This window comes from Canis lupus, chromosome 16 (assembly GCF_003254725.2).
Source record: "Canis lupus dingo isolate Sandy chromosome 16, ASM325472v2, whole genome shotgun sequence".
Classification (NCBI taxonomy): Eukaryota; Metazoa; Chordata; class Mammalia; order Carnivora; family Canidae; genus Canis; species Canis lupus.
The window spans coordinates 4,769,256-4,913,434 of record NC_064258.1 but is presented as its reverse complement, the minus strand read 5'-3'; the positions used below and the strand labels follow the sequence as shown (position 1 = coordinate 4,913,434).

General features: G+C 37.0%; 1 long non-coding RNA gene across 1 annotated transcript; it reads right to left on the bottom strand.

Annotated features, from left to right (window-relative positions):
• Positions 1-73,709: 73,709 nt before the first annotated feature.
• LOC125752664 (uncharacterized) lies at positions 73,710-142,999 on the bottom strand. Its single transcript, XR_007402720.1, has 4 exons — positions 142,730-142,999; positions 108,592-108,626; positions 74,859-74,986; positions 73,710-74,655 (listed from the first exon to the last, which is right to left on the bottom strand). It is a non-coding gene; the product is annotated as an uncharacterized LOC125752664 (long non-coding RNA).
• Positions 143,000-144,179: the final 1,180 nt, after the last annotated feature.

Genomic DNA, 144,179 nt, shown 5'->3' with positions numbered 1-144,179 from the left:
CTGTCTAATGTGAGATATTGAAATTTTTATATCTATGTAGGGTGCTGTCGCTGGAAATTTTATCTCAAGTCCCAGCTTTAGAACATTTGGTTTTTTATTCATTCTGAGTGTGCATATATGTGATCTCTATTGCTGTTCCAATAGATCTTTAAAAATCTTGTCTAAAGTGACAGCTGCAGTAGGAACAGTTGGTGTCCACCAAAAATTTGTGCTTTATCTTGAGCTGTTTAGAACCATCACTGGGAAATAGCATCTTAGCCCCAGTTACCTTTCTCAAGCCCCTCTCAACCAGGAGGTCCCAGAGAGGTGGTGCCATGTGACTAGTTCTTGCCAGAGAGATCTCAGCGGGAGCAAGGTGTGTCACTTCTGGGTTGGGGCTGCTGAAGGGAGTGCCTTTCCCATCTTCCCTTTCCCTAGTTGTAGGCTGTTGGCAAGTTTTTATAGTAAGGACCCGACAGTAATATTTTAGACTATTTTGGTGATGTGGTCTCTGTGGCAAAGCTGCTGTTGCATTTGGAAAGCAGACATAGACAATATGATCAACAGAGAGGCATGGCTGTGTTCTGCGGGCTGTATTCTGCTCACCTCTCCTCCAGAGGTTCATGGAGGCTCCAAATAAGACTCCAGCACTCCTGGAGGAAAGTCTCTGGCCATCTGGCAGCAACTCCATTTGTCATTAATGCAGCAAGAACTCTACTTCAGTTCTGTTAAAAAAATAGAGATTTGAGAATTGATTTGTAACAGAATCTGGCATTGCCCTAACTCATACAAAATCTAGCATGCGATTCGGAGATATCCCTACAGAAGTGATCACTAAATGTGTGCTGTGTTTTTATTGGCTCATTTGTTTGTTCGTTTAATTGATTCTTTGGCACAGACCCTACCAGTTGGCTGATAGAAGTCCTCAGAACTTAGATGCCTGTTTCAGATTAATATGTTTTCTCCAAGCAATATATTATTTTACAGCTCAAAATAATGTAAATGGCAGTTTATTCTGCAACCTAATAGATTTTGTTGAAAGTCAAGGATGAGGTGACTCCTTTTCTGGGAAATAATTTTAGGAAAAAAATTCACTCTAGGTTTTAGTCAGTGTGGCTGATTATTCTTTCAGTTTTTATGGTCCCAGGTTTGGAGAACTAAAGAATGCAATGTCAAGAAGAATTGTATCAGACTCTATGTGAGGGATGCCTGGGGGACTCAGAGGTTGAGCGTCTGCCTTTGGTTCAGGTTGTGATCCCGGGGTCCTGGGATCAAGTCCCACATCGGGCTCCCTGCATGGAGTCTGCTTCTCCCTCTGCCTGTTGTCTCTGCCTCAATCTCTCTCTGTGTGTCTCCCATGAATAAATAAAATCTTAAATAAAAGTCTGGGTGAAATTAAATCATTTCTCTTTCTCAATGAGCATCTGTGTCTTATAGTGGGAAGAACATAAACTTTGAATTTGGATAGACTTTGGTTTAATACTGGGTCCCTCTTTAGACAACTCATTTTAACCTCTTTTTGCCCAAGATTGTACCTAGAAGTAGGGTAATGTCTCCTCACAGCAATGTTTTAAATATCGAAGAAGGTAATATGTACATAGGGTTTAGTTAACCTTTGTTTAACCAAACAAAATAGACCCGTTCTCTTATTCTCTAGCTGTACTAGGTAACCTATCTTGGTATTTGTTGCTGTAGCAAAACAGACGTAATAAAATTTAAAAACCATCTGTGCATCAAAAGGCAAACATTAATAAAATTATAAAATGAGCTGCAAGTAAGAGAAAATAGTTTCAAAATGAAGAAGTGAGCCACGGGCTGAGAAAAAATACAGTTCATATAGCAGACAAAGACTTGTATCTAAAATACAAAAATAAACCCTACAAAAAATGATAAGCAGACAAAGCAATTAAAAATAGGCAAAGACCTGAACAGACAGTTCATACAATAAGATATAAAAATGCTTAGCAAATACATGAAAAAGTGCTCTGTGAAATGTCACCTATACCACCCACAAGACTGAAAACACCACCAAGTTTTCTGGAAAACTTAGACATGAAAAGGAACCACCCACCAATATATGCAATAACTAACAAGTCACACACACACATCACATTATGCACAAGAAACAGGAAACAAAGGAGTTCAAATGTATGGTTTAATTTGTATGAAGTTCTAGAACAGGCAAAAACAAATTTGTGGAAGTAGAAATCAAAACAGTGTTTTTCCTCTAGTGGGGGAGATGGGGCAGGAAAGGATGAAGGAAACATTTAGGTAATGGTTATGTTCCAATTCTTGATTGATGTGTTAGTTATATGAATACATAGATTCATCAGAACTCCCCAAACTGCACTCCTAAGATCTGTGCTTTTTAAAAGGTTTATCTAAAAATCCTTTCAAAAAAAGAAAATAAATTAGGTGAGTTCCGTCTGTTCTCTATAGGCAGCAATTTAACACACAGTGGAGATTCATTGCTCATTCTTCCACTGTTTGGTACCTCCACTCATGATTAGATGAACCTATTCCCAATAAAATCTAAGAACTGCATCTTTTACATTTAAATTGCATTGATTTTCATTATTATTTCATTATATCAAGTACTGTATTATATGTACTAAAGATACTCTCAATATTTTCATTATTTAAAAAATTCCTGTTTGTGAAGTTTCCCAAATTGCATAAAAACATGCCAGACATTTTCTTGTTTCCTCCAAACTGCTGCCTGATATGGTCTCATATAAATTTTAGAGATCAATTAAAATGACCAATTAAAAGAAGGAAAGTAGTTGACTGAGTGCTTTAGTTAAGAACCACAACCTCCAAATCAAAGTGACACAAGGATGAAGATGACCAGGAAAGAGTCCCTGCCTCTATCACCTTGAATCATTTTATTTTATTTATTTATTTTATTTTATTTATTTTATTTTATTTTATTTATTTTATTTTATTTACTTATGATAGTCATAAGTAAATGAGCATGAGAGAGAGAGAGAGAGAGAGAGAGGCAGAGACACAGGCAGAGGGAGAAGCAGGCTCCATGCACCGGGAGCCCGACGTGGGATTCGATCCCGGGTCTCCAGGATCGCGCCCTGGTCCAAAGGCAGGCGCCAAACCGCTGCGCCACCCAGGGATCCCACCTTGAATCTTTTTATGCTGTATATTTCATATTGCTCAGTGGAATACTTAAAATTCATTTTTTAAATCAAAATTCTCTATTTAGTGGTGATAGCAAACATGTTGCAGATTAGGAACTATATATGCCCTCATTCAGGATTTTACCCCATGGACTTGTGAACAGTATCTTGGGACCTTGACTCATGGATGGAAGACCTGCAATACGTACATATTGAAAGAAAAAAGGAGTAAATACTTCTACCAATTCCTTGTAGCCCTAACCATCTTGGCATCCATACTCTCCTTGGGCCAGCCGTACTTGCTGTGAGATGGTACACTTCTTTAAACCACCATGGAGATAGGAAGCATCATAGGGGAAATGTAAAACATTTACTTTGTCTCTACTTTATCTGGTCTTCTTCATGATTACTTGTTCTCTGAGAATGAGGGAAAATAATATTTTTTAGTCTGGTTAGGCTTAAAGCAGCCTGATATGAAAATTTAGAAAGTACCTTTAAGAAGGAAAATCAAATTATTTAGGGATTGGTCTAGTACAGACACCAACTAATCAGAAGGCAAACCCTGAAGCAACAAGTGATGCTAGTCCTCAAAACACAGGGCAATCAGAAGAAGGGTGGCGGCCAAATGAGCCTCCGTCCTGCGTTTAGATGGTTTTCAGTATCTTCTGCTAAAAATATTTCAGATTTCTATCACCATCCTCCAGCTCTCCAAGATGGCATTTTATATAAGGGTTGCCCAGAGAAGGCTATGGATAGGTTGGGACTACTTTCCGGACCTTGAGAAATGTATTGCCTGCATTTTCTGCTGGTGTATTGAGGTTGGGTTGGTTTTTCTGGGATTCTTCTGGTACTCGTTTTCTGCTGACTCAGCACCCAGTCAGCTGTCACGGTGTCCTTCTGTTCTTTCATGGTGTTCTATCTCTAAAGAAGATCATTGGGGATCTTCTTTGAGGTTGGCAGTGCTTCCTCTTGGGCCCAGAACCAGGCAGTAGACCAGACATCTACGGCAGCTCACTCTGGCAAGGTCTCCATCACACTTGCACATATTTCTAGTTTATTCACATTTTATGGTAACAGAGGACAACTAGGTTTCCCTTTGCATAAACAAGAGTTGTGAGCAGGAACCTTCGATGAGTGGTACCAGAGGAGGTTAGGCAGCAACAGCCTTCAACTATGTGTGTTTGGAGCATACACAATAAATCAAAGCAAAACCCTGTGTCTTTCAAGGTCCCTCAACTTATCCAAAGGTTCCTAAAGTCTCTTTAGACCCTTTACTCTCTAGGCTGGGGGAGGGGGAATGAAGACAAATGTCAACCTGTGTGCACCTTCCTCCTATCTGTCTCCCCTATCCTGTTTCTCTTCCCTTTCCTCATTTTCCTAGATCTCAATGTGACTAGTTTATGTTTTGCTTCCATTTTGTCATGGCCCTCTTAGTTCTAACTCTAAGTTCAGGGCTTATCAATCATGAAAAGAACTCTACAGATCGTTTTACCTGGCTCAGCCTTTATGTATTAAATGGCAGCTAGTGGAATTTATAAAATACTTTCTTTAACAAAAATTCCTCTCCTAAACCTGTTATCTTACCTAGCACTGTCTGTTACAAATATTGTTGGCACTCTCTCTCTCTCTCTCTCTGTCTATCTCTGTGTGTGTCTCTTTCATTCTCTCCCTGAAGAGCCATTTTAGGCATATATTTCTTTTTCTTTCCTAATCTGGGTTACTTTCTAAGGCATATCTCTTGACTTCTGCTTTATTATTATTATTTTTTAAGATTCTATTTATTTGAGAGAGAAAGTGAGTGAACGAGCATGAGTAGGGGTGAGGAGGGTTAGAGGGAGAGGAAGAAGCAGACTCCCCATGAGCAGGGAGCCCAATATGGGGCTGGATCCCAGGACCCTGAGATGATGACCTGAGCCGAAGGCAGACACTTAACCGACTGAGCCACTGAGGTGCCCTCTTGACTTCTACTTTGGATCTCCTCCTTCTTGCTCATCCATGGGTGTGGCACTCTCCTCTCTTTCTTACATCATTTATTTTTCTGTTTACTGGAACATTCAAATCAACATGTAAAAATGAGGTTAATTTCCTATCTTTAAAAATCATTCTCTTTATCCCAATCCCCCCACTACCCCTGCCAATGCCCCAGTCCATTGTCTGGTACAATTTTCAGTAAAAATTCTCTGAGGAGTTCTTAATTCCTCTTTCCTTCATTCTCTTGTAAATTAGCCCTTGGCTCCACATCTTCACTAGAATTCTCTTTCATTTCACTTCTCTTTCATTTCAGGGGTTTGAAAAACCCCTCTTCAAAGTCTTCAGTTACTTTCTTAGGGCGAAATTCAATTATCAATGATCAGTCCCGACCTAACTGGATTTATCGACAGCATTTGGCATCATCACTCCTCTTCCGTTATTTTTTTTTCACGTGGTTTCCAGGATCCCACACGCTCTTAAATTTCTTTCCACCTCACTAGTTGTTCCTTCTCAGATATTTTTTCTATGTCACCCCTTTCCCTCTGCTCTCTTGATACTGAAGTGCCTCAGGGCTCAATCTCTAATCCTCTGCTCTATACTCACCCCTCTGGGAATCTCATCCAATCTCATTGCTTAAATGCCATCCATATGACTGTAACTCCCTAAATTATATTTTAAGCTTAGACGTCTGGAATTAACTCAGTACTTATACAATCATAATTTGATATCTAAGCTTAATGTGTGCATTAGGTGAAATTCAGAGCCTGCCCTTTACCATCTCATGTGAGAACAACTCTAGCCTGAGTTGCTCAAGCCAAAATCTTGGCATTAGCCTGTGGCTTGTCTGTTCTCTGGCGCACATTTTGTCTGCTAGGAAATTCCGTTGGCTTTATCGCCAGCATATTTGCAGAATCCAGCCACTCCTCTGCATCCTCATTTCTACCATCCTGGTAAAAGCCACCGTTATCTTATCTTGAGTTATTGTGATGGTTTCCTGTTCCTAACCCTTCGTCTACAGTACAGCCTATTCTCATTACACAAGACAGAATGACTATTTAAAATATAAATCATTTTACTCCTTTCTCAACATCCTGCAAAAGTTCCAACTTCAAAGTTCCAGATTTCTAAAGTTCTTAGAGTGGGCAAGCCCCTCCGTAACGTGTCCCCCTCCTCACCTCCACTCTCAGTTTGCTCTGGCTGCAGTGCCTTCTCAGACAATCCTTCAATAAGCCAAATACACTCTTTTGTAACTCTTGCTCAGGCTAATTCCCCCTGCTTAAATGTCTCTTCTCCCAAATATCCATGTGAATAATTCTCTCTCTTTCAAATTCTTATTTCCAAAATTACCTGCTGACAGAGGCCTTCCTTGACCACCCTACTTAAAATATCATTGTGCTTACTACTCAGTGCCCACATACTCCAAATACCCCTTTCACTATTCTTTTTTTTTTTTTTTTTCATTACACTTTAACCTTCTAACATACTAGGGTGGAGACTCTTTAGTGTTCATCAAATGTCTATGTGCTGCTCTAGATTTCCCAGCTTCCACTGCAGTTAGGGGCTTATGAGCTGATTTGGCCAATCATATAAAAGCAGAAATAATGCATACCATTTCTTAGTTAAGGCAATTTTGCTTCCTCTATTTTTCTCTTCTTTTGCATCTTCATACAGTGACTTTAGATGTCACATTTCCAGATATGATAATCACAAGATGGATGAGGGCACCCAGCATATAACAGACTATGACATGGAGGAAAAGAAACCTTTTTGGACTAAGCATTTGAGGTATTGGGATATTTATTTTGCAATAGCTAGTGTTACTCATATTAATACAATTCTACAATATATCTATTATGTTTATTTTTTGTCTTTCCTTCTCAGCTAGAATATAAGTACCATTATGATAAATATTTGTCTCCTTTGTTCACTGATTTATTCTAAGTGCCTAGATCAATGCCTGGCATAGAGTAGACACTCCGTATTTGTAGAATGAGCAGAAGAGCTAGAAAAAACCCGTGTATTCTTTCTTCTTTGCTCTGAAAAAGCTCTAAGTATCTTTTTCCCAACTAGCTCGTGTAGTTTTATTTCATGTAGTCATTTGATTAAGTGGGGTCTTCTGGAGGTGATTAGGATATTTGAAATGGGATGCAAGGGATGCAGAGATCCACAGGTAATTTTTGTTTTCTTCATCTTTTCTGGTCATGAAAATAAAAACACTATCAGCACAGTATAGGCAGAGCGGTTTAGAATGGGCCACAGACCTTGCATTTGTAAACTAACCACAGGTAAATATCCAAGAGAATTTTGTACTTCAAATTAGATGATCTCTTGCAGCCAAACTCTGCTTCCCAATTTGTGGTATCGTACACATAGGTAAAATCCAAATACATGTATAAAATTCTATCAAAACAGCAGCACACAGTTTTATTGTAAGGTTTGCCCTGCAGTCACTGTGAACATGTTGGCTCCCTGCGAGGGGCTCTAACTGCTACATCAGCTACGTTTCCAGCTAAGACACAGCTGCACCTTCCATACTTTGGCGAATCTCAGCCATTAATGGTGGGAAGTTGACTTGAGTTTGAGATCGTTACTCAGTCTAAGCTCTTGTGAACTTTTCAACTCTAAAGACTGAGGTCTTTGTGATGCTGTTAGAGAATGAAACATCCCTGTCCTTCTGTTCCCTTAACAATATGGACCTTACAGCAAAAGAGAACTTGCATGGTTATTAAAGTCACCAGATTAGGTCCATGATGGAGTCACTCACGCTAAGCTCCATGTCAGCAAACCAGAACTTAATTAAATTCCTATGCTGGGGGCAGCCCCGGTGGCGCAGCGGTTTAGCGCCGCCTGCAGCCCGGGGTGTGATCCTGGAGACCCGGGATCGAGTCCCACATCGGGCTCCCTGCATGGAGCCTGCTTCTCCCTCTGCCTGTGTCTCTGCCTCTCTCTCTCTCTCTCTGTGTCTCTATGAATAAATCAATAAAATCTTTAAAAAAAAAATTCCTATGCTGGCTCTCTCCAAAAAGGAAGGCCTAGGTCAACCGATTAGCATTTGCCTGTTCAGTACAAGTTAACGGACTGGGCTCTAAGCCTCCCCTTTGCTCCACATAGGGGAAGTAACCCACTTTGCCCAATCAGCCCATGTGCACTGTACCTTCCTTGTTCCTGCTCACTTTGGTCTATAAAAATCTTTCACCTTGTACAGCTCTCCTTTTTACCTGCTCGATTGACTGTTGGCCAATTCATGAATCAATGAAGAAAGTCAATAATATCTTTAAAATTCACTCAATTGAATTTTGTACTTTAGCCATGGGGCAATACCTTGCCTATAATTGCATAATACATTACAAAGCATTTTTACATATATGTTCACTTTGGTCCTTGAACAGGGGCCCAGCATGGTCTCTGCAACAGGGTCAGCACATAATATTCATTGAAGAAAGGAATAAATAAGTTAAAGGCTTTTGAAGACAAACCTTCAACCTAAACTACAGCTGAGAAAAAGGCAACTTTTGCCTTCAGATCTTCTGTTTCATCATCTGGAATCATTCTTGGCATTTTCTTTCTTAAGAGATTTTCTTTCTTAAGATGCAGATTCTCCCCTCTTCCTGTCTTTTTCTTTCTTTCTTTCTTTCTTTCTTTCTTTCTTTCTTTCTTTCTTTCTTTCTTTCTTTCTTTCTTTCTTTCCTTCCTTCCTTCCTTCCTTCCTTCCTTCCTTCCTTCCTTCCTTCTTTCTTTCTTTCTTTCTTTCTTTCTTTCTTTCTTTCTTTCTTTTTTTCTTTCTATTAGGACATCTTTAATATCTTTAGTACCAATAACCCCTAAACAAACTATTAGGAATAATTATGGCATCCATATGTAGCGGGTTAGACAGAATTTAAATTCATTTTTGCTATTATTATCCTTGCTGTTGTTTCTGCTATTAGGAGGCAGAAGTCATCTCTAGAATTTCTTTGTTCTGGGAAGAATTCCCTGAATGGTCCCTCTTAAGTTGTGTAGATGTCAATAAAGAACAATTAATTGCTCTAGAGGTGTGCTATTATATTACCTTTATTTTTATTTTAACTTGAAACTTAAAACTCAGCTGCCCCTCCCAGCAGCCTTATGTATTTAAAACTTCTCCTTTGGGGGACACCTGGGTGGTTTAGCAGTTGAGCATGTGCCTTCTGCTCAGGGTGTGATCTCAGGGTCCAGGGATTGAGTCCTGCATCAGGCTCCTGCATGGAGCCTGCTTCTCCCTCTGTCTGTATCTCTGCCTCTCTCTGTGTGTCTCTCATGAATAAATAAATCTTAAAAAAGAAAATTCTCCTTTGAGACAAAGTAGCCAATTTGCTCTTTAAAAAAAAGAGGAATGAGCCCTGTAGTCTTCTTTTTCTTTTCTTTTTGAAATTCACTACATTTAAACCACTGACAAATAGATGTTTTGGCCTCAGGCTGATTCTGAGGAAATACACCAAGGCCCTCCAGATGGAGCTCACTGTGAAAGCAGAGAGCCACCATCTGCACTGTTACCTGGGCTCACTGTGAGGGTCTCACCTGTCCTGAGAGTTGGAAGTCCCTTCAGATCAACCTCCTGGCTTGGAGGGAGGGCTTTGGAAACTAAGTGAATTTTAACTCAGCTAGTGTAACCTTGGGAATGGCAAAAGTACCATACACAATAGGCCTAGCAGTCCAACACATAGGCATTTGAAACTCTGGTCTTTCTTACTCTGGTTACCAGAAGGGTAACACCAGGTGTGACTGGAAGGTTGGCTGAGTCTACAGAGAAGATATTACATGTGAGAAGAGAGAGGCCAGAAAAGTGTGTGTCGGAGTCCAGGTGGGAAAGCGGGATCCACTCATATGGGGAGGTTTTGGTGCCTCCTAGCTAATAAATGAATGTAGAAGAATTTATTGGAGACTCATTGAATTGTCTCATACAATCCATTAGTGAGCATATTTTTGAGGAGACTGTAGAAAATCTCTTCTATTTAATGGAGGTTGCTCCTAATTAATTGAGTGACCTGCCAGCTGTTGCAAACTGGCTCAAGTCATCTAGCAACATAGATATTAAAGAATTTAATGACCATAATTGTGCTAAACAGTAAGGAAGAAAAGTACAGGTATCAATCTCATCCTGGTATGTGAATTGGGGAAAAATTTCCTGAGGAACTTGTTTGGTAAAGAGAGGTGAAAGTAACTCTTCATGCTGAAGATCCTGAGGGTTTAAGAAAAGTCCTAGATTTTTGGAGTGAGGGGTTCTAGAAAGGCTATGAGATAGGGCTGGAGAGCCATATGAAGGATTTCTGGCTTTATCCAAAGAGAAAAAAGAAAGCCAAGGAAGGAGTGACCCTGGTTAATTACATTTTAAAGGAATGCACTTCTTCATTAAAAACACAATTTGGCTATAATGGGCAAAAGAATTGTGTGAAAAAAAATTAAAAAAGAATTTGTGTGTGTGTGCACATGTGTAGGCGTTAGGCAAAGAGTAGATGGATGGCTGAGTCCAACTGAGGTTATTATTACCAAAATCCAGGCAGAATTCTTGGAGGCTTGGGGCAGCCTGGGTGGCTTGGTGGTTTAGGGCCGCCTTCAGCCCAGGACGTGATCCTGGGGACCGGGGATCAAGTCCCACGATGGGCTCCCGGCATGGAGCCTACTTCTCCCTCTGTGTCTCTGTCTCTCTCTCTCTCTCTCTCTTTCTGTCCCTCATGAATAAATAAATAAAATCTTTAAAAAAGAATTTTGGAAGCTTGAACCAACGGTGCCACTATAGGTTAGAAAGAGGTGAATGGGTTAGAGATAAATACTTAGAAAAATCTTTGGTGGTTAGTGATTTGATAGGATTTAGGCAAGGATTTTTTTTTTTTTTTTAATGCTTCTAAGGTATCCTTCCCTAGTCCTATATAAATAGAGGTTGAATATTAAAGCTGGGTAAGACATCAGGGAATATTTGGTGCAAATATCTCTTCAATTATAGAGAAGCTGACACAGCCCGTAGTAATAAAGGGAGTTGTCCTTCTGCACGTAATTGGTCAGTTAATGCAGAATTTAGGCGTGAACCAAAGCACCTGCTGTTTGCATTACTTTTCCTCAGCCAATGGAATAGCATTTTCCCTTCCCACACACACATTCCCTTATGGATACTAAATAATTTCTAAATGTACATGCAAAAGCACACTGGAGTATTTTCAACAATAAAGCCCTAACATATTTTTTTTATTCTTTGTTTCTTCTAAAAATGTTGGATATTACCCAGTAGATTATGATTCAGTGGGCCATTAGACCATAGTTTACAATTATTCACATGAATGGCATATATGGAGATAAATGCTCTCCTGAAAAACCACCTCTCAACTAATTTGGTGTAGCTTAGATCTAGTATCTAAAATCTAAAAAAGTCATACTGCATGTGCATGTAATTTGACAAAGATATCACTTAGATTTTGACTAGGGTTTAGTCTAAGTCATCCTATTTCCCATCTTTTGGGAAAATCTGCAGCATTGCAGAAACTCAGATGTCGTTACTGCTAAAACTTTAGTATTTCCATCCTGCTACACTGAATAAATGCCAAGAACTTTTGAATTCTTTTTTGGATAATTCAGCCTCAATACAATCTACTACAAGTTTAATCAAGGGAAACCAAGGGAAAAATGAAATAGATGTTGCTATTCAAATGGCAGCATTTAGATAAAGGACTGCATAAACATGGACATTTAATTTTATTGAAATTTAAATGAGTTTACTACTCATTGGATATAAGGTCTGTTAATTAAGGCATGAGTGCCTTGTAAATCCTGGATGAGTGCATATTTGCCACATCCAGTTGTGGCTGACAACAGTCCTTTGTACAAAATGGAGAATAAATCTAAACCAATTAAGATACTGTATGTGTAATTATGAATATTGTAAATGAAATGAGGTGACTATGGATTGTGCATTTTAACATGTGTTAGAAGAGACTATGTTGCATTAATTCTTGGTGACTTTTTGCTGATTGTCCCGCTCTGCGGGGATAATATGCTACTAACTAATCATCTTTTGGGCAGGTTACTCTAGCCTCCAATAAAGAGGTATTATATAAAATCATATGGAAATCTGGTCTTTGTTCACAACCAATGATGATGATTTTAGGGAGTATTTTCTTTACAGCACTGTGTTAGAAGGGCTTTTGGCATGCTAAAATGATTAAGACATAATCTTCATATCAGAGAACTGACAATCTTGTCGGGATGCAGGCACAGAAATGAGTTATGAAAAGTGAGATTATAATCAAAAGGTACAGAGAACACAAAAGGGGTAGCAATTCATTCTAACATGGGGGTTATGGAGATTCTTGAGCTGGGTTTTCAAAGATGGAAGGCGTATCTCAGATGGTGAAGGGCATTTAAATCACTACAGCTTTCTTAAATCACTGCAAAGAGTACTTCTTGAGAGGAAATCCAAGTTACTGATTTAATTTAGATGATATTTAAAAAGGTTGTCTAAAATTTGCAAAAAAGGCAAGAGGATTGGGCAGCCCAGGTGGCTCAGCAGTTTAGCACTAGTAAAGTCTAAAAAAAAAAAAAAAAAAGCAAAAGGATCACTGCTTGTTTTCCCCATGTTGTAAAGAACATGGTCTTATTTAATTCTTTTATGGACATACCTCTATTTTTACTATTTACTATTTATTATATGTAAGCCTGTGTGAAATCATACGTTGTTAACATGTAGACTCTATTCTGTGGAGGTGCAAAAGATTTCTGTTCCCTTGATAGATGACTCTGAAACTTGTGATATTATTATGTGGGGGGGACATGAAACAGTCTTTCCAATTCTGCCTTGAACCGGCTTCCCCATCCTGATGGTTTTCCTATTTTTTTTTTTTTTAAGATTTTACTTATTCATTTATGAGAAACACACAGAGAGAGAGAGAGAGAGAGGCATAGACACAGGAAGAGGGAGAAGCAGGCTCCATGCAGGGAGCCTGATGTGGGACTCGATGCTGGGTCTCCAGGATCAAGCCCTGGGCTGAAGGCGGTGCTAAATGGCTGAGCCACCCGGGCTGCCCTGGTTTTCCTATTCATGAGTTAAATATATCCTTGCTGTCTTTATTCTCATTAGAAAGATAGTTCTATTTTTAATTTATTAGACATACTAGTTTGATAAAATATACACTGAAATTCATAATTTTAAAGTCATTTCTCCATCTTATGTAGGAGTTGGTGTCATCCCACCAAACGGAAAGGAGGATGGCCTTCTCCTCTACCCTTTTAATTTCCTTGGCTCTCTGGACAAGCCTCAGAGAAATGATTAGACTTGAGAGGATCCTTCTGTTTATGGAAGTGTTCCAGATAAAGAAGCGAAGCAGGTCCCAGCACTGTTTTAGTCACTGATAAAGGAGAGAGTGAACAAGTGGACTTCAGACCTTCTTTTCTTTGTTGGAGTGTCCTCTGCAAAACACGTCCTATTTGTTGGCTTTAGAAATCAGAAAGGAGAACTATTTAAAAGGCTCATCTGTGTTGCTTCAGCTCTATTTTTTTTTTTCAGATATATCTGCATCTGAGGCAAAAGTATGGACGTTTTTTAGCTCCATTTTAAATATTTTTATGAATTGAGAATATAATCCATTTCTTAGGAGAAAAGAGATGGTACTTGGAAAGCCTCTTATGAGCTGATAAAGAACAAAAGTGCTACTCCAGTCCTCTTGTCTGAGACATGGAAACTTTGCAGGACTTCTGTTTACTACTGCTTTCCATTCCCTATTAAATAAAGAAAAGATGCTTTGATTGAATGATCATCCTGGGCGTGGACTACTTAAACATTACTTCACATGTATACACACATTTCATTTTATCCTCAAACATACCTTGTGAGGGCCATATCATTTTTTTGGAAATAATATACTACCTGCCTCAATTTTGGTAGTGTATTTCTTCATGAAGTGTTTTTTTTCAGGAAAGACTCCTCAGTGATCTTATCCAAGGCTACACCCTAGGGGCTAGTTCACAGTCCAGATATTTTCTACCTTTTCTCATGGTCTCGGAGGTGAGAGAGTCTGCAGTCTAGATATACGTCTAGGTATAGGCATAGCCTTTTCTCATTTAAAAGAAAATCCTGAACAAGGGAAATCCAATATTTTAATGGGAAAACGTGCAAAAATTATTTATTACATTTATTATTTAGTACATTTGAATTCTCCCCACTACTACTTTCTCCTTTTTCTCCCAGGCTTTCATTTTGCTATTCAAAGCAACAATTTGCTCAGGGCAAATTTTATTAGCATTTGAGCTGATAATGTACAGTATGCAAATTGGATATGAGAGCTGCTATTGCAAAAAAAAAAAAAGCCAATCTAATTTGGGAATCTGATCTCTATTTGCAATTACTTACCCATGTCACTGCTGCCCAACATGCATCCTTGGGCCAGATGCATGATGCCCTGCAGAGTATCATAACATTCAGTTGTTAATTTTATAGTCCATTCTAGCATGGGAAGAATGGCAGAGGCCGCCCACAGCAGAAGACAGCCAGCTGTGAAGCAGTTAAATGTTTGCCTTCCCCTGTGAATGGTAAGAAAAGTCTTTCTAAGGCAACTATACAGACTTCAGTACTTGCATATTTATGCTACAAAAGAAAGCAACCATAAATTTACATTTCTAACAGCCAGACTATGGTAGAGATGGGAAGGAAGAATAGTAATTTTTACAAAGGCGTTGGACAATAAAATTGATTCTTTACGAAATCTGGCCCAACTTTAATATATAATTATTGAAAATAGAAGTTGCTTTGCTCCTAATTAAACCAAGAGTTGTTCTTCACACTGGTTGTTCTTGAATCCATTGTTAATCAAATTTGTTCAGGGCTTACTACTATTATTGTGGCAATACCTTATTTATCTGGCTGTCAGGGATGAGCTATTCTACATAGTGAATTTCCCAGATAACTTAAGCATACAGCTTCAAGTGCATAAACCTTAAATAAAAGAACAATTTTGATGAAAACACACCTAAAATGTATTATGGACCACCTGCTATCTTAAATGGTGTATTTAAAATAATTAACACTTTTTTCTTAATGTAGTCAGCATTTCCCCAGAACTATCACATGGGACCACATGGGAGTCTGGCAGGAAATAAAAAGGCAGTGACAGTAATGGCAATAACTACTTTCTTTGACCCTAGCTGCCTTTCGTTACTGCAGGAATCCCGAATCCACCCCCACCCCCACCACCATAATGATTTCTGAAAGCACCTAAGGATGTGTCCTATGTTCTGAGGGAAAAGGGACAATTCTCAAATACTCCATGGTGTCTTTTTCTGCTCCTGATCTCTTGAGTGATGTGGACACATGGAGACGCCTCAACTCCACCACTGCAGCTGGGCCTGCTGCCACAGACAGGGTAATCTAGATTGCTCAAACTGTCCTTGCTGCACTGAGTTAAGATGTCACTAAAGTGAATGTTGCCTCCTGATACTGGCATGCCACGACTTCTGTCACCTGTGATGAAGTGAGGGCTATCATACCCCCCACCACCATGCCGGGGGACTTGCTGACTCGGTGTCATTTCCTGTGATGTCTGCAAGCTCCTCTGGGGCAAGGTCACATCTCTGAAGCTGCTGTGTCCAAGGAGAGAGGACATTTGCTCTCACTTTTGAATTATTTTGGCCCTAAGAACTCAAAGAAATTTATATGGCAACAGGTCTCTCATTTCTTAATTGCAGCCTCATTATTCCTTAGGAATGGACAAGTTCATGGCGATTCAGCTAAAGGATAATATGAGTAACAGATACTGTGGGTGCCTCAAGTACTCTTTTCTGAAGGCTGCTCTAAGATTGTTCTTTAAAATAGATAATCTTGTGTGTAACTCCCCAGCCCTTCTGATATGCCCACACATGGCTGAATCTCGGTGGGTACACAATTTAGGCTCAAGGCCCTCCAGAAACACCTGAGAGTTGCTATTATTATGACAAATTAGCTTTTTACTGGGTAGCTAAATAGTAGTTAGAGCCTCACTTCCTCATTACCAGGCTGTCAACTCTAAGTGTGGCTGCCCCAGAGTCCTTCCCCTCTAATTGCCTGTTTTCAATCTATTATGATTTGACAACACAGCTAACCAAGGTTGGTGGTACTTTACTGAAACATGAATCTGTAAAGTATGATGAAAGATCTTATTGCAGTAGTTTTCAACATTTTTGAGATCACACAGCTTTTAACGGCATATACCGAATGATCAAAAGTCTTTCAAAAACAGTTTTAAAGATTAGGTTTAATTACAACGCAAATAGTACTTGAGTATACATCTTACAAAATACTAACAATTATTGCTCTGTTATCTTGGACCTATTTAAATATATTGTCACTGTATTGGTTTTTTTTTTTAGAACTTTTTTTTTTTTTTTCATTCCATTCTCTTCTAGTTTGTCATATTCTGGTAAACACTTCTTTGAAACATGTTGTTTTAGATAGCTCGAATTCATGGCACAGGACCCACTCAGCCCAGTCTTCTGTATGACAGATGTCTCTGAAACAGTATGATCAGGACCCAGTAAGACCAAAATGTGGTTTGGGTTTGCAGAGAGCCACACCAAGGTGCCACAGCACACTGATTGAGAACCAAGCTGTTGCTTTTTTTTTTTTTTTTTTTTTCCCACCAGGCTCTTCTCCAGTTCGTGGGGCATGGACATAAGTGTTGTGCATCTGTCCCTGTGGTTTCTATTCCTCAGAGGCCTAAACTACGTATGTTCACATTCTAGGCATACTGAAAAGTTGCCCTACATTTTGTCTCCAGGTAAATACCATGTCTCTAGACTACATAATATCTAAGATCTCTCTGAACTCAAACAGCCTCTGTGATAAACTGCTCTTGGGCCTCTACACTCACTTCTAGGCCATGCATTTATAATAAACTGGCTCCCTGGCCTGCTCTCTAATCTCTCCTCAACCTTTCTTCTACTTGCTCGGTTTAGTCTTTTTGGCAATAATTAATAATTGTAGTACTATCTGAGTCAAGAGAAGGAAAACCTTCTTTTCTTTTGAACCATCTTTCTATAGATCAATTTTTGATACACCAGGCTGTATTATGGATCTTGAGAGAAAATGTAAGTAAAGATTAAAACTTTTTTTTTTTTTTTTTTGAAAAACCACCTGCCCTCTGAATTTCCATACATTCCAAGAAGGAACAGAAGATCTATAATTTCTCTGTGTCGCTCATTTCTCCCCCCTCCCACAACGAGGAAGAGGCTTGTATGGAGTATGTACTGGGTGGCTGTGGTGGCTATGTTAATTCCCTTGGGTGGCTCTACAAAATGACCACAAACTGGGTGGACTAACACAACAGAAACTTGTTCTCTCGTAGTCCTGGAGGCCAGGAGCCTGAAATCAAGGTGTCAGCAGGGGCATGCTCCCTCCAAAGGCTCCAGAGAGAATCCTTCCTTGCCTGTACCTGGCTTCCTTGGCAATCTCTATCTCCTAGCTACACTTCATTTGCTGACTCTGTTGTCACAAGATCATCTTCTCTGTGTATCTTCTGAATCTTGCTCCTTTTAAAATGCAGGCTGGCAGTGTTCCTGCTGATATAAAATTCTTTAAAATAAAAACTTGTCAGTATTTTTCTATGTAATTAAAAGGGTGTAAGCCCTCAGGCAAGAGGACCCTCCACCAATCTTACCTGGATAAGTTTGTTTTTATTCCTGGCTTCTGTTGAGATGGTTGATTAGATCCACTGGTCACAAGCTTATTCTTCCCAACAGAAGATTTTCCAGCTACATCCCGAGAGATCAAGAATTCCACTTGTGTTATCATTTAGCCACTTGTAATATGAGTGAGTCTCTGGCTTTTGTTTTTGTTTTTGTTTCAGGAATCTCAGCCCCTCAGCTCCAGGAGGTAAGAATTTCTTTTAGGGCAGACACAGAACCTTGCAGGTCATTTATGCTGCAGTAGAGCAGGGAGTTTGAAAGCCATAAACTCATCCTTTTCCTTACCCACTTCCTCCGTACAGTTAGGAGCAATGAGTCACTTTCATTATTATACTCATTAGTTCGACAAAAATGTTCTAAGATATCAATACATAGTTACCCAGAAGCTCGCCTTTTACATCTGTAAAAAATCTTACATTTTGATGAATGGCATCCAATGGTGATATTTTTCATGTCTCAATTTCCACATTACCCCATGGACCATCAGCACCCTCTTTAACACTGGTGTTAGGATCATTAGTGCCTCCTTTTAATTAGTTTACAGAACTAGTTCCAGAATCCCCAGGACCAATTCGGAAAACTCATCCTTAAGACGCTGTTTCTCTAGAAACACTCCTAGTACCAGACTGTCTCGGCCAGGGTTCTTCAGAGAAACAGAACCAGGAGAATATACATATTAAGAGATTTATTTCAAGGAATTGGCTCACAGGATGTGAAGGATGCCTCATCTGAATGTTGTAAGGCAGGCTGACAGCCCAGGATGTCTTGGGTGGGAACTGGTGCTGCAGTTTTAAAGCAGAGTTTCTTCTTTCTCAGGGAAACATCAGTTTTTCGCATTTATGTCCCCCTGACTGATTAGCTGGGGCCCACCCATGTTATGGAGAATAATCTCCTTTACTAGAGTCAATGGGTTGTCTGTGTTCACGACATCTAAATTACTGTTTTTTTTTTTTTTTTTAAGATTTTATTTATTTATTCATGAGAGGCAGAGACACAGGCAGAGGGAGAAGCAGGCTCCATGCAGGGATCCCGATGTGGAACTCGATTCCAGGACTCCAGGATCACACCCTGAGCCAAAGGCAGGTGCTAAACCGCTGAGCCACCCACCCAGGGATCCCCTAAATTACATTGTTTGATTGAATACTTGGGTACTATGGCCAGGCAAAGCCGACATAAGACTAACCAAAATTGCAGAGGAGAGAGTAGGGCCACCGAGGGAAGCCAGCCAGGCTGGACTCACTGGGTATCACTCCTGTTCCACGTAGGGCGGAGCATTAAAAGGTGATCTGAGAGCAGAGCATAGAGGTTGTCAAACTCTGTTGGGAGGAGAGGAGGGAGTGGCTGTGAGCACAATTGGCCTTTTTCATATAAACTATCTTGGAGTGTTTTTCACATAATGACGTTGCAGAAGCTTTACAGAGAGAACAAGGGAAACGACAACCCCCCATGTGTAGTTCCTCTAACAAGCATCCAATGTGATGCCAGATTTCCCCAACAGGCCTCTCTGCAAAAATGTTGGCTTGCCAAGCCTTCGTGCTCCTTTTAAAAAGTGCTGTTTTGATAATGGCCCACATTCTATGGATTTCCTCGGAAGGATCATGGCTGATCATTAAAAGGTTTTTAATGGATTGGCTCCAGGCTCCCAGGCAAATGTGTCCTCAGGTTGCTGTTAACATTCCCCTACATTTGTGTGGTGTGCAAAGAGCTTTCACATACATTTCCCTCTTGATTATCCTTCTTCCTCTCTTCTTGCTGCTCTGTATTTCTCTCCCTCTCCCACCTCTGTTCCTCTGCCCCCCATCCCACCCCTGGCCTCTTCCTTTGCACCTGTTCGCTGGCCACTCTTTTCCACTCCTCTCTTTCCTTGGCTCTCAGTCACCATTTAAATGGACCAGGATAAGGGCATTTCACTCTTTAGCAAACATTGGGTTAGTTTTCTTGATATATATTTCTTGATATATTTCTAAATATATATTTAAAGGGTATGAGTCAATGTTTTATGTTTTATTTTTATTTTAAAATTAAACTAATCATATTTTATTGATTTTTCTTGTCTGTATCTGCCACCTTCTCTTGCCTGTTGTCATATTATAGTTTTCTATTTTATCTTGACTAAAATCTGTTCTCTCCTGATAAGACCAGCCTGCCTTATGCATGGGGCAGAGTAGGGACAGGGCTGAGAGTCCACAAAAATTTTAGGGGCCCAGGAAAATGTTTTAATATCAGAGAGGAAAAAGAAAACATAGTCTAGCCTGGATTATATATATTCACCTTTATGCAAATACAGTGAGGTATGTGTAAATAAAATGAACTGTGTGTGTGTATATATATACATATATATGAATTCATATGTAAAATATACATGAATAAATGAATGCAGCCAGGATTATATGAAAAAAAGAAAAAATATAGTCTAGCCTTGATTATATTCATTTATATACTAACACAGTAACCAAATAAAGCATATATATGTATGTTTCTGTATATATATGCAATAAAATATATAAACATAAATAATGTATTTTATATAAAATAAATATATAAATAAGATATGAAATGGAGGAAGAGGTCCATAAGGATGATGTGGAAGACATAATGCAGCCCTGGATGAAACAAAGTAGTTTAAAAACACATAGACATGGGGTGCCTGGATAGCTCAGTGGGTTAAATGCCTGCCTTCAGCTCAGGTCATGATCTCAGGGTCTTGGGATCGAACCTGCTTCTCCCTCTCCCTCTGCAGCTCTCCATGCTTGTGTTCTCTCTCTCTCTCTCTGTCAAATAAATAAATAAATAAATAAAATCTTCAACAACAACAACAAAAACACATAGGACTGAGCTCCTGCTCTGTAAAAACTCTTCAATGACTCCCTGTTGCATTTAGGATAAAGAGCAAAATGCTTTCATGTAATAGAAGCTTTTCACCCTTGAACTTATACATTATACATTTTCCAAATAAAATCTGTTACATAAGAGTTTTCCTGGAAATTTATCGTTCACTGAAAGTGACCGTAACTTTAGATAAAGGCTGATTTGAACACACCTGGCAGTGACTCACTCTTCTGGTTGATCTATGCGAGGTAAGTAAACCCAGGTTTTCCAGGTAAAGGAAACGCTTTTCATTTGGTTTGGGGGGCAATTACCTGCTCAAATGTCTCTTTTTAGAAAAAGGGTATGGTCTATTTTTTTTTTTTTTTTCTTATGGGTTCCTGCTGGTGACTATGTGGCCTGACTTGATGAAAGGTAGGCCGGACTTGCCAGATCTAAATAAAGTTCAGCTGATAGAACTTTGATTTTAAGCATGAGGAAAAAGTCCCAGCTGCTTATAGGCAGGCATCTTGGACGTTCTCTGCTTTTGACACAAAGCCCTCAGCCTAACAGCTGCAGGGTAGGCTAGGAAGCAGCTCAGCTTGCAATACACCAGAGGCAACTCCAGGTAGAGGGAGTAAAAGAAGGGAAAATACTAAAGGGTTTCTTTTGATGTAAGCTCTTCACTTGTTAGAGCAGATTCTAAGGATATTTCTTTCCCCCACCTTTTATTGAATTTTATATCATTGTGGTAAGAGCACATAAAATGAGATCTACTCTCGTAGCAAATGTTTAAGTGTACAAGATAGCATTGTTGACTGTAGGTACAACGCTATACAGTAGATCTCTAGAGCTTGATTCATTGTCTTAAATGCCTTTACTGTGATTTTTCTTTTAATTTCTCTTTCTTCTAAAAGGAAGTTTTTAAAACAAAAGGCCAAGATTCACCTCAATCCTGTTGTATTAATACAAGCTGGTAAAGCCCATTTCATCTATAGGAAAATATACACCAAAACTAGATGATGAAGTTAACTATTGGGGATCTGAAACTTTTAGAAAGGCCACATAATAAATGCTGTGATGGCTCTCAAGGGCCATTCTTGAGAATAATAAAACCTGAAGCTACAGAAAGAGGCTGTTTGTTCAGGACTGACACAGATACAACATTTCTTTTGCAAGATGTGAGCTGGGAGTTAGGGTATTTCTCTTTTCAAAAGGGGGTAGGTCACTGTGAGAACTTTGGACTGGCTTTGATTTGCCTCTGGGGCTTAAGGTTAAATGGTTTTCTCTTTGTGGAGGCTCCTGTGTCTTTCTGCCTATGTTAGGTTTAGGTAAGAATGTGAATCCGTCTCAAGTGTCAATTACTTGTTAAAAATCTATTCAGTGGCACAAAAATCCCACCAATTCAATTAATAATATCGTAAAAAATATTGATCTCATTTCTATTATGAATACCAACGACGAACTCAATAATGTAAATGATTTCATTTATTACCTATTTTATCTGTAAGGAATAGTATAATCAAAAGACCTTAGCAAATAGTATTTCTTAAACGCTAGAAGAAGCTGAGTTTTTTCATTTTTTATAGAGTCCGAAAATAAACTATGCTTTTGTAGCACCTAATCTAAGGCAATATGCATTACTGGCTTCCTTTAAAAAATGAAGTAAATTCTCCCCCCCCCCCCCACACACACAGATTAGCTCTGTAGAATTAAGCAATTCATTGGGACTCAGTCTCCTCATCTGTGAAACAATAAAACGAGGAGTCAGAATGAGCATTCCATTATATTTCTTCTAAATTGCCTTCTCGCTCAATCATTCTGATTCTTAGTAATATATCTGCATTTCAACTTAAATTTTTCTCATCAATAAAACACTTAACTGCTCATTTTATAAATATAACTTAAGCTTTTTAAGCCACTGCTACTAAAAAAGCAATGAGAACCCAGTTTGATGAAAGTGAACAGAAATATTCAAATTTGATATATTGCCGTTGTAAGTATTAATAGAGAATCAAATATTATACAATTCCCCACTCTTCAATGATTACAGAATAAAAAAGTACTATTACTGCTTTTCATGCATGCTACTTTTCTCTTTCCAATTATTGTATGAATCAGCAGCAAAAAAATCCCCTTTCAGCAACCTCCCTCTGTTTTATTCAAATAGCAGTAACTGTTCATTTTAAAGAAAAGACCTGAAATAAATATCACTGGTAGAACTTTAACATTAGTCTAAAAATGGCTTTTGAAAGATAATTTCTATAAAATCCATTAGAGTAAAAAGTTGTATTTGAGACGGTGTAGATTAAAATTGAGAAAACATGTACCTGGCCCTTTAAATGATCCCAATATTATAAAATGCCAGATCATTCTATGAGCTGCAGGAGTCTCAGTCTTTGTGGGTGGAGAAAAAAGAAAATGACAGTGTGACTGCAGTGATCTGGGATTGATGACACTTACAGGTAAAGAGGAACTATTTCTGTGCTAAATAGGTTAATTTTTGGCAGAGTGACTCTCTGATCTAGTTAAGTTAATGAGACTTTTTCTGAATTAAACCAAGTTGGTGAGCTTTGCTAAAGCTTTGGAAGCTGTCAGAATTCTGCCAACAATAGACACTTGCAATATTTGAAAACAATAAGCATCTCTTGAATAATCAGGCATTGCTTTAAGAAATATTAAATGTCTTGGTGAACAGAATTAAGAAATTGAATATACATTTTAATGGGTAGGCAAATTTTTTAGAGTTTGATAAACTACTTTTCTCATTTGTTTCATAAGCCTTGACTATGATATTGATTAAAGAGACGTGTGAAGAAGAGAATAAAAAAAAAACAACATAGCAATTGATGTCACTATTATATAAAACCTAAGAGGTAAGAAGGGAGTGAGAGCCATGTTCAGTTACCCACGCCTCTGCTGCCTAGTGTTTCTCTTTCCAAAATTTGTCTCTTGTTGAGGACATGCCCATAAACCAATGCTTACAGATCACTGGGCAATAAAAGGCCAAGTACAGGCCTGTCTCTAAGCAAACATGTGAATAAGTCTTAGCCTTGAGCTCCTATTTCAGCCTCTCTTCCCAAATTCCAGTTAAGGTATATCCTCCCCTTTCTCATGAGCCAGCCTCTCCTGCCACACCCACCACCAGCCACCCCTTTCTCAACCTAGCATCTCACCAGTATCTGCTGGCCTATTTTCTGCGCTGTATAATTAACAGCTTGTGCTCATCTTGGTAAGTGACTGAAGGGAATAAGGCTCCAAAATAGCTCATTCCTTTCACATTCTGTTATTGTCATTAACCGTATCAATGCTTCCTAGATTTGTGGATTTTATAGTCCTGCAAAATTTCAACAGTAACAACAAAATTGGGAATATGTATGTGGGGGGAGTAAGATGGAGCTATTACTTCGGTGATGGATTGATAGGAAGAGAATATGGACACCTACACACACACACACATACACACACCACTCACACACCATATATGCATGTGCTGCAGGATCCAATATATTTGTCCACTGACACAGAAATTAATGGATATGATGCAGCTACATAGAGCAGGAATAGATGTGCCATGATTCAGTGCAGCTTTTCCCTTACCCCTCGTTTCTCTATAGAGCATCCCTATCCATCTCTGTAGAGTATCTACTGGTACCAGCCAAGCTGGTAGAAGCCTTCAGAACTGAGAAAGAAGCTCAATTCTTGCTTCACCATAAACCCTTGTATGATTTTTATCACCACCCAAGAGGCAGTTATAGTAAGCATCTATGCACTTCCACTGAGGAGATATCTACATCAAACGTACTGTTTTCTAGATTTTGAGCCAACTCAACATGAGTGAGGTGGTGTTCACGTGATAGGGAGAGGAGAAAGCGAGAGAGTGTGTATACCTCTCTGAACACCTCTCCTACCTTCTTCAGAAAGACGGATTGCCTGTCCCAGTTTCTTTTTGCCAAGTACACTAATCAAAATATGATGATAAAATAAGAACACTACCACCTCTTTACACTGATACTTTATTAAAATATATTTAATATTATCATAAAAAAGTCATAATCTCAAAACAATAGGAAGTCCTTATGTCTCTGAAGGCCAGAGAAAGCCATATTAGTGAATGGAGATGCTTCTCTATTATATTTTCAACTCATTGAACTACATCAAAGGTATAGATGAATTAAGCTGATTAGTCAACAGCTTTGATCTTACACGGGTAAGCTGGTTGTACCAGGTTGCCTTTCCCTTGCAATATATTCACATACACCAGGTGGCAGTAAGGAAGCATATAAAAGCTAGTAGCTTTCATCTGAACCGAGGATTCATAAATTTAAAACAACCCTCTTATGTCTCAAAATTCAACTAATTTGATTATTGAGAAAAACTAATCACCATGATAAAATCAAGCCTACAGAGCAAAAGCCAAAAGCACCATAACCCTTCAAACTAAATGTTTGTTAAATTTTTTCATTGAACTATCTTTTGGTATATTTTTCTCTGACCTCCATGTTCTCTCTTCAGTGGCTTGTTTTTAATGTGTGATTTACCCAGAAATTAGACTTTGTTATATTAAAAGCCAAAATCACAGCTTCCACCACCCTTGAGTCCATCACTATTTCTGTCTGCCTGAATGTATTCCCACATGCCTGTGTTGCTTCAGCCTACCTTCCAAGACCTTCCCATCACCTGTATGATGGGATGCTTGTTACTCCTACTCCTCACTCTCAGCTATCAGTTCTTCAAAATGATGCATCTGCCAGCTGTTGGCAGCTGCCCCCCACAGTGAATTGTACAACTGACAGGAAAGGATAGATTTACCCATCTCGTGTGACATTTACACTCAGGAGCTGTTAAGGCATTTTAGTCATGCCAACAAAGGAGATTTGGGACTTAAAGACATTCTTGCTGAAACTGCAGGAGATAATGGTCCTCAGTTATGGATTGTGAAGATGATGAGAGAGAAGAAGATTAATGTGAAGTGTAGGGGAGTGTATTAGCTCAGGCCATAGACCAGGTGGCTTAACCAACAGAAATTTAATCTTCACACTTCTGGAGGCTGAAAGACAGAGCAGGCTGCCGGCATGGTTGAGTCTAGTGAGAGCTGTCACTCTGGCTTGCAGAGAGCCACCTTCTCAAGCCCGGTTCTCTTCCTCTAATTCCTACCTCATGGCCTCACCTACACCTAATTACCCACTAGATGCCTCCAAATACCATCATCACCTTGAAGGCTGGCACTTCAACATATGAATTTTGTTGAGGGGGCAGCACATTGAGTCTACAACAGCAAAGAATATGGGGTCATGGGATTAAAAGGGAATGTTAAATCTGTGGTGTTTGCCCTCATTCTGATTGGTTTCTGTAGCTGGACTTAAGTGGGTACCAAAAGGATGGTGACTTTTTGTTGCATCAACTAGTCTAATTGTTCTCAACCCTGACTTGGAGAGATTCAAAAATACTGAGAATTGGTATTTCCAATTGGTAAATTGGTATTTACATTCTGAATTAATACTTCTAGAATGAGGTCGGAAAATTGTTTTACTTTTCCAGGTGATTTTAAAGTAAAGCCAAGGTTGAGAGCCAGTGATTTAACCAAATTATGAAGGGATATCCCTTCCATTGTGGTGCTTCTGCCTTAATCATGGTAAGAATAGTTGAAATATAATCTGTACTTGGCTCATTGAGAAGACGAGGACAGAAATCCAATTTCTTTTCTGTTGTCTTGTGTTTTTATTAAGTAAACTATTTTAATGTATGAATTATTAATTTATGAATTTGCAGTAGGAATCTGTGCTGTTTTATTAGAGTGGTCAGAGAATCTTTAGAAACCTATTTTTCTCCCAAGAATTTATCTGTATAACTGATAATATACAAATAAGGAAAACACACAAATATGCAAAAGAAACTCCATATTTATTTATTTATAGAGCATTAGAATGGGCAAACCATAAAGACTGTCTACACTAGTGTTTTTTGAATTGGGACTCTGATCTGGTAGTGTTGTGAAATCAACTAGGGTTGCAACCAGCATTTTTTTTTTTTTTTAAGAAAGAAATAATACAGGATATAATAGGAAAGATTGGGAGATAAAATATCATCATCTCCCACATGCAGTAAGAGTAAGGGCTAGCAGTGTGGAAATTTTGTGAAACTTTTTTGCCAGGTAAAACCTCTTTTCTTACAGGGGTTGGTCATCAAAATGTTTGAAAGCCACTAATCTGAGTCAGTGCTCTTACTGTAACAGATGGAAACAATGGATCTCAGGGAAGCTAAGAAAATTGCTTTGCATTTATGCAGTTTGTTTGTGGATAAGACTGGTTTGACACCAGACTTCCTGAATACTCTCATTTTTGGATTTCTTTCAGGGAGTATCAGGTCATGTGAAGCAGAGTCTCTAGAAAACATGAGGAGGTAGGTGAGTGGAGGATGTGAGATGGGTTTGTGTATGTCTGCTATTTTCACCATAAGAATCTTTGATGTAGACATCTTTCCTGCAAGCATTTGGCTGCAAATGTTTTCACGGTATAACTAGTTGGCTGTAAGGCAGTTTTCATGGTATAACTAGTTGGCTATAAGGCAGTTTTGTGTTAAAAGATAAAATAACTGGTTGACAGTTTGGTTCCATTTCTTCATTGACAAATTTCCCATTTTTATATTATGTAAAAACTTAGCCCTTGTGATGAGCCCACACAATGATGAGTAGACATGGTGATCTTAAAATAGCAGCTGATAACGACTATGTAGATCAACTTGATGGAAAATACAATGATGGAACTCACTGCAAATGTGAAATAAGAGACTGTAAAGCCAGATTGCATAGTAGGCTATATGAGAAAGTGGTAATATATCAGTTACAATGAACAAACTTGGTTGCATTCACATTCCCCATGGAACTTAGGAACGCCTATCAGTGGACACATGACAATACGCCAAGAATGGACAATGTGTAGAAGTGTAGAAGGCTTTCACAACACACTATGAAGCTCAGTTATAAATTTGAATCCTAGTATTTGGAAAATCGATCCTTTCTTAGTGAAGGAAGAAATTGAGAATTAATTTTATTAATTTTTTCATGTTTCATTACATCTTTTTCAATGCCTCTCTTTTTTATTCTTCATCGTTTTATCTTTTATGGCAAAATTGCCATTATGACCATTAGTTACACAGTGAACGTGTTTATGGTGAAAATACTCCTGGCAAAGATGTTATGTTGAAACTACCGAGGACCATGTTTGTGGTGGGCAGTGTTTGTATTTAGTATATAAGAGGAAGAAAATAAATAGGATTCTTTCATAGATCATGTTAAGCAAAAGACTTCAAGTTTGAGGAGGTTAAACCATAGAAAAGACTGAATTCAAATCTATAATTCTTATATAAACATAATAGACTTTGTAGTCGACCATTTTCCACATCTTTTAAAAATTTTCTTTCATTCCATTCTACTCTTCTATCAGTATCATAATCTATCTATATTAAACAGAAATCATCATTTTGGGAAAGTTATATGAGTTAAAGAACAGGGTGGAGCAGGATAGGGAGAGATCAGAGCTGGAAAACAACAGTATGTAGCTGTTGGAATCCAATAAGTAGGTGATAAGGACTAAATTAAGTCAGTGACAATGGTAATGAGGGCAGAGAGAATCCATGAGGCCATTTCAGTGTGCAATAGATCAGATATGGGAAAGGACCCATTAGAGGGTGGTGGTTTTATTTTATTTTATTTTTTTTTATTTTTAGTTTTTTAATTTTATTTATTTATTTATGATAGTCACACAGAGAGAGAGAGAGAGAGAGAGGCAGAGACATAGGCAGAGGGAGAAGCAGGCTCCATGCACCGGGAGCCCGACGTGGGATTCAATCCCAGCTCTCCAGGATCGCGCCCTGGGCCAAAGGCAGGCGCTAAACCGCTGCGCCACCCAGGGATCCCGAGGGTGGTGGTTTTAAAGATTAATGTCCTCACTTGCATCTTAATCACTTGGGATCATTGTTAAAATTCATATTCTTTTTTAATTTTTTTTTTCAATTTTCATTTATTTATGATAGAGAGAGAGAGAGAGAGAGGCAGAGACACAGGCAGAGGGAGAAGCAGGCTCCATGCACCGGGATGCCCGATGTGGGATTCGATCCCAGGTCTCCAGGATCGCGCCCTGGGCCAAAGGCAGGCGCCAAACCGCTGCGCCACCCAGGGATCCCTCATATTCTTTTTTAAAAAGGTTTATTTATTTACTTGAAAGAGAGAGGGCATGCGAGAGGGGGGAAGGGCAGAGGAAGAGGGAGAGGGAGAGAGAGAGAATCTCAAGCTGACTCCCCACTGAGCATCAAGACTGACTTGGGACTCAGTCCCACAACCCTGAGATCATGACCTGGACTGAAACCAAGCGTGGAATGCTCAACTCACTGAGCCACCCAGGCATGCCAGAATTCATATTCTTTTATTTTTTATTTTTGATTGTGGTAAAATACACATGACTTAAATTTTAGCATCTTATTTTTAAGTGTGATGTTTTGTAGTGTTACAGATATATACAGTATTATGCAATCTACAGAACTTTCTCAACTTGTGAAACAAACTCTCTACCCATTAAATGACAATTCCCCATCTCCCCTGCCCAGCAACCACCATTCTATTTTCCATCTCTGTGAATTTGAATACTCTAGATACATCAAATAAGTGGAATGATCCAGTGTTTGTCATTTGTGACTGGCTTATTTCTCTTAGCATAATGCCCTCAAAGTTCATCCATGTTGTACATATGTCAACATTTCCCTTCTTTTTAAGGCTGAGTAATATCCTATTGTATGTATGTACTACATTTTATTTACCCATTAATTTATGGATGGAAACTTGAGTTTCTTCCACATTTGACTATTGTGACTAGTGCTGCTGTGAACATAAGTATACAAATATCTCTTCAAAATCCTGTTTTACTCCTTTTGAATATGCAGCCAGAAGTGGAGTAGTTGGATTTTATTAAGATTCATATTCTTGGGTTCTACTCTGGCTGTACTAAAATGAGAGAGATCTAGGAATTTGGCCAGGGTGATTCTTATGTTCTGTAAAGCTTGAGAAGCACAGGAGTCAGATGTGAGAAACTTTAGGTGTCAATAATAACTGAACTGTTTCTATCCTCATATTGTTAACATGTCTGTTAGTGAGGCATGGTTTCAAGAGATTATGGGAATGGAGGCAATAGTACATTTGGAAGATGGTTGTGATTGATCTGGGAAATAGATTTCCTTACTACTTAAGAGAAGCCCCAAATTGCCTCCTGTCTCTTTAATTGCTTTATTCATTTAATCACTTGACATTGAGTGTTTCCTATATGCCTGGTACTCTTGCTAAGCTCTGTGAATACAAAGGTGAATGGAAGATTATATTAGACACATAAGTCAATTTGCTGTCATACCCAACTTCTCTTGTAGGACAAAGGTCTCTCCCCTACGACTTGGAAACCATAGACCCTGTGACACATTCTGATTTCCCAAGCTACAGCTGAATGGTCTAGGACTGGATACCTGCCCGAGGGCCACTCAACCAATTGACCAGATGCTCTGTCTCTAGAACCTGAAGGAGACATAACGGCTATAGTCAGTAAGACATTCTATATATGAATTATGACTTTACATTCCAGTGACAGTCACAGCATTTTTTCCACCTAAGTCTTTCAGACTTTAGTTTATAAGTCACTTCCAGGGGCACCTGGGTGGCTCAGTTGGTGAAGCATCTGTCTTCAGCTCCAGTCATGACCCCAGGGTCCTGGGATGGAGCCCCATGTCAGGCTCCCTGCTCAGGAGGGACTCTCCTTCTGCCTGCTACTCTGCCAGCTTGTGCTCTCTTTCTCTCTCTCTCTCTCTCTCATAAATAAATAAATAAATAAATAAATAAATAAATAAATAAATAAAATCTTAAAGAAAAAGTCACTTCCTAAAGAGGCATTTTCTGACCTCCCAGGCTATCTGAGATACTCCTGATATTTCCTTTTATTTCCTGGTGTTCTGCCTTCTCCAAGTTGAAATGCATTTTGGCAAGCCTTAGATTTCAACATTTTCTAATTTTCTTTCATTTTTCTACCTGAAGATAAAGGAGTTGTCTTTGCTTCCACACTGCCCATATTTCTCAACTTTATTAGCAAATCCTAACGGCTTCTACCATCAAAATCTAAATAAGTCCATCCAGTTATCTCCATCCTCACTGCTGCCATCCTAGTTCAGGTCAGCACCATGTCTCTCCTCAGCTATCCAACAGCCAGCTAACTGGTTTCCCTCCTTCTGGTCTTTCCTCACAAAATAACAGCCAAAGTAATGTTTTACAAATAGGAGTAGGACTTTGTCACATCAGTACTTAAAGAGTTCCCTTTTTGATATCCAGCTTCTGGTACTCTGATTTTTCTAACCTTGAATTACTGAACTCACCCAGCTGTTGACCATCCCTCAAACACAGGGAATTGCACCCAGGTCCTGGGCCTTATCTAGCTCGCTTCCACTTTAAGGATTTTCCTTTGGCTTTCATTTCTTCCCAGAAGGTTCTTTGGTTTCCTTTTCTTAAGCTCCTTCTTGTCACTTACTCTCAGGCCACCTTCTTAGAGACTTCTTCCCTGAGTACCCCATTAAAAAATCACCCAGGCTCAGTTACACCTCATCCTGTGTCAATTCTCTCCCCATTCTTACACTATTTGTTAGGATTCTTGTTTCTTTAATGTTTTTATTGTTAGTCTCAGCTCCTTAGGAAGTAAACCTCATGAGAATAGGATCTTGGATCTCAAATTCCCTTCAGTATCTCTGGAGCCTAGAACCTTCGTCTGGGGGCATGATGAGGTAAATACTTAGAGAAGGAACAAATTGTTGCAAGAAGATATAAGAACTTTAAGTGGAAATTCCTCCACTGGCTGCAGATTGGAAAGCTTACCCAGATGTACCTACTCTAATTGAATAGGGAATCTCACCAGGATAACATTTCATTCTTTACCAGTAAGTGTGTTCAATCTCCAGTCTTTTCTGGCATCAGTTATGCTAGGGAGGAAGAAGAAGCAGTTTCACTGTTACATGTGTTAGCCAGGCTAGGAACAGCTTCAGATGGAGGGACTCTAGAGTTGAGATCTTGTCCTCCACTGATCTCCTTGGAGGGAAGGATGAATCACTTAACCTTGGGGCACTCTGGCTCTGCCTTCAGGTTAATCATACTGACCCTCCTGGCAGGTTTCATATAGTTAACTAATCAATGTCTATAAAGCATTTGGATAATGAAGAAGGCAACAAAATAGTGATGATAATATTCTGTCTTTTGCTGACACATGGTGTGGGCAAAGAAAACTAAAGCCAAAAAAAACACAAAAAAATGAACAAACAAACAAAAACACACCATGTTTATGCTACAGAGACTTTTATGGTTATGGGCAATTATTTTACAACCTTTACATTGTACAGCCCATCTTTTATTCTTTGGGATTTCAACCCTCAAATTGTTGCCTTCTTCAGGGCAGCTATCCTAATATTATTTTCAAAAAACCTATTCTGCTAGGTTGGAGTAATTTTCTGCTTTTCACTTGCCTGCAAGTATCAAATTGTCACCTTTTTATTGCAGTGCTCTTCTGTGTCAGAGAAGACATAAAACGTGCACTTAAAATTACTATAGACTGAAACCATCCAAGTGGGTGTTCCGTCCAGATTTAATTTGATGAAAATGGCTGGGCATATTGGTCCTGCGTCTGTATTTCTAAAGGAGAAACCGACTTACTGGGTCCCCCATTCCCTTCTCTCATCCTCTGTGGTTACACTAAGGTTGTAGAAAGGCCAGAGTTTTAACCATTGGCTCTCTCATAGGGCCGCCTCTAGGATAAACGTTGAAGAAATGGACTTAGTGTGGTTTGACCAGCATTTACCTCCACGTTATGTATCCTTGCCCATTTCCTTTATATTCCCATGTCCTATTACTCAAATATCCAAGAGAAGTGCTGCATAGACTCAAGTTAAACCATCTGTATTTCACAGCATAAATGGTGCTTGCAGGTAATTGTAGGGATAAAGTAGCATGAACCCCAAATGAATGGATTACTAATGGAGCCTCTATGAAAAGGTTGTATTTTAAGCAGGGAAGTTCCTGGTGTTTTGCGGATCTTGTCAGATAATATTGCCTTACTTTACCAATATCGCCATGGTTTGAAGCCGGGCTTGGTTCAAGTTCAATAATTAGGTCAAGGTCAAATTGAAGACCATATTTCTCCTCTTGAATAATGCTATTTTTATATCCTCCAGAAACTTACTTCATCGGAGACAAGAAAGAGTGCTCTGTTTGCACTTGCTGCTAGCTTTCCTTTGCCTTTTGTTTTTAGGAGAGTTGTAAATTATGAAGAGTTACCATTGGGCTGAAGTTGCATTGAATAGAGGGAGTATCAAGAGAGTAAAGAGGTAAGACCTACAGTGACATGATGGGGAAAAAAAAAAAAAAACCAAGTTTCGAATATTCCCAATTTGAAAAGACACCAGTAAACTTGAAACTCTTGCTAGCTTCACAGAAGCTATAACTAAGAAGCAATTTTCTCTGAGGTGTTTTGTGTCCTTTAAAACATCCAGAAAGTCATGTAACTTTGGGCTTCTATTCAAAATGCTGAAAAAAATGACGTTTTGCACATATGAAACTATCAAGCTGGTCAGAATATCATTGTGTTACAGAAATTCTGGGAAGCTGTTACTCAGAAGGGAGCAAAATATGCTTTTTAATGAATCAAAAGTATCAGAGAAGTGTTCATCACAGCTGTTTGATATCTTCAATCATGCTGTGTCCAGGTTCCCCTTTATAATTAGAAGTACAAAAAGAAAACTCAGCCTTCCCAAATTGCAGGGAATGTTTCATATAACAATAAAGGGCTGCTCCCGTATATCCTCAGTCGACAGACAATAAAAGAGAAAATTGGTCTACTAAAAAATGATAGTAGGGCTTAGGAGACAGCAATGGTGGTGGTAGATTCGTTAAACAGTTATTTTGGCTCTAATCTTTCTAGAGGACAAAGAGGATGGAGAGGACTTTTTTTTTTTTTCTTCTTCCCAAAGACCCCATGTTGTGAAAAATTGTATCTCTCAAAAACAGAACAAACAAAACAGAACAAAACAAATCTTGTATAAATAAGGTAGATATCCATGAAGGAATATTTAGGTAGGCAGTTGGAATCCAAAATTAGGTCAACAAAGGTTTGGCTGCCTTCTTTCTGCTCTTGGGGACTTTGTACTTGTTATCTTTCTTGGTTTCTCCCCACACGTCCACATACTCATTCCTTTATTGTCTTATATCCCAGGGTCTTTTTGAAATATTTGTGCAATAGAATGGATGAGTTGTTCAAAAAGCACTGATGCTGCACGCTACCGTCTCTCCACCCTACTGAATTTGGTTTTCACTCTTTTCCTTGAGACTTAGGGCATAAAATTATCTTCTAAACCATTTCCCCAGCATTATTTTGAGTTCATTTCCTGTATTTATTCTACAATTAGCCAAACTGGACTACCGTATTTATTATTTCCAAATATACCCTATCATATGGAGGGAAAAATCCTGGTTTTAGATTCATATTTATAACCTACTTTGGCCTACTTAAGCCTTGCTTCTTCTACATATAACAGATCAAGCCAGAGTTATATAAAGCTTCCTAAAGAACAGTGGTGACTTTCCATTGGGTGTTTCTGTTGATAATGCTTGGTCCAGAGGTACAGACCACTTGCTGTAACACAGCAGGAAGGGCTCTGACTTCCAAAGAAGGTGATACCACAGATAGCCTATGATTTCGCACACATGTGTAAGGGGCTGGGAAAGAAAGAGGGAGTCTTCTTTCTCTGCTGTTATGCTCAGCTCAGCTCAGGAATAGCCTGATTGCTAATACTATTGGTCTTTTGGGGACTGCTTCTTCGAGAAGCATTGGATCTGTCATTTCCTGTGGACCACCTGGAGGGCCAGGTCAAAAGAGGCTGTTGGTACCAACAAGTCCTTTCAGATGGGAGGAGGGAGCCCTCACATTTGTTGTTCTCATATATGAAAAACTGTTCATCATCCCTCTCTCTATTTCCCTGCGAGCCCAGGATGTAAATGCAGTATTTTCAGACTAGAGGCTCTACCAACGTTGCTGTTACCAGCTGGATGGTGTTGCTAGAGTTTTTGCTTGCTTCCACATGTCCAGGGACAGGGCTACCATCAACAGAAGAATCATGCCTTGAATCTTCTCTAGTCCCCAGGGTTCTCAAAGTCTGCTTGAATTCTTTCTCAGCATGACTGAGGGTGGGGATAGTTGCTGGCGTTCCCACAATGTCTCATGATAGGTAGTACAAAAACGGTAGATTCTAGTGTCTTTGCATTTTCCCATCATATTGTGGTTCATATTTTCCCATAGTCCCATTATGATAAGTAACATTCTAGAATCTAGAGAAAGAGCTGGTCATGTAAGGTGATGAATTTGGTCTGAAAACCTTGAACATTAAGACCTCTTGTCATCCTACCTACTTGTCCAGATCTCACCTTCCATCTTCCATGTCTACCCATCTGTGATGTCTCTGTTGGCTGTACATCTGACTTACCAGGGGAAGGGCCTCTAATACCCTGTAATACTGAGGGGGAAGTACTGGACAAGGACATTTTCTAATGCTCCTGGATGATTCTGATACACAATTATGGTTGAAAAACACTGCCCAATGTTATGATGATCCCCAAAGTTCTTTCTCTGGCTCACATTTCTCTGCTGAGTTTTGGAACCCATCTGAAATTGCTTGGGTGAAAATAATGACAGTGAGTAGTATTATTAGATAACAGTGAATAGTATTATTAGATAACATCTTTCCAGATGATCCAACAGTGCAACAAAACTCAGCACATTTAGATCTCATCAGTTTTTTCCTCCCATAATCTACCAAATATACTCTTCTTCTCATAGCCTGTCTCCTGATGATGGTGCAAGATCCACGATGGTGACCAGAGCAGAATCATAGCAGGCATAACTGTTCTTCCCTTCTCCCGATGTTTTTTCATAGTCAGTTTGAGGTCTTATTTATTCCATCTCCACAGTATCTCAGAATGTTTTCTTCTTCCAGGGCGCTTAGGTGGTTCAGTCAATTGAGTGTCCAACTCTTGATTTCGGCACAGGTTGTGATCTTAAGGGCTCATGATCTCAGGATCCTGGGATCTAGCCCTGCATTGAGATACATGCTCAGTGCAGATTCTGCTTGTCCTTCTCCCTCTGCTCCTCCCCCGACTTGTGTTCTCTGTCTCTCAAATAAATAAATAAATAAAACCTTTTTTAAAAAAGTTTTTTCCTTCTTTCTCTATTGTCACTGCTATAATTTAGCCTATCATTGCCATTTTTTCCTGAGTCACTGCAGTGTCTTTCAGTCCCCTTCAATTCAATCTATATGTTGCTGTTAAGGAGTTCTTTCCCAAATCCCAATCAATCCTGTTAGTTCACTACTAATAACTTCCAGCTATTTCTCATAGCCTTCCTGATAAAATCCAAACTCTTCCACTTTGTTCAAATTTTTTTGGATCTGCTTCTCCAGTATTTTATCATACCTCTTCCATGACCCCATTTCCTCTCCCACTACCCTTATCACACACTCTACCCTTCAAGTTAAGTTACTTAAAACTTTGACCATTATTGTCCTGCAACCTTGGATGACTTTGTGCATACCACTCTCCTTCTCATTGCATTCCTATCTAATCTGAGCACTGCCTTTCCTTCCATAGAAGGCAGGTGTACCATCTGTGTACTCTCCCAGGATTTGACACAGACTCACACAGAAAATCTACTACGCTGTACTGATATCCTTTGTTTGATTGTAAGCTTTTTGAAGACAGGTCCACTTCTGTGATCTTATGTCTATAAAGTAGGTCAGGGATATAGAGCACATTTTATAAATGCTGGGCTGAATGAGTACATTTGTATTAGGAAACTGCTATGTGCCAAGAATTCTGATAGGGGCTATAAGAATGTATGATTAGATAATAGAAAAAGCTTACTTTCAGAGAGATCACACTCTAAGTGATCATTTCTGTAAAAGAAGGGAGGATAAATATCCAGCAAGTTTCCTGAGCATAGGCTTGTCTAACGATGACCTAAATAAGTCTTGATGGTCAAGAATATTTAATTAAAAAGTAACCATGTAATTTAAAATTCTCTCTCCAGAGGTATTGGAGTGAAATTCACTTCTGGGCTAAGTCAAATTTTATGGAATTTATTAGCTTTGAATTCTATTTTATAAAACAGACAATGCTGACTTAATTGCAAACCTGTTCCATTATTCTGAAGCCTTCCTATGTGGTGAAAATATATTGCCTAGCTTTTTTGTATGTAACACAAAGAGCCACCAGTCATGTGGTGGCAGTGACAGGAATCACAGTGGGCACACATAAGAGGTGCTTGTGGCCTCTGGATTGGCAGCAGGGATGGCAGGATGGTTTGACCTTATGTGTCAGTCAGAAGGCCATCCTGCAAGATACTTGCTAAAGAACTGAAGAAGCTTAATTTGATCCTAAAAATTAGTTGATAGGTAATAAACACATACGAAGTGTCTGGTTTAGCTTTATTCATTTAGCAAAAATGTTGTCTACAAAAAATAAAATAAATAAAAGCCATATAATTCTACCTTTGCAGTTTGTATAAATCTGATAAGCTGAAGACTAATGATGCCATAGCGTTTTTAGTTAATATCTTAGAGTTAGTTGTGTCTATTTTAAATATGAGTGCATAATTATATCAGTTTGCTTCCCTCAGCATATTATTAATCAAATTACTTGAATGACAGTCATGCTTAAAGTTTACAAAATGATCTTAGCTTCTGTACGATGGCCTAGAGAAATCTAAAATAACTATTTAATAATCAGAAATAACATTCAAATTTAGAGCATTGTCCCTGAGGTTCATTTGATGTTAGATTGATGTCAGCATTTAGAACGCATGTTAGAACAATTGCTTTTATATAAATGCCCTTGTGTGGGTGTCTGTCACAGACCGAACACACCTGATGTTTATAAAATTATTCCCCAAATTCATTTAAAGCCACATGGCCAGGGTCTGGCTAGGAATATTTTATGTAGTGCTACAGACTTCTTTGTGAATTATTAATGCACATATTCTGCATTTCCAAGCATTTCTTTCTTTAGGACAAAATTTCTGGTCTTTGTGGTCTTTTCAGAAACTTTGACTACATTTCATTTCTAGTGCTGTTATGTCCTGAACCACTTCTAAATAATCTCATCTTTGAATATCACCTTGATCTTGTTGAAGTTAAATTTAAGACAGAAGTATATCTTCTTCTAGGAACTAATTTCTGACAGATACTTGGATAGCGGGGAAACCATTTCTCCTGTGCCTAATAGAAGGAAGGAGACAGTACAGGAATAATTTGCATATAGGTTGTGAAGATTTTATAGTGCTTCACTATACATCTGGAAACTCAGATAAAGTTGACTACCCTGATTCTCCAAGAAATATAGCATATGTCAGTTGAGTTTGATTGAAGTCAGGTTAAGAAATACTCTGACCATGGCATTATGATTAAGCAGATGCGTTCTACTGCCAGATAGCCTGGTTTGAATCCCAGTTGTACTCTTTACTGGCTATAGAATCTTAGGTAAGTTGCCTCTCTGACCATCAGTTTCTTGATTTGTAAAATGAGCACTGTTTCATCTTACAGACTTTATGAAACATCTCTTTTATCTCAGGCTTATTCTGAGGGTTAAATAAATTAGTATAGTTGGTGTTTGAACAACACAGGTTTGAATTGCAGGGTCCACTTATATATGAAATTTTTTTTTATAAATACAATACTGTACTGTAAATGTATTTTCTCTTCCTTATGATTTTCTCAGTAACATTTTCTTTTCTCTAGCATACTTTATTGTAAGAATGCAGCATATAATACTTATACAAAATGTGTAGTAATTTATGTAATTGGTAAGGCTTCTGGTCAACAGTAGGCTATTAATAGTTAAGTTTTGGAGTGCCTGGGTGGCTCAGTCAGCTGAGTGTCTGCCTTTGGCTCAGGTCCCGATCTCAGGGTTCTCAGCAGCCTGCTTAGCAGAAAGTCTGCTTCTCCCTCTCAAATAAATAAATAAAATCTCTAAATAATTCTATTTAAAGTTTTTTGGGAGTCAAAAGTTATATGCAATTTTTGACTGTGGGAGAGTCAGTGCCCTTAACCCCTTCATTGTTCAAGGGTCAACTGTATTTATAAAGAACTTAAAAGAGTGCCTAGCATTTACTAAACACTTGGTAAAATGAAAAATAAGAAAATCCATTTAAATTCTATTCATTGTGGCTGTAACTTGTATGTTTAAAAGTAATTTCATGCATGTTCTTATGTAAATATTTTTCTGATGAGGTTTATCTGAAGAGAAACTGTGGAAGAGTCAAAGCTTTGTTTCTATTTGTGTTTTTGAAAATTTGCAGTCACCTGACATGGAATATATCAACATGGGTAATGAATCCTTGGTCTTTTATGGAAGAAGGAAATTGAATGTTATAAGCTAACAGAAAGTAGAGTTTTTCTATACTTCTTTAATTTGGCACAAACCTCAATTCAGGGTCTCTTTCTAGATTGTTTCTTTCAAAAAACCAGAGTTAGATAAAAATGTGTATTGTTTATTGTTTTAACTTGAATAAAAATAGAAGCACTTCTGGCTGGATTGGGGTGTGTATATATTAAATTAATAAAATTAAATGCAGCCAGTTAGCAGGATGAACACTCCCTTAGATCACCTCACTAATTTCACCCTGGAAGTAAACCTCAAATTTAGAGAAGACCATGGCATTTAAAATATATGAATTCTACTTTTTACAAAATGAATTAATGAACTTTTTCTCACATGGACCAAACTTCATGTCCTCTTGGGGTGAGGGGGAAGTTGTCCACAGAAGCCTGTTATATGATCCAAAAGCAAAGCTGTCCCACTTGTACCTTCTCCCAGTTACACTCTCCAGAGACATTAGTTGCATGTAGGAATTGAGAATGGAATATTCAAAGATGACTTCCAGGTTCATGGCTTGAGCAATTGAGGGAATGATGAGACATTGAACAAGCATAGAACTACACAGAGAAGAAGTGGGAGCTGTGATGAGTTTCACGTCAGATACATAACATTGGAGGTGCTTGCACCACACCTGATTGGTGATATCAAGCAGGCAGCAACACTAAGTGGTGCAGCTCTGGAAGTATACGAGCTGGAGATATCGATTAGCAGACATCGATTCATAGAAGGTGCTTGAAACCATGTGTATAGATGGAGGATTGTGTGAGGTGACTGGAGGAGGACATCAGGACAGAGCCCTGAGGAAGACAGATATCGGAGGGAAGGCTAGATGAGGATCTAGCAATGGGCACCAAAAAAAAAAAAAAAATTATATATATAGTTTACATTGTGGGGATCAAAGAAGTGCAAAAGAGGGAGTGGTCAATGTGTCAAATGCATGGTCTATATTGTTAAAGGGAAAACTACACAGGATCTAAAGGAAATACTGTCAAGTGAGAAAAAACTAAGATAAAGATGAACTTTAAGTTAATCTCAACCTTAAACACTTCTCATTTTCTGGCAGGTGTGTTAAACTTTGCAGGAAAGAATCAGTGGTTTAATACCACTGAAGGGATATCATGAGTTTAGAGTGTTGTGATTGAATACTTACAACAGATGGAAAACTAAGGCTCGGGAAAGAGTGATTTGCCTGAAGTCACATGAACAGTAAATGGAAGAGCAGGACAAGAGTTAAAAATTCCTGATTCTCAATGTTTGTTTAGGAGGAAAAAGTCATTAAAGCAAAAATGAAATAGTTTACAATAGTGAGGATGCATTAACATTACTCAGACGGTAATGATGACATGGAGTGCATAAGAAAAATCAATTGCCTATAAAAGAGAAGTAATAAGCAACTCACAATATCCCAGCAGAAATGGGGAAAGGTATTCGTTACCTGTCTGGGAGTGATTGAAGTATTGTAAGGTCTGTCTAGAGGTAGAATGATGACCTTATATTCCCCTTTTGTCATGTTGAGAGGTTCCTGTCATAGAAAATCACAATCATCTAGGCCTGGGCTGATCATCTTTCTGAGCATTGTTTTAGCCATTGGTTGTATTCAACATAAGATATGGAGATGTGAACTTAAAGTATGATCTATACCTATGATTGAAGTTGGACAACACTGATATCAAGATAATGAAGAACACACAATCAACTAAATGCACATTGAAAGCCGATTGTTTAATCATTAACATTATACACGAGGAAGTGTTCCATTTGGAGGACAGTGAGTGCAAGAAAGATCATAGAAGTTGCATGTTTAGATTTATGAAATTGAGAGGAAGCATTATTGCTTTTCCATAGCCATAGCAGATTCCATAATGTCATCCCAGGAAGCAAAGTTCATAAAAATTTTTTCATCTAGCCATAAAGCAGAAAGCCCTGAAATTTTTAGATGTCTTACATGGACATTCCCTTTCTCCCCCCTCTATGTGAACACTATGCATGAAAAATCTTAAGACTTGGTTCTTCATACTTATAGAGTATTTACTATTCAAATATGGTCTCTAAATTCTTTGATATTGTACCCCATTAGTAAAACATTTAGGTGAGATTAGAGAGGATGCTAAGTATTGTATTACCTAGCCTGCCATCCGTTTGGCTTCAATTTCTCTCAGTGGGAGGAGGTGTTAATTTAAACCCATATTCCAGAGTCAAGAAGCTTGGGATGCTGGGACTTCCTGGTATATTATAAAGCTGAGATAAACTATGTACCCCCGGTCACATATGGTATATTGCCTATCAATAAAGTTTCATTGAAATACCATCATGCCCATTCATTCATTGTCTATGGCTGCTTCATGCTATAATGGCCCAATAGTTGAGAAGGACAGAGCGTGGTACACAAGTATAAAATATTTACTAGTTGGCTATTTGTTTATTTATTTGACACACACAGAGACAGTGCATAAGCAAGCGGATTGGCAGGCAGAGGGAGAGGGAGAAAGAGGCTCCGTGCTGGGAGCCTGACACGGGACTTGATCACAGGACTCTGGACTCATGACCTGAGCCGAAGGCAGGTGCTTAACCGACTGAACCACCTAGGTGCCCACTATCTGGCCTTTTAAAGAAAAAGTTTGCTAAACTCTGCCATAAAAGAAGATATTCAAAAGTTTAATGAGATGGGAATTTTAAAGTGAATATTTTATGCACAACTTGCTTAGCCACACTAAAAAACCTATTGCCACTGTCTCTCACTTTACAGGTGGTATCTTGACGTGTTGTAGAACACTGAATCCTGGCAATGTTATTGATACAGCAGGCCCCTGGCTTTTCACAGGATTTGTCATTACCTGCCAACATACATGTGTCTTCCTAAATCTTACAAACAGAATACTACTTTCCTAGGCCTAATTAGCATGACACAATCATGTTAAATACTAACACTATGTTTTCCGGGATACCAGGAGGTCTCTGCAGACCACATTATGACAGAGATGAAGAGACTATAAACAGCTCTTAAGTAAGACAAAGAGGGCGTAGTGCTGTTGTACCTGCCAGAGAAAGGTCATCTTCTGATTGTCTTTATTAATCAGGATTGAGAAGAAAATATTCACCAGCCCATAGATGCATAAATGCGTACCAGGTGCAAGGGGCTCCAGTCATTTGTACCAGTAAAGACAACCATACTTGCAATGGGAGCTGTGACAGATATCACTTTCTGAGTAAGTTTATGATGACGTATTGTCATCCTCCAGAATCCATGAGGAACCTGTGTCAGCCAAAGAGTTGAGTTATTCAGGATACAGTAGGAATTAACACCTGCATTGTCAGGTCTTCATTCTCAGCATTAATTTCTGGAATTGCCTCAGAATCCATATCACTTTTGTTTTATTTATTTTTGGGAGAAGCACTGTCCTTGATCTTTTCTACTATAATAGCCCTCACAGGCACACACACGCCAACCTATGAAGATTTTGACAGTTATGACATGTGCTTTTCCAAAGTAATAGAATCATCTAATCTGGTCCACTGAACTCATTGCTAGATGGACAAATATATCTGATTTGTATGATTTCCACAATTCCCCACTCTGACTCTTGGACCAATATGGGTATTTTGAGTCCCTGGATATTGGCGTAAACTCAGAGCCCACAGCTAATAACTCCTCATGGAGGCAACACATTTGTCCTGATGTGACTCATTTACTAGTAGAATCCATTAAGTCACCAGTGTTTGAATGAGGTCTAAAGATATGGAAAGCTCTAAAATACCAGGTGGGGGTTGTTCTTTTCTTTTATCTTCTCCTTTTTAAATTCACATTTTTCTTGTTTTTTTAAAACATGCCATCTGATGATCTGTATAGATTTTTGGAGGGCTGACACAGGAATCCTCCTTTGTTGAAGCTATTTTCCTTGAGCTTCCAGAATTCTTCCAATATACTTTTAAGAGACGCTTTTTCTAAAATACATTATTTCCTTGTTTAAAAACTATCAATTATTCCCTAAAGCATAAAATTATGTCCATAATCCTTGTTCTGGCATTCTGTTTTCTTTGTGGCTTTTTTTTTTTAAAGATTTTATTTATTTATTCATGAGAGACACACAGAGAGAGAGAGAGAGAGAGAGAGAGGCAGAGACACAGGCAGAGGGAGAAGCAGGCTCCATGCAGGGAGCCGGATGTGGGACTTGATCCCAGGTCTCTAGGATCACAACCCAGGCGGAAGACAGAGCTAAACCGGTAAGCCACCAGGGCTGCCCCCTCTCTGTGGCTTTCTAAAGAAATTTCTGCTTCATCCAAGGAGTTCTACTGGAACAACAACACTCACAGAGATGTTTCAGTTTATGGAATAACCTCATTCTGGATTAATCTACTTTTTGCTATTGCTCAGCCTAGCCCCTCTTATGGTGAACTTTCACTCCACCTATTTAGTTCTTAGCCTTTCCTACAGACCAATTTAGTTTCCTTTCTTTTTTTCTATGAAATCTTTCCTTAATAGTTTGTGTGATCTCTCATCCACTTACATACTAATGCACAATAAAATAGGTTTTTCTTTATCTCTCATTCTCTCTTCAAATGGGTGTATAAACATGGGTATATGTTTAATTGTTAGCATATACTAATATACTTATTTTTTCTTAACCCAGGCTGTCTGGCTCCAGAGCTGTGCTTTAACCATTACGTATACTGCCTATCCACGTGATGTCACTATTCTTTCCCATGCCAATGGCAAGCTTCATAAATAAAAACGGCTCCCTTTCCTGTAAAGCTTTGGCATTCTATCAGATTCCTTTACTATATAGCACTCCAGGAAGCCATTATAAATTAATTGTGATACTCGTGGTAAAGCCAATCTCCTTCCTCTGATTGCTCAACTTTAAGCTCAGTAAGAACAGGGTGCATTTATTAAATTTCTTTTCATCCTCAAATTTCCTTTTCACTATTCTTTTCAGTATAGTGTGCATACTATAGGGCTTGCACATAATAGGTATTTTACTTATATTTGTTATCAGGATGTTGATACTGATTTAAATTTGCTCAAAGCTATAAGTTATTATAGAGTTCTATCAAAGTTCTTTCTGTGAATTATCGTCTGAATAATTTCTTTTCTGAGTAAACTTTAGCTCTTATGAAATTCCACAGAAATGCATTACAAACCATTTTATTTCTTCATATCTGCCTTTTCTCTTACAATATCCCAAAGTGAAAATCACAACTTTCTGTTTTTTAATTAGCTCCTTGTCTTAGAATCATGACACATTATTTGATTTTTGTTAAAAGACCAATGTCTTCAGAGTTGATAGTTGCATATAATGAATTATTAGCCTTTCTACAAATTGAGAAGTGATGTATTTTCCAGCTGATATTTGTTGTAAGAAAAGTGTGTGTTACTTGACTTTACTAGTCACTGTACTATGTGAGAGCTTTTTTTTAAAAAAAATATTTATTTGAGAGATAGAGAGAGACAAGCACAAGAGCATGAGGGGGAGGGAGAGAGAATCTCAAGTGCATGCCCGGAGCCTGACATGGGGCTTCATCATGAGAAGCCCTGAGATCATGACCTGAAACAAAACCAAGACCTGGCCTCTTAACTGACTGTGCCACCCAGGTGCCCCAGAGAGCTGCCCTTCTTCTTCTTCTTCTTCTTCTTCTTCTTCTTCTTCTTCTTCTTCTTCTTCTTCTTCTTCCTCTTCCTCTTCCTCTTCCTCTTCCTCTTCTTCTTCTGTCTCCTTCTCCTTCTCCTTCTCCTTCTCCTTCTCCTTCTCCTTCTCCTTCTCCTCTCCTCCTCTCTTCTCTTCCTGTCTACATCTCTCTTCTTCAAGATGTTAACTTTATAAAAATCATTTAATTTTTTTATACAAAGATTTCAGGACAAGGCTCATTGTTCTATAGCTGGTTAGTAGTCTGTCGTTTCCTTTTTTTTTTTTTGTTTAAGATTTGATCTATTTAGTCTTGAGAGACACATGGAGAAAGGCAGAGAGATAGGCAGAAGGAGAAGGCTCCTTGTGGGGACCCTGATGCGGGACTAGATCCTAGGACCCTGGGGTCACACCCTGAGCCAAAGGCAAATGCTCAACCCCTGAACCCCCAGGTGTCCTTAGTCTTTCTTTTCCAATGGATGGCATGTGAGTGATTTTCACCACTTTTTTTTTTCCAGAGAGAGAAAATAAGAGCTTCTTCTTTGGATCTTAGCAAAAAAGAAAAAAATGTTAATTCTCTTTAGAGAACAGATGACTCCAAAATATTTACCTATTTTCAATAATACATGCAATGTTCATAGCAGTTGTTGTCTGGTTGGAGAGAATTCAAAATATCATTTAGTATTTTTCTTGTCTTACATTATTTATCTTTTGCCCTCAAATAGGAAAAAAAATACATATCATATTTATGACACACACATAAAAATTTATTGTTGTTTCAGTTCAATAAATTGACACCAAAAGCAATAGCTGCATTATATCTATATTCCATTAATTCAGAACATATAGATATTATGCTAAGATTTGAAATGGCTGTAAATTATATGGTAGAGTGAGGTCAGGAGACAAGTATGGTATGATCTTTACCACATTGTTAATAATTTGAGCTTTCAAATACATAGAATAAAGGATAAAATCCATTTGTTGGAACTTATTTCACAAAGATTGTTCATTCCGAATTTGGTTTTCCTCAGAGTTTGTGGGGATATTATCTTGGGGGAAATATATTATTGAAAGAAATACATGCATTATTTTTCAGGATGTATGAACTCCATGAAAAATCATAACGACATTCAATCCCCTTAAATGGTTGATCCTAAAGCCAAAAGGTCTCCCTGTTCTTTAGAAGTAGAAATAACTTTAAAAATTATTGAGCTAATATTATGCAGCTGCTTTTGAAAATATACTTCCTGGAGATGGTGGAAGGGGAGGTGGGCAGGGAGGGTAACTGGGTGATGAGCACTAAGGGGGGCACTTGATGGGATGAGCACTGGGTGTTATTCTACATGTTGGCAAATTGAACACCAATAAAAAATAAATTTATATTAAAAAACAAAACAAAACAAAACAAAAAAACAAAATATACGTCCTGGAAGAGAAGACTCACCATATCTTGAGAGAGAACACTCCTCTTTGAAATCGGTGTAGTTGTTACAAAGTTTTTGCATAGGTAAAATCAAAATGTGCTTCCTTCTGATTTTCTTTCACCTCCTCTCCAAAGCATCGAAGAGCAAACCTACTACTTTCTTTTTGATCTGGGTAATTGCCAATGTATGTGTCATTTTTAAATGGTTAGATGTGATGTTTTTAATGTGGTGGTCAGATTGAATATAGTATTATAGATGTGGTCTGACCAAGTCAGTATACAGCTGGGCATTCTACCTTTTATTTATATCTACATTGTGTTTCCATTTATCCAGAATACATCTGACTCAGATAATCTTGATAACAATATTATACTTCTGGGTTTCCTGTAATTGTATCCTCAGCCCAATGCAAACCCAAAGCCTTGATCAGTTACTACAAATTGTGTAATTGCTTTTGTGGAAGGTAAATCTAGCACTTCTCATAAAATCTATTAAACGTTATCTTATACCAGACAATCAGAAATGTTTTAGTCAATTTTGTGGCTTCAGTGTATAGTAGGGGACCTAGTACATACTGGCTGCTTCATAAATATTTTTTTTGTATAAATATTGCTGAATTAAGTATCTTTGAATTTTCTTTTAATATGTAATTTATTAGTGCTATTTTAATGGAACATTTATTACAGATTTTGTAGGTATGATTGCGGGCTCCATTCAATTCATTGATATAAATATCATATAAGACAAGGTCAAGGATAGGGCTTGGTGACAATCCATCAGGGACTCCAGAGGATTTCAATTAAATTCCACAAGCATTTATCAGTGCTAAATATGTGGCAGGCCTGTGTAGGCCTTAACAATATGTTGCCTGCAAAAAATGCACAGGCTAGTTTGACATGGCCCTATTAATCAACACTCATTGGGTACAGTGATTCAACTAGCTATTAATTCATCTATCTATACCATTATTTATATCTAATTTCACCTTATAAAGCTACTTGAGATAATTTGATATATCAAGATAAACTATGCTTTCAGCATTTATATAATATGCCAACTGAAATGTTATTTAAAAAGACACTTAAATTTGATTTTTTAGATTCATTCCTGGAAAAAAACACTCCAAGAGGCTGTATAGTTTGGCAGTAAGAAGGCCTGTGTTATCAGCTCCTCCAACCATTATCCTGGTGATTTTTGACAAGTTACTTAAAATTCTAACTTCCGTTCTTTTTTCACTTGTAAAACCTAGATACTAGCATAACATACCTTAGAGAATTGCTTGGTGGATGCAATAACATAATCAACTCTCTCAGACCCCTTTCCTTGGGAAATAGATTTTGAGGCTTTGATATTTGCTTGTAACAAGTTAATTGGAGAAACTTCTGGGAATCAACACTTGTAGGAGATTGAAGGCTCTGGTGGGGAGAAATGTGAATTGCTCTGCACACGCAACAGAAGAGTCAGATGATTCCATGGGGAACTCTAGAGGTGGGATGTCTGCAAATGTCTCAATCAAAGCAAGGGTGGGAGTGCAGGGGGAGTCTTTGCATTTCCTGTACCAATCAATGGATGCAAGTAACTCCTCAGAAAGGAGGCCTGACCTTGGGTAGGCAGCTTCCTTTGATAGAGGGCAGTATCAGAGAAGGACACACCCATGAGCTGTCAGCCGCCAACATTGCTGCCACCACAGCCCGTGCTCCATGTACTAAGGTCATTATCACAATACCTGTCCCACATTAACTAAATAATGTGCTAATGCTAATTATTCCTTTATTTCTTAATTCACTTATCTGTTTACCTATTTAGATCTTCCATTCTGGAATTTTTCCTTGATCTTTCATTCAGAATTTTTTTAGATATTCTATTAATTTCATCAGTTTTCATTTCTCTGATAAAATCAAGTTACCTGTTTTTTTTTTTTTTTTTAAGATTTATTGGTTTAAGGGAGACAGAACATGGAAGACTCCTAACTCTGGGAAACAAACTAGGGGTGGTGGAAGGGGAGGAGGGCGGGGGGTGGAGGTGACTGGGTGGCAGGCACTGAGGGGGGCACTTGACGGGATGAGCACTGGGTGTTATTCTGTATGTTGGCAAATTGAACACCAATAAAAAATAAATTTATTATTAAAAAAAGATTTATTGGTTTATAACTAACCTATTATAAACGTTTAAAGGGAACATATTAACATTTTCACACACACACACACACACACACACACACCTACCTGTGAAACCATCACTATAATCAAGATAGTGAATATTTCCACGACTTCCAAAAAGATTCCTCAGGCCCATTTGTAAACCATCTATCTCTGCACCTAGCAGCAACTGATCTGTTTATCAGTAGGGCTTAGTTTTCTCATTTTACAATTTTATATAAATAAAATCAACCAGTATGTACTTTGTTTGGATGTTACTTGTTTTACTTAGTGTGATTATTTTGAGATTCATTGTTGCTACAGTGTCTACCAACAGTTCATTTCTTTCTATTATTGAATGGTGTTCCACTGTATGGGTGTACAGGTATATGTTTACCCATTCACCTGTTCATAGACATTTAGGTTGTTTCAAATTTCTGGCTATTATAAATAAAGCTGTTATTAACATTCAAGTGCAAGGTTTATATGGATGCATGCTTTTATTTCTCTTGGGACAATATCTAGGAGTAGAACAGTTTGGTCAGGTAAGTGATTTGCAAATATTTTCTCTAAGGGTGTGGTTTGTCTTTTCAAGCTGTTAACAGTCTCTCTCTCTCTCTCTCTCTCTTTAAAGATTTGTGTTCATTTATTCTAGAGAGAGCACATGCAAGGGGAGCAGTAGGCAGTGGAAGAGGGAGAAACTGTCTCTTGAAAAGTAGAAATTCTTAAAATTTTGTTGATGGAGTCTTGTTTAATTTTTTTTAAAGATTTGTTTGTTTATTCATGAGACACACACACACACACACACACACACACACACACACACACAGAGGCAGAGACATAGGCAGAGGGAGAAGCAGGCTCCTCACAGGGAGCCCAATGTGGGACTTGATCCGGGCAAGCCCTGAGCCGAAGGCAGATGCTTAACTGTTGAGCCACCCAGGTGTCCCAGTCTTGTTTAATTAAGTAAGAAACTTTTTTTTCCCAGCTCAAGATCACAAATATTTTCTATGTTTTTGACTAGATGTTTTAAAATTTTAGATTTTATATTTAGGTCTAGGACCCATTTTATGTGAATGGATTATGTTTTTTATATGGTACGCATGGATCAAAGTTCATTTTTTGACATATCCAATTATTCCAGCACCATTGATTAAAAAGAGCACTTTTTAAAAAGAGGTTTATTTATTTATTCATGAAAGGCACAGAGGGAGAGGCAGAGACGTAGGGCAAGGGAGAAGCAGGCTCCCTGTGGAGAGCCTGAGGCAGGACTCGAACCCAGGACCCCAAGATCACACCCTGAGCCAAAGGCAGATGCTCAACTGCTGAGCCACTCAGGCATCCCAAAAAGAATACTTTTTTTTGATGGAATTTTCCATTGCTCTTTTGTCAAAAATCAAGTCATTGTATATGGGTAGGCCTATTGATAGATTGTTTAGCTACATGGATTAAATATTTTTCTACAAAACAGAAAAGCCATGCATTATTCAGGTTACATATTTCTTTTTGGGTAAGATTTTGGTAGTGCATATCTTTCAAGAAATTTTTTATTTCCTCTAAGTTGTCAATTATCAGCATAAAATTGTTCAAAATTGTCACTTAATTTCCTTTCCTATATATAAAATCGGTGGTAGTAGCCTCTTTCTCATTTTTGTTATTGATAATTGTATCTTCTAACTTCTTTGTTTTGATCACGGTGACTATACATTTATCTATTCTATTGATTTTCACAAGCAATAGTTTTTAGTTTTATCAGTTTCCTTCATCATTTCTCTGTTTTCTATTTCATTGTTTTCTGCTTTGATCTTTATTTCTCTTGTTTTCTTTGAGATAAATTGGTTTTCTAGTTTCTACGAGTAGAAATCAAGATAATTGATTTGAGACCTTTCTTTTCTAACATAGGCATTTGATGCTTTAAATTCTTTAAAGTTTTTATTTAAATTCCAGCTAATTAACATACAGGGTAATATCAGATTCAGGTGTACATTTCAGTGATTCATCACTTCCATACAACACCCCATGCTCATTGCAACAAGCACACTCCTTAATCCCTGTCACTTATTCAACCCCACCCCGACTCCCACTCCTCTGATATCATCAGTTTGTTCTAAATACTGCTTTGGCTCTATCTCACAAGGTTGGTTATATTGTCCTTTCATTTTTATTCAGTTAAAAGTATTTTCTAATTTTGGATTTCTTCTTAAATCTGTAAGTTTAGAAGAACATTTTCAAAATATTTAGAATTGTTCAGGTGTCTTTCTAATGTTAATTTTTAATTAAATTCCATTGGAGTCAGAGAACATATTTGTATAATTTAAGTTTTTTTTAAAAATCAATGAGTCTTGTTAGTGGCCCAGAAAATAGTCTACTTTGTTAAATGTTCCATGTGCAATTGAAAAGATTGCATATTCTGTTGCTGTTGACTATATTATAAGTCAGTTGGATCAAGTTGATCAATACTCAATACTATTATTATTTATTTCTTTATCCTTATTAATTTTCTGTCTACTTGTTTTATCAGCTTTTGAGAGGGTAGTATTTAAACCTCCAATTATAATTGTAGATTTTTCTATTTATCCTTGCAGTGTTTGCAATTCTATTATTAGATGCATAAATATTTGCAATTATGTTCTTTTAAAATATTGATTCATATATAATTATGTAATGACACTATTTCTGTTAATGTTCTTTTTTCTTAAGTAAACTTATCTGATATTAATATAATCATTCAAGCTTTCTTCTTAATGTTGTTAGCGCTATATGTCCTTTTGCATTCTATTTTTTATTCTATTTATGTTTTCATATTTCCTATGTAATTCTTTAGGCAGCATATAGTTTATTTTTCTTTTTGATCCAATCTGACAATAGTCTGAATTTTAAAAATGTATTTGAATATTTACATTTAAATTTAATGTGAAGGTTGATATGCTTGGTTTTAAATTTAACATCTTGTTATTTGTTCTCCATTTGTCCCATCTGTTCTTTTATTCCCCTTGCTCTCTTTTCCTGCCTCCTTTGGCATTAATTATTTTTCTTATGGTCCAATTTTAGTTTCTTTGGTGTCTCGTTAGCTATAACCATTTGTCGTGTTAAGTTAATGGCTGCTTTAAAATTTATAGTCTACATCTTTAAATTGTCACAGTCTACTTTCAAGTGACAATTACACCACTTGACATACAGCAAGTACATACATACGATGAACTTTATCGTAATGTATGTCAATGTCTCTTCTTGTCTTTTGTCTTGTTGTCATACACTTTAAATGTATAACTGAAAGCTCATTGTTGCTATTTTTACTTAAAGCAGTCCTATACCTTTTAAAGATCCTTAAGAAATAAGAAAAAGTTTAAAAAATATTTACAGAGGTTGTTACTCTCCCCAGTGCCCTTTATTCCTTTGCATAGATCCGTATTTGCATCTTGTGTTATTTCCCATCACCTACAGGAATCCCTTCACTGTTTCTTAGAGGACAAGTCTACTGCCGATTATTCTTTTGGCATTTTTATATATGAGTCAAATTTTATTTTGCCTTCAATTTTGAAAAATATTTTTTTCTGGCCATAGAATTATAGGATGAAAGGTTTTTTTCCCCCCTCTTGGTGTTTGCTGTCCTCTTGTCGTGGATGGCTTACAGGAAGTCTTCTTTCATTCTTATTTTTCTTTTCTACGCAAACTATCTTTTTTTAAATTAAATGTATGTATAGTTTTCTCTTTATCACTGATTTGAAGCAGTTATTTTTAAAACAATTTTTATTTATTTATTCATGAGAGATGAGAGATGAGAGAGAGAGGCAGAGACACAGGCAGAGGGAGAAGCAGGCTCCATGCAGGGAGCCAGATGCGGGACTTGATCCCCAGTCTCCAGGATCAGGCCCTGGGCTGAAGGAGGTGCTAAACTGCTGAGCCACCTGGGCTGCCTGAAGCAGTTGATTATGATGGGTCTTGGGGTAACCTCTTCCTCATCCTCCTTCTTTGGTGCTCATTGTACTTCTTGTTTGTAGGTTTAGAGTATTCATCATGCTTTCAAAAGTTGGGGGCATTATTCCCTCAAATATTTTTTTCTGTTCTTTCTTCTCTTTTGGGGATTCTAATTACATATGTATTAAACCCTTTGATTTTTCAGCAATGATCACTGAAAATGTAGGGTTTTTTTCCTGTTTCATTTTGAGTAGTTCTAATGCCAGGTGTTGGAGTTCACTGAGAAATTGTTCTGCAATGGCAGATCTGTTGTCTATCACGACCACTGTGTTTTTCATCTCGGACATTGCATTTTTGACCTTGATTTTGGTCTTATTTATACCTTCTCTATCTTTACTTATAATGCTTAATATTTCCTCTAGCTTTTTGAATATATAGATTACAGTTATAACTTTTCACTAATTTTGTCATCTCCTCCAGGGTTGTTTTAGATTGACTGATTTTTCTCCTCATCATTTGTATTTTCCTGCCTTCTTTTTTTTTTTTTTTTTTTTCCATTTCTGGCAATTTGTATTTGTATTTTCCTGCCTTTTTTTTTTCATTTCTGGCAATTTTTTATTGAATGCAAATATTACTTTTCTATTCCTGGGTTCTGGATTTTTTCATCCCTTTAAATATTCTTCCACTGTGGTCTGGGATTTAGTGAAGTTACTTAAAAATAGGCTGTTCCTTTCTGGCTTGTTTTTAAGCTCTGTTAAACAGTGGAATAACTTTGTTTGTCTTGGACTACATTTCTACTTCACTGAGGTAGAATTTTTCTGGATACCCTCTGTGATGCCTTGTCAATGATGAGATTTTCCAGGTAGGTTATTTTGAAGAGAAATTCTTCTTGGTCTCTGCAAACTCAGAATTGCTCCCTTTCAACTTGCTGGTTGGTACTTTCCAGACTTTGTGTCATTTCCTCACATTCATTAACTGATGAATTCTTAGTGGGATACCACCAGGCTTTATCTGCATTCCCTTTTCTTGCACCATGGCCATGAACTTGCTCTACATAACAAGGATTCGCTCTCCTAGAGTTCATCTTATTCTTTTTTCTACCTCTCATAGATCACTCTCCTTCATTGCCTGGAACTGTTTTACATATTTTTATAGTTTTTTAGGTAGGAAAATAAGGTGGGAAGCTAAGTCTAGTTCCTGTTATTTTTTGGCCTGAGGTTGAATCAACAATGTCTTTGTCACTCTTCTTTTCTTAATTAGTAGACTTTTTTTTTTTTTTTAAGAACAATTTTAGGTTTAAAGAAAAATTGAGTACTTACTAGTACTTTCTAGTATAGATTGTTCCCATATACCACTTCTCACCAACACCTCCTCCACACAGTTTCCCTTTTTATTATTATTAAAACTTTGCATTAATGTGGTATATTTGTTACAATTGATAAACTAATATTGATATGGTGTTACTAACTAAAGTCCATATCTTATATCAAGGTTCACTCTTTTGTTCTACAGTTTTATGGATTTTGAAAAATGGTGTACTGTTACATAATTACCATTGCAGTATCCTACAGAATGATTTCATTACCCGGAAAAATCCCCAGTGCTTTTTCTCTGTAGTCTATGCTTTCTTCCTCCCTCCTCCCAACCTCTGACAACCACTGATCTTTTACTGCCTCCATGATTTTGCCTTTTCCAGAATGTCATATCGTTGTAATCACATAATATATATCCTTTGAAGATTGGCATCTATCCCTTACTAACTATGCATTTAAGGTGCCTCTATGTCTTTTCATGACTTGATAGCTCTTTTTTTTTTTTTACTGCTGAATAATATTCCACTGTATGGATGTACCACAATTTATTTATTTTGCAATCCTATGAGCAATGAGTGAGAGTTCCTATTGTTTTATATCCTCACCAATGTTTGGAATTGTTAATGTTTTATTTATTAAGCAATTTTAATACGTGCATAATCATGTCACATTGTTTTAATTTGCAATTCTCTAATATATGGTGTGAATGTCTTTTCATATGCTTATTTGCCATGTGTTTATTTTCTTTGGTGAGATGCCTCTTCAGGTTTTTTGCTCAATTTTTAATTTTTAAAAAAATTTCTTAGTATTAAGTTTTAGGACTTCTTTTTTGGGTATACCATTTTTAGACATGGGTTTTTTCAATATATTCTCCCAGGCTGTAGCTTACATTTTTCATTCTCTTGATAGTGTCTTTTACCAAATAGTTTATAATTTTGATGAAGTATAATTTATCAATTTTTTTCATTAACTATCTTTTTAATGTTATATCTTAAATGTAATTTCAAACCCATGATCACCTAGATTTTCTTCTATGTTACCTTCTAGGAATTTAAAATTTTTTGCTCATTACATTTAGATCTGTGATCCATTTTGAGTTGTGTTTTTTTTTTTTTTTTTTTGAAAGATATAAAGTCTGTGTCCAGATTCATTTTTTGTATGTAGATATCCAGGTGTTCCAACACCACTGACTTGCCTTTGCTCCTTTGTCAATGATCACTTGGCTATATCTGTGTAGGTTTATTTGGGGGGTTCTCTTTGGTCCCACTGATTTATTTGTCTATTCTTTCACTAATGCCACACTGTTTTAATTTAATGGATCTGTGATCCATTTTGAGTTGTTTTTTTGTTTTTTTTTTTTGAAAGATATAAAGTCTGTGTCCAGATTCATTTTTTGTATGTAGATATCCAGGTGTTCCAACACCACTGACTTGCCTTTGCTCCTTTGTCAATGATCACTTGGCTATATCTGTGTAGGTTTATTTGGGGGGTTCTCTTTGGTCCCACTGATTTATTTGTCTATTCTTTCACTAATGCCACACTGTTTTAATGTCCCACTGATTTATTTGTCTATTCTTTCACTAATGCCACACTGTTTAATTTACTATATCTTTATAGTAAGTCTTGATTTTGGGTACTGTCAGTCCTCTGATTTTGTTTTCCTTGTCTTATATCAGCTATACTGGGCCTTTTGGATATCCATATAAACTTTAAAATCAGTTTGTTGATATCTAAAAATATAGACTGGGATTTTGATTGGGATAGCAATTGAATCTATAGATCAAATTGGAAATCAATCTTGGCAATATTGAGTCTTCCTATCCACAAACATAAAATATATCTTCATTTATTTAGTTCTTCTAATTTCTTTCATTAGAATTTTCTAGTTTTCTTCAAATATATGGTTCACATATTTTTTATATTTATACCTATTAGAATTACTTAGAGAGTTTTAAAAAATTCAAATGTCAGGTCACACCCCATATCAATTATTATTATTATTATTATTATTTGTTTTACCCCATACCAATTAAATAAGGATGTCTGGGGGTGGGCGCCAGGCATCAATGTCTTATTTAGGGAAAAAAGCATAAGCCTTTTATAATGCTGCCAATATATTTGTGTATGACTTGTCTCCAGATCCAATTCAGAGAAATATTTAATGCCTAGGCTGAAATTAGGGATTCCATGAGTGAATCTACAGGAAGAAATTTGTCCATTGGGGCATTCATGTTTTACACAAAGAACTTGGAGCAGAGTCCTTACAAAATTTCTGTAACTGAAGTCTGCCATCAATAACAGATATGCATTTGATCCCCTTGAAAGGTCTATAAGGGGTTTATGTTCTTTTTTTTTAAACTTAGATTTCTAAAACATCTCAATATTTTCTGTCAAGCTTGAGAATGCTATAGAAATGAGCAGAAAAGTGGATGTATCTGGTTCACATACAGAATTTTGCAATCTATGGGTAATGTTCCTACAAACTTCTGGCCATTTCATATAAGGTGCCTGTGGTTTTTCTTAACTACAACGTGGTTATCTATTTCTGGAATGTTTTGATACTTTTGTGACAAAACAAGTATTTATCTGGTGTATATGAGCTTCCTGCACTTCTGAGACCAAGTTTGAAAAATGTACATTCGTGCAGGGAACCATTGACTTATTGAGGGTACATTATTCCTTCTCAAGCCTTGTAAATTGAATCTTCCAGAAGACACACACAGTAGTCTATGAGAGGTAAAGCATTTTCTTGGGTTTACTACTATTTTGTAATCTCAGTGGCAGATATTTTAGTATTTACTAAGGATCTATTTTTGAAATGGACTCCAGCTTTTAGAGTTAACTCCATCCAACTCAAAGCGAATTTCTTCTTTATCCTTATTTCACTTCACCCAGATTTGATTTACTTTGTAAAGTAGCAGAAATTTCTCACAGTGACATCACTGCTGCCTTGACCCAATGAGATAAGTCTCCAGATATGTTCCACTTATCATGCTTTGTTGTTTATTGAATTAACTCCCACGAAGAAGAATCATGATATTTTGGAAGAGGAGTTTTGGCAATAAAATTTGCCTTTATGGAATGCAAGCAGTTTTTTGAAAAGCTCCATTGCACCTCTGTGGAACCAATGAACACTGAAATCACTTCATCTATTTATCCACTCATCAGGTATTTTTAAACTGCAATACAGTTACTGGACTGCCTGGCTACTACAGTTGTCAAGACACAGAGATCTCCTCAGAGACTTTAGTGGATGTAGGACAGGTATATGGGGGGAGTGGGTACCAGCAAGCACTGATGCAGCCTCCAATGATTTTTATCCCTGAAAATGCTGGGAGAATTTATTTGGGATCTCTCCTCCCCACTATTTCATCCTCATCTACCTCCCCTTAATACCACTGAAACAACTGTCACCCCTACTATGTTCAAAATTACCCTATCTTTCTGGTGCTAGTGGAATTGTTTATTGAAATATTCACTATAGGGACACCTGGGTGACTCAATTGGTTAAGTGTCTACTTTTGGCTCAGGTCATGATCCCAGGGTCCTGGGATGGAGCCCTGTGTCAAGGCTTCCTGATCAAGGGGATATCTGCTTCTTCTTCTTCCTCTGCTCCTCTTCTCGTGCTCTCTCTAGCTCACACTCTCTCTAGCTTGTGCACATGCTCTCGCTCTCTCTCAAGTAAATAAAAATCTTAAAGAAATGTTCACTATAGAACCCATGTCTAATACATAGACTCCTCTCCCAGATATTTTGATTTAGTTAGTGGTGCTCAGTTAGTAGGTATTTTTTCAAAAGCTTCCCAGGTGATTGCAAAGTTAAGCTAGGCTAAAACCTCTACACAGTTTGCAAAGGGTGATTGAGACACTGGAACAGAACTGGACAAGTTTCCAGGGAAACAATTCATTTTATTGCACCTGTTACCCTGTGGTTTGCGTAAGGTTCTGGGTTCAAACATGAGTACTTCTCTCTGTACCTTTGCCTTTTGTTACCTGTAGTTCAGAACATCTTGCTTGGTCTCAAATAATCTCAGTTCAAATTCTGTGTATGCCATCTATTGTTAGAGAACCCTGGGTAAATCCCCCTATGCCTTCTGAAACTCCATTAACTGATTGGTAAAGTGAGAACAATGGATTTGTGTCTCAGAGTTCTTGTGCTGTTTAAATAAATGAGATCAGTATATCAAAGCCTTAGGAACCTCCATAGCAGAAAAAGCACTCAATTAATGGTGGCCTCTGCTGTCACATAGAAGTTGTAGCAGCTGTAGCAGCATATTTACCATCCCAATGTGAGTTTGAGTTCCTCTAAGACAAAACTGAGACAAAAAAATTAATCTTTTCAAATCTGACAAGATGTTCAAATATTGTTGTTACTCAGAGAAATCACTAAATGTAAAATATCCTATAGGTCACCAATTTCAAGCTTAATTAAGCTCTGTAAAAGAAGAATTTTAAGGTTGAGGCTCTTAGCCAACAAAAATCCAAAACACATTAGTGCTTTCTCCTGTGCATAAATGGCAGGTGTCTGAAATCATCTGCCAAGATGACTAACAGAGAGAGATCTGATTTCTGAAGTCATCAGAAATAACCAAGGCCAAGTTTCATCTAGTGGGGAGTGCTAGGTTCCATTTACTTTCAAATGCTCCAGATTAAGATAAATGCTCTAGGTCCCTGGAAGCATGTATTCTAGAAAAGCAGTGCAAGCTATACTGTGCAATTTGTGGTGCCAGGCAGTGAACCTAAGCTCAAGAAGTTCTACCAGCTGCTGTTCAAACATGGCCCTCACTGCAAATTTAAGTCAAGGACAGGGTTATTTAGAGATTTGTATGTGTCTCCTGTAATTCAAATCCATTGCTGGCATTTATGATTATTTGTGAGTTTATCAAATTGTACTATGCTCCAGATTTATGCAAGAGATGAATCACAGATAATTTTCACTTGTAAAAACATTCCACCATATAAAATGGCATGCACTATGGATTACCTTAAATGATGAGAGATAAATGTTGGAATCAGACTGGACTTGATCCATACTCTCTTATTAGCAAATTATTTAATTTCTCGGAATCTCAGTTTTCCCAGTAACAAAAGGGAGCTTTTACTACCTGCTTCAGAAATGTGTTGAAAGAATTATTCACAAAGTTACTATTTGTAAATGGCCCAGCATGATTTCAAGCACAGTCAATTTCAATGTAGATTTATTTCCATCTCTCTCTTACCCTTCTTTCTTTATTTGGTACATATGAAGTGCAACATTTTCCCCCTCCCCCAATTCTTTTTATTTCAAGGCTCATTTGGAAATAAGTGTGGTACATAATATTTAAGAAAAGAGGATTAATGCATGCAAGCAATGATAAATATTGTTGCAAGTAATAACTCCAGCTAAAAGTCCATAATGTTGGGCTGAGGAAACATTGGAAGGAAAAATAAAGAAAACTGAGAACAGCCTGTTAAACTGTGTGGTTTCCCATCGGACCTGATTTTTGTAGACTCTACTTTGATCTCATATCCATTAGTCCTTGAATGCATGGGGCAAGTGCCTAGGACATTAATGTCTGGGAAAGAGGCTCTAGGCACTGGAGGGTCATATGAAAATAGTGAATTCATTTGTCTAAGTGATCTGGGACTGGGAGGTGTTGGGGTATGAGAAGTTCCAAAATCAAGAGGGGTGACAGAAGGAGAAGAAGATGAGATCATATTGGGAGCTTTCCAAACAATTTTGCCACCGGTTAATTTCCACCATCTGTATGTGACTCTGTTACTGACAAAGTCATTTTCTGTAAATAGTTCCCCTACAACCTCCTAATTTTCTATAAGAACAGACTATTGTGCTTTTTTTAAAAATAAAAAAAAGATTTTATGTATTCATTTGAGATCGAGCAAGAGAGAGAAAGCGGAGGGGCAAAAGGAGAGGGAGAAGTGGGCTCTCCACCGAGCAGGGAGCCCAATGTGGGGATTGATTCCAGGACCCCAAGATCATGACTGAGCCCAAAGCAGATACTTACCTGACTGAGCCACCCATGCACCACAAGCATGAGCTATTGTTAGGTAGTAGAAGGAAGGAGGAAGGTAAGTAGCATGGAAACTGCACCTGGCCGTTCTGATCAGGCCAAAGAGTTGAGAGGTCATCCCTAAGCATAAAATAATTGAGGATTAGAGCAATTATCAAAGACAGATTTAGCTTCCCCATACAGCTTCACATAGAACCAAGCCTTTGGACCACGCGCCAAAGGGATTTCAGACAGAGTTTGGCTTGTTGGTTCATGGGCATGGTATATTTCAAATGTGTTTATGTATCTGACATACTAGGTGGAAAAAATATATAAAATTTCAAAAGATGTATAATTCCTAAAATTAGTATACATTGTGAGGAGTAAATTATCTACCTACGGCATTGAGCCTGTAAAACATTGGGCCTTTGTACCTTTGGTTAATTTGTGATCTCTTGAATTGCAATTCTAATCTGAGATTTGAGAGACAGGATACTTCTGCACATCTTTTGCCAGCTACAGGAATAATAATATCAATGAAAATAACAGTGATAAAAACTTAACCTTTTTTTGAGGGCTTACAATGTATCAGTCAGTCATTTTGCTGACTAAATCCTCACTCATTTAAAGCTCACAAAACTCAGTATTATTATTTTAATTTTACAAACAACTGAAAAGAATGCTTTGAGAAACAATGTAATTTCTGGCACAATCAGATTTCAAATTCCAGCATGTCGATCTGCAGAACATGAGCTACAAACCCCTATGAGAATCATCTTCTAGAACAAAGACTGGTGAACTTTCTCTAGAGGACTAGAAAGTAAATATGTTAGAAACTTTTTGAGATGTATGGTTTCTTTTGCAGCTCCTCAAGGCTGCTGTGATAGTACAAAAAGCAGCCATAGATGATGCATAAGGAATGAGTGTGGCTGTGTTCCAATAAAACTTTATTTACAAAAACACATGGTATGCCACTTTGGTCCACAGGCCATAGTTTGCTGACACTCAAGAGCAGCCCCTGTCCCATAAAACCTAATCCAATGAGAGCCATGTTTTATATCTGCACTGCCGAATATAGCAGCCATTGGCCACTTGTGGTTATTGAATACTTGAAATGTGGCTACTGTGACCAAGAAACTGAACTTTAAATTTTATTTAATATTAATTATTTCAATTTCCATTTAAATAGCCACATCAGCCTGAGGGGCTACAATATTAGGCAGATTAGATCATACATTTTGGCACATAAACCAGTTCTAGCCAGATTAGACATGATTACACTGGAATTCTCTTAAAAATATAACTCTAAAGAACAAATAGAATTATCAGTTTTAAAGCATACAAGGCAAATAGAAAAATCGGAACAAAATAAATTGTGAGAATTATTATCTCAACTTCTCTTTTCAGAAACCATTTTCAGATTCATGTGGAAATGTGGTTTTTTTCTCCCCCTTCATTCTGTCATGCACAGCTCTTTCAATAACAATCTCCTTCTCTCTCCATCTTTTCTTCCTGGGGATGTACAGAGCCAAGGGATTATCTCTGCTCTCTTTCCCATGGCAGTGTAGTAGCCTGGGGTTCAGTTCTGAGCCCTGTAACTATCAGCTGTATGACCTTTGGGCAAGTTATTACTCATCTATAAAAGTAGACTAATATTACTTACGTCTTTCTTTGACAAGTATTGGGAATTAATTGTAGTGTGTTTAAAATAAAATGGCCAACACTTGGACACGGTGTATGGCAGGTGACTTACAAGTATTACTTCATTTGCTCTTTTGCCTTCATCCTAATTTATGTTATATTGTTCATTTCACTTCACACCATTGTAAGTTATCACTTCAGCCAAATCTACAACCTAGTTCTTTGCCATTTTGGCTGCTGATACTTCTCTCAAGGACACGTTATTGATATTTTTCCTTTTTCTAGGATACCAAATGCTGACTATATACAAAACCAACATTCAGAAATTAGTTATGACAATAATATAAAAATTAATATAACTTGTTTCCACCTCATGCCTGTTGTTTAAATGATTTGCAAAAACTGGCAAATCTGCTAAAATGGATCAAGATATTAGGTCTTGCTGTGGACTATATTTTGTCCCTCCGCCCCCACCCCAATGACATTCTTACATTGAAGACCTAACCTGCAATGTAATGGTATTTGGAGATAGGGCCTTTTTGAGGTTATTAGGTTTTCATGAGTCATGAGGGTGGGTTCTCTATGATGGGATAGTATTATTTTAAGATGAGGAAAATAGGAAGATCTCTCTCTCTCTCTCTCTCCTTCTCTCTCTCTCTCTCTGCCATGTGACTACACAGTGAGAAGGCAATCTCACCTGCAAGCAGCAGGAGGGCTCACACTGGGAACTGGGTCTGCTTTCACCTTGATCTTAGTCTTCCCAGCCTCAAAAACTATGAGAAATAAGAATGTGCTCTTTAAGCCCTCTAATCTATGGTATTATTTTGTTATAGCAGCCCAAGCTGACTAAAACAGGCCCTCAAATGTCTGACTCCATTTGAGAGTGCAGGCTTAAGCCATATCTTATGCCCACCTACACCATCACAGAAAAGAACAGATTATGTCCCTGCTGGAGGATGTTTGCAAATATGAAATCCTATAAAAATTATCTTGGTATGCACCATGACAGCATTTATATGTCAGAGAAAGCTGCTTGAACTTAAAACCAAAATATTCACCAAACTGAATATAGGTGTTAAATTGGTTCCTAAAACGTAGCATCATAATATTTATGCATATTGAAGTGCTTTGAAGTCATAAAGAGGAAGCACATTTGATGCTTTCAAAGTAATATTTCATTGCCCATCAATTTTTCACTACTCAGCATTTGGTCACTGAAACATACTCGTTGATTTAATATCGAATTTAAACATATCTATACCTATCTCTTTCTATACAGGAAATACTCAATATAGAGTATCTGTAGAGACTCACATGTCACCATGCACAGGGATCTGAAAGTGTGAACGTGCACGCTTACAAACTTGGAAAGCTTTTCTGATCTGCTGTGCTAAAGATGAGGCCAGCCATTCAGTTGCTAATACTGAATTACGTGATGCAAAAACTGCCATGAAGTTTTGAGGCTACAAAGAAGCAGCAGCATCATTTCATATAAACATTGTCTCAACCTCCTCTGCTGCTTTCATGAACATATTTTTCTGCATATTTAAAGTTTATAGCAGAGCACAAGGTTTAGAGTTTCTTTCCATATTCCAGCTTTATAGCAAAGCCACAACTACATATTAATATAGCAGCTGTAATGTATTTCTAGTTAAGCTGTCATAAAGTCTAGGGCTTTCCACATCATCACTTTTGAAGGTCGGTGCCACAGAGAAAAAAGCCATTTGTACTGGATCGCCATGGTGGTTTGTAATATACATGGTAATAAATATCACAATATATTTCATTTTTATATGTTTTTGATGAAGAGGTAAAAGTGCATCTTCTACAGTTGCTTTTCAGAAATTGCTCATCTGTTTGGTACGAGGGTAAAAGACACTGAAGCTAAACATTATTTATCGAGACATCACCGCTCTTCACTCACACCACAGCTGAAATGAGGAGAGGATGCCAATGATATTTCACTTACAGTATTGATTTCCAGATCTCGCCCCATGAAAGCACTGCATGTGGATTCAAGATAAATGTGAGAAAATGGAGATACTCTGACAAGCACCGTTCCCATTGTTTTTTATTTTTATCATTCTGATAATTTACACCCTTTGGACGTGTAATTGGAAATGTCTTTCAGAAGTCACTTCACTGTTTCCATGTGGTGCCTGATATTTGTGAGTGCATAAAAAACACTGGAGTGCTCACAGTTATCAGTACATACATATATGTGTGTGTGTCTACGTATGTTTTCTTACAGTAAAAATGATTTCAGTGAGCAGTGCTGTTGTGTTCACCTATGAAGGATGACATAAGAGAGGTGTAAATATGTATCTCTCCTCCCTGGCTTTCCCTCTATTTTGCTCCCATTTTGGTTTTCTTCTTTCAATCAGGGGCTTATTGCATTCGTTGCTATCTATTAGCTAAGCTGATTCACTTCCTTTTTATGTCCTGCCCATGACAACTTTTTATGCAAAGTCACTCCCAATCCTGTTCTATTTTTCATTTCCATGAACATGTAGGATGAGAAGAATGATCTTCAGAAAGCAGACAGCGATGAACATGCAAATCAGCTCGGTGCACCCTGTGTATAGGAGTGGAAGGAGTGGCGGGGGCGGGGGAGCATTTGGGTGCTTTACTCTGCTCTCCTTTGTGTGGGCCAGATCTAAGGGCCAGATCTAAGGGCTCCCAGAGCCCTACTACCCCTGCTCTCCTGTTCCAAGGTGTGAAGCCTCCATGTGCAGGGACCTTAGTGAGGTCTAAGATTGGAGATCCCAACTCTGATCCCTTGCCCCTTTTGTTTTTTCCTTCTTAATTCCCAAATTAAATGTTTGCACTTAGTCACATTTCTTATTTCTAAGCTTTAAGGGTTTCTTTCTCTTATTAAGAATGATAGACAGTAAGCAGCCATGGCTTTACCATTAAAAGCATTAGGAGGTCCACACAAGGTGACTTAGAGTTTCAACAGTCAGCAGAACACTGTCGCATAAAACAGAAGTTAATGCTGCCTATAGATTAAGGCACGTCACCACTGATTTCAGCAAGTTCTGTGGGACCTTGGGATATTCATTTAATTTCCAATTAGCACGGTCCATTCATGCATCACTTTGGATATATACTAACACAGAAACAAGGAAATAATAAAGATAGAAATACACTTCTTACCTTAATTTTAGAAATAGTGTGGGGCTTTCAGCAAAGATGTTCATTACAGAAGAATTATACTTAAACATTTTTTTGAGTGTAGTTGGAACACAATGTTACATTAGTTTCAGGTGTACAACGTTGTGATTTGACAAGTTTATACATCATACTATGCACTATGCTCACCGTCCAATGCTCGTAGGATAACATTGACTATACGAGTATATACTTTTGATAATTATGATTTTAGAAATACAGAATTGAGTTCTATTAGTTGGTGAAATGAGTGATTTTCAGTAAAATATGCCTATGCTCATGTATATGTACAGGGCTGTTAGCATTTATGTGTATCGAGAAAGAATACACAAAAGAGAAGTACTCACCTTTCTCATACATAAACTTTATTGGTGTTATTTTTGAAGCTGAAACTGTTCAGTCTTACTTTAGAGTGCATCAAGCAGACACATAAGGAATACAACCAAATTCAGTTTCTGAAGATCAAGGCAGGACCTACTCTAGAGGTGAAAAATTAACGAAATGGAAAATTAAATCTATTACAGTTTATTGATGTGATTAGCTTTATGATGTATGTAGTTGTTCAGTATAATTTTTGAACACAAATTACATATAGTAGGATTCTATTTTTAGAGGAGCATCTAAAATGCACTTAGCAAAAACTTCAGAGGCAATCCACAAGAGACAGCTTACCTACTGAATTTGCACAGATCATTTCTTTCCATTAAAGATGTTTTTAATTAAAAAATGTTTCGTTTCAGTTTTATTGAGAAATAATTGACATCCATCTCTGTATAAGTTTAAGGGGTAGTGATATAAATGAGTTACATATATTGTGAAATGATTACTACAGTAGGCTTAGTCTGTATTTACTTATCAGATGAACGTAGAGTTTGGCAAGCAAAGAGAGATATAGTGGGAATAGTCAGAAATTCTTAAGGAACTTCCCTACAGGTTTCTAGTTGATTAGCAGTTAGAATAGTAGTTGATTGATTAGTTTATTGGTATTGTCTGTTCAACTATTATTGATATGTTTCTTTTTTTTTCATGATTCATCTCTCTTTTTATTTTTTTATATTTTCTTATTGGAGTTCGATTTGCCAACATCAATTATAGTATCGTTCTTATGCTATGTTCAGAAGGCATTATTTAGCAGTACAATTTACCAAATAAAACACAATGAATCAAAACCTTATTCAAACTATTTAAGTAGTTGAATTCAGGCTGGAAAAGGGCCAATTAGGTATTTGGGCTGTACCTCCCTCTCTCACAGGGTAATAATATTAGGCTCTACTAGTTGACTTACGATTAAACTTCTATTGCTCACTTCAAATCTCCACCTAACCACTGTAACTAGAACTTCCAGTGCTGTGTTAAATAGAAGTGGTGAAAGTAGGCGCCCTTGTTTTGCTTCTGATTCTAAGCAGAAGACATTTACTCTTTCACAGTTACGTATGATGTTAGCTATAGGCTTTCAATAGATTTTGTTTTCAATTGGAAACAGTTCTTTTCATTCTTGGCTTGCCAAGAGGTTTTTTGTTTTCTTTTTTTTTTTTTTTTCTTTATCATGATGATTGTGAAATGCTGTCCAATGTATTGTTCTTCATCTATTAAGGCAATTCATTTTTAATTTTAATATCACAATTTGGTGAATCCTCCTGATGGATTTTCATATGTTAAACCACTTTGCACTCAGGAAATAAATTCTAATTGGTCATGATGTATTGCTTTTAAAAAATGGATTTCTCGATTTCATTTGTTAAGATTTTTAAAGATTTTTTCTAATGCTTTATTGTGGGTAGTAGTCTGAAGTTTTTGTTAATTTTTTTTTTTTTGGTCTGATTTTGATATCCTCTTAAAATGAATTGAGAAATATTTCCTCCTATTCTAGTTCCCGGATAAATTTGTGTAGAATCATGATGATTTTTTAAATAAATGTTTGGCAGAATTCAACAGTGGAGCCCTGTGAGCCTAGAATTTTCTTTCTGGAAGGAGTTTTAACCACAAGTTCATTTAAAACATGAGCTTTGATAGTTTGTCTCTAAAGGAATTTATACAATTCATTTAAGTTTTCAAATTTATTGGCATGAAATTGTTCATGATATTTATTATCTTATTAATGTCTTTACAATCTGAAGTGATGTCCTCTCATTTATGATGACTAAGCATGTTATTCCTTTTTTCTTTTTCAGATGGCTTGCTAGAGGTTTCTCAATTTTAATGATTTTTTTTTTCAAAAAAACAACTTTTTTTTATTTCATTGATTTTCCTTATTGCCTTCTATTTCTTTGACTTCTATCCTTATATTTGGTATTTCCTTTATTCCACTTGCTTGGGTTTAATATGATTTTTTTTCTTTCTTTCTTAGGATGGAAGTTCCTTAGGTCGTTGATTTGAGATCTTTCTTATTTTTAGTGTAAGCACTTATTGCCATGATTTCCAACAAATTTTAACGTATTGTGGTTTCATTTTCTTTTAGTTCAAAGTATTTTTCTAATTTCCTTGGATTTCTGCTTAATCCATGTCTAATTTAGAAATATGTTGTTTAAGTTTCCCTATCTGTGGGGATTTTCCCTATATTATTCTGTCATTAATTTCATTTTGAGTAGAGAACATACTTTATATGTTTTTAGTCTTAATTTATTGAGATGGATTTTATGGCTCAGTATATGCTCTTCTTTGATGAATATTTTAAGTGTACTCGAAAGCCCATATGCTGGTATTTTTGGGTGGAGTTAAGCATAAACATCAGTTAGGTCAAGTACCTTGATAAAAGTTGCTCAAGTCTTTTATATTTTCATTGATGGCCTCTCTACTTTTTCTAGCAGTTACCAAGAGAGGAGTATTGAAATATCTAACTCAAATTGTTGATTAGTCTATTTCTTTGTTAAGCTCCACCAGTTTTTTTCCTCATTTATTCTGAAGCTATGTTTTTTGGATGCATCCACATTTGTGATTTTTATATCCTCCTGCTGATTCACTCTCTGTCATTATAAAATATTGCTCTTTATCCCTAGTAATATTTTGTTTCAAAATATACTTCATTTTACATAAATTTGTAGTATTTTAAAATTTTTATCCTCATTGTGTTGTTGTACATAAAATTTGTTTTTTTTCCAAAAATATTGAGATACAATTAACATACAGCAGTGTGTATATTTACCGTATACAGCAAAAGGACTTGACTTATATTACTATGAAATGATCACCACAATAGATTTAGTTAACATCCATTCTCTAATGTAGATAGAAAAAAAAAGAGAGAGAGAAAGAAAAAAAGTTTTTTTCCTTGTAATGAGAATCCTTAGGATCTATTCTCTAAACAATTTTCAAATATACAGACAGTAGTGTAACTTCTGGTTCTTATAAACAACAGATAGTTGTGTTTAGATTTTTAATTCTAAAGTTTCTGTTTTTTTAATTCAGTGATTAGACTATTTATATTTGAGGTTAACTTGCTTATTTAATTAATCAATATGATTTTATTTAAATCTCTGAGTTTATTGTTTGTATATGCCTCATATGTTCTTTGTTCCAATTTGTTTCTTCTCTTGTCTTCTTTTGTATCAACTAAGTTTTGTTCTTATGACTTCATTTTATTTCCACTTAGTGTTTTATCAACTACACCTCATTGTTTTCTTTTATCAAAGTAGTTTCTTTTGGGATTTTAATGCACATTTTTAGCTTCTGAGTCTACCTTCAAATACTTTGTATCCTTCCATGGCAGTGGAAGAAATCTGCACAAAATTAGTTCTTTCCCCCCTCCCATCTTTTATGGTATTTTTGTCACACATTCTACTTCTAAATATGCTAAAAGATCTACTATATATTGTTATTATTATGAATATTTTTAAAAAGGTTTATTTGTCTATTTATTTTAGAGGACATGCAGGGACTGAGGCGGGGGTGGGGTGCGGCTGAGGGCGATAAGCAATCTGCTGAGTGGGGTGCCCAGCTGGGGCTGGACCCCAGGACCCTGAGATCATGACCTGAGCTGAAATCAAGAGGCAGATGCTTAACTGACTGAGCCACTCAGGGGCCCCACATAGTTATTATTTTTGCTTTAATTAGTAAGATTTTAAATTTGTTTATACCTTCTGAGTTTGGCTTATTTTTCATTTTCTGAAGTCAACAGATATCCTGTCAGTAACTGGCTTTGTACTCAACTGGTCAGTGAGTATCCAGACAACCATATTTTCTCTGATCTGTTCATTTATTTCTATTTTCTAATTTAGGTTTTTGGGATTAAGCCATCACTTTGATAATTGAATCACTTACCTGAATATTATCTACAGAGCTATTTGTTGCTTAGATATATACGCACTATGTTCTTCTGAAGGTCACTTACTTTCCACATATTTCATAAATGTTCCCTTAGTTAAAATATGGTTAGTTTTTATGTTTATAATAATAATTTTATGGCATTTTAAATTTTACCATAGTTTGCGTATGTTTAATTATAAACTATGGCCTAATCAAATACTGTCTACACATTTATTCCCCTAATATTCTGACACTCAGTTTGATTTACTCTTACTAAGTTGTTGAAATATTTCAACAATTACCATTTTTGAGCAGTTTTGTTTCTGTTGTTATAAAAGCATAACCAGAATGTACAAATAATTGAATTAGTACTAAAATACTAATATACTAGTTACTAAATATGAATGTATTGCTATTAGGTAAGTATCACAGAATAGATATTTTTTAGGAATTTAATGCTTGAGTATAAATGTATATGATTTTAGCTCTATGAAAAGTGAATTAGTTTCTTCAAAAGTGCTGAGCACATTGATTTGAAAATTTGTACCTTATCCACTAGCAGCTGCAGTAAAACACTTCATTGTATAAAAGTCAAGAAAAACATTACCTGAAACTATGTTTAAATGAGGTAATTTTTCATTCAAACTATAGCCCGGCCATAAAAATCTAGGGGTCACATTTACAATAGGACTTTAGATCAGGATTTAGTTCAAATAAAGACCCTAGTTATACCTGGGCATCTTGCTCAAACGGACCATGATAAATGTAAACCCATTATTTTCAATATTTAGAATTTTTTAAGGTAAAATTTTTTTCAGGGCATTGTGAGCTAGTATGGCAGAAGGAACGTCAACATTTCATGGAATATAATACAAAGATTAATTCTATTACATCTGAATCTGATTCTCTAAGGTACATGAAAAGCACATAGAGGTGGCTCCATACTTTCAGGTTCATAAAATTGCTATAGGGGGTCATAAATTGGCTCTATGAAGTTCACTTTGCCCCCAGGAGAAACCATGAAGAGCAACATGATTCAAACTATGCTGTGTGTGGTGGAATTAATGCAGCAGGAAAATTTCCACTTTCAGCTCGAATTTAATTTCATAGTAGCAAAGAGTACAATGCATGAATAGGAATTAGAAATTCACTGTGTCTCTCTAAAGATAGCTATCAGCCTAAGAAGCAATTAAAAATGGAGAGGAAGAGTAGTATTTACTTCAAAACTTAAATATAATGTTTGGAAATCTTAAGAGAACAAGATGGAGGAGAAAACCCCTCACAGCTATTCTCCTTGCTTTATTTGACTAATTTCTCATTAGAATTTTTTTTCTATCTCTGAGGACCTCGCAGGAGGACCTGAAGGATAGCATTCCTGACCCTTTCATTTTCAAATAAATGGTAAGGAAGAACAATATAACAATTTTCCTATAAAGTGATGAATGAACTTTGTTATTGTTAAGAAAACTGTAGGTGTGGTTCAACTTATCTGCTATCATGTGAAGTGTCTTTGACACTATCAAAAGCTGTCAGATTTCCTTTTTATTTTATTATCAAGATTAGAAATATGTAATTATTCAGTCTTTTCTTTAAATACAATTTAGCGATATAGTTGCTAAAACATCTCTCTTTTCAATTTCCTGCAAAAACCCTTTGAACGGACTCATTGTGCCAGAAATAATGTACAAATTTGTCTGATTTTTCAAGGCCTCTGTGTTGTGTTATCTCCATTTGTCCAGTCTTATTTTTAACTACTTTTCTTCGTGTGTGCTAGGTTTCAGTGAAGGTGAATCATGTTCCCTAAGCTTCTCCCTCTTTATACTTCAGCTTCTTATATCTCTGCCTTTAAACCCTTCCCTGCCCTCCTCAGAATCCTTCATGGAGTCCATCATATTGACTTCAAGTATAAGGAAATTCTCTTCCTAAATCTGAAGTTTGGGACATTCTTTCTTTATTTTTTTTAAGATTATTTATGTATTTGTTTGGGAGAGAGAGGGAGACAGGCAGACAGACAGGGCAGGAGGAGGGGCAGAGGGAGAGGGAGAGAATCTCAAGCAGACTCTATGCTCAGCATGGAACCCAATGTGGAGTTCAATTTCAGGACCCTGAGATCATGATCTGAGCTGAAACCAAGAGTTGGTTGCTTGACCAGCAAAGCCACCCAGGAGTCCCTGTGACATTCTATTATAATTCTGATTTCTATTATAATTCTGAATATATAGAATATATTCTATTTCTAATAGAAACTCTGTTAGTGTAATGGCCACAGAGTTTAACATACAGTCTGAACTCAATGAATGTATTTTGAGTGAATGCTAAATAAATTAAAAATAACACATATGAAAAAAAATAACCTAGGACTATATGGATAGAAAGTACTTACAGTTTTTGGGTTGCTTTTCTAACTAGTATTAATTTTTTTATTTGATACAAGACATGATGCCATAAACCTAGATAAATATGTAAGTGGTTCTGGTTCAGTTATTGTCTTAGTCCATTTGTTCTGCTGTAACAAAATATCACAGACTAAGTAGCTTATAAGCAACAGATATTTATTTCTTATAGTTCTGAGACTAGAAGTCTGAGATCAACATGTCTTATGGTAACATCCTGGTTAAGGGTCTTCTTCCTGGTTCATAGGTAGCACCTTCTCATGTGTCCTCATGGGGTAGAAGGAACTTGAGTTCTGTGAGGTCTTTTGTTAAGGCACCGCTGCCATTCATGAGGGCTCTTCCCTCATAAACTGATCAGTTTGAAAAATCCCCAGCTCCTATTACCCTTATATCGGGAGGTTACGATTTCAACCTATGAATTTGGGGCAACACAAAATTTCAGGCCATAGCAGAAATGGACTCTTCAACCTGAAAGCAATAACAAAATTCTAAACAGAAAAGTGTACTTGCAAGCATGAAAAATTTCAGTAATTGTTTATATTAAAATATCATAAACAAAATAAGGAAAACAAAAACAGATTGGGAGGGACACCAGGGTGACTCAGTGGTTGAGCATCTGCCTTTGGCCCAGGGCGTGATTCTGGAGTCCTGGGATTGAGTCCTGCCTGCATCAGGTCCCCCGCAGGAAGCCTGCTTCTCCCTCTGCCTGTGTCTCTGCCTCTCTCTCTGTGTCTCTCATGAATAAATAAATCTTAAAAATCTTGAAAAAAACATATTGGGAGCTATTAGCAATAAATATGATAATTAGATAATATCCTTCATCAAAAAAGCAATCACACAGTTGACTTTACTCCTGACTATCACTGTGGCCACAGACAGGGGATATACACTGATTGGGCACCCCCTTTGGTGCTCGAAAGACATCTGTTTTCCCAGAAACATACGAATTCAAAAATAAAACTAGAGGTTTTTAAGAAGTAGGAATGGATTCTGATAATGAAATCAATAATTTCCCACTACAGTGGGATTGAGATTGATTTTTATTATTGTTCCTGTTCTTTTCCAGGTTTCCAGATTTTCTATAATAACCATGAATTATTATTTCTCCTATGATCAAAAAAAGAATTCTGTGGGTATGTATTATTTTTAAGAAATGAAATAAACTCGTTGATGTGAGCCAGCTCTAAGAAGGGGAGAGTTATTGTCTTAGCTGTAATAGAGACCAAATCAAGGTGGCCTCAAGGCTCCCAACTGAGGGCTATTATATTGAGCTCTGTGTCTCCTGGTCTCTGATACCTGTTCTGAAGTGTCACCCTTATTCCTGTTCCTTTTGATAAGCAGTTTTCCGGAAAACTATTTCTTAGAGATACATTTTAGGACAGAAAATGTAGGCAAACTGTAAACTAGAATATAGGGATCTATGTTACTTTTCTTTGAAAGAAACACCTTCAATTAAATAACAAAAATGAGGAGATGGCGAATCCTCATATATCATTTGAAAAAGATTTTGCCTTACAAAGAACATGTGACATTTTCCGTATCATTAGTCGGTTGTACACGTGCATGTGCACATGCCCGGGCCACTTCCACTCTGGGGCCTTAATTTCTTCCTTTGTGCAGATAGCTGCATTAGATGATTTCTGAGGTGGGTCCTCTTCGGCTCTTAAATTTCTAAAATCTGAAATCATATGTATCAGGTACCTTTCCTCTCTGGGTCTCTCCTGTGATGAGTAGTGAATAGACACAGGAGAAGAAATAATTTTGTCTCAACTATTGATAATGTTTGCAAAGGTGGTTGGTTAATCTTTCCTTGAACTTGTCACTGAATGAATAGCAAAAATGATTAAGAATTTCTAACTTTCAGTTTTTGAGTATTTGAGTCCACAAGCTTCAGAGTAAAATTAGCAATTTTCAGAGAATAGGCAAAAGTTACCTTTCTAAAACAAAATTCAGGCAACTTTTCAAGTATTGCTCTCTCTGGTCTGCACTGTGACCTTGTTTCAGGCCAATCAGCTGGTGCTGTTATCATTTCATTGGAATGCCTGTTCCTGCAGCCCACCACCTCAGGGCAGCTGAGAAAGGATTTTATGAGCCTTTTTTGGGCAAACCTTATATTTAGGTAGCAGTAATACAGTTTTTTTAACTTTCATTTTTTAATATAGGTAGGGCTATACCTACTCAAATGTTATATTGTAGCATTATTAAATTTTAAAAAATCACCTTGATACACTGGGAATCATAATTGAGCACCATTTCTTAAAGTAGCTTTAAAATTTTTTTCAGCCTATTTAAAGAAAAGTAGTTACAAGTGTAAGAAAATGGCTCTAACTCCAGAATGATCTTGAGAAATAAATTTGATTCTCTGTAGTCATTGATTGGGGAAAAGACAAGTCTTTGATTAAGGATGGTCAGCGTTTTAATTTTCTTTATTAAGACAGCATTTCTTAAAAAACTTCAGTTTTTCTGCTTTGTTCTGTTTTTATAATTACCTTCATACTACTTGCCATAGTCTCATTCCATTATTATTGTAGTATTTAAAAGTATTCTTTTTTTCACTTTATTTATATAATAAATTTTATGTTTCCATGTATAAAATAACTACTTACCTGTGATATATATAAGGTAACCATAAAAATGTGTATGCACCAAAACATGTTATACATATACAACAAAATATGAATGTGTACCCAAGCTATACTATTGACTTTAAAAATAAAAAAAATTAAGTAGAACAGTGCAATATTGTATGTCATTGATTTACAGAATTTCTGGGCTGTGAAATAGGGTTTGCTAGTCACTAATAATTACACAGTACATTGCCCGTTTGAGATGAAAATGGGGTTTAAAGTTAATTATGCACAGCTATTTAAAAATGTTTAATATCAGTCAGCATATCTATGAGTAGGAAAACATAAAAAATATTTAACCATCTCTCCAATGCTAAAAATTAATTTTTTATCAATCAAAATGATATAAGTGGTTTTTCCTCAGCAAGCTTTTATTTCAAGAAACCGTCTGGAAGGCTCTTCTGGATGTACTCTTCAGAACATGTCTTTATTTAATAACTCCCAGTTTTGCTAAGTATCAACAAAACTATCAATTCCTCATGTTTAGGATATTTGCAACAAGTGTTTCTGATAAGTTAATAATAACTAGGTAATTCACACAATTATATACAGATTGGAAGACTGAATGAACAAGTGAAAGGGTTTCCAACCAGGGTTCAGTCTTTTTTTTTTTTTTTTTTTTTTAACCAGACACTCAGACATTGCACTTACAAACTCCTAGGTTAGTTATGCATACCATGTGATTGAATCCCAGAGAGGTGATGTGATACAGGAGGCTCACATAGTTGTCTCAGCCAAGACCAGAATACATTTCTAACAGACTCCTGAGAATCTCTTCTCATAGTTCAACTCAGCTGCCTCTGAGCAAGCTGGACTGGACTAGAACTTCAGCCTTGCCTTCATCTTCTTCAAGCACTTGATCCTGGGTTCCAGCTGTGCCCGGCAGGAGCTGACCTTGCTTAGGTAGGGGCTGTTCCTCTGTTTTCTAGTTATCTAACCTCAGCTGCCCCACCCCTACTCTAAATTCTCTAAAGCAGGATTCTGTGCAAGAACCTAGATATATTGGGCAGCCTCCATGGTGCAGCGGTTTGGTGCCGCCTGCAGCCTGGGGTGTGATCTTGGAGACCTAGGATCGAGTCCCACGTTGGGCTCCCTGCATGGAGCCTGCTTCTCCCTCTCCCTGTGACTCTGCCTCTCTCTCTCTATGAATAAATATATAAATAAAATTAAAAAAATAAAAAGAACCTAGACATATTTAGGAATGTGCCCTGTGCACACACCCTGAGTCATAATAAGCCAGATAGGGAAACTTCAGCAGCTTCCAGACTTTTTTCTCATACCTGTCCCCTCCCTCCCTTCTTATCCATTGTTCCCCTTGCTGCCTTTTCTCCCAGCTTGTCCCTACCTTTGCAGTTGGGGCTCCCTTCCTCTCCTGATCCATCAGTATGGCACCTGCTGTCAAGTCACCTGGTTTACTACAACAGTCCTTCAAGCATACTTCAGCAAACAGCCATCATGTGAAGAATTTGGTGTCTAATGAAAACAAATTTAAAAATTGTTTGGTAAATTTGTGGACTGACAGTATTTGTTGCTTCTTCATTGCTTTCATTATATAAATTTGACCATTTTCTTCTTAAAGATACTAGTCTCATTCCATAAAGGAACTGTGGAAAGGATGACATTACACATATTTCATGACTTGTTAACAGCTTTGGATGTAAAATAAATTAGTAGATGAAGGAAAAGAGAGAAGATTGAGATTCATAGTCAGCCTGGGCATTGGGATGATGCCAAGTTTTATCTATCTCTGCTGACCCAGGTCTTTGGTAATAGGAACAATAAGGAGTGTGCTCTATTTATGAGCCTGAAGGGCCAGGGTCAGATCAGTTCAGCAATATTTTAAAACATCACTTTTCAACTTATGGCTTCTCTCTCATACATCACTAGTCCTTCTCTCTGAACCATTTCATCCCCATCAGTGTATACACATGTTCTGGAAACATCCATCTTCAAGTGAATAAAGCAAAACCAGCCCAAAGAAAAAACAAAAATCTCAAATGTCCTTTGACTTCACAAACCCTCCAGCTGACACCACATATTTCTTCACTATTTTACAGAAAAACATCTCTTAAAAATTGTGATCTATCAAAAAAAAGTTGTGATCTATCTTCACTGCCTCCAACACCTCCTTCTTTCCCTCCTCCAGCCTGAGTCTTCCAATTTGTTTTTCATACCAACTACTCAAATAATCTAAAAAAAAAAAAAATCACATTTCTCTATGTTGCCTAATTATATGGGAACTTTTCTTAAATTATCTAACTTCTGAGTAATATTTAATCAGTCCACTATTCCTTCTTTCTGTAAATATCCATTTATGAGTTTTTGTGACACCACACTATCTGGCTCCTAATGTCTTATTGGCTGCTCCTTTTCAGTCTTTTTTCATGGCCCCTTTTATATCAGACCTTTAAATTTTGGAATTTCCAGGGGTCAGTCCTAGTCCTTCTTTTCTTCTTTAATTAGTTGGCCTCTTGGATGCTATCTTGTCTCACAGTCTTAAATACCTTCTATCACTGATAATTCAAATTTATTTATTCCCCACTCATATCATCTGCCACTATGAAGCTTTAGTCAATAGTCTAGTCTTCTAACAATGGAACCCCCATCAAAAACCTGTTCCTTTCCAAGACTCCTGTAATCGCAGTAAAAATGGCTGCTCAATCTGTCTGTATCGAATTCATTATGAAGTCCAGATCTTTACACCTTTCAAGTACTTCTTGGGGCATGTGGGTGGCTCAATTGGTTAAGCAGCTGCTTTTGGCTGGGGTCATGATCTTAAGGTCCTGGGATCAGGCTCTGTGTTCAGCAGGGAGTCTGCTTCTCCCTCTGCTTCTCCTCTTGCTTGTGCTTTCTTTCTCTCAAATAAATAAATAAATAAATAAATAAATAAATAAATAAATAAAATCAATCTTAAAAAAATATTTCTCAACTCCATTGACTTGTCTCCATATTGGCAACCTCCACCTGAATGAATCCAACTAACATCATCTCTCCCCCAGAAAACTGAAATTAACCTCAAATCTTGTCTTCCAGTTTCTATTCTTGCTCTTAATCTACCTAAGTCTTTACACATCAGCTAGAATGATCTTATGCAAGAATAAAAGAAATCATGTTTTCCCCTACTTTTATATCCATTCATTGGCTTCCAATCCTTCTTAGGAAAAATCCAAATATTTTCAATGTCTTTTAAGCTCCTTAGTAATCTATATACTCCTCTAACTTTATCTTATAAAGTTATAAGATAACTTTATATCTTCATATAAGAAGATATATGAATACGGTCTCCCTCTTCAGTTATCTCCAGACAACTCTCCTCCTTTCTAATCCTTCGGCATAAATAGCTCTTTCATCTGTTAGAGGTTTTTTACTTGCTATTCCTTCTGTGTGGAATGTTCTCTCCTCAACTTATATCATAGTTGGCTCTTACTCATCATATTTTTCTTGACACAAATATGGTCTCCTAAGAGATTCCTTTACTGATGACTGCAAAGTTGACCTCACCTACTACCACATCTTACTGTTCATTTTCTTTACAGCACTTAAAAAAAGTAAAAAAATATATCTAATTTTGACTATTCTTTATCTTGCTGTGATCATGACAGGCAAACACCTTGTCTCCAAAATGCCTGAAACATAGTTTCATTAATTAGTTATTTGCTAAATCTTGAGTTATAGGAACTTGTTGATTTTGGGAAATCAGGACACATGAAAATATCTATATAGCTCAAGAGAAGTATCAAGTAATATTATAAAGCAGTATCTAATTAAATTCTATATGAAAAGAACAGCAGGAGTTCTATATGCATTTGAAAGAAGTAGAAAATATTTGTAAAAGGAAAGATTCTATAGGTGTGAAGTAGAAGGAGCTAAAGAAAGCCAAGTTATAATAGGGAAATGCAAGTGCATGAAGATTTGAATTAAGTAAACAGTTTGTCTTGATGTACAATTCAGAAATGAATGGGCTGCAAAGTTATATTAGGGACTATTTCTTATAGTTTTAAATTTACTAGGTTGAGAAATTTAGACTTTTCATGAAATGAGTAAAGAATCAGGGGAATATTGGGCCTAAGGAACAGTAGTTGATGTTGATAGTAATGTGATAGACTTTACTATCATATATTATATTACTATCATATAATTTAATGAAGGGGTCAATCATGAGTGAAAAAAGGAAGAGAGGATATATGAGGAATGACTAAGACACTATTATATTTATCTCCATAATAACTGATGAGAAACACGGTGGTAGGGGCTATGAAAAGAGAAATGAAGGAATGTGCATAGAAGACATTTCAAGGAATAACAGAAGAATTGTTGGTTCGATATGAATTCAATAAGAATTAGAATGAGTGAAAGATCACTGGCATATTATTGTTGACATTGGAAAAAAAAGACAAATTTGAATCTATGTAAAATACACACACACACACACACACACACACGTACTTGAAAAGTATCATTATTCACAGATGGACATGGTTGTGTACCTAAAACTTCCAAAAGAATTTATAAACAGATGATTCAAATTAAAAAGTGAATTTAGTAAGTGTGCTGGTTGTAAATTCAATATAAAAGAATCAAATTTAGGGGAATCCCTGGGTGGCTCAGGGGTTTAGCGTCTGCCTTTGGCCCAGGGTGTGATCCTGGAGTCCCAGGATCCAGTCCCACATTGGGGTCCCTGCAGGGAGCCTGCTTCTTCCTGATCCTGTGTCTCTGCCTCTCTCTCTCTCTGTGTCTCTCAGGAATAAATAAATAAAATCTTTTTTAAAAAAAACAAAGAATCAAATTTAAAATATATAGCAGCAAGCAACCATAGTAAATAAGATTTTTGAAAGATTTGGTTAATAATAGCATCTACAAAAATCAAAGACCTAGGAAAAATTGAATGAAAGCTGCGCAAAACTTCAACACAAAAAACTATAAAACTTTATTAGTAAGGGATTAAGTAAATGAAGTGATATTGTATGGTACTAGATTGTAACATTGTAAAGATGTCAGTTCTCCCCAGAATAATATATAGATTTAATATCTATATATTATATATATATCTCAATCAAAATCAATTTGTGGGAATTGATAAGTTAATTCTAAAATTCATCTGCAAAGGCAAAGGAGCTAAGAATAGGCAGGGTGATCCTGAAGAAGATAAAGAAAGTTGGAGGATTTATATCACAAGATATTAATCTCCATTAGAAAGCTACAGTAATTAAAATAGTGTGGACTTTCATATAAAGGTAGATAAACTAATGAAATGGAATAGAAAGTCTAAACTCAAGCACACACACATTAATGAAGACTGTTGTTAAGTCTGATGTATCTTTTCATTTTCTGTTTATTTAAATTTATATTTGCATATGTATTATAGGAGTCTATATTTCATAAAGGAAATTTCTAGATTTCACATTTAATAGATGTGTTCTGCACATAGTATAGAATCAATAAAAATTTTATGTTATTTTAAAGAAGTTAAGTTTCATTCTGTCATTCAACAGATATTTACCAAGTGCTTATTATTTATTATGGGCCTAGCGCTATTCTAGAAGATTCTGATAGGTTGATTGTATCAAGAGCCTCCCTTTCTTACACCTCTGTATCCAAAGCCTTTGATAGTATCCTGGCACACCAATTTTGGGCTTGGCCAATGTGACTTGATTGGACCAATGAAACAACTGCAAAGTTAATGAAATATTCATGAAATATTTTTAAAATGTTTGCACATTTCTGTTCCCTTTTACAGAACCCTGCTACTAACTACCATGAGAACAAACCCAGGCTAACCTGCTATAGGGATGTGAGAGACATGCAGAGAGAAAGGAGCCAAGGCATTGCAGCTAAGGCCATCCTAGACCCATGAGCCTTCAGCTACGAGCCAGCTGGCCAAAGACTCATGAATGAAACCGGCAAGAATCAGCCAAACCTGGCACAGATTTCCTAGGGGAGCTGCCCACAGGGAAACTACCTATAGATCCATAAACATGTGAGAAATAGTAAATGACTATTGGTTAAAACTACTAAATTTTAGAGTGGTTTGTTGATTAACAGTAGCTAACCAATCTAATGAAGGAGATACAGCATTAAATAAAACATGCAGAAACTCTGCTTTCATGGTAATTTTCAAGTAATAAATATACATTACATCAGATGGGGATAAATGCTCGGGGGAGATCTACTTCAACATAGCTGAATTATATGTAGCCAATAAACATTTCCTGTTTAAATAACAAAGGAGAAATAAACTGCACAATTGCTTCTTTTTAAAAATAAATTTTTAATTAAGAACAGTTTTAAATTTACAGAAAAAAATTGTGACGATATTACAGAGCTCCATATTTCCCACATCCAGTTTCACTTATATGAACATTTTACTTTGGTAGTGTACATATAATTAAGGGATCATTATTGATAACTCAGTGCTAAGTCCACACTTTATTTAGACTTCCTTCATTGTCACCTAATGTCCTTTATCTGAATTTCATCCAGGGTGTCATTTACATCTAGTAGTCATGTCTCCTTGAATCCTCTTTGATCTGGCAATTTCGCAGATTTTCCTTGTCTTTGATGACCTTGAGAATTTTGAGGCATACTGGTCAGGTCTTCTGTACAATGTCATTCAATTTACATTTGTCCATTTTTCTCATCATTAGACTGGGATGATGTGTTCTTGGTCAGAAGACCACAAAAATAAAGTGCCATTTTATTCACATCATATAAAGCTTCCTATTATTGACAGGACTTTACTGTTGATGTTGACCTTGATCACCTGACTGAAGTAGTGTTTGTTCATTATGAAGTTTCTTCATTATAAAGTTACTCTTTTCCCCCTTTTTCTATTCTGTAATTTTTGGAAAGAAGTTATTGTGAGCAGCCCAGAATTAAGGAATAAGGAGTTATGGTTAAGCTCACTGAGGATAGAGTATCTATATACATCATTTGGCATTTGTCTGAGTGGGAGATTTGTCACTTTTCCCCTATTTGTTATTCAATTATTTTTTATATCGGCACAGTCATGGGTATTTATTTTATATTTGGTTATAATTCAATTCTACTTCGTTTTGTTACTCAGATTGTTCCAGCTACGACAGCTAGGAGCTGTTTCAGTTGGTGCCTATGTGTCCTTGACATACTCCCATTGTTGTGTGTGTGTGTATGTGTGTGCATGTGTGTCCCCATCTGTCTATGTACTTGGGCATTTCCTTCCTTTCTGGTTCTATGAGATGATCAGGATTATCCTGTGTCCTCCCTGCCACTGTTCTAGACTCAGACATTTTTCCAAGGAGTGGAATCTTGGTTCCTTTTTTTCCCCTCTTTTAAAAGATTTATTTATTTATTTGAGAAATAGGGAGAAACACATGGGGGAGGGTGAGGGGGAGGGAGAGGGAGAGAGAATCATAAGCAGACTGTGCTGAGTGTGGAGTACGATGCCAGGCTCCATCTAGTGACCCAGAGATCAGGACCTGAGCCCAAACTAAGAGTCAGACACTTAACCGAATGTACCACCCAGGTGCCCCTCTTGGTTCCTTTTTCTTTTCTTTTTTTTTTAATTTTTATTTATTTATGATATTCACAGAGAGAGAAAGAGAGAGAGGCAGAGACATAGGCAGAGGGAGAAGCAGGCTCCATGCACCGGGAGCCCGACGTGGGATTCGATCCCGGGTCTCCAGGATCGCGCCCTGGGCCAAAGGCAGGCGCCAAACCGCTGTGCCACCCAGGGATCCCTTTTTTTTTTTTAATAATAAATTTATTTTTTATTGGTGTTCAATTTGCCAGCATACAGAATAACACCCAGTGCTCATCCTGTCAAGTGCCCTCCTCAGTGCCTGTCACCCATTCACCCCACCTCCCACCCTCCTCCCCTTCCACCACCCCTAGTTCGTTTCCCAGAGTTAGGAGTCTTTATGTTCTGTCTCCTTTTCTGACATTTCCCATCCATTTCTTCTCCCTTCCCTTCTATTCCCTTTCACTATTTTTTATATTCCCTAAATGAATGAGACCATATAATGTTTGTCCTTCTCCAATTGACTTATTTCACTCAGCATCATACCCTCCAGTTCCATCCACGTTGAAGCAAATGGTGGGTATTTGTCATTTCTAATGGCTGAGGAATATTCCATTGTATACAGAGACCACATTTTCTTTATCCATTCATCAAATATTAGTTGACCATAAATTTGAGGGTCCACTTCTGGATTCTCTATTCTGTTCCATTGATCCATGTGTCTGTTTTTGTGCCAGTACCACACTGTCTTGATGTTGGTTCCTTTTTCTGAAGAATATTATTAGAAACTAAGATTTCTGTGTGAGGTATGCTCATTGCTACTAGGATGTTGTTACTTCTAGGTTCTTGCAACCGACAGAGCCAAGATTGTCTATACACAATTGCCTTTTCAGGGACTAGAACATTGTCTATGTATTGATTACAATAATTAATATATACTTACATGAAAAATTGTTTATTGTCTTCAAAAAGTCTATAACCTCTATAGGTTTGTTATTCTGATTCCCGGTAACTGGAAGGATATTTTATACCTTCAAGAAGTAATCCTTAAAATTCCACACTTAGAAGAAAGAATTTTCTTTCCTATGAATCCTCTTTATTAGTGCTTGGTTACTGATTTATTGCCTGGTAATGATAATTAAGGTATAGTTGAGGTCACTTATATTGGAATAACTTTCACAATTTTCTGATTTGAAAGTCACATGTTCTTTTGCTTAAAACCTTAAAAATTTCTGCTGAGGAAGCCACTTTGAATAAGCAGGCCCATCCCATGCTGTTTTTAAAAATATAGTATAGTCACTTTTACCGAGAAGTAAGGAAAGATTCCTAGAAAATTTGGAGAATACAAATATATTCACATATGTTTTAAATGATATTGAACACTGAAAAAGATTACAACGTACTAAAACTCTTTTTGGCAAATCAAACATGAAATATTCCACATGATTGTCTTCAATAACAGAAAGCAATATAAGCATTAAAATATTCTAGCTCAAGAGCTTAACTTTGTTTTCTTTCTGAAATATATTTAAAATGTGTTTAGACTCTTCAACAGAAGTCTGTTCTAAATTGAATTTTTCTATTTTTTATTAACTTTATAATTGTTGTTATATGCATGAATTTTCTTTTTGCTTCATGTAAAATATTGATAAACTTAGAGATACTAAGTGGTATAATTCATTTTTTGCCCCTATTAAATTGCCCCAGCATGCCATGTTGCTTGAGTTAAAGTGCCTATTTTTATGATTATGAAATATTTTAGTTACACAAAAATCTATACAGTAATATAATGAACATATTTGCAGCCAACATAGAGCTTAAGAAGAAAAGTTATTGCAGAAATAGCTGGCACATCTTGTTTTCCCTCTTCCCCTAAGCTTTCTCTCCAGATATAATCACTACCATGATTTTATGTTTATCACTCTTCTGCATGCTCTTTTAATTTTAGGATATGTGTGTCGATCCATAAACACCATACAATGAAATGTCATGTCTTTTTTTACTTCAATAAATATGTGGCATCACCCTGTGTATATCATTTAGCAACTTATTTTTTTCATTCTGAATCTTTTTTCTTTTTTTTTTTGAGACTCGTCTGTGTTTCTCTCCCTAACTGTACATCAGGGGTTGTAAACTACAGCCTGCAGGCTAGAGCTGTATCACTGCCTGTCTTTGTACAGTTGTATTGGAATATTGGCCATGGGATGTAGTCGGCCTTACATATTGTCTATGCTGCTTTCTTGTCACAGCAGCAGAGTTCAGTAGTTGTGACAGAAACTTATGACCTACAGAGCCTAAAATATTTACTACCGGGTCTCTTACAAGAGAAGTTTGCGAACTCTTGCTGTAAATCATTTGGCTTGTTTGCTCTATAGTATTCTATTATATGAATATAATGGAATTATAAACGTTGGTTTTTCTCTGCTAGGTAATTATGCTTTTTCCAATGTAAATGTTGCCAGCTTTTTTGTTACTAGTTGATGATTCTAATCTTATATGAAATGTAAAATCATACAACTAGGTTTATCAACACAGGTGTAGAATGTAAGTGTGAGAATATTGAATGAGAGTTTTGGTAATTCACCTAAATAGTCCATGTGTCTGTTTATAGCTTGCATTACAGCATGGAGGTCTTGTTTTTCTCTTGATTTCTATTGTGCAGTTATCTCCTCAATCATTAAGGTTTCTTTTGGGGCAGTGAGTTGTTCTTGTATTTGTATGCAACCAAATATGGCAGAGGCCACGGAAAATGTGAAACTGAAGAAATATAGGTTAGTCCCTTAGCACATAACCCATTGCTCTTGGCAAAATCTCAACTCTGCTGTAGGAAAAATACAAAGGTATGACCTTCAAAAGAAACCAATGAAATGCTCACCGAGACAGATGCCCAACAAAAACACATCCTGAAATGAATTACAGATTGATGATGGAATTGAAAAGAGAGAAGTTAATGCTGAAAAAATCCTTCAACTGTTCTTTAAGGGATCAAGGGAATGAAATACACCTGCCTTCTGGTAAACATGCATAGCAAGACATTCCCATCTATCATTTCATGTTCTGAAAGGCAGCAACGCTATTCTGATTTCAGAATCTTGAATTTCCTTAATGAGTTCTCTCCTGGAATATCACAAGCTGTTCTATTAAATCAGTTTCAGGAGACTTAAGCAGGATTTGTATTAAAGTGATTGTATATCTATCATTTTGGCAAAAGAAAAAGTGAGACTGGCTAAAGGAGAATGCATTGTGGCATCCCCACACCTGAATTTATTCTATTTTTCAACTTTCTCCTCACACAAGTGTTGCTTAATGTGGGCTGAAGCCATCCATTTAAGCATGACTTATTCATGCTCAAAAAATGATTGATTTAGACAGCCAATGAAATGCTGAACTCCCTATTCCTACTGCTTGACATACTTGCACTACAGATACTGATGGTTTCAAGCAGCAAGATTGACTATATGGAGGATCAGCTGGAATGCCAAGATGGATCAGTGACAGCCACGGTGACTTTTAAATGCAGTTATAACCATAAAAAGTGACTGGATGAAAGTGGTGCAATGGAAGTCCATCTATCCCTCACAGTGGCTTCAATAGAGGATCTGGGGAGTTGTTAAGCTACCAGAGCATGCTGCTTTCTCACCAGTAGGTTGGCATAGGTTATGCTGGTACCAGTAAATTGGAGTCCTTCTTAAATATCACCACTAGATACAAGGAATTAGCAAATATTCAAGCACATGTGAGGGTGTTAGGAGAGATCAAAGCTGATTTTTCCAAACCTGTATTACTAAAGCATCATTTCTAGGGATCAAAAGTGTTTTTCATCTTTAGCCACGGTGAGAACAAATTTATCCTAACACCAAATCCTAAGGTGTGGATCAAGTGGTATTCTCTTTATAAGAAAAAAATAACCCCCCCCTTTTTTTTACAAGAATTTTAACTATAGCAATCAATCCATAAGCAACATTTACCTCTGAAAAGGAATTTTTTTTTTGAGTAAATTCCCCACCCACAGTAGAGCCCAACACAAGGCTTGAATTCACAACCCTGAGATCAAGACTTGAGCTCAGATGAAGGGTCAGATACTTAATCAACTGGGCTACCCAGGTGCTCCCTTAAAAGGAAATTTTAAAAGCTTTGTGCTTTGCTTCCTTTGGGACATACACATGGAGTTTATATATCAGCTAAACGTATTTTAGAATTGTGAAGAAAGTCTCATTTCTCCCTCCTTCCTTCTCTCCTTTCTTTCTCCCTTCTTTCACATTTATTCCAATATTTATTGGAGACAGTAAATAGGCATTAGGCACTAGAAGGGCTGATGGTCATATGCAGTGTGCAATTATAGTATCCAAAATATTTCTAACTGGTTTATTCATGTGTTTTATCAGTGGCCAAATATTCTATCACCACTGATATTAAACATATTAGTCAATGACATACTCAACCTATGGAGTTTCTGCCCTCATGGAGTTTGTGCCTTTATGATTTTTTTTCCAGTGAACTTTCTACTTAAATAAGTGGCCTAAGGGATTATTTTAAGAACAGTAAGCATTTCGTAAATAATAATTTGAAAAGCTAAGAAGCCTAAGCTTTTCATCCTGTGTGTCTTGAATCTGTTAGGACACCTTCAGTGTCTTCAGAAGTATGTTCTAAATTGGTATTCTCAGCATCACAAATTCTGTCAGATACAAAGGATACTAAGGTGTGGTCTGTATTTTATAAGCTGTAGTCGTATTTGGGAAGAGAGGACATAAAAAGGTGAACAAAACCATGACAGTTTACTAGTAAGGATTGGAAAAGTGAAGTTACAATTACAACTAAATATAGCTAAAGCAGTCATCAGTGTAAGTCTCAATTTATTTATCTGAAAGATTGGGTTAATAATATAACCAACCTCCATACAGGTTTTGAGTATTAAATAAAATATCTATACAAAATGTTTATCATAGTGCCTGTCTAATTGTAAGTCCTCAATGAAGGTTATGTACTACTGGTCAACCACCTCCACACTATATCCAGCAAATGGAATTGAAGAGTAGCTTCAAGGAGAGTATAAAGATTTTTTTTTTTAAATTTATTCATGAGAGAGAGAGAGAGAGACAGAGACAGAGACAGAGACACAGGAGGAGGGAGAAGCAGGCTCCATGCAGAGAGCCCGACGGGACTCGATCCCAGGACTCCAGGATCATGCCCTGGGCCAAAGGCAGGCACTAAACCACTGAGCCACCCAGGGATCCCCTCAAGCAGAGTATAATGTAGAATTGAGGAAGCCAGGAATGACCTCATTGTCCATTTTCCACTTTTATGTGCTGGTTGATTGCTTTCTATCCTAAGTCAATCAGGCAATTCTGGTTTTTATAAGATAGTTATACCAGGCTTCGTAATTTTTATAATCTTGACTGATGGTTTAATGAGATTAACAGGAAGAATTGTGTCCCATAGCATGCAAAATTTTACTTAAAAAAATCCCCATAGATATTTTTATATATTTTAAAATGTATTTTATATCCCAAATTTTGTGCTTCTTACTCCCTCACTAATGATTCACTCTACCCGGTATTCACATTGTGGGTTTCTCTCTTCACACCTATGCAGAATAATCTTGCTTTGAACCCAAATTTGAATAGGACACTCATCTAAGTTTTCTGTCCAACAAGCAACCTGACAATCAGCAGAATGTCCTTAGCTTGAAAGAAACTTCTTATGCTGTTGATTGTGGCTTATTGTTACACGGAAATAGAAATAGAAGCCAATAGGATACAATTTTCTCCATACAATACAAAAGGATACACTTTTTCTCCAGTTCACTCTACCGAATAAAAGAAATTAAAAAATGCGTTAATCAGTGATGGTGAATGACATTTAGGATTTTGAAACTGAGAAAATGCCATTGAATTTGGTGAGGAGATAGCTAATCTATTGTGGAATAATTTCAGTAATAATCCTGGCGGCAGAAAAACCAGATCATGATATTCCTTCAGCGAAGAAAATGTGTTTTTACCGCTTCCAAGTATATGTGATTATATTGCAATTTAGAGCCAAAAAAGAAAATGGTTAAGGAATGAACAGATGGTAATTAAGTGGAGACAGGAGCCAAAACTACTCTTTCAAAAAGTTTGTTAGTGAGAAAATATAGTGGACCAAAGTGCACAATATCAAGGAATAGCTTTTTTTTTTTTTTAAAAAAAAGAAGAATGTATAGAAATGAGTATATTGAAGATGAGAGACGGTGATGAAATGGAAAGCAAAAGGGAAAAAAAAAAACCTCTGGAAAATATTTCTTATGTTGATCTAGAATGGCAAAACACAAGAAAGGCTAAAAATGTGGAGAAACTTTGGGGATGGTACAAACAGCGGAGTTACGGAGAAGTATTGAGGTGGCAAGAGAGCTGAGGGAAATTGGCATCAAGTTTTTTTACTTCTTCAAGACCTTAAATGGAATGGGGGAGGCCTTTAAAAAATCTGGTGTGAAGAATAAAAGCTAGTATGAAGGAAGTTACACCGGTCACTCTTGGTACCCCATCTGCATCCCCTTTACTGGCAGTGTGCCCACCTCTGACTGCCATGACTATTGGCTGCTAAGTTCTTGCAGCTGTACCCTCTCTAGAATAGGACCACCTCTTGGCTGCAGACCCCAGCCAGGTATTGACATAGAAGTGGGAAAACACCAACTCCCTTGACTCAAGGTGGGACCATCTCTGTGGGGGCAATTCATGACTAGAGCTTTGCAGTGGAACAGAATAGCCTCCTGGTGAAACATATTCCTCCTTGCATTTTTCTCCCCATATCCTACCTAGCCTGCTTCCTCACTACTTGACTCCTAAGGGCATTGAATTTAATAAATCACCAGAACAAGAATCAGCTTTAGGGGACAGGGATGAATAAAAGAATCGGAGAACTGGAGAGAGGGTTTGATTGATGTCAGGCAGGGCTTATTTGTGGTGGAGTCCATCAGAGTATGGTGGTGGTGGTTGGATTTTTGCTTGTTTAACCTTATTTTTTAGCTGTCCTCAACAGGCACCAATGGAAGCAATGGAAGCAGCTGGTCAGTTGCCAGAGTAAAATGAAAAGTAATGGATGGTTCCAGAAAGGATAACTCTGAAAAATCTGACCATGAGATCTAAACTGGGAGGGGATACATAAAATCCAACAGTAGAGCTGTTAGGTAAGAGTGATCAAGCAAGAAAGCAGAAACTTACCTTCGTTATCAGTTATATTTGCTCTCTGCCTTTACCTGTAGGTTCTCTGCAGTTCTTCAAGTCTCTGACCTGACCCTCGGATAATCCTACATAGCCCAGAGAGGCAAGGTCATGCCTTTGGGATGTGACAGTCTCAGCTGTCTTCAGCAAATTTAAAGACCATCCGTTACCCCAGGAAAGATGAAGTTGTGTATTATATGATGTTGTAAATACATTGAAAAACATCTGAGAGTTAACTGGGCCAGTTACCTGAACATATGAAAATATCCGAATCAATTCTCGCTCTTTGGTGACGAGGACATCATCGGAACTATCAAGCATTGCCTGTTCATATGCTGCAGGTAGGATAAATAAAATATAGACATGTATATTTTCTATTGAATTATGTTTCTCATTGTGATTTTTGTGACTTACATAAAACTTAGTAACAAATATTTATCATAAAACACAACGTAAAAAAAGTAAAACAACAAAACAAACAAAAAACACAATATAGCCTTATTTTATTATGCATTTTGAAGATGCACATTTTACTTATTGCATTCAGCGGGGATAAAAACCTTTCATTTTTACTTCAAGGGCTGGGTCATACTGTGGAATTTTTTTCTTTTTAGTAAATAGGAACTCTATTGCCAAAATGATATCAAACAGAAGTGGACCAAAAACAAAACAAAACAAAGAAAACAACTAACATTTGGAGACAAAAAAGGAAGTGACGCAGAAAGATTTTTGTTTGTTTGTTTTACATATGCTTATGTCTGGGAATTCAAAAGAGTTGGAGAAATGTGAGACAGAAAATTGTGTCCTCCAACTTAACGTGACTGAATGAACATCAGTGTTGTAGGATCTATTAAAATTTCAGGGGCGCCTGGGTGGCTCAGTTGGTTAAACTGAGTCTGCCTTCAGCTCTGGGGGTGACCTCAGCACCCTGGAATCAAGCACCTGTGTCAGGCTTCCTGCTCAGCGGGGAGCCTGCTTCTCCCTCTCCCTCTGCTGCTCCCTCTGCTTGCAATGCGCACTCTTTCTCTCAAACAAATGAATAAAAATTAAAAAAAAGAGAAAATTTCAGAAAGATAGAACTTATTTAAATTATCCCAAAGAGATTTCTACCTTTCTACATCTTGAATATGATATAGTTTGGGTAAGAATAAAAGTAAAGTTCACCCAAATTGTACCAGATAGAGTGAAGCAAACAGAGATTCAAGAGAACACCGTTGCCCTTGAGGTGTTGGTAAGCTAACTGGGAAAACAGAGGGTCAATAATTAATGCTACATTTTGGGTACATATACTAATGTACTTCAGAAACACAGGAAGAGGGCTTGGCAATGTGGAGGCCGAGAAAATTAAGGCCATTCCACTTCAAGTTTAGCACTAGCACAAGTACAGCCTTCTTAGACCCCTGGGAATAAGAGCTGAACTTTACAGGAAAAACTGCAGAATGTCCTTGACAGGGAATCCCATATCAGGAAGACAACAGAGCTCAGAATGCCCTTGGCAGGGAATCCCATATGAGATCTTAAGAAACTGCCCCACCCTTTCCCCTATATTGGAATGGAAAAAATTCCTCCACCCCTTCTGAAAATCCCCTAGACCAGCCCATAAAAAACCCAGCTGTAACCTCCTTGGGGGTCCAAGCCCCTGCTCTGCTGTGTGGAGTATATACTTGGACCCTAGCTCGAGCTTGTAAATAAACCCTCATGTGCTTGCATCGGTGTCGGCTCCTGGGTGGTTTCTCGGATTCCCAATCTTGGGCACAACAGCAGGAGTAGAATAGTCAGCGAGTCTTCAAAAAGAATTTCATTATTTTAGGGTTGGTAAGGAGCAGGACCCGACTGGATGCAGTGGAAAAACAGTGTCTATGCAGCTATCGGGACTGAGTGGTGGTGTAAGCAAAGAAAGGCTTTACGTCCTGAAGGTTAGGATTTAACAGAGGACAACAGCTGCCACCACGTGTCTCTTTATGTGTCCTATGACTTAGTGTGTCTGTTACCTGTTTTAATCCTCATAGTACGCTTATTATTATTCCCACTTTTCAGATGGAGAGAGAGGCTCAGAAAGTGTTTGAGGCGTTCTGGATCTCACAGCTAAGAAGGGATGAAGCCAGCATTTATTCTAAGTCTGTGTGGCTCCAATCTTATTTTTTATCCTATGGTTTCCCTTTGAAGATTCTTAACTGGAGGAGAGCCATAAGGTGTTTACTGATAGTTAGGAACAGTTACTTTTTTGTTTTTTTGTTTTTTTACTGGTGTGGATGGTGAACTAGAGGGGGGAAAAAGACTAAAGGATATCGAGGAGAGTAATTTGGCTCACATTCCAGCATTTCCATTTAATTCTTTCTTATAGTTTCCACCTCTCCGCTCCAATGACCTCCGGAATCTTGCTGGTAGGCTACCTTTCCTTTACAACAACCTTTATTATGTTAATCATAGTTACATTCCCCTGTCTCATAATTACAACTTCCACGTCATCTTTGTCTCATTCTGAGGAATGCTTTATGCCTTCTGACTGTATTTCCTTGCCCTTTGGCGTGCTTTGGAATGTTTTGTTTGGCATGTGTGTAGGGAAGCAGATAGTGAGATAAATAGGTCTTTAGAGTGGGAATTTATGTTAATCAAGTCAGGAGTTGGGTTGTTTGAAGTCTGTGGTTGCTGTGAGCACCAGAAGCTGCAAATTCCTCTAGTGACTTCTCCCCTTTAGGTTTTTTGATCTTCCAGTTCTCCCAGCTGGACTGGAGGCTTGTTAGCCTGCCACCAGCTGCTCTGATTAAACCCCTGTCTCCAGAAGGCATATGGGCCATGGTCTTCACAAGTGTTCCTTCTCCAGGGATGGAGGTTCCCCTTCTTCCCCCCAGAATAAGCATTTTCCAGTGTTCTCAGCGTGTCCTTGAGACACTCTCCCAGGGAGATTAGGGCTTTTATGGATTTCTTCTTAAGTGAGACAGGGAGATAGGCATAGGGCAGAGCTCTCTTCTCCTAGCTGAGGTGTTTTACTTAGGCTCTCAGGTGATATCATTTTCCCTGGAGATTGAGCCTCTTGCTCCATAAGGGAGAAGAGTCTGGATGGATTTTACAGTGGCTGCCTTTTCTTGTCTCCCGCTAGTGCCACAAGAGGAGATTTCTTCAGTTTCTCCCATGTCCTTTCCATGAGGGCCTGGAGGAGGAGCCTGGAGAAGGATGGGAACCTCCTTATGACTTCAGCCCCCAGGAGTTTTCACATTTTTACCAGCGATGCCCCAGAATCTCTAATATTTCTGCCAATATACACGATGTCCAGCAGTGGCTTCCTTGACACGTAAGCAAATCCTGTGTTTCCCTGCAAGTCTGTCTCTTCAGGATGGTACTAAAAAGCAACAGACGTAAAAGAACGCTCATCAGCCAGCCCCATAAAATAGAACAAAGGAGTGAAGAGCATAATAATGGATAATAATATGGATAAATATATGAGGTCTTTTCTTATTATTTAAATGCCTTTAAAAGAAAACAGCCTACAGAAAAATAATAACAGTAAGTCGCTGGATTTATAAACTGTAGAATGACAAACTGTGACAATATAGCAAAAAGTCCAGGAGGGAAGAAATTAATGTGTATTGTAAGATTCTTATATGTGAAGGGCACGTGTCCTCTGTCCTGTGGGTTCTCTAATGGGTCCAAGAAAAGTCCTTCATTTGCTGCCTGTCCATCTTGTTGGCTTGCTGTGCAGATGAGACCTCTGCTTTTGCAGCTCACTGTGTGTAAGTTGAAATCAAAGTCGTCCATTCACAATTAATCTGAGTCTTCTACTTAAAACAGATTTCTCGTAGATAACATACAGTTGGGCATAGCTGTTGTTTTTTTGGTTTTTGTACTTTTTTTTTTAACCCAGACTGACAATCTGCCTTTTAATTGGAGTATTTGGAATATTAATGTTCATGATGACCATCGATATGGTGAAGTTAAATCTACCACCTTCCTGATTGTTTTCTTTGTCACGTCTGTTCTTGGCTTCTTTTCTCTTCCTTGTCTGCTTTTTTAATTCTTCCGGATTAAGTATGTATTAGAATGATTCCCAATTTTACCTTCTTTGCTCACTAAATGTAATTCTTTGTTTTATTGTTTTACTGGTGGCTTTGGACGCCACATTCTACGACTTTCATTTATCATGGTCTCTCATCAAGTGGTATTATAGTAATTGTAGCCCTTCACATATATTATAAGAATCTTACACTACACGTTAATTTCTTCCCTCCTGGACTTTTTGCTATATTGTCACAGTTTGTCATTCTACAGAGTTTATAAATCCAGCGACTTACTGTTATTATTTTTCTGTAGGCTTTTTTCTTTTAAAGGTATTTAAATAATAAGAAAAGACCTCATATATTTATCCATATTATTATCCATTCTTACGCTCTTCACTCCTTTGTTCTATTTTATGGGGCATCATTTTCCTTCTGGCTGCTGCGCGTTCTTTTACGTCTGTGGCTTTTTAGTCTGCTTCTGATGAGTTCTTTCAGCCTTTGGTAGTCTTAAAAGGATACTATTTCACCTCATTTTTGAGAGCTATGTTGCTGGGGATGAGATTCTAAGTTAATAGGTTATTAAAATTACTTTTAAGATCCTGTTTCATTGTATTTTTCTTGCACTGTTGGGAGAATTTACTGTCCTCTTTTTTTAAAAAAAGTCATTTATTCATGAGAGACGCAGAGAGAGAAAGAGAAAGAGGGGGAGGGGTGGGCAGAGACACAGGCAGAGGGAGAAGCAGGCTCCATGCAGGGAGCCCGATGTGGGACTCGATCCCAGGACTCCAGGACCATACCTTGAGCTAAAGGCAGACACTCAACCGCTGAGCCACCCAGGAATCCCAACTTACTGTCATCTTTATTTTTGTTGTTGTCTTACACTCAATGAGCTTTATTTTTGATGACTATTTTAAAGTTTTCTCTTTGTCACTGGTTTTAAACAATTTAGTTAGAAAGAAGCATCTTGGTATTTTCCACAAGTGTGTTATGCTTGGGGTTAACTGGACCTCTTAGATTTGTGGGTTCATAATTTTCATGAAATTTGGAAAAAAAATTAATTAATAAAAATTAAATTAAAAAAACATTATTTATTCAAATATTTTTCTGTGCTCCCTTTACACTCTTCTCTTTCAAATATTCAAATTGTATGTCTGCCTCACAACTTTTAGCCACTTTGGACACTTTAAAATCAGTGCTCTGTTTAGAATTTTCCTCCCTGTTGTAAGGTTCAGAATTTGCTTCTGAGTATCGAGTTGGGCCAAATATAGGGCTCACTTTTTTTGCTTCCCTTCCTACAGAAATTACAGCTCTGTGCTGTTGTTTCCTGAAGTCTGAAAACAGTAGTTTCAGAGATTTTGTCTAGTTTTTATTTGTGTGTGGCCATAGAGCAAATCTGGTGTGTGTCACTCTTTCATAGCCAGACATGGAATTACAAACAAATAAATAGAAAAATTTTCAATGTTATACTTCTCCAAATAAAAATTTATTAAATTTGAAAAGCGATTTCAAAGTACATATATTTCTTTATGGATAATTATAGTCCATGTTTTTCTAATCTTTAGTGTTTTACTAGTAATTGATATTTAAAAAACATTTTGGCCGCCTTTTTTTTTTTAAAGATTGTATTTATTTATTCATGAGAGACACAGAGCGAGAGGCAGAGACACAGGCAGAGGGAAAAGCAGGCTCCATGCAGGGAACCTGATGTGGGACTCAATCCCAGGTCTCCAGGATCATGGCCTGGGCCAAAGGCAGACACTAAATCACTGAGCCGCCCAGGGATCCCCCCCTTTTTTTTTTTTTTTAAGATTTAAAGATTCTGACCTTCTTAATTATTTTTCTAATACAGGCACATGAAGTAATGCATTTATCTTTAGGTCATCTCCTACATTCCAATGTTATAATTTCATCATTATTCAGTTCAGAATATCTTTTAATATCCTTTGTAATTGCTGATCCCATTGGTTATACAGGGATTTCTATATATTGATTTCTAACTTAACACTGTTTTTATCAGAACACCTAATCTGTATGATTTTGATCATTTTAAAATGATTTAGACATGTGTTTGGGCAGGCATAGGGTCTCTTCTAGTGAATATGGTACATTTGAGAAAAATATGCATTCTGTGGTTGCCAAGTATACTGTTCTCCGAGTATCTGTCAATGAGGTTATTAATATTGCTCAAATTGTCTATATCCTTCCTGATGTGTTTTCTAGTGCTTTATCAATTTTTGAGACAAGTGGGTTAAAATCTCTAACTATGAATGTGATTTTTTCCTATTTCCCTATCAATTTTTCCCCAAAAATTTCTATGAATTTTTGCCATAATGTGTTTGGGAGTTTTGTTTATGTTTTTTTTTTTTTTTTAATTTTTATTTTATTTGCTTGACAGAGAGAGAACCAGGGAGCACAAGTGGGGGGAACAGCAGAAAGAGAGGGAGAAACAGACCCTCCCACACCCCTGTGAAGCATTGAGCCTGATGGGGGGCTTGATTCCAGGACGCTGGGATCATGGCCTGAGCCGAAGGCAGACGCTTCACTGACTGAGCCACCCAGGCACCCCTGGGAGTTTTATTAGGCTAGTTGACTCTTATAAGATATCCTTCTTTAACTGGTGTTATTGCTCACCTCAAAACCTATTTTGTCTGGTATTGACGTAGCCACACAAACTTTCATATGCCTCCTGTTTGCCTGGTATCTCTTCCCACTGTCTTGTACTTCTTAGTTACATGGTGTTGCAAGGTGTCTCTTGGGTCCCATGTTTCACTTCCAGACTCAGGCAGATCCTGGGTGCCTATCAAGTGAGGGAGGGGTTTCTCACTCTTTGCTGATTGTAAGCAGTAGTAGTGGTTGTCTCATACTCATTCCATGGCCTAGAGTGTGGGAGGCTTTCTCCTAAATTCCTGCTTCACCCTCAACCCTAGGCAAGCCCCAGGTAGCTGGACTTTTTGACTACATCTCTCAGCACTAGGGGTTCATTCCCAGGGTAATGCCAGCTGCCTCACACGCCCTGGCTGCCAGGGTGTGAGAGTGTTTTCCTTGGGCTTCTAAGTCTGCCTGGAGGCACTGGCAGGCTGGCACCCTTGTGTTTTAGAGCCAGTCTCTCAGATCTTACTGACCTACACCAGTCTTTCTCTGAGCGCCCAGGAAGGGTCCATGGAACAGAATTGGCACAGCATGCACTTTCCTCTGCGTGGGGCTCCCAGGCTCTTAAACTGCCAGGCAAGTTTGCAATTGGCCTTTAAAAATGCGTTAAAAGAGGGCACTTGATGGGATGAGCACTGGGTGCTATACTATAAGTTGGCAAATTGAACTTCAATTATATATATATACATATATACTCCTTCATGTATATAAACTAAAAAAATTAAAAATAAAAGAATAAACATGTGTTAAAAGTTCAGTTGCTGGGCAGCCCAGGTGGCTCAGTGGTTTAGCACCACTTTTGGCCCAGGGTATGATCCTGGAGACCTGGGATTGAGTCCCATGTTGGACTCCCTGTATGGAGCCTGCTTCTCCCTCTGCCTGTGTCTCTGCCTCTCTCTCTCTCTTTCTCTCTTTCTCTCTCTCTTTGTTTCTCATGAATGAATGAATGAATGAATGAATGAATGAATAACTAACTAACTAAATAAATAAAATCTTTAAAAAAAAAGTTCAGTTGCTTTCTTTTCACCCGATTCCCTGGGTGACTTCCTCCTTCTTGCCAGCTCTGCCATACATGAAACAGTTCCGCATTCCATTTTTCCGAGGCAAGCTGTCACTTTTCTGATTTTAGTTCATTTGTTTACTTTGTGACATCACCTCTGTGATGGGCTCAAAATAATCATGATCTTGTAGGTTTTCCAGCCTGTTCTTGTCAGAGTGAGAATGATTTTCTTCTGTGAATTTCTACATAGCAAGTGGGAGCAGATTTCCTCAATCACTCTATTAACTGTCCGGTCATTAACACATCACCCTGTCAATCTCTACTTTCTAGGCGTCTGTTGCAGGATTGCTTCTCTCAGTATTCCTCCCCAGATCACAAGGAAGAGCGCTGATTTATTCACCGCTTCATCAACCTAGCAAATTTTCTAGAGTACCAAGGTTCTATGGATGCAATGCTGATCGAGACATATAAACAGGCAATTGTAATCAATATTAAACACTGTGGTTGAGCAATCTCTGGATACTATTAGAACAATCTAGAACTTGATGGAAACAACAGATAACTCAAAACATTTTATGTCAGATGGGACTGTATAGAGGAAATTGGAAATTCCATATAAACTAACAACTGAGTAGAAATTACTCAGGTGAGGAGGGAGGGGGTACAGTGTCCCAGCACATTTAAGCACGTTGCTAAAGCCCGGAAGTGGGGGAAAATAGGACTGTTTCCAAAAAGAAATGAAATATGATTGGAGTAAAGCACATTTGCAAAAGGAGAGAAGCAAAGGGTAGCAAAGATCTGGCTAATTTGTAACCACAGGCCAAATCAGAAAAAGGGCAGCTAAGCCAGGTTTAACAAGTCAAGGTTAGTCACAAAGAGGGTGCCTTTGAAATTGGGCAGCAGTTCTATGTGAGCCTAGTTCTTGCAAGATGTTTCTCTTCTTTAGTCCTTACCCTGCTGCTGATTTGGACCATGGAGAGTTTTCCTTCCAAATGAGGAGTCCTTTAAATTGAGAAAATAGATCACAGTGCTCCAAGTGGAGAAAAGAGTATATGGGAGATGCTTAGGGGTTTCAAATGACCCCTTAGTGTGGTGGCCATTAGAGGATTGGATATATGGTGGGACTGTTGTAACATGAAACTGGAAAAATAGGTTTAGAGAAACCTTACACAGGGATTCTTTAAAATTGTGGTAAGAAAGGGGGCAGCTCTGATGGCCCAGCAGTTTAGCGCCGCCTTCAGCCCAGGGTGTGATCCTCGAGACCTGGGATCAAGTCCCATGTCAGGCTCCCTGCTTCTCCCTCTGCCTGTGTCTCTGCCTCTCTCTCTCTCTCTCTCTCTCTATCTCTCATGAATAAATAAATAAAATCTTAAAATAAATAAATAAAATTGTGGTAAGAAATGCATGAATTAAATTTACCCTATGAACCATTTTTAAGTATACAGTTCAGTGAGGTTATGTAATTTCCCATTGCTTTCAATTTTCTTTGTCTTGCACATCAGAAACGCTGTGCTCATTAAGCAGCAGCCCTTCCTTTCTTCCTCCTCCAGCCCCTGGAAACCCCCATTCTACTTTCTACTTCTGTGAATGTTACTATGTTAGAGTGCTCACATAATTGGAATTATACACTACTTGTCATTTTGTGATTAGCTTATTCCACTTAGCATGATGTCCTCAAGTTTCATCCATGCTGTGATAATGGATTTCCATCCTTTTTAAGGCTAAATAATATTCCACTGTATGTATGTACCACTTTGTGTTTATCCATTTATCTGTCAGGGGATGTTTGTGTTGCTCCCACGTCTTGGCTTTTATGAATAGTGTTGCTATGAAGATGAATTGATGACTATTTCTTTGAGACCTGGTATTCAGTTCTTTTGGATAAAAACCCATAATTGAGATTGCTAGGTAATGTGGTAGTTCTATTTTTAATTTTTTCAGGACTCTTCATTCTCTTGATCCATGTGGGTCAAGCCATTTTGCAATCTCATCTGTAGTGCACAGTGGTTTCAATTTCTCTATATTCTTACCAGCATTTGTTACTTTCTCAATATTTTTTGATACTAGATATGCAAATATGTGGAAAGTGATATATATTTGCAGTTTTGATTTACATTTCTCTGATGATTAGTGATGTTTAGCATTTTTAAAATATGCTTGTTGACCATTTGTATATCATCTTTGGAGAAATGTCTATTCAAGTCCTTTGCCCATTTAAAAAATCAGATTATTTGATTTTTGTTGTTGAAGTGGAAGAGTTCTTGTTTATACTCTGGATATTAATTGCCTATTAGATATATGATTTGCAAATGTTTCCTCCCATTCTATAGGTTGCTTTTCTCTCTCATTCTCTCTTTTTTTTTTTTTTTCCAAATATCTTCTTGGGAGAGATAGAGGGAAAGAGATAGAGCTAGAGAGGTAGAGGGGTAGGGGGAGAGTAGGAGAGAGAATCTTAAGCAGGCTCCACACTCAGCACAGAGCCAGAGTGGGGCTTGATCTCATGACCCTGAGATCATGACCTGAGCCCAAATCAAAAGTTGGATGCTCAACTGACTGACTGAGGCACCTTACTTTTTCTCTCTTCTGTTGTCCTTTCAGACATAAAAGTTTTTCAGTTTGACGTAGCTCTATGATTATCTTTTTTTTTTTCTGCAGTTTTATTGTTGTATATGCAAAAGAATTGTTAAGTCCAGTGTTCTGAAGCATTTTCCCCATGTTTTCTTGTAGAAGTTTTATACTTACTTAATTTAAATTTTAAATCTTTAATTTCATGTCTTTATTTTTCAATTAATTTTTGTATATGGTGTCAGATAAGGTTTGACTTCATTTCTTTTACATGCATATATCGAATTTTCCTAACACTATTTGTTGAAGAGACTGTCCTTTCTCAACTGAGCGATCTTAGCATCATTGTGAAAGATTATTTGACCATTTATATGAGGGTTTATTTCCAGGCTCTCTGTAGTATTTCATTAGTATTTGTCTTTATGACTGTTTTGATTATGGTAGCTTTGTAAGATGTTTTCAAATGAGGAAATGTGAATTCCCCAAATTAATTTTCATTCAAAATTGTTTTGGTGATTTGGTGATTTGTTCAGATTTTATAATTCTTCATGACTCAGTCTTGGTAGGTTGTGTTTCCTGGGATATATACATTTCTTCTAGGTTTTCCAAGTTTTTTATTCTTTTATAATCCTTTTAATTTCTGCAGCATTGGTTGTAATGTCCCTTCATTTTATTTCTGATTGGTTATTTGAGTCTATCTTTTTTTTAAGCTAATTAAAGATTTGTCAATTTTGTTAATCTTTTTAAAAAACCTCTTAGTTTCTTATAGTTTTGTTGATTTTTTTTCTCTTTTTAGAATTTTCTATTTTTTCCCTGATTTTTATTGCTTCTGTCCTTCTGCTAGTTTGGGTTAGGTTTGTTCTTCTTTTTCCAGTTTATTGAGGTGTAAAGTCAGGTTGATAATATGAGATCTTTCTTTTTACTAATATACATATTTAACAACTATACAATTCCTTCTTAGCACTGCCTTTCTTGCATTCCATTGTTTTTGGTATGTTGTGTTTCCATTTTCACTTATTCTGAGGTATTTTCTAATTTCCCATGTGATATCTGTTTTGACCCATTTGTTGATTAAAAGTAAGTTGTTTAATTTCCACATATTTGTGTATTTTTCAATTTTCCTTGAGCTATTGATTTTTAGTTTCATTTTATTGTGATCAGAAAATATACTTTGTATGATTTCAACCTTTTTGAATTTATTAGGAGTTGTTTTGTGACTTAACACATAATCTATACTGGAGAATGTTTTACACGCCCTTGAGAAGAATGTATTTTCTGCTGTTGTTGGGTAAAGTATTGTGTAAATGACATTTAAGTTCAGTTGGTTTATAGCATTGTTCAAGTCCTCTAATTCCTCATTGATATTCCGTCTGGCTTTCTATCCATCACTAGCAGAGGGATATTGAAGTCTCCTATGACCATTTTGTTGCTGTCTATTTCTCTCTTCAACTCTATCAAGTTAGCTTCATGTAAGTTTGGAGTTTTTTAGTTTCTTGAATCTATATGAACATTTCTTTCCTCAGATTTGGGAACTTTTGTGGTATCATTTCTTCAGATAAGTTCTTCTCTTGCTTTTATTCTTCTGGGATACTCATAATGTGTATATTGGTTACCTTGATAATATCCCATAAATCCCTTAGTCACTCTTCACTTCTTTATTCTTTTTTGATTTTGTTCTTCTGACTCAATGATTTAAAATTACTTTTCTTCAAGTTTGCAGATTCTTTCTTTTGCCTGATTAAGTCTGATATTAAGCCCTTCTGATGAATTTTTCAGTTCAGGTATTGTCGTTTTTCAGTAACAGAATTTGGTTGATTTTTATAGAATTGATTTCTTTGTTCATATTCTCATTTTGCTCTTCTATTGTTTCCCAGATTTCACTTAGTTTAGTGTCTGTGTTCTTTTTTACCTGGGGCATTTTTATGACACTTATTTTAAATTCCTTACAGATCTGCATTTTTTTTAGCATTGGTTTCTGTAGTATCAATTTGTTCCTTTAATTGGGCTATGTTTCTTTGTATGCCTTATAATATTTTTGGCAGGGATTGATGTGGACATTTGAGAAAACAACCTATCTCAGTCTGCATACTGGCTTAACACAGGGGAATCCTTTACCAATCAGCAGACTGGAAGTTCTAGGGTCTTTCAAACCTTTTCTGTTCTGTTGCTGCCTCTCATGTTTGCCTATGGAACTGCAGGCCTAACATGCACACCTCTGTTTCCAGTGGCTTCCAAACCCTGGTGCTGACCCATTAGTGCTGAGTCAGGGGAGATAGAAGCTATTGCCTTGGGCAGCAGTCACATAAGCATGGATGTTGGATTTAGGATCCACTCTTTTGTTTCTGTCACAAGAGAGGACCTTCGGTATGGGAGATTTCCTCCTGGTTGCTCCATGCTGTGCCACATACATGAAGAGGCATGAGGATGTGTCAAAACCTGCAAAATTTCTTACCTCTTTCATTGGAATCCCTTATTGGTTTTACAACAGTCGGGGTATTATAGTTTCTCAACCAATCTTTAAGAGTTCCTACAGAGATATTCTGGTCCATATGTTGTTAACTTAGTGTCTCTGTGGAGGAAAAGATGGCCATAGCTTTCTCATCTGCCTTCTTGCTGATGTCCTCAGACAGACTTTTATACCTTATGTACAAAGCTGAATCTTATTCCTGTGAAAATAAAGGATCGAGAGAAGGTTCTATAAAATGAAGTAAAAAGATGCAATCCTAATTACAGAATGAGAGGTCACTTGGTCAGTTAGTAGAACATCTAACTTGATCTCAGGGTTGTGAATTTAAGCCCTGCATTTGGCTTGGAGCAAACTTAAAAAAAAAAAAAAACAGAATGAGAATTCTACCTCCATGCTCAAATTTTGGATATGAACATGAAAGAAATTAAGTGATTTGTCCAAAACGCTTAGTGGCAGAGATAAGTGTGCAACTTCAGGGTTCTTGGTTTTCATATACATTGTATGGTGATCTAAATAATGCTTTGTGTATAGTGATTGTACTAAATAACCTATAAAGTTTAAGAAAACTTTTGAGTTTTTATTACTTATTCAAAACACTGTTAATTATGATGATCATTTATTCAAATTATAAGCTATATCTCATATTATTCACATCTCCAGAAATCCCTCTATTGGATCATCTCAACAGTAGCAGATATTAGATTTTCCATTTTAAAAATGCATCTCTTAGTTTATTTTTAATGACTTCTCTAAGACATTTGGGACTCCCCTTGCTGATATGTTTAATATTCCATAGTGTTCATTAGGAATAACTGAAAGGGGATGCCTGGGTGGCTTAGCGGTTAAGCATTTGCCTTTGGCTCAGGGTGCGATTCTGGAGTCCCGGGATCAAGTCCCACATTGGGGTCCCTGCATGAAGCCTGCTTCTCCTTCTGCCTGTGTCTCTGCCTCTCTCTCTCTCTCTCTCTCTCTCTCTTTCGGTGTGTGTGTGTGTCTCTCATGAATAAATAAATAAAATCTTTTTTAAAAAAGGAATAACTGAAAGGCATAGGGCTAAAATTCTAAGTGCAGAATTATCATCAGATGATTAGAACTCTAATAACAAATTTAAAAGCCTCCTTTGCATAGGAAAACTAAAAGTACTGAAAATCTTTTATAGACTAGTCACTTCAAGCATCAGAAGTCATTCAGTATAGCGAATAGAGGCTTATAAGGGCAAGCTAGAAAGCAGCCATTTGGAAAAATCCTAACAATCACATGTTAAAGAAATTATATGTTATGTTAACAGTATAATAAGGCTCATTTAAGTTCTGGAAAAGTAATTTAAATATAGGAAAATTGTAACACATGGCAACATATTAGGGATTTTGTTGAATAGAAAGTTTCAAAGGTGTGGCCCTGTTCATCAGAGTAGAGGTAATAGAAAAGAGAGCTCTACACTGATAAGAATCTTCAGAGAAGATTTAGGAGATGAAGCTTGAGCTGGGTTATGAAAGATAGTTTGTATTTAGACACCAAGGAGGAAAGAGTGCTGGCCATTCCAAATACAGAAAGTGAAGTGATTGATAAAGGTATCAATTAAAAATCATTATTGGCCTTGTGAATGATGACATGAGCTCTAGCTTAGTGTGATTGGAGTGTTGGGAAGATATAACGGGATGTATAGTGGGGACAACAGAAAATGTTAAGGCTCATTGGGAGAACATGATTTTTTTTTTCAAATTTTACAAAGGCCCAAACCTTTATATCAAACAACTTCCCAGAGAACATGGCTAAATCAATTAAGATTTGATGTTGTGCATACACACACACACACACACACACACATCTAAATACACACCAAATCAAACACTGATAATGTGGGCACAGGGGTAACAAGGGTTGGCTTACTTAAAATGTTGAAACAACATCCAATAATAATAAAATAATCAAATGAGAATAGTTGAAGCTTAACCCACATTGTTATGAAAATACTAATATTTATTTTTGTTGTATTTTTGTAGGCTAGATAGCTCTTGTGATCATTCAGAAATCCAAATTATGATTTTGGAAATAGAAATTCAGGAACTTGGATGGATATGAAAATTGTTTTTAATTGTGTCATTGATTTGCATTATGATAAAAATCAATTCTCTTTCCTATATTTTATCTCAATCCATTAATTGGTAGAATTATGTAATCATAACACTATTATTCAGTTTATAATATACAAAATTTCAATGGTTTTATGTGCTGCGGTGTGTTAGGTTTGTAAAACTAAGCCATAGTTATAAATGATGGCACTCGGGCAGCCTGGGTGGCTCAGCGGTTTAGCACTGCCTTCAGCCCAGGGGGTGATCCTGGAGACCTGGGATCCAGTCCCATGTCAGGCTCCCTGCATGGAGCCTGCTTCTCCCTCTGCCTCTCTCTCTCTCTCTCTCTCTCTCTGTGTGTGTTTCTCATGAACAAATAAATAAAATCTTTAAAAAAAATAAATGATGATACTCTAAAAATATTAAGTATAGGCAATTATTAGTGATGTTATAACTACTCTTCTAAATATGGCATAACAAGTATATTTATCTTGAATGGAGGTTAAGAAATAACACTTATGGGGTGCCTAGGTGTCTCAGTCAGTTAGTCATCCAAGTCTTGGTTTCCACTCAGGTAATGATCTCAGAGTCGTGAGATCGAGCCCCACGTTGAACCCCATGCTGGCTGTGGAGCCAGCTTAAGATTTTCTCTCTCCCTGTCCCTCTGCCCTTCCGCAACCTCTAAAAAAACAAAATAACATTTCTAGCTACATTACAAATGTTTAGTTCCATCTATAGTTAAACATACTGTAGGTGACTGTTGGTAGAAATTTTCTTTTATATGTTATAGTTTATTGAAGGATTTCTTAGTGCTTACTTCATTATATACTTAACAGTACCTCAGCTGGATGTAACTTGGTGTGATTGGGGAAATACAATTACAAACAAAAATCTCCTCCCAAGGCAGAAAATTTCTGCACAAAGGTAGAAGAGAAGGAAAATAATTTTTTTATTGGATAAGCATTAAACTAAAATATGACACACACCATAGACAATCCATCACAAAGTTTTAAAAGTTAGAAAAGGTCTTACTCTTTAATGTAGCCAAGCAGGTGTACTCATTGTGTACATTTTCTGGAGATAAGCAAAACTAGTCCTCAATTAAGAAAACTTGTCAGGACTATTTGTTCATTACAATTTTTTTTTTTTTTTTGTAGTTGAAGTGAACTTCTGTGTTAGTTAATTGACAATATTTATGGGAGAAAATAAACTTTTCATATCTTACGATGATTTTGCATTTTTGAGAGAGGCAGCCTGCAACTGAGATTAGTCTCCTATGCTCCCATGAGACCAGGAAGCAGACCTTTTTCTTGATGATTATATTTCAAAGAGGATGATTTCCACGTATTTGAGAAAGGCAGTCTGAGATTGTGATGCCAGTTAGAGGCTTATTTAGTTTTTAAAAATGATTTACATACATTTCAAAGGGACAGAAGGAATTTGCAAGTTTACCAAAGTGTTCTAAAAAAAAGGGAGGGTGGATAGAGTCTTTTCCTTTATCTTTAACAGAGAGAATTAAGCCTCTTATTTTTAATTTTTATTTACCCTTAGCCTACTTAGACATTAAAATTTTGTTTTGCAAGAAATTCATAGCTAGTTTATGGTAAGTACCAGGAAAAGTCAAATCTTACAGTGAAACATTAGTTATATAATGGAACAGAAAGCCTTATGTTATATGTATAAAAATGCTGGTTTCAGAGTATCTAACTGCTAGCCAAAATTATTTCACACACAGTAGGGTTATTATCACTCAAGTGAAATAAGTATACTTAAAGAACAATGAAAACAGGTATTACTTATACTTCTAAAGACATTTTAACCTAATATATATCCATATTATCTACATTCTTGTCAAAAAATGCGTATTTTAAAATCAAGGGTAGTCTCAGGTAATGATAAAATTGAGTTACTTGATCAACTCTTCCACTAAAAATAACAAAACATGCCCAAAGAAATATATTTTTAAAAACTCATTTTATAAACAACGATGAGTTAGAAGACAATGGGAGAACACCAAGACCAAATACGTAAATAAAAACCTGTTAGCAGAGATAAAATACTAAGTCGATTTTTGCCTTGGGAGCATTTGATGATAAAGTTATCTTTGCCTGTGATTTGATACCATGAACATAGTAAGAGAGACAGAAGTTAAGGCCCAGGATCTGACCAAGGCTCAGTCCTGTAGGATTTCCTTTCCTAATTAAGTAGGGAACTCAAAGATCCATGTCTTTAGGATAATGGTATACCAGATGTAATCCCATTCTAGCTGTACCCCAGTTTGACTCCCCAGGGACTTCAGAGATGTCTGACATGCCTCTGAGCAGAACGGAGAACAAACCAGAAGGGAGGAAATGAGAACATAGGGCCAAGGACCTGCCTTTGCATGGACTTTCTGAATACACTTGGCCTGGGATGACCAAGAAATGCCCAGACAAGAATTTATTCAGAGGGGATCCATGACTTGTAGTAACTATGCACCTGGCAGAAGCACAAGGGAAGTTTTTGAAAGCAGATTCCTGCATCCTCGGACCAGCGGATACTCACAAAAAATATTTCAAATCCAGTGGCTTTTAATTTTTAAAATATTAACTAATCACATGGAGAAACAAAACACTGTGAATATGAAGTAGCAGTATAAAACAAATTGCAAACCTCAGACATAAATTTTAATATAACTCTGCTTACTCTGCTTAAGTATAAGATGCCAAATGTCAAATCAGCCGCGCATTAGATTTTATAAATGTGACATAGTAGGCTTGAAAATAAGCAAAGATAATTTTTTTAAATGAATATCAAGATAACCTAAATTAAAAACTTCATGGTTATATTAAGAGATTGAAAACAGCAGAATAGGGTATTGGAAACTGGAATAAAGATAAAAATATAAAATTATCCAGATACAGCACAAAGAGAAAAAAGATGGAAAATTCAGAAGAATTCAGAGGCAGAAAAGAAGCACAATTCAAAATTTGGTTCCTAGATCAGCAACAACAGCATCACCTGAGTGGTTGCTTAAAATACAAATATAATTTTTTTTTTTCTTCTTGAAACATGCTTCTAAAGTTGTGGTCCTAAGAAAGCAGCATCAGCATTACTCAGAAACTTACTAGAAATGCAGATTCTCTGGCCCCCACATCAGACCTACTGAATCAGAAACTGTCGATTTTATATCCTACAAAATTTCCATGGATATATACTCCATTTCTATGAGATCATCACAGGGAATGAATAGCTAATGATTCAATCTACTCTATATATGAGAAGTTGAAAGTAAAGATTCTAGAGAGAGATACTGGGTGAGTATTTATTCAAAAAGCTGGTGTAGTTACATTAACATAGAACAAAAATAGATTTCAATTTTAAGTCATAAATCTAGAAACAAAGTTCAATTCACTTGGAACATATAATAATTCTAAGTTTGCATACTTTAATAACATAGGCTCAAGTTTACAAGAATCAAGGTATTGGGTTTTTTGGTAGGAGACAGAATATGATATTTCTACAGAGTTATGAAACATGACACACAATTTATCATCCATCCACTTATTCATTCATCGATCATTCTATAAACACTATATGCCAGGAATCATCCTAAATGTTAGAGACATAAAGATGAACCCATGATTTCTATGAGTAAGGAGTTGTTACTGAATTCTTATTATTATGATTAGCTTTTGGTAAAATATTTAAAAAATCTTAATATTTTAAAAGTCAGATTATTGCCTCTTTCCACTTCCCAGGATCCCCAGTGAATAGTGGCAAAATCTCAAATAATGTCACGTTCTTAGGAGATGGTAACCTATTTAGTGTGCACAGGTATGCATGTGTGAATTTAGGAAAGAAGTTGCCTAAATGGGAATAGAAATCTGTAGGAACAGTTTTCTCTGAGAAGCTGCTAGGCCTCTCAGACTCCAAATGTTAGATATGGTAGAGTCAACTTCTGAAGGGTTTGAAGAGTGTTCTCAAAGACAGATTGGAATGCAGCATGAAAACCTGGTGGTAGCTTTCCATTATCACCTCAAGAAGTGAAGAAGTGATTGTCCTTTTCCATTTGGGTATTTTTTCCTGCTTTGTTGAAGATTGATTGATGATAGAGTTGTGGAATATCCAATGGGAAGAAGACAATCTCTTCAACAAATGGTGTTGGGAAAACTGGAAGCTGCATGCAAAACGATGAAACGGACTCACAGACATAAATTCAGAATGGATGAAAGACCTACATATGAGACAGGAAACCATCAAAACCCTAGAGGAGAATGCAGGCAGTAACCTTTTTGACATCAGACATAGCAACATCTTACTAGATATCAAAGGGGAAAAAAATAAACTATTGAGATTTCATCAAAATAAAAAGCTTCCGCACAGTGAAGGAAACAATCAACAAAACTAAAAGGCGACCTATGGAATGGGAGAAGATATTTGTAAATGACATATCTGATAAAGGTTTAGTATCCAAAATATATAAAAAACTTATCAAACTCCACACACCCCAAACCAGGTTAAAAAATGGGCAGAAGATAGGAGTAGACATTTTTCTAAAGACATACAGGTGACCAACAGACACGTTAGAGATACTCAATAATACTGATTACCCAGGCAATACAAATCAAAACTACAATGAGGTATCATCTCATACCTGTCAGAATGGCTAAAATCACCAACATAAGAAACTACAGGTGTTGGTGAGGATGTGGAGAAAGGGGAACATTGTGCACCGTTGGTGGGAGTGCAAATTGGGGCAGTTACTGTGGAAAACAGTATGAAATTTCCTCAAAAATTTAAAAATAGAACTACCCAATGATCCAGCAATTTCACTACTAGGTATGGACCCAACAAGTACAAAAATACTGTTTCAAAGGGATACATACACCTCTATGTTTATAGCGGTATTATCTACAATAGCCAAATTATGAAAGCAGCCCAAAAGTTCACTGATAGATGAATGGATAAAGAATATATATAATGGAATATTACCCAGCCATAAACAAGAATGAATTCTTGCCATTTGGAATAATATGGATGGAGCCACAGAGTATTTTGCTAAGTGAAATACATCAGAGAAAGACAAATACCATATGATTTTACTCATATGTGGAATTTAAGAAACAAAACAAATGAGCAAAGGAGAGGAGAGAGAGGAGAGAGAGAGAGAGAGGCAAAATAAGAAACAGACGCTGAATTATAGAGAACAAACTGATGGTTACAGAGAAGAGGTGGTGGTGGGGGGATGGGTGAAATAGGTGATGGGGATTAAGGAGTGCACCTGTTGTGATGAGCACTGGGTGATGTGTGGAGGTGTTGAATCACTACATTGTACACCTGAAACTAATATTACACTAGCTGGAATGTAAATGAAAACTTTAAAAAAAAAAGAAGTTGGGTATATACCCTGAAAAATGAAATTCAGTGAAACAGCAGACCTATATGTAGTCCAATCTGCTACTTCTCCTAAGTGAAGTACTAGCAACAACACACTAGCAAGTAGTGTTTCTATTTAGGTCAAATAGATAGGTCTTGCTTTCAGGAGCAGTCCTAGTTTCTTATAGTGTGTGTGTGTGTGTTTATAAGCAATACAATCCCAGTGTGACTATTGACTTGATACAACATAAGGATATACGCCGTTCCCATCCAATTTATACCTTACTCCAAAAGTGACTGCTTATTGGTTTCCTTCCTGCAAAAATAAGCAAATACACAGATATATTATTAGTACTCTCACCTTTTTTTACACCAAATGTTGTATACCACATATGTGGCTCTGCTCTTTGTTTTCTTCTCTCAGGATGCATTTTAAAGATCTTTCTATAACTGAACATAGGTTTCTCATTCTTTTCCATGGTTTCATGATGTTCCATCATGTCAAAATACTACTATTTTGTTCACTCGTGCCCTATTGATGGCTTTTTGTTCCCAATATTATTCTGTTATAAACAATTCTGCAACTGAAAACTTCTGTAAAATACAACAGGTACATTTCCTTAAAAGTAGTTGCAAGGTGTCAAAAAAATTATGACTTAGGTAGAGAGAGACTTTATTCAAAACAATTGTTGCAAATATTGCTATTGCAATAAGGGGAAAGAGGTTATTACAATATGGAGAATGCTGTAATCAAAAGATATGCAAGCAACTCAAAGGGCAGGCAGGAAGTGTTATTCTTTTATACGCAGAGGTAAATACGGGGGAAAGCACCCAGTCTTTTGTCATCAAGTATGATGTTAGCTGTAAGATTTTTGTAGATACCTTTTATCAGGTTGATAAAAGTCCTTTCTATTCCTAGTTTCTTGAGTGCTTTTATCATAAAAGGTTGGATTTTGTCAAATACTTCCCTTCATCTATTGAAATGATCAGATAGCTTTTATATTTTATTCTATTAATATGGTATATTACATTAGTCTATTTTTTGGTAATTAAACTGACCTTGAATTCCTGATATAAATCTCACCATAGTATATAATTCTTTTTTACATGCTGATGGATTCAGTTTGTTAGAATTTTTGAATCCATATTTATAAGAAACATTGATCTACGGTTTTCTATCTTTGTCAGGTCTGGTTTTATCAAATGACTTGGGAAGTGTTCCTTCCTCTTCCATTTTTTGGGAAAGCCTACAAAGAATTGGTATTAATTCTTTTCTAAGTATCCTGGTAGAGTCTACCAGTGAATTCATCTGCCTGAGTTTTGTTCTGTGGATTTGTTGCTTTGTGGTCATTTTTGATTACTAAATAATCTCTTTACTTGTAAATCTATTTGTATTGTCTATTTCTTCTCTGGTCAGTTGGGTGGTTTGTGTCTTTCTAAGAATATGTCCGTTTCATATAAGTTACACAATGTGTTGGCTTACAATTATTCCCAGTATCCCTTTTAAAAAATTATTTATGTACCTTCTTTTATTCTAATTCTAGAAATTTGAATTTTCTCCTTTTTTTGGTCAATCTACTTAATGCTCTGTCAATTTTATTGATTTTCAAGGAAACTTTGGGTTTAAAACAATTTTCTCTATTGCTTTTCTGTTCTCTATTTCATTAATTTCACTTCTAATCTTTATTATTTCCTTCTGTCTACTTGTTTCAGGTTATATTTTCTCTTCCTTATCCAGTGTCTTATGATGGAAGGTTAAGTTCTTGATTTGGGATCTTCTCCATTCCTCCACCTCATCTTTTAATATGGGCACATACAGCTATATTAAATTCCTCTAAGAACTGCTTCAGCTGTATCCCATAAGCTCTGATAGGCTGTGTCTTTAATTTCATTTGTTTCAAAGTCTTTTCTAATTTTTCTTTTGGTGGCCTGTTTGACCTATTGGTTATTTATGAATGTGTGGCTTAATTTTCATGTTTTTGTGAATTTGCCAAATTTCACCTATTTGAAATTTTATTTCACTGTGGTTCAGAGGACATACTTTATATTCACTACCATATTCAAATAAATAATGGCTGAAAATGTCACAAATTTATCAGTAAACATTAATTTACATATTTAAGAAATAGCAAACTCCAAACAATACAAAGAGATCCACAAGCCTACATATCTCAGTAAAAATGCTAAAAGATAAAGACCAAAGAGAGAACCTTGAAAGCAGTGAAAGGAAAACAAATCATCACTTACAAGGGATTGAGAACAAAATAAAGGCATTACTATGAAAACAAAAACTGGGAAAAGTTGTAGAATAGCTAAGCAGAAGATCAAAAAGGAAGTAGAAGACTAGAAGAACACTACACAACCAGCTAGATCTAACAGACATCCATAGAACAGTATATTCAGCCACAGGAAAATAGATCTTTTGGGCACGTGTACTATTCACCAGGGTAGACTATCTGCTAGGCCTTAAAACAAACCTCAGTACATGTAAACATGGCATTGGCTTTTTGCCTAGGAGGATTGCATGGCTTCCATTTGTTCGTGTTCTCTTGTTTAGTATTGCTTTAAAAATGTCCTCATTTATAATTTACATGTTTCTTGTTAATCTTTTTCCTCAATATTTTATGTTTGGGGTTGTCACTGTAAACAGTCTTTTCTCCCTTTATGTCCTCTTTTAAACATTTCCTTTCTGGGATGCCTGGGTGGCTCCGTGGTGGAGCATCTGTCTTTGGCTCAGGTTGTGATCCTGGGGTCCAGGATTGAGTCCCATATCGGGCTCCTTGTGAGGAGCCTGCTTCTCCCTCTGCCTATGTCTCTGCTTCTCTCTTTGTGTCTCTCATGAATAAAAAAATAAATCTTTAAAAAATATTTTCTGTACTCTTTTTTTTTTTTTTTTTTTCTGTACTCTTTTAGTAATATTTTTTCAATATATTCTTACCTTTTCTGGGGTACAGTCATCTTCTGAAACTAGAAATTTCTAATTAAGTTCTCATTTCTAACTGTATTGGCTCATTGCTACAGTACAGTGTTAAATAGTATAGGTAATACAGAATGACTTTTCTGTATTTTGGATGTAAATGCCTCCACTATTTTATACATACATACATACATACATACATAATATATACAAAATTACATGTAAATACAGAAATAATTTTAAAGTTCTCTATTTTCCCTATATCATTGAATGATTTATATACAGAATGGGTTTTCAATTTCATCAAATACCTTTTCAGTATCTGTAAAGATAGTCACATAATTTTGTGTTAGCTTTATCAGTAAGGAAAATCATATTTTTTACTTTCATTTTTTTTTCAATATTTTATTTATTTTGAGAGAGAGAGAAAATCCCAAGCAGACTTCATGCTGAGTGCAGAGCCCATTGCAGGGCTCAATCCCACAACTTCGAAATCATGACCTGAGCTGAAATCAAGAGTTGGTTGCTTAACTGACTGAGCCACATAGGTGCCCTACTTTTCTTGATATCGGCTCATCCTTGAAATCTGAGAATAGCTTCTAAACACTGATGATTTTATTTTTTAACATCACGCTGATTTTTGCTCAGAAATATTTAGTGTTTTTGCATCAATATTTATGATTAGTTTATCACTCCTTTTGTGTGTGAGAATCTTACCTAAAACTTAACAACTATAAAACAACAACCAAATACACATGCACACTCACACCTGTTTAAAAAAATAATTCAAAAAACTGATTTCTCGGTAAGGGCCAAGGAATGGAACACAGCGATGTTATGTTACTTTGAGACTTCATTTTGGGAGGGGTTCTGCAAAGGGAAGTTGAGAACCTACTTTGGAATGGATGGCAAGGAAATGGATTGGAGTTTGAAACTTGTCGGATAGAGAAAGGGAAGAGAGAAGAACAGGGTCTTGGTTTAACAAGACTAAGGGTATCTAGCCTGAAGGAAAATTCTCAGTAGGTGTGATAACTGGGAAGAACTGATGTACCTTGCATAGCTTTAATTCAATTAATTCCCTCTGCCCCAAGCAGCACTCCCTCCTCCATGGTGCCTAATCTTTCCTGATCTGCTGATGCAGCAGCCTGACTTTCGTTATGTAGTAAACTAAGGGCAAGGAAGTGGCTAGAAGTATAGACCCTCCACTAGAGCCACTTTGGCAGGAGTGCTACCTTGTAGAAGAATTTGAGGGCAAGACCAGGCATGAAATGGAGCCTGGGACTGAAAGGACACACTTGGGAGTTAGGAGTTAGGAGTAGGCCTGTGAACTGGCTTAGGAATGGTGTGAAACAGACCCTCTTATCTTGAGATGCTATAGGAAGGTGACACTCGAAAGGTGAAGAGGCAAAAATGTAGCAGTATGATAATCAGGCTTCTCCTGAGTAGCATTTAAACTTGGAATGTCACATTCATATGCATAATTTCATTTGAACTTTATAGGGATTTGGTGTGTTAGGTAGAGCAAGCCATATCATTATTTTCTAGATGAATATTGTGAGAGGCATGTTCCTCGCCCAAGGTCGCACAACTAGTAAGAGGTGGAATCAGGTTATATCTAGGTCTCCTGAACATCTTCAGTTTATTCTTTGTAACGATTTAGGTGTACATAAACCACGCCTGCCTGAGACAATTCTTCTGCAATCGCCTTTGCCTCTAGCCTGAAGTAGAATGTGTTTGGCAGTATTATCATTAAATTAATACAATTCTTTGAGACCCTCCTAGTGGTTATTGAGCACTGCCAGCTGAACACCTAAATTAAGGAGGGGAATTTGTCTACAAGAAAGAAGTTGGATTTTGATTTACTAAGACTGTGATTACACTTAGAATGCCATTTCTGTGCAAATCTAATGCCCTTCAAGTTATTTTCAACTGCAATCAAAATATATTTGTATGCTTTCTTGTTTTGAAAAATGATGACACTGCTAAAAAGTAATTAAGTGAAGATCTCTGATCATTGCCAGTTTGAAAGGTGTGGATCAAAGTACACTTCTTTAGAGAAAGTAAGTTGCTCAATCATTCAGTAAGCTGAACTTTAAAATGTACTGCTAGTAGTCTGTGAATATAAAGCTATGCATGGATGACACCTTAGATTTCCACTTGGCCGCTTGCAAAGATTAATGACCAATGTCGCAACCATGAAAGAAAAATCGTACTGATTCTGGATAAATGCACAGCACACCATATAGTTTCCCTAAATAGCACTTAAGTTTTTTTTCTTCTTGTGTAAAGCTATATTTTTAATCCTCCCAATAAATGAGAGCATATTCTAGACTCTCAAAGACTGTATCAAAAATACAATGTGCTCTTACATTATATTTTGTCGCAGTAAGCCCCATCCTCCTTTTTAAATTGGGATTAACATCTTGCATCCCAAAATGCTTTACTATTTACAATGGGCAATTTTTGACAAATGTAGTCTTGACCTATTATCACAAACAATCCTAGAGTGCAAGGTTTAAACTTTCTAAGTTCCGAAGAATAGGGGTACTCAAAAGCTTTCAGGCCTTTGTGAAGACTAAGCACCATCCCCTGAAACCTACCAGTCTTTGGCGTGGTATAGTCTTATGAATGACATAAGGCTTTACGGTGAATTGCCTGTTCAATTACCTTTATATAATCCGACCCTCAATTGCTAGCTCTACAAGACTTCCTACAATTAAAATAAAGTTCTTCTATGTTTATATATTGGACTATAGCAGTAGGCTTTAGCCAGTGATGTAGCTGGTCCAAATGATGCAAACTAAGTTCTGCCTGTCAATAACTGAACTATTGGAGGTTTCCAAAGAGCAGGATCTACAGTAACATACTCTCCTAATTTTCTGTTGATGGCCCAACTAGACTATTGCATGCTAATGTAACTCTAAAGGAGACCACACGGCTGAAATAACATTTTCATTCTATGCTAGGAAATGAAGAGATTTTAAGTAGTTCTCCTTATTTATTCTTGAATTAACTTTTCTTCCTCAAGGAAATTTCACCCGCATTCAATAAACTCCATATTATAGTTGATTTACTTAAATCAACTCCCATTGTTGCTAACCATAATGAAATATTTTGAAACAGCTGCTGCAAAACGAGTATAATTGCTCATTTTCATACAATATTCTTTTATTTTTAATGAAAAATTTAAAATCTATTAAGTTTATATGTGAATTAATAGTAAGGCTCTCGAAGACAGGAACTTTTTTGGAAAGTTTCTTGTAATGCTTATGGGGCTTAGAACGGCATTTTGCATTTGAGCTCATTGAACACTGTGGAGCAGACCCACATCATATCTGTGTATGCTGAGCCACAGAAACGAATCCACCTTTAAAACATAATCCTTTTTTTCTGACATTGCTCCACAGGAGGGACTCCTCAGCAGGATTCATGCATTTATAGCCAAATCATTCTCAACACAAAAATAAAAATGAGTGTCCATTCTCGAATTACTTTCAGGACAAAAACTGCTGCTTATTGTGTGAAAAAAAAAAATGTGTGTGTATTTTTCTTCCTTTCTCCCTTCCTTCCTTTGTCCCTTCTTCCTCCCCTCCCCTTCCCTCCCCTCTCCTCCCCTTCCCTTCCTTCCCCTTCCCTTCTCTTCCCTCCCTTCCCCTCCCCTTCCCTTCCCTCCCCATCCCCTCTCCTCTCCTCTCCTCTCCTCTAATTTGAAAATGATTTGTCTTTAAAATTATTTCTTCTTCTCTTATGGTTGATATTTGTACTTAGAATGAGCCAGTAAAAAAAAATCTAACTTTTATTTTTTAAAAAATTTTATTTATTTATTCATGAGAGACACACAGAGGGAGGCAGAGACACAGGCAAAGGGAGAAGCAGGCTCCTCAAGGGGTGCCTGATGTGGGACTCAATTCTAGGACTCCAGGCCCACACCCTGAGCTGAAGGCAGATGCTCAACTGCTAAGCCACTGAGGTGTCCCAAAATCTAACATTTAAAATAATGCACCACTTCAGTGAATTGGGGTTCCAATAACTATAAAATGAAGAAAAGCAAAACTCCTTTCAAGAAGGGGTTGAGGCAAGGATTTTCTTACAAGGAAGTTTTGCAATAAAGAGAGGAGACAGTTGTGTCACAACCAGAAAAGGCCCATTAGTACAAATAAATATTTTTGACGGAGAAGAAAACAAAATTCTCGTGTCACATTTTGAAGAATGATTTTTACTTTTCATTGAAATAAGAATGTGTTTTTTTAAAGGCAACTACTCAGAACTCTCTCAATTAAGGAATAAGATTTCACTATTTTATTTATTGTCATCATTTTACCTAAAGACACATAAACTTTTATCTCCTCCTGTGCTGTCATTCCCTGCTAGACCAGTGCAACCATCCACAGGTAGTGAAGACTTTCATCCTAGAGGATTGGCTTCTGAGCTTACCTGAAACAGACCTGCTGGTAGAATCTTGAGCCCAATTCACTTTGCCAGTAGATCAGGAGGCAATTTGCTTCCCTAGGAAAATGCACCTCAGGAATCTCTGTGCCCCTCTGTGCCCACTGACTCTCACCAAACTGTCACCAGTTTGTCCTGGCCATGGACTGCTGCATGGTTTTCAACAGTCTTCTAGTTTCATGGACCTGGTACCACTGTAGCTGGTACCCTGATCATTCTTCCCATTCTTGCTGGCAACTTTTCCCAGAGCAAGACCTTAGGGTCCTAGGCCAGCCAGTAGCTGGAGTCCTACTCCTAACTCAGTAAATTGTATGGAAACCTATCATCTCATTTATTAAATATTTTAAGCATTATGACAACACACTCTCACTGATAAATTCCACATGGAGATAGGACTTTCTGAATATGGCCAACAACTTGGATTTTTATTTTGGTTTTTGTTTTAGGTTCATGATGCAAGGTTGGAAGCACAGAGCACCTCATAGAAAGGACTCCCTTTGGCTATCTTGGTACCATCTCCTTCATGGGGTGTGGGAGCGAGTTGATACCCAAGTTAGAATTCCTAATCCTAGACAGAGGCTGTTGTGGTGGGCTGATTTACAACTGTAAGAGCAAAGTGGGTCAACTGTAGGACATGCTGTTGTGCTATGAATGTCAATATTTAATATTTAAATAGAAGAGGAGAAGAACCAATAAGTTATGTAAGAAGGGTTTGTTGTCAGACTTTTCTTTTATCTTATTACCTTTGATCTTTTTACTAATAGGAACAAAAAATCAAAAACCTGGAAAACCATTTTTATTTCTCTAACATTATATGGATCAAGAGTATGTGTCATTTATGAAAAATGCTGTTTACATGTAACTATGACTTCTTTTTTAAAAGATCTTATTTATTTATTCATGGGAGAGACACAGAAAGAGAGAAAGGCAGAGACACAGGCAGAGGGATACAGGACTCCATCCCAGGACCCCAGGATTAAGACCTGAGCCAAAGGCAGATGCTCAACCAAGCCACCCAGGTGTCCCCATAACCACCACTTCTAACAACGAGTAACGCTTGCAGTGGTAACTGTGTATCAGGCACTATTCTAATTGTTCTCCACATAATTAGCTCATTTTGTCTTCACAAAAATCTATCAATTAGGCACAACCCAATTTTACAGATGAAAAAGGAGAGGTACAATAAAGGGCATATTTCTTTCTTTCTTTTTTTTTTAAGATTTTATTTATTTATTTGAGAGAGAGTGAGCAGGAGCAGGGGGGAGGGACAAAGGGAGAGGGAGAGCAGATTCCTCACTGAACAGGGAGCCTGAAGCAGGCTCAATCCCAAGACCCTGAGATCATGCCCTGACCCAAGGCAGACACTTAATGGACTGAGCTACCCAGGACCCTTGGGCAGGGGGTATATTTCTTATAGTTGTACAACTGTTAAGTAGGGAGGAAGGGTTTTGGTTAGAGTGCACAAACAAGGATCATACTTAGGAATATGTTGCACTACCTCTTTGGGGTAAATTCCTTTTGAATTTAGTCCATTGGGATTTTATAATCTTTATTCTCAGCTATAAGATATTCATTCTCATAACAGGAAGGCATGCTCTTGAAGCTGTATCAGCAGATGATGGGACATCTAGCTGGTAGCAGGAAAAAAGATTTCATTGCTATTTCTTATCACTGTGATAGAAGCAAGAAAGCAACAAAAGTTGTTGCACAGAGATGCCTGGCTGGCTCAGTCAGTAGAACACGTGACCCTTGATCTTGGGATTGTGAGCTCAAGCCCCACACTGGGTGTAGAGATTACTTAAAAATGCAATCTTGAATAACAACAAAAGATTGTCGCACAAATCATCTTTAATTGAAGTCAAAGCCTCTGATGAAATGCACTTTTTGGTCTTTGAGGCCCAAAGTTAGCAATAAATGGGGATAAACTCTTAATACACTCAAAATAATTATGTTGAGCAAAAGGACGTTGAGTAAATTGTTGGTACACATGCAACCATTGATACTTGCAAAATAATTATGGCAAGTAAAAGAACCCAGACAAAGAAGTGAGCTTACTGCATGATTCAATTCACATAAATTAAATTCATATAAAAATTTTAGAAATGGCAAATTACTCTATAGTGACAGAAAGCAAATCACTATCTGGTGACAAGGTGACTGGAGAACAGTGGAGGGGATGTGGGAAAAGGATTGCCAAGGAGCATAAGGAAACTTTTTGGAACGATGCATGTTTGTTACCATGGATGCATATGCCAAACTCACAAGACTGTGTAATTTGAATATGTGTAATTTGTCATATATTAATAATACCTCCATAAATATGTTAAAAACATTTTAAGAAGTGAAGATATTGAACTCATTGGCCAGAATGGTACAGGTTTTCCTGACTCACCTGAATCAGAGCTGATTCCTTGCCACTTAGGGACGCTATGGGGGCAATGTCAGGGGGATAGTCTCTCCAGCGAAAGGGCTTTCTAAACTGCTCGAAATCTTCATGGTTTTTAGGAACAGCTAGGGAACAGGTAAGGGAAGATTTCTGGTCTCATGACTGCCTTATGGCTCTTATGACTAGCTCCATTCATGTTCCATAACCTCTTCAAACAGTCCACTCCTTTATGTGACAGTTCTGGCTAGATGTGCTCTGCTGGATTACTCCTGGTATTAACAATGAGTACACACTGTGTATACAGTATAAATGGGCCAATACAACACGGTCCGTTGGTTCTTAATGCTCTATGTCTAGCTGTAATAGGTTCTTAGCAGTAAAACCTCTGCAAATGATTTGTATCATATCATTTTTGCTTATTGCACAAGTGTAAGCTTCCTGTATTTATTTTGTATACTTAGGTGTCCAACTCGGGTCAGCAGGTTTTTTCGTTTTTAACCACAAGGAGGAGAGCATCTTAATTTTATTGGTGTTGTTAATGCTATTAACAGCTGTTGTGACCATAGCTTTTATGAGAATAAATGCTTCCTGACAAAAATTTGCTGATTAGCATACTCTGGAGAAACGCTACACCAGATCAAACTAAACTAAATTTGTCTCTTGTTTGATACAATATCTCCTCTGCAGGCTTATTTAGATGTTTGGATGTCAGGACAGTCTCTTGTTTTTGGTAGTAAGTATCCTGTTCAAGCAATCTTAGTCAAAACTTCCATACAATTAAACTTAATACCTATTAGTCCTTAACGCATGCAAAAATACACATAGGAAAATGGGAATGTGCTACATGTTGGAAAACTGACAAATGCAACTTTTATCTCTATTATCTTTGGTCATTCTTTCCAAGGCAGAAAACTGGGTCAGGTATCTATCCTTCCCACAGCTTTATATTGCTCTTTATTGTTTTCTTGACTTCATGGCACATCAAATTATCCGCTATTGTAAAAATGGCAAGTCTGTGTACATATTTTTTTTTCAGCAGGTATAAGAAAAATGTTATTCGTATCTATTTTTCTTCTAATTCTGGCAAACATAAAAAGCACCTCATTGAATGTGGAGCATTTCTTTATGCCTTGTGTATCGTTAGCTGTCCTTGAAATTTTGTTTCCCTTTCTTTACTTTTGGAAGCTACTAGCGATGTTATTTCTGAAATATTGCTCATGATTTATTTTTCAAACCTATTGTGAAAAGTCATGTCATTGTGTGCACTTTATGCATTAGGAAAAGGGATTTCAAGATGGGATATTCATAAGGTACTCCATAATAAATTTTCTCTTACTAAAAAATCAATTCATCAAATGTAGAGTATTATTTTAAGTACATAAATAAAATTAAGCCCCAAATGAGCACTTCCAATATAGTATAAATTAAGACCTGCTGACAATGAAGGGATGATTAAAATACAGCTAATAAAGTGCAAATATCTGAATAGGAATACAAAAACGAAAGGAAGTAGAAAAATTAACATATTATGAAAAGACAGAAGTTAAGGGTAGAACATTCCAGAGAGATCCCTGGTGAGTGCTAACTAGTAAACCAGATGAATGTAAGGTTTTTGAGGATTGCAATAGACAGTCACCAAAGAATAATGAGTCATTGTCTCTTGGTACCTCTGTCACTCCCTGAGTTTGAGTAAAGTACTTTTGGAACTGGAATCAACTTTTTAATGCATGGAAACCTCATTAGAGCAATGTTTACTATTCAAAAGTGTTTTCAAATGAAATGGGACTTTCTTGGCTTCTTCCAATGGGATTTAAGTAAGGAAGAAGTGGGGGGCTTTTATTAAGAAACATTATGGCATATTAAACTATCCCAGTATATATACCTCAAGTACAGCTATATTCAATATAAAGTAGAAGGTAGTAAATTACATCTTTATAATGTGAAACAATACAAAATTGCCTGAAAATATCAAATGTCTCAACATAGAAGTAACAGTTTTGAAAGACATATACTTTTCATCATGTGTTTTTAAAATGTCACTTGACCTAACAATCCCCCAAAGAAGGCAACTACGGAATAAACCTTGTAGAACAAATAACTGTAAGGAATTCTGAGCTGACAGTTAATTTATTAAATGGTCTTTTCTGTGTTATAGAATATAAATGACAATAATACACCCACACACTAATTCTTGACTTTATAATTTATTATTCGTATTGTACAATAGTCATGTTCTTGCTTTAAATGTCTTGCAAAGTAATGATCTTTTGAATGGGAGTGTTGTCTTTCTAGACCCGGGTGAAGGGAATCATTTTATTAGAACACAACCTTTGTTATTTGTAAATGTGATTCCATTTCTTGTTAATCCCTTCAAGAGGCTTATTGTCTCTATTAATGTCCTTTGGCAATTTTTTTCACCTCTGAAAATCTCTTCCTTAACATAGCCTAAAGTAATTCAGTTTTAAGTATTCAAATACTTAAACTTTAATGGCAAAATACTTGGAACCCTTTGGAAATCATTTTCAATAAACCACATTTTCCTAACACTTAATGGTTATTGATGTTAAAATACCATACCATGCCATTAATAAGAGATCATAAATAAAAGCACTTACAGAGGAAGAAGAAATAAAATTAGAAAGGGGTTTCAGTAGGAATTACTGAATAAAAATAATATCTTCTTAAACTACATCAGAATTTCCAGTGAAAGATCAGATTTCCTGTTACTGAAATTGTTGAATATGTGAAAGAAGCACTTTGTCAGAAGGTTCAGGAGCAAAGGACAGAGGTAGGGGTGTGCAACTCTGACACTTAAACAAATCCATCACTAGGGCCCCTGCCCTTCTTTCTTACTGCCATGCATCTTGGACCATGCTTACCTCTCCCGTCTCATCTCAAATTATCTTCCTCTTTTTTCTTTTGTTGAAGAAATAAGTGCAATCTGTAATCTCTAGTATTTAAATCCATTGCAATAGTCCTAAAATATAGGACATTTTATAAAGGGTTGCTCTGTAAATCTAAGGTGCCAGATTACACATCTTCTCCATTAATACCCTTATCATTTGAATAGAGCTCAATGTGTTCAGAATGTGACAGAAAGCATGTTTGAGGGGATATAACTGGGTCTTTACTGCATTTATTTTTTAGGTCTCAAGAGTAAATGGAACACTTTCTAGATGTCTTTTGAGATCTAGGGAGCCCCCAAATTAAATTTATGAGTATAATTTACTCATTTGGAGATAATTAAGCATAATTAGTCATTGAGTTTTCTTCTATTATTTTTTCCCTTTTGTACTGAACAGTGTTAGAACACCAAGGTAGCTGCAGGAGGAGTTTGCACTGGCCTGGACCACTGTGAGGAAGTGTTTCAAAAGTACAAGTCATGACCTGTTACTAAGACTCAATGGGCAAGCCCAGTTGTCACTAAGGACTGTAAAACAACAACAGTAGAACCCTCAACATCTATCGTTGAGATCCCATTAATATGTATGCCTAACTATTAATGAGTCAATTTATACTCCTAATGCAGAGTTCCAGATCCACTTTTCATGCTTTTCTTCTCCCCTCTGGAATCTCAGGAAGTCCTCTGAGCTATAGTCCTCAACACAGTCATCCTCCTGGGCTTCTTCCTGAGTGTCTCAGCCTCTGCTAGGGACTGCTGCCAACCATTTCCCTAGGAAAAGGGTAGTCAAACACCTCACTCCTTCAGAATTGACTCTTTTTCAGTCATTCATGGTAGGGATGCTGGTGCCATAGCTTATATATTGTCTGAGATAAAGATCTGCTAGAGTAAAATTAAGAATAATTTAAGGTCCCTGTATTAGTCAAGATCCAACCAGGAGGAGATTCAGTTAGGATCATTCAAAGAAGACTTATATACAGTGGATCTTATGACAGAGGTGTTAAGGCAAGGTGTTAAGGAGCCACAAGAGTGCAGGGACCTGGAGTAGCAGCAGAGGGGCTGCCACCACTCCTAGGGCCAAAGAGATCAGAACGTGGAGAGAGAGTCACATGGGGCACAGGCTCCATTTCCTTGGAGTCAGCCAGCAGGAGGCAATTGCTCAGGGAAGGACTCTATGGAATATGTGATTTGCAAGGTGATGATACTGGACAGGAGACAACGGAGAATGGAACTAACTAAAGAACTAGTGCATTTCCTCTCTTTCTCTGATCATTTTAGGATTCCTTATTGACTGAACTCATTTGGAAGGAAGAGCGCATGGTTGTCCTGTTGGTGTAATCCTTGAAGGTAAGCCTCAGAGGCCCAGAACGGGATGAGGAAGGATGGAGAATGGTTCTAGAGTAGAAAATACAAGTATTTGGCACAGCCATCCTTGCCTATTTGTACCTGCCATATATCAAGCAAATACATTTCTTTTAATACTGTCAATTGTCACTATTAGCCACAGACATTAGAGTGTCATAAAAAGCTGAATTTCACATTGATGCCCTTTGACTTCAAGAGAAAATAAAAATGTTACCTCATAAAAGTAATAATGGGTCACACTTTGCATACCACTTAATACTTCTAAGTACTTAAACATGTTTGCCTCATTTAATAGATATTCACAAAATAATAATATCCACTGGCTCCATGCTATATCCTGGGTGCTATTATGAAGGATTCAATTCCCATAGTTCCATGAGACAGTCCTTTCTACCAATGTATGATACAGACACAGTAAGGTCTCCAACTTGCCAAATACTAGAGCCTGGATATAAATCTCGAAACCTGCCCTCAAAACCATAATGATGTACTATAACCTTTGAGAAGTATAATGAAAATGCAGAATAAATATGGATTAGTACAGTTATTTTGCACCAGAACAAAACCTGAATCTAGAAGAAAATAAAGTGGAATAATTCCTTGGGTGCTTTTGAGTAAAGAATTTAGCAACAGGACAGTAGTCTACTTCTCTTAAGGTTAGGGCTCTTTGCATTATTTATCATTTGTAAGAAAGATTTCTTTCATGATGATGTCACATTCCAAGATTAAAGCTAAAAAAATCAAATATAAGTAGCTAAACATAAAATGCCGTTTTCTAGTTTTAATTTAACATGCAAAAATATGAATTTGAATTTGTTTCGATTATATATACTTTAGTAGGTGTTGATGCCCAGCTCCTCAGCTAATGCCTCTACATTTCTTGTGGTGAGAGGCCATCATATCACTCTTACATCCTAGACCTCTTCTTGCTTTCCTTGGAGAATGAGAGGTAGCACTGCCAAATAACGCAGCTGCCTAGTGCTGCAAAATCTGTGGTGTTTGGGTGCACTCTGCATTATGTTTTTTAACAGTCCACTTATGAAAATACTTTCAATCATCTTTATAAGGGCTGTTGTTAAAATTCAGCATGACCAGGGAACAGCTTGAGTTTATATTATCGGGTACATATGTTCTTTACTTATTAATATTCTCTGTTGTCTCTAGCCCAGTATCCTAAAGATTAATGTTCCTTAGGATGCATATATGGCTTGGGGTCTTACAGACTTCATTCAACACATTATGTTTTTATTTTTTTAAACACCAACCCATCTTGATTTCTTACTCTGACTTATTATGTACTTCAAAAATTGCTTTGGTCTCACTTTGTATTGAAAATTAGTATATATTAGGATAAAAGCTCACATCCTTAATATGCAGTAGACATTTCCATTAATATGCAGTGGACTTTATAATGTTGTGTCCTACTGCTCTCCATTTTGCTGACCGTGCATTGCCCATATTGGCTTTCCCTCAGCAACCTGACCAAGCCAACCTTCTTTTCATCTGAGGAATCTTGGTCATTCTCTACCTTTTGCTTGAACTACTAGTATCTCTGGTAGCTTGGCTAATTTCCTCCTTCATATTTCAGATTGTATATTAATAGTAGCTTCTAAAGAGAACTTTTATAAACTCTGGTTTTCATATTGAAATATTTTTAACACCACAAGTTATATTTGGCAATTCAGCAATTTATGAATCTGTGTCAATTTTTCCCACAGTCTGTTGCTCCCATGGATAGTAAGCCCTATGAGAGCAGGAACCATATTTTGCTTGTTCAGCACTAGATAGCTTGTACCAAGAACAGGGATCAGCGCAAAGGAGGCATTCAATAGCTAATGCCTGAGTGACTGAATGAATTTTGCTCATTAGCTAGATTTCAGTATTATCTGTGGCATGAATAGCATTTGGATTCCCCATAATTCTAGAGCATTTTAACTTAATTAATTTCAATTCTATGTCCTTTTCTGTCTCTCTTTCTTTCCTTCAAATCTCATCCTTTCTATCTCCACTTCAGTATACCTGGTATGTGGGAGCTTTCTTGGACTACACTACTGTTCTATTTTAATCTCCCCTAAAATTTCCCACTAGGTTTATCTTCTTTATTTTCTTATTTCACAATTTGACTTTATTATTCAAATCCTTCATCGATGCATGCTATTTCCATGGATTTGCCTTTTGAACATTCATGTTCCCTTTCTCCCTCCTTCTCTGCTTCCCTTCTTTTTTTTTCTTTTTAAGTTTTTTCCCCCTTTGTTTAAAGTCTGAAACTTTGCACATCTCATCACCTTCCCATTGCTCCCAGCCCCCATGTTCACTTAACAAGCAGGGCTACTCTTCATAATTATACCTTTAATGTGTTCACTGTTATTTAGAATGTGTGTAAATTCATACCCACAATGTCGAAATCGCCATTCCTCCCCTTAGCAAACACAAGTGACAAGTGACCTGTCATCTTCTGTGTACTAAAGAGTTGGGGACTTTCTCCATGATCCATCTTGTATTTACTTTGCTAAAATGAATTGCTCCATATTGCCTGCCTTCTGTGACAGTGTCTATGTTGTGGCCAGAGTTTGCCTCTCTCTCTCCCTTCGGATTTGACTCTTTTATTTTAGTTTGCTGTCACCCTCCAGCCCCAAATCTTTGATAACTCAGTTTTTCCTTTAATATTCAGTCCTTGTTCTTTAAACCCCAACCACTCAGAGCTCGGGGTTAGAGCCCTATGTGTCCTTCCTGCCTAAGATAAGAGTTCCCATCCACAAGACAGTCTGTCCTCTTGATGTGTAAATACACATGCATGTGGATAAAACCCATGAAAGATGGGGAAATGGGCAGAAATGGAAAAACAAAATATACCATGAAACTGATACAGTTCTACAATGTCTGAATATTATAATCAGATTTGGTAAATTTTCTTCTCTAATGTAACTCAGTGACAGCCTTAAACAGAGATGAAATCATTCCTTTATGTGAGGATATGTTTATATACTTCTGCAGAATATATATTAATTCCTCCTGGAAAACATACTCTAAGAAGTTGTGTAGATTTCAACAAGTAACCCCAGAGAAAATCAGTCATTTATTAGGATCAGCAAAGTTGCCTGGAATATGGATACAAATGGAGGCGATATGCCATATGTATAAATATTTTAAAAATTGACATAAAGTTAGCCAACTTTCCTTCTTTCCTTGACAAATATCTTCCATGATGATCTGGAAGGTCTGATTTGGACTTCAAATTTTCAGCCTCTTCTAATGGCATGCAAGAATATGGTAGACCCAGGTCCTGGTTTGAACCCCAAGGAAGACCTTCTGCCCTTGCATACATGTGTGGACATAAAGCCCTAGCGCTTCCCACTCCTCTGCAACTGTGGCTCCGTGAACCTAAGGATGCCTATAATCTGTGAAAAGGGGCTCTCAGGAGAATAAACCTTGGCAAGAAGGAGTGTACATGTCCCACATGCATGTTTGGAATATTTGCCCAGCAGTTTCTGGTTCTTAGGAATCTAAGAAAGGAACAATCAATAGTCAAGAAAGGGACAGGAAAGTTGGAGTAGACACATCACTTTGACTAACAAACTCCTTTTCCTATTGGTTGAAAGGAGTATAGCCAGCAGAGGGTTTAAGCCAAAATCAGGCCACCCAAATTGCAAGGATTGGGGCAGGGATTTCCCTTCCTGGGTTTAAGGGTGAATGGGCATTTAGGATTTATTAAGAGTTTCTGTTTTTCACATAAACCAAGAATATATTTTTTCTTCATCTAGAGGAAGAGTTCAATGGAGGACCTTAAACTGGGTGTCATTGTTTAAAAGGTGAAAGCAATAACAACCCAATTTGTTTTCATTTCATAGGAATCTAGAGACCTTGTACCTATCATCAAAAATCAAAAGATCTATCTGGGTTCTTTTCTTTATAATAAGTCTGGCTAGGGGTTTATCATTTTTATTAATCCTTTTGAAGAACCAGCTTTTAGTTTTTACTAATTCATTCTACTGTTTTGTTTGTTTGCTTGTTTCTGTATCATTTATTTCTGCCCTAATCTTTATTATTTCCCTTCTTCTGCTGGCTTTAGGCTTTATTGGCTGCTCCTTTTCTAGATTCTTTAGGCGTAAGGTTAGGTTGTGTATTTGTGACTTTTCTTTTTTTTTTTTTAAGATTTTATTTATCATGAGAAAGAGAGAGAGAGAGAGAGAGAATGAGAGAGGCAGAGACAGAAGGAGAAGGCAGACTCCATGCAGGGAACTTGACGTGGGACTCCATCACAGGTCTCCAGGATCACGCCCTGGGCTGAAGGCAGCGCTAAACAGCTGAGCCACCCAGGCTGCGCCTTTTCTTGCTTCTTGAGGTAGTCCTGTACTCCTACATATTTCCTTCTTAGGACTGCTTTTGCTACCTCCCAAAGGTTTTGGACTGTCATATTTTCATTTTCATTTGTGTTCATGCATTTTTAAAATTATTCTTTAATATCCTGGTTAATTCATTCTTTAGTAGGATGTTCTTTAACCTCCATGTATTTGAGGCTTTTCCAATTTTTTTTCTTGTTCTTGACCTCCAGGTTATTAGCATTGTGGTCTGAAAATATGCATGATCTTGATCTTTTTGTACTAGTTGAGGGCTGATTTGTGACCCAGTATGTGATCTATTCTGGAGAATGCTCCATGTGCACCCAAGAAGAATTGTGTATTCTGCTGCTTTAGGATGAAATGTTCTGAATATATCTGTTAAGTCCATCCAGTTCAGTGTGTCATTCAAAGCCATTGTTTCCTTGTTGATTTTCTGCTTAGATAATATGTCCATTGCTGTAAGTGGGGTGTTAAAGTCTCCTGCTGTTATTGTATTATCACCAATGAGCTTCTTTATGTTTGTTATTAATTGATTTATATACTTGGGTGCTCCCAAGTTGGGGGCATAAACATTTACAATTGTTAGATATTTTAGATGGATAGATCCCTTAACCATGATATAATGCCCTTCTTCCTCTCTTGTTACAGTTTTTGGCTTAAAATTTAGTTTGTGTGATATAAGTATGGCTACTCTGGCTTTCTTTTGATGTCCATTAGCATGATAGATGGTTCTGCATCTCCTCACTTTTAATCTGCAGGTGTTTTTAAGTCTAAAATGAGTCTTTTGTAGGCAGCATATAGATGGATCTTGTGTTTTTTTATCCATTCTGAAACCTCATGTCTTTTGATTGGTGAATTTAGTCCATTTAGATCCAGAGTAATTATTGAGAGATATGAATTTAGTGCCATTGTACTTGTAGAATTGGTGTTTCTGGTGATGTTTTCTTGTCCTTTCTAGTCTCTGTTGCTTTTGGTGTTTTTTCTCCACTCCGAGTCCCACTTAAAATTTCTTACAGGGCTGGTTTAGTGGTCATGAACTCCTTTAGTTTTTGTTTGTCTGGAAAATTCTTTATCTACCCTGTAATCCAGCAATTGCATTACTAGATATTTACCCAAAAGATATGAAAATACAGATTCAAAGGGTTACATGCACCCCAATGTTTATAGCAGCATTATCAACAACAGCCAAACTGTGAAAGCCCAGATGTCCATTAACTAATGAATGGATAAAGAGGATGTGGAGTGTGTTTGTGTGTGTGTGTGTATACACCATATATACATAAAAGGAGTCTTCACATACAGATGGCTAATGGACACATGAAAAGATGCTCAACATCATTCATCATCAGGGAAATACAAATCAAAACCAAGATGAGGTATCACTTCACTCCTGTCAGGATGGCTAAAATTAGCAACACAGGAAACAATAGATGTTGATGAGGATGTGGAGAAAGGGGAACCCTCTTACACTGTTGATGAGATTGTAAACTGGTGTAGCCACTCTGGAAAGCAGTCTGGAGATTCCTCAGAAAGTTAAAAATAGAGCTACCCTATCATCAAGAAAGTATACTACTAGATATTTACCCAAAAGATACAAAAATACTGATTTGAAGGGACACATACACCCCATTTTTATAGCAGCATTACCAGCATAGCCAAAATATGGGAAGAGTCCAAAGGTCCATCAACTGATGAATGGATAAAAAAGATGTTGAATATATACGCAATGGAATATTGCTCATCCATCAAAAGGAGTGACATCTTGCCATTTGCAATTACATGGATGGAACTAGAGTGTATTATGTTAAGCAAAATAAGTCAGCCAGAAAAAGACAAATACAATATGATTTCACACATGTGGAATTCAAGAAATGAAACAAATGAACATGGGGAAAGGAAAGAGTGCAGCAAACCATAAAACAGACTCTTAATGTGGAAAAGAAGAGTTGAGGGTTGCTGATAGGGAGGTAGTTGGAAGATGGGCTAAATGGGTGATGGGTATTAAGGAGGGCTTTTGTTGTGATGTGCATTGGGTGCTGTAGGTAAGTGTTGAATCACTGAATTCTTACTCCTGAAACTACTACCCTATAAATTAACCATTTGGAATTTAAATAAAAACTCAAAACAAAAATAAACAAACAAATAAAGCAGTCTTCATCACTATTAGATCTAGATACAGAGGAAAATTGACAGGGCCATAAAATCAAAAAGTGCAGCAAAACTCAGGACATTAAGGTCACATTTAGAAAGATCAGGAAATATAGCCTGGGAGAGATGGAGGTTCTCAATAGATCTCACAACAGAGCCCACACAAAGAAATCACTTCATATTAGAATTTGCTCAGACAGGACGAGAAAAGAAATTGGTAGTCTTGTAGGGAATCTGAATCTCTGAGAAATTGTGTCACCCATGAAATCTGCTGCTAGACTTCTGTTACAAATTTAGAAATCTTTCCTGTAATGGTTTATTCATTTCTATTTTAATACTTCTGTAGTGCTCCTATATCAGGCAAAATTCTTTGTTGAAAGCAACAAAATTTGACTTTGGGAAATTTTAATATAAACTTAATTTTCTGAAAAGATATTTTATAGTTTGTAGAAATTTGGGGGAAGTTAAAGAGCCTGGATCCAAAATGGGTAGGAATTAAGCAATGCTTGGGAATCTACAAGAGCCTGTTGGGACGAACACTTTTATCTCTTTCTTTACGATCCTTGTGTGAGATTCAGTCCCAGATGGGATGGTAATTATTGGCTGATCCAAGGTCCCATGCCTATACCCTAACAACCAGAGGAGCAAGGAAACAAGCTTTAGACATTTTGGCTTCTTTAGGAGGTCAGGCATCTTGCCTCCCCAAGGTTCATATATTCAGATGTTGGGTAATTAACTTAATAAGGATTGACATTGCTTTGAAAAAAAATACATCTGGATGCCTGAAAAGAATAAAATAAAGTTATAATACTTGGGTACACATAGATATCAGAGTTTCCAGAAAGTAAAAATATAGTCTTGTCAGAGTATATGGCAATGAGAAATTTGGGGAAAAATTAGGGGCAATACTAGTTAGTGAGGTAAAACCTTAGAGTGAATATATGGCCATGGGTACTTTTCTCATTCCATGGCATACGGTTAAAGGCTAACTCACCAGGTCTCAGTTGCCCAAACCTTGCAGATTCTATAGGTCTGTAGGACTGGCCATTTTCTGGCTCTTGGAAGATAACTTCTGAGCCAAAGGGCTATCCTGCTTGGTATGATTGCCTTTGCATACCTGTGACTTGAGCCATGCTGGATAGATTATTCTAACAATGTGATTTATGATAAATACCTATTTTTCCCTGGATGCTTGGAGCTTTGAGCCATGCTGTCCAGATTTGAGGAGATGCTAATCTAAGAACTGACATCAGTTACACAGGCACTGAATACCTAGGTGATTAACTCAAAATGAATCCCTGAACACTAGGGCTCTGGTGAACTTTCCTGACTGACAGCACTTTGCATATGTTGTCACACTGTTTTTGGGACAACTGATCCTGATGGTGTGGCTCCACTGGGGGAAGAAAACTGGAAGCTCCTGCCTGGTTTCTTGTGGGCTCCACCCTATACACCTTCTTCTTTACTGATTTTAATCTATATACTCTTGCTATAATGAACCATACTCATAAATGTAACAGCTCTGCTGTATCCTGTAAATTCTTCCTTCCAGTGAATCAAGCCTGAGGGTGGTTTTCTGGGCCTCTGACAACCACGAGACACAAGATTTAACTTAGATTTTCATAAAATCTTGAGTTGAGAAAAAAAAATTAAAAAAAAAAAACAGACTTGAAGAGTAGAACCCATTCCTTCTCTCTACTCCTCAAACCTTTTCTCAGGAACTGCTGTCATAATACATGTATGCTACGATGTTCTGTTTGAATTTAAGGATAAATATAATGCCCATCAGACAGAAGGCAGAAAACAATAAAAGAGAGAATTAGTACCTGACCAGAAGCTTCCAAAACTATTGTGTACTGATATGAGAAGCTAGGTAAATAAGAAACAAATGAAAGAGACCTGGAAGTTTACATCATCCATTAAAACAAAACAAAACAAAGCAACAACAGAACACTCTACATCATTTCTTTCTTAGAAAGCAGTTGATTGTGCAGTTTTGCATAAATTGTTTGTTAACTCCCCCTTTTGTTACCTCCTCTATGCGTCCCTTTATTTCTTTCTGAGGTTGGGTTGGCAAGATGTGAGTTAGAGTGACAAAACAAACATGATAAATTTCTGCCGCCCTGTGAAATTTGTTCAGTGTGGAGTTCTTTTGCTGTTGAGAATCCTAATGTTATGCTCAGGCACTCCTTTCCATCCATCAGATAGCATGCTGCCATCTGTAGAAGTGCCACAGTACTAAGATTTATGTGTTACTATTTAAGGAATTTAGGTTTGGCAACTTCATGCTGTTCATTTGGCCAAACAATAATATGCTAATTAACCTGCTTGACCTAAATTATACAGCACTTGAGGATGTGCAGCCAACCCAATTGCTCAATTGGCTGAGCTTTTCTGACCGTAAGGTTTTGCATATAAGGAGCTTTACATCATAAAACAAATGGTTAGTGGGCTGCTCCATTTCATCATCTGAGAGGGAATTATCTTCAGTTCACTAAAGGGAATTTATATTTCATTTGGTTTGTTATGATTATACCAATATTTCACAATTAATGTGCATCGGCAGAAACAAAAAAGTTTACTTTCTTTCCCAGAGCAACCCGTATTTTTTAGTTGGCTGAAACACCGATAAGGAAGTGTAGACATTTATATTTATTTGACCTTAGATTGTGAAATTCGGTTTCAGACTGTATGAACACCCAGAAGCCATATGCAAAATTTTACATGCATGTGCTTTAAGTATTTTACTAAAAAAATTTTAAGGTCTCAGATTGGATTTGTGCCCCCCAAATAAAATTCAAAAATAATAATAGGTGGGACGCCTGGGTGGCTCAGCAGTTGAGGGTCTGCCTTCTGTTCAGGGCATGATCCCAGGGTCCCGGGATTGAGTCCATCTGGCTCTGTGGGAGGAGCCTGCTTCTCCCTCTGCCTGTGTCTCTGCCTCTCTCTGTGTGTCTCTCATGAATAAATAAATAAAATAAAATCTTTTAAAAAATAGTCATTAGGTATGCAAGACCATGATCCTTTTAACATTTTTAAATACTTTTTAAGGATTTTATTTATTTATTTATTTGAGAGCGAAAGGGAGAGAGCACACAAGGTGGGGCAGATGGAGAAACAGATGCAGGAGTCAATCCCAGGACCCTGGGACCATGACCTGAGTCGAAGGTAGACGCTTAGCCAACTGAACCACTCAGGTGCTCCAATGATCCTTTTAAAAATAACCTTACTTTGTAGGCTCATATATCTGGTTTTCTTATGGTTATTTGTATTGTAATGCGGAAAATCTTTAGCAGTCTCTCAGCAGTCTGCTACCTCAGCAGAATTAAAATAAATGAAGTTCTCTGATAGAAACAAATTAAAATAATACAGATATTGAAGAAAATTATTGCTTAGAAGCTCTTAAAGGGTTAAATTTTCTAGTACAGGTCAAAATAGTGCTAAAATTGCTCAGAACCCAAAGTATATAAAATCTCTTGATATTTTGATAACAGAAGAACAGGAAAACTTAGAAACATGGTAAAAGGAAAACATTCAGTAAGGAGAGGAAAAATTAAGAGGGAAAGAACATGGCAAATGGAATAGAATGTGGAAACATTTACAGGGAACCTTAAAAATGTGTAAATATTGTATGTATTTAATATATAGAGGTAACCAAAGGAGCTAGGTATATTGTCCTGTAAATCAGTGCTTCTCAAACTTCATAGATATGACCTGGGCCTCTTGTTAAAAATGCAGATTCTGACTCTATTGTTCTAGGTTGGAGCCTTTCATTCTCCATTGCCAGCAAGCTTCCAGATGATATCAATAATGTCTACAGACCAAACTTTAATTAGGAAATCTGTAAACTAAGATCACAGTTTACTAACTGCCTGAATTCCATAATCTAAAGTAAAATCAAAGCTGAGAGTTGTGCTAAGGGCAAAAGTTTTAAAAAGTCGTGCAAAGAGCAAAAGAAAATTATTGTATCTGTGCATTTGTCTTGAAAAGAAGCAAGAGTAAGTAAGTTTAGTAGAAGTTTAGTAGAAGAATGAAGTATTGTCTCGATGCTAATAAAATTATTTAAAATTATTACATTAAGGATGCTTCCCATCTTCACTAGTGTAGTATTGGTAAAGATGATAAGCATCTCTAATCAGTGTGATTGAATTAGTGTATATGGGAAATGTTATTTAAATGTTTCCAATAAAGTGACTAGTAAATGTACATATTGTTGACCTAATGCTTACTAAACAAGCATTGCTATAATAATAACAATAACAATAATAGAGGAGAAGCAGTATACCAAGCAGTATAGGTGGCTTGAAGTTCTGACCCATCTTCCTCAGACTCCTGCTCTCTTTTTCACTTAACTACTTCTATTAGTTTCTATTCATACACAGATTTCCTTACTGAAGTATAAGCAGAGAAATATATATTTTTATTATTTTCTCATAAAAGGTTGCATACTATTTATACTCTTCTACATTTTGCATTCTTCATATATACTATAATATGTACATCTTGTTGTATCATTATATGATATAGGATGCTTTTATTCTTTTTTATATTCAGATACCATGATGGTTTTTAAACCAGTTTCCTATTGATAGACTTTGAGGGTTTTCCCCCCACAATACATCATACCCAAGATATATTTTGCACATGTGCAAGTATACTACTGCAGGGAAACCCCCATAAGTGGGGATGTTGAGTCAAAATATACATACATTTGTAATTTTGATAAATACTGGAAAATTGTTTTCCATAGAGATTTCAAGCTGTGTTAGTTATTGATCATATATTTTCCCATAGCCTTGCCAACAGAGGATGTTAATAATTTCTTGGATTTCTGCTACATTCATAGGTGAAAAGACATTTATCTTTGCAGTTTAAATGAGATTTCCCATGTTATGAACTAAATTCTGCAACTTATATGATGGAGAATCACTTGAACTTCCTTTTTGATGAAAAAATTTGTTCATGTATTTTATGCATATTTCTATTGTGTTATCAGCCTTTTGTGGTTGATTTCTGAAGGCTGTTTAATGTATTAAAGAGATCAGCTTTTCTGATGTGAATTGCAAATATTTTTTACAGTTTAATATTCATTTATTCATTCAAGTTTTCACTGGCCTATTTTTTTCTTCTAGAAATTTTTAATTCTTATGAGACTATTTTATCAATCATTATTTTATGGGTTTTGGATTTTGTCTCAAAGCACGAAAGGCCTTCCCTACTAAAAGATTATAAAGGAATACTCACTTGTTTCCTTACATACATTTGTTTAGGTTATATATCTAAATATTTGATATATTTAAGATTTATCCTGGTTTATGATGTGGTTTTGGTGATACTATTTATTGAAAAACTGACCATTCCTTTACAAATTTGATATGGCAAATTTCCATATGTATATAATTTTTAGTCTAATTCTGTTTTGTTGTTTTTTTCCATACCTTTGATTGGGCAATTTGTAGATTGGTGCCATATTACTTCAAATGTTGAGACTATATCTTTATAGTCCTCATAGGTTTAGACCTCCTACTTGAATCTTTTACAAAAATACACTGACTATTCTTATTTATTTTTATAAGAATCTTAACATCTGCTTATATAGGTCTAAAGAAAGTAAATTTTTATTTGGATTAATTTTAAATGTGTAAAATAATTTATAAACAACAAATATTTATTTCATGCCAGATACTGTTCCAGTGCTGGGAATCTACAGTGGATAAAAAGAAAAAAAAACAAAACAAAACAAAAAAAAACTTCACTGCCCTTAAAGAACTTACATTTTAGTGGTGGAATATAACCAATAGGAAAATAAAATGGGTAAATAGTACAATATATTAAAAATTGCCAGTGCTATAGAAGAAACTAAAGTAGGAAATGGGGATACAGAGGACCAGAATGTATATATGTATGTATCTAAAGTTGAGTATACTTATACAAAAAACACATTTTTCCATTTATACACCCTTATTTTGTGTCCATCAGTACCTGTTAATTGAGTACTTATTATGCACAAAGCTGTGTCTAATTGATGGAGATCAGCTGGGCTTAGGGAGCTCACATATGGTGATGGTAGAGAAATAATGAAGTATAATAAGCAAATGATAACATAAATTCAAGGTGAATATATGGGAAAACAAGACAGAGAAAGATAATAAAACCAGTGTGCATGTCTGTGTGTGTGTGTGTGTGTGTGTGTGTTGATGGAAATGAGGGGGCAGTGTAGATATATCTTATGATGCAATGTTTTTAAATTAAAAGTCAAATTATCCACATTAAGAAGATTATTCACCATGACCAAGTGGGATTTATCCCCAGGATGCAAGGCTGGTTCAACACTCGTAAAGCCATCAATGTGATTTATCATATCAGCGAGAGAAAAAACAAGAACCAGATGATCCTCTCAATAGGTGCAGAGAAAGCATTTGACAAAATACAGCATTCATTCCTGACCAAAACTCTTCAGGGTGTAGGAATAGAGAGAACATTCCTCAGCATCTTAAAAGCCATCTATGAAAATCCCACAGCGAATATCATTCTCAATGGGGAAACACCGGGAGACTTTCCCCTAAGATCAGGAACAAGACAGGGATGTCCACTCTCACCACTGCTATTCAACATAGTACAAGAAGTCCTAACCTCAGCAATCGGGCAAAAAAAGAAATAAAAGGTGTTCAAATTGGCAAAGAAGAAGTCAAACTCTCCCTCTTCACAGATGACATGATACTGTACATAGAAAACCCAAAAGACTCCACCCCAAGATTGCTAGAACTCATACAGCAATTCGGCAAGTGTGGCAGGATACAAAACCAATGCCCAGAAACCAGTGGCATTTCTATACACTAACGATGAGACTGAAGAAAGAGAAATTAAGGAGTCAATCCCATTTACAATTGCACCCAAAAACATAAGATAACTAGGAATAAACCTAACCAAGGAGGTAAAGGATCTATACCCTAAAAACTACAGAACACTTCTGAAAGAAATTGAGGAAGACACAAAGAGATGGAAAAATATTCCATGCTCATGGATTGGAAGAATTAATATTGTGAAAATGTCAATGTTACCCAGGGCAATTTACACATTTAATGCAATCTCTATCAAAATACCATGGAGTTTTTTTCAGAGAGTTGGAACAAATCATCTTAAGATTTGTGTGGAATCAGAAAAGACCCCGAATAGCCAGGGGAATATTAAAAAAGAAAACCAAAGACTGCAGCATCACAATGCCAGATTTCAGGTTGTGCTACAAAGCTGTGCTCATCAAGACAGTGTGGTACTGGCACAAAAACAGACACATGGATCAATGGAACAGAATAGAGAATCCAGAAGTAGACCCTCAACTCTATGGTCAATGAATACTCGACAAAGCAGGAAAGACCATCCACTGGAAGAAAGACAGTCCCTTCAATAAATGGTGCTGGGAACATTGGACATCCACATGCAGAAGAATGAAACTGGACCATTCTCTTACACCATACACAAAGATAAACTCAAAATGGATGAAAGATCTAAATGTGAGACAAGATTCCATCAAAATCCTAGAGGAGAACACAGGCAACACCCTTTTTGAACTTGGCCACAGTAACTTCTTGCAAGATACATCCACGAAGGCAAGAGAAACAAAAGCAAAAATGAACTATTGGGACTTCATCAAGATAAAAATCTTCTGCACAGCAAAAGAAACAGTCAAGAAAACTAAAAGACAATCTACAGAATGGGAGAGGATATTTGTAAATGACCTATCAGATAAAGGGCTAGTTTCCAAGATCTATAAAGAACTTAATTCAACTCAACAGCAAAGAAACCAACAATCCAATCGTGAAATGGGCAAAAGACATGAAGAGAAATCTCACAGAGGAAGACATAGACATGGCCAACAAGCACGTGAGAAAATGCTCTGCATCACTGGCCATCACAGAAATACAAATCAAAACCACAATGAGATACCACCTCACACCAGTGAGAATGGAGAAAATTAACAAGGCAGGAAACCACAAATGTTGGAGAGGATGTGGAGAAAGGGGAACCCTCCTGCACTGTTGGTGGGAATGTGAACTGGTGCAGCCACTCTGGAAAACTGTGTGGAGGTTCCTCAAAGAATTAAAAATGGATCTGCTCTATGACCCAGCAATTGCATTGCTGGGGATTTACCCCAAAGATACAGATGCAGTGAAATGCCGAGATACCTGCACCCCATTGTTTATAGCAGCAATGTCCACAATAGCCAAACTGTGGAAGGAGCCTCGGTGTCCATCGAAAGATGAATGGATAGAGAAGATGTGGTTTATGTATACAATGGAATATTCCTCAGCCATTAGAAATGACAAATACCCACCATTTGCTTCAACGTGGTTGGAACTGGAGGGTATTATGCTGAGTGAAAGGACAAACATTATATGGTCCCATTCATTTGGGGAATATAAATAATAGTGAAAGGGAATAGAGGGGAAGGGAGAAGAAATGGGTAGGAAATATCAGAAAGGGAGACAGAACATGAAGACTCCTAACTCTGGGAAATGAACTAGGGGTGGTGGAAGGGGAGGAGGGCGGGGGTCGGGGTGAAGGGGTGACGGGCACTGAGTGGGGCACTTGACGGGATGAGAACTGGGTGTTATTCTGTATGTTGGCAAATTGAACACCAATAAAAAATAAATTTATATTAAAAAAAAGAAGATGTGGTCTCTGTATGCAATGGGATATTACTCAGCCATTAGAAATGGCAAATACCCACCATTTGCTTTGACGTGGATGGAACTGGAGGGTATTATGCTAAGTGAAGTAAGTCAATTGGAGAAGGACAAACATATGGTCTCACTCATTTGGGGAATATAAAAATTAGTGAAAATGAATAAAGGGTAAAGGAGAGAAAATGAGTGAAAATATCACTGAGGGTGGCAAAACATGAGAGACACCTAACTCTGGGAATTGAACAAGGGGTAGTGGAAGGGCAGGTGGGTGGGGGGGTTGGGGTGACTGGGTGATGGGCACTGAGGGGGGCACTTGGGATGAGCACTGGGTATTGATTATGCTATATGTTGGCAAATTGAACTCCAATAAAAAAGTCAAACTATCCATTTTCATTTCTTCAATCTTTATTTCTTTCAAAAGTGTTTTAGAATAGTCTCCATATTGGTCTTGAATATGTCATGTCCAATTTGTATGAGCATTATATATTAGAGATAGAGACAAAGGCAGAAAGACTTGCTTTATCAGATATTAAGGCATATCTTAAAGTCACAATAATTAAGTAAGGTATTTGGTACACAGATAAAATCATTTATAGGATAAAATTCAGAGCCTGGATATACATCTCTATCTGGATGACATTCTGATATAAGACAGATCAGTTGAGTTAGGATAAAATTTTCTGTAAATGTACTGGGATAGGAGATGAGTCATAGAGAAGAAAACAAAAAGTTTCTCTATGTCCAACTATCCACAAATACCAATTCAAGACAGATACAGATATCAGTATGAAAAGAAAGCCATAAAATTTCTAGAACACAATATGGAAGAAGCCATAACTTTTGATTAAGTAAAGATTTCTTAAATACTCAAGCAGTGCAAACTAAAATAGAACAGATTGAAAGCCTCAATTACACTAAAATCATTATAAAGAAAAAAGAAGTAAAATCCACATACTCAGACTATAACAGTATATTTAATTAATAAAAGCTAGAGAATCTAAAACATACAAAGAATCAATAACTTAAAAGCTAAATGACTAGAAGCATGTGCTAAAGCAAAAAAATGGAATTATAAAGAAAAGGGAATAAGAAATTCAGCTTCAGCAGTGACCACCAAATACAAATTTTACTATTTAAACTCCACAAGACGTCCAAATTTTAAAAATCTGAAAATCCTAAGTGTAGACAAAGATGAGAATCAACAGAAACTCTCGTTTGTTACTGGGATAAAAGTAAATGGGAGACCTTGGAGCACAGTTCATTATTGCTGTATAGAATTAAACATGTATACATCTATGACATGATTTATTCTTTAGTTGTGATTATTTGGCAACAACATGAAAGCCTTCCGGAAAGCTTTAAAAGTACATTGAATTCCAGGACTTCATCAAAACCACATAATTCAAGACTCTTGGAGATGATGCCTAAACATTAGTATTTCTAAAGAGCTCTTAGCATGATTTTTATGTGCGGGTAGGTCTGAGAAATCTGCTTTAAAATCTCTCATATGTAAGTAACCCAAGAGATAAGAATGAGATTGTTCACAGCAACATTAGCAGAATATTATAATATTTTAATATATCAACTTGGATGTTCATAAACCACAGGGTTAAGTCAACTGACCTCAGTCATCCTACAGGATGCTGTAAAAAATGAATAAACTCAGTCATATAGGTCAACATAGATTAATTAAAGAAAATAAACTGTTGAATGATGTAGGGTACAGTCCCCAGAAATCAGACTGACAGATGATTAGGAGATTGCTGTGGGGACGCTCTTGGGAACAATGCATGTAAGCAGTGAGGGAAGCAGGTTTGGAAAGAGAAAACTGTAATGCTGTCATAGGAGGCCTCAGCCAAGGCTGTGGAGCTTTGATTGGGATGGCCCTTCAGCACTGTCCCAACTGAAGCAAAGGGGCTGGACTTTTGTGCCCTACATCAAGCAGATTGGGCATTATCTTTATTAGGTGCTCATCTCTCTTTCAGCTGGGAACACTGTGTTCCACTGACCATCTCCATAACTTGTTGGGGGCCAGATACCCCTGTTGACACTCTGACAGTGCCACTCAATAAAATAATTATGCTTATTTTGCTTGTAATCATTGTTTAAGAGTCTCGTAATTACATAACCAAGATCTTTAATAGCATATTGTACCTTTAGCCCTTGGCTTGCAGAGAACATGATTCGAGTGCCCAAATTACTAGGACATTTCTTTCTTTTTTTTTTTAAGATTTTATTTATGAGAGAGAGAGAGAGAGAGAGAGAAAGCAGGAATAGGGACAGAAAGAGAGGGGAATCAAGTTCCCCATTGGCAGGGAGCCCGATGAGGGGCTCAATCCCAGGACTCTGAGATCATGACCTGAGCCTAAGGCAGACACTTAACTGACTGAGTCACCCAAGTACCCCCCTCACTAGGACATTTCTTATTACTGTGATGAATAGAACATCCTCTGGGTTCTCTGGTGAGGTTTGTTTGTTGTTTTTTTTTTTTTTTTAACTTTAAAATTCCCAATTCTCTGAGCCTTTTGGATCTCTTCAGCTACCATTTGCCATGGAAATTCTGGATTTCTACTTTCCTAATTTGAACCATTGCTTTTTGCAGGTGTTTCTGTGCAAATCTAGATGAATATTAACACTCTATTCCACGATCCTTGCCAGAGTGCAAATCTGTATCATGGGAGTATGCACCCATTTCAATGAACTCCAACTTTATATCCATCTCCTTTATTATAGAGCCTAAAAGATCTAGTCCCTATACACTCTCCCAGCTCCTGCTGGTTTGTGTTAGCTAGGTCTTACAGCTACTTTTGGATATAGTCCCTTTTTTCTCTTGGCAGACCCAGGCATTCCCTGTCCAGATTATGTTGTGAGTTGACCCTAGTGATTGGTTTGACAGCCAAGGAGGGAGAGAGAAGTGCATCTTGGGGGGTATATGTTGTCTTGCAGAGCAGAAGACCCCTCAATATCTCCAAACAAGAATGGAATACTTGTTTCTGACAGGAAAGACTGAGCCAGTTGCCGGTTCCAGAGTGTTCAGGAGAATCTGAGATTCCAGATATTTGAGTTCATTGACCCAGACATCCCATGCAAAGACTTTGCATCCCATCCCTTCCACATCAGAGACCTGATGTTCATATAGCAATCCCTCTGGTGTTGACTTCCATGGAGTTGTTACTCTTAGGGAATCCTCTGCCTAATTCTCAGCCTTTCTGCCCCCTCAGCTATAGGAAATCAGAGACCCTTTATACGCTGTAAAGAACTGCTTCTAGCTTTTACACTGTTTTTTATATTAGTGATTTATAACTTTTAGCCTTATGTTATCTTCCTCCAGTGCACTGATGGGCCCTAGCAACAGTTATACTAGTCCATAGGCCTTACAATTTCTATTTTCCTTATACTTGTGTAACATTTGAGTTATTGCACCCACCAGTGAATTTCCTTCCTCTAGCATTTCATCCCAGTTCTCCACTGACAAAAGTCTAACAAATGCACCACAACCACACATCAGGGGCAACCAGTGCTCCACTTACTGGAAATTATGGAGCGTGCACTGACCTACTGCAGAATCTTAGTTGGTTTCCTAAGTCCACCACTGACACCAATATTATAGATTATGTTCCATGGGAAACAGACTTTGTGTGCATGTCCATTTATTAGGGATGTCAGTAAGATTGACACCTATTAGGCTTGAGAGAAGCCATATGGGGCAGAAGTAGAAGTTGACTTGCCATGCAGTTGCAACAGACACAATAGGGACATTTGTAGCTGAGATGTGTCTTCAGATATTCTATGCAAGACAAAAAGGCCAAGCATTTGTTCTTGTGTATCAGCCAGTCATTGAATTCAGGCTGCTTCTGGGAAGGGGTATAACTTGGTATGACAGTTTCCATTACCTGAGGGCCATTTCTGGTGGGGACAAGCTAGACACTAGCAGCCATGGCTCCTGGCCACTGCTGAGTCACTTGTCAGTCCTGACACCAAGCTGGGTGGCATACCACAATGTAGTAAAAATCATGTTAAAAATGATACAGTTTGTAAAATATGAGACTTTTATTTTTTGAAATGTGATGTAAGTTAAAAATTAAATTATCATCTATTTATGCATATACATACCAATGACATGGATATTCACAAAAATCACTTTGCTAGTTAATGGGATAGAAGGAACAATTGGTTGTCTGGGAGGGCACACAGGAGGTTAAAGGAAAGGATAGAGTTTATTTCTGAAGTTGAGTGATTGACACATGGGTATCCATTTTATTTTTCTTCTTTGACATGTATGTTTAAATGTTACATACTTTTATATTTTTATATCATATTTTCTTTTTCAAAGAAGAGGATAATGGAAGTATTGTAAATGATTGCTATCTTATTTAACATTAAACCTAAAATAAGTCAAGAGAATGATGTCAGTACCAAAAGTGTTAAAAAATGGATTCATAAAACCTCAGATGAGGGAGAGAGAGAATCCTGTCCTATCTGCATGATGCACTCACTGAGGTGATCTCAGTGGAGAAGAATTCTAAATTCAGCCGTGAATATCTTATCTAGAGCAAGAAACACTATATGGAAATTAGTGCTTCCTTCAAAGACTCTTAAAAATTTTTGTTATTTGGGAAAGTTTCAACCATGATATGTGGAGGTAGAATCAGGATCAATAGGAAAAGCAGAAATATAAGAGAGTTGGTCTTTCAATAGGAAGAAATTTTAAACCAAATACCCAAGATAGAATTTATTCATCGTGTATGTTTTCTGTTACTAGAAATGGGTGAAAATAAGCTGGCCCACTACATGGTCTGAATGTTATGGAGGTCATTTAAGAGTCAGAGGAGATACTCATTCCTTCATTAATTCAATAGGTATTTACTGAGCATCTGTGCAATGAATACCAGGCACCGTGTCAAATGCTGATAAATGCGAAATACATGGCTCCTGTCTTATTGTTCTCAAACTCTAGTTTTCATACTTTTAATGTCCTAAACATCTTTATTAAAATGAAACATAGACAGAACCACAATATAACAGAGATAAGGGGTTTGCAACCAATTCTAATGTGTGCGTTTTTCCCCCATCCCTACAAGAAATTCTCCAATACCAGCTGGGTGTCCCACAGTTCAATTCAAATTCTGCAACTCTCTACTGGGAAATAGCATCAGATCCCACAGGTGGAGGGCTCAGTGCCCCAAGACTGCCCTCCACTTTAAATAATAATTGCAAGTTTAGGTGCTTACCTGTGCTTCCGACTGACTGGCTGTCTATTAGAGGTTTCCACAACATCCTCCTTGGCTTTGATTAATTTGCTAGAGCACTTCACAGAACTCAGGACATGAGTTGACTCACTGGATTACTGATTTATTACAAAGGATATGAATCAACAGCCAGATGAATAGATATATAGGGCAGAGGTTCCAAGCAGAGGAACTTTTGTCCTTGTGGAGTTTGGAAGAGGTCTGATATCCTACTGGAAGCCCTCTGAACCCTGTCCATTTTGTGTTTTTATAGAGGCTTCATTACATAGACAGAATTGATTAAATCATTAGCCATTGGTGATTGGTTCAACCTCCAGCCCTTCTCTCCTCCCCAGAAATCAGCAGTTGGATTGAAAGTTCCAACCAAAGGTCTAATTATAGGGTTGGCTCCCCTGACAACCAGCCCCCACCATTCTGTGCTTTTCAAAAGTTACTTCATTAACATAAAACCTGTTATGGAAGAAAGGGGCTTGTTAAGAATAATAAGATATCCATTTCACCTTTATGATTCCCTAATGATTTTAGGACTGGATTCAAAAGATCAAATATTATAACAAAAGATGTTCCCATTGCTCTTATCAAGGGTTTTGAGAGCTATGAGCCAGGAACTGTAGATGAAAACCAGATGTATATTTCTTATAAATCACAATGTCATGAGAGATAAATGTAAAACTATCTTGATTGACGTGGAGTCGGTGATCCAAGCATGATTCCTCAAATTAGGACTTCACAAATCTCTGTTTGAACTAAAACACTAGATACCATTTAAGATTTTTTTCTAGATGATGCAAAAGTTGTTATATAGCTGTGACATGCTCATTCCCAGAAAGTTTCATTACTTTTGAGTTGAATACCCATTGAGTTGAAATCCATGAGGATATCAAAATATATTTTCCATTTTGTTTAACTTCCTATGAAATGAAATATTTATACTCTTTGGTTGTAATTAATAAAAAATTTAAACAGATTAATGATAAATTTTTTCATTGGTCCTTTTACAAGTTGCATGATACATCTAAATTATTTTGACTAGTTGATTATTAAAAATTTGAAGATGATTTATTTGGAAATGGCAGTTTTAGCAATAAATATTTATTCTATATAGAGAAGAAATCTGTGCACATATCTTCCATTGTATTTGATAAAACATTTTGATACAGGTATAGAATAGATTGCATATAAATTTAACACTCTAATTAACATCTTTGTTGTATACTTGTTTATTTAACCATAACAAAAAAGTCACTCCTTATCATAATGTATGGATATTCTTATGTCATTTTCCTTGTTTTCCTCTACATCAGAGGAAACTTGGGATAATCTTTACATCTTGAAGCTTCAGGCCATAGGTAGAAAAGCATAGTTGTTTGAATGAATAACAGGAGCAACCAAGAGTCACCATGGAAACATGAGTGAATATTTCTATATAGAC